This window comes from Netta rufina, assembly GCF_964035555.1.
Source record: "Netta rufina genome assembly, chromosome: 5".
Classification (NCBI taxonomy): domain Eukaryota; kingdom Metazoa; phylum Chordata; class Aves; order Anseriformes; family Anatidae; genus Netta; species Netta rufina.
In genome coordinates, this window is record NC_140128.1 from 59725496 (window position 1) to 59852368 (window position 126873).

At 47.0% G+C, this 126873-nt stretch overlaps 1 protein-coding gene across 1 annotated transcript; it reads left to right on the forward strand.

The window, feature by feature from the left end:
- The first annotated feature begins 2872 nt into the window (after positions 1 to 2872).
- On the forward strand, positions 2873 to 101028 carry RTN1 (reticulon 1). The gene is made up of 9 exons (XM_084287614.1): positions 2873 to 3208; positions 55129 to 55872; positions 58051 to 58833; positions 96035 to 96242; positions 97145 to 97283; positions 98152 to 98221; positions 98602 to 98648; positions 98740 to 98798; positions 100257 to 101028. The coding sequence occupies exons 1-9, from the start codon at positions 3043 to 3045 to the stop codon at positions 100297 to 100299; spliced, it is 2259 nt and encodes a 752-aa protein (XP_084143740.1). The 5' UTR covers positions 2873 to 3042; the 3' UTR covers positions 100300 to 101028.
- Positions 101029 to 126873: the final 25845 nt, after the last annotated feature.

Below are 126873 nucleotides of genomic sequence, written 5' to 3' on the forward strand. Positions count from 1 at the left end.
TAAATCTTCATGCAGCCTGACCTTCCTGGGGGGATCTTAAAAAAGTCTTTAAAATCTCTCGTGACTTAACCTTACACACCACAGCCCAAGTTGTGTCGATTTCCAAGTGTTTTGTTCGAGCATGCAAAATGGATCAATCAAGCTTTCGGAGTATCTCTTCAGTTGTTTCTGTTATTTTTTTTTATTATTCATTCAATTTTGCTGTCACAAATGTAAGTACCACACCTGCAGCAGTCAGCAGGAGCCCAGGATTTGTACTCAGGCTTTGAAATGGGACTCGTAGCTCCCCACCCAATATAAGGAGCAGGGCTGATGATATTGCAGGAGACTGTTCCAGGTCACCTGGGATGTACAGGATGTGGTGAAATGAAGTCCTGGGTTACTCTCCCATTGGGATGCCTGAAGCAATTGTGCTTTATTTAGGCACTTGTCCCTCCTTGTCCCCACTTGTCTTCAATAAGCCGGGGACACAGACCGCATGCTCCTCCCTCCACATCTCCTACTTAGTGACACTGTGTTCATGCCAGCAACCCTCAGCTCACCATAACCTTTTTGGTCTGTAGGAATGAATAACTCCTAGGGTGTGCACACGTTTCTGATGATGCTGCATTATCAGAAGACCTCTGTGATCGCAGATTGCTCACACAGCAAAGCTGTCAGGGGCCTGGCCTTCTCCTCAGCCCTCCAGCCCATCACCAGCTCCTGCACACAGCATCGCAGGGCCACCCCAGAGAGTGAAGGATATAAAAGAAAACTGGAGAGTTACAAAGAACATGTATTAAGCTCTCCAGGAAGACATATTTCTGAGTACATCCTGCATATCATTACCATTATTAATAGTAACTTGGAAATTGCCAGGATCTTGCCAGAATCATAATCAGACAGTGCACCATGCATGATGCATGCCAAGGGGGGGACAATGGATGAGTTAAATTTGTCTCCCTTGCTCATGTGGTGAGCTCTAGATGTGGGATTTGGCAGCGAGAACACGATGACTAAAATCATGCTACCAAACTGGAGCAAACACCACCTCATCCTGACAAAAACAAATAAAGAAAATCCCGTGAGCCGGCGCACGTAAGACGACTGGAGCACACAGGAGGGACGTGTTTTCACCATCGTTCCCCGAAGATGTTGGGACTGATAAATGCTTCCTGGGTGAGGTACAAATGAGTCAGCCTTCACAACGAGGGGTTCAGAGGAGCTGCACGGAAGGCGCTGGTGGGAGTCAGGATATTGCTGAGCGCTGTGGGAACACAGACAAGTTAAGCTCTCCGTGTCTTGCAGATACACAAAGATCTGCTGCATCCAGAAATTGGAGCTGGGAGCAAAGATGCATTTTCTGTCTCAGGTGGCTTTGGAGAATGGATTAGCTGGAACTAGATGTAAAAATTAATTTGGTAGACTCTGCTGTGTGACATAGGCTTCTGTAAATGCTTTTACAAAGCAGGTACTCAGTAGGAGAGTCACTGATAGCCTTTACCCTCTGGACAGCCACCTTTCAGCCAAGTGGTTGGGAGTCATTTCTTTCTTCTAGCCCAGGTGGCATCGCGTGTCGTGTTAAGGCAGGAGCTGCCCTGAAATTAAAAGACCTGTACAACAACTGCTGATCTAGAAAGAGCGGCAAAGCAGAGCAAAGGGAGAAGTGGGTTTGATGCTGTTTCTTTTCAGTAACTGATCAGGCTAGGGAGCTCAAAACGAGGTGGTTACATTCACATGGTCTGTTGAGGTCTGCCCCAAATGCTGGCAGCTGTCAAGTCGACAGTAGCTGCACGCTAAGAGCCGTACTGTGGAGCCCCAGCCTGAAGAAATCTTGTTGTTTGCAACCACACTTGCCACTCAGAGCTTGAGAGCACACAGTTTGTCTGAATTCACAGCAGTCACTTGACTCCCAGCGTGATTTTGCTAAATCTTGAGCACGTTGCTCGTGCTGGCACCTCGGTGCTTTGGTTCCAAACCTCCCCAAAGACCCCCCTGTGCCTGGTCAACGCCACCGTGCTGAGGAGCTGGTCTCTGAAGGGCCCTGGGGAGCTGGCACTGAATGGCACTGACTCAGGTGGCAGCAGGATGGCTCCTGGGAATAGGTCCTGGAGTCGGGAGAAGAGGGGAGATTCCTTGGGAAGGCAGCACAGATGGAAATGCCAGAGCTAATGGCTCTTGGTCTTGCAGTATGGGCTTACCCCTCTGCGTGGGGAGAGTAGAAATAAGTTTTCAAACCCAGGGGTGAGCATGGCTTCCTGAAGTTGGGGAGCAAAAGTGCCTGGGGATGCCGTGACATTAAGATCACAGAAGGAGATGCAACAAGCGAAGAGCCAGACTGGGGCAAAATCTTCGGGCTGGGGCAGTTGCTCTCCGCTCCGCATTGAGACTTGCTGCACAGCGAGACAGATCCTGGGGCAGCCCCTTCAGCAAGACCTCAAACTCCTCTTCCTCTGACCTCTGGTCACAGCCCCTAACCCCTGCTCCTCTCACTCGGTGGCGGGTCCCACCACCTCTGCTGGCTCCTGCGAGTCAGTAAGCAAGAAAATACAACACAGAAAAAAAAAAAAAAAAAAAAACAAGAGACACCCAGACACCCACCACGAGTTTGTTTTGCCAGGTGCCGCGTTTCGATGCGTGGGATGCAGGAGAGGGGAGAGAGGAAAGGAGAGGAGGAAAAGGGGAAAGGGAAAAGGGAAAGGGGAGAGGGGAGAGGGGCTGGGGCACTTCATCCCCGCCGGCCGCCCCCCCAGCCGAAGCGGTTAACAGGAGAGCAGCAGCGGGGCTGCCCTGTGCTGTGCCAGCCACAGGGTGACGCAGGGGCTGGAAGGCTGCTCCGATCCGAGCCATTTCCACCTGCGTAATCCGCCGGGGGAGCGCCAGCAGCAGCAGCGGCACCGCCACCACCCGCATCGGCTCCGGCATCACCGGCTCCGGCTCCCCTCCGGGCTGCCAGATCCCCCGGCCACCTTCTTCGGCTTCTCCTCTCCTCCTCCTCCTCCTCCTCCTCTTCCTCCTCCCCGGGCCGATCGGCGGATCGCAGCGGCCGCCTGGGCACGGAGCATGGCAGCCCCCCCGGACCCCCGGGACCTGCCGCTGCCGGCCGCGGGGCTGCGCTGGGCTGCGGCCGGGCCGGAGCGGGATGGGGCCGGGGCTCGGCAGGGGGAGCCGCTGGCTTTTGGGACCGCCAGGGACCAGCCGCCAGTCGCCATGGAGACCGCAGCCCCAGGTAAAATAAGGGGGGGGGGGGGGGGGGAATCGGGAAAAGGGGTCCTGGGTGCAGCATCCCCAGCGGGGCTCGTCCCCGGTGCTTCCCCCGCTCGGCTCCCAGCCCGGAGGTGTCACTGCGAGGGAGGGAGAGGGGGAATAAGGAGCAACCGCGGCCTTTGCAAATAATGATGGGTGCTGAGCCGGGGGAGCTGGGGCTCAGGACCAAGTTCCCTAAAGCTCTGTGCAGTTTGCTGGGCGTGCAGAGCCTGCACTCCGAAGGGCGTTTGGTTGCAGCCTGGCATTGGGGCTCTGTCCTCATTTGGCGCACACCTGTGCACAGCTGGAGCGGCACACTGCGGAGTTACTTCGGATAGCCCCCAAATCCCCGCATGGCCCCGTCTGTTACCCCGGCGTGCAGATTCAGTGGAGTGCCTGTTTTGAAGCGCTGCTGTATTTTCTGCATGCTGTTGAGACGTAATCCCTTTAATCACGGATGTTTTGGTTGCTGGGTTTTCTTCCTTTAGCTTTTCGGGTGAACTGAAGGTGCATTTAGTTGAGGTAGGCTGTGTGGGTTCATGGATTTTGCAGTTTACTTTCGGGCTCTATTTGATCTCCCTTGCTTCAGGGTTTGTTTCCTTAGTGGGTGTGTTAACAGCAGGTGCATCTCTCTTAATGAAACCCACAAGGCTTCAGCTTCCAGTAGGTCCAGGTAGAAATATGAGGGGGAAAGTGGCTCTGTTTCCTTCTTGGTGACACTTGCCCACTTCCTTTCCCTCTACTGCCCATCTGGGAAGCCAAATGAGCAAATAACCCAGCCCCTGGGAAGCCAGTGGATCCCACCTAGATTCCTCTTCCCTGGGAAGGAGCCGTTTCCATTATGCAACCTGACAGCATTAAACTTGCGTTAAGTTGAGGGTCAGGGCTCGGGACGGGAATCAGCCCGTGTTATGCAATAGCTGCAGGAGCATTAGGAACTGCGTTTTTGGGCTGAGTCCTTCCTAATCCCCCTCAGTCAATCAGCACAAAGAGTAGCTGGCCAGAAACATCCGAGCCTGCGTGGCTCCGTACATTATTCCACTGATACCCGTCTGTATTTTTTTTTTTTCTCTCCAGGATTTGACTGTGCGTCTGTGCGCGCGCGTGCTCTCGCCATGGATGTTTCCCTGGTGCTTTTCTGTTTGCTCGCTGCCGCCGAGTTCAGTAGTACAATGGGATCTAAAGCCCATCGGCTGGTGTGGGAAACGGTTTGCTGTTTTCTAGCTCCGGGCAGGCAGCAAATCTGCTGCTGTGCCGCTCGTTTGCGGATCCGAGCACGAGTTCACGGCTGTGAAACGTGACTTTGGGCTGGAGAGGGAGGCAGATGGCTCGCGTCGGTGCAGGGTGGGTGTGTGTGGAGCAGGGCAGCACCGGGGTCCCTAGGTAGGGTCGCCCCGACAGCGTAACGACAGGAAGAAGGGGGAAGAGATCTCAGGAGCTTTTGTTGTTCGCTGATGGATAAAAATACGGCCATGCTGGATCTCAGCATGCAGAACAAAGAGGGGTGGTCTCTCAACTAGTGTAAATGCCCAGTAAGTTGAAGGGCTGTGCTACTGCATCCATGGAATGAAGGCTGCTGCAGGCTTAGCCTCGCCGGTGGGTTCAGGCTGACGGAAGGCAGAACAGAAAGAATGAGAATAAAAGAAAGAAAGAAAAAAGGAAGAAAACAACAAAGAAAGAAAAGGAAAAAAAAAAAAAAAGAAAGAAAATGTTCTGCTTTTGGAATCATCCGCAAGGGGACTTCAGATGTGTTTGTTTGCATGTGTCAAACGGCGGCAAGGCAGCGACGAAGTGAGCAATACAGACCTCTGCCGATTTTTAATAGCAGACTGTCTGATCAGCAGCATCCTGAGCCTGGCAATACGTTAGAATCACAGAGCAGAATGTTTTACATGTTTTCCATTTTGTTTTACCTGTTTAATAGATAGCTGCTGTGTGTGTGAGTGCCTACCCAGCCGTGCCAGCCGGAGCAGCATCCCGACCAGTGAAGCCCTGCGCACGCAGGCTCTATTTGTGGCTGCAGCACCTGCATTTCTGTGCCACTACCTACACAGCTCCAGCTGCCCTCTCCCTTCACAGGGGAAGTAAAGCGTTTCCCTGCTCTTTCTGTGGGACTAAATGTTCTCAAGTTGCTGAGTAAGAGGTCTGTCATACTGCTGAATATCTAAAACTGTCAAGTGTGTCAGAAAATTCCTTAATTTTCATGCTTAGAGAGTATTCCTGCATGCTGCAAAGCTGTAGGATGGATGCAGTGAGGGATACCAGCCTGCAGCAAATCCCATAAACTTACAGCTCTCCCTATATAATGGGGCACCTGGGGACACTTTAGACAAGGAGGGAGGCATCCAAACAAGAGCAAACTGATCCGTCTGTTTTCCAGGTAGCTCCCTGACACATCCCATATCTTCCTTTACAGCTCTCAGACAAATCCTTTCTGTGGGAAGCAGTTGTGCTCTTTGAGGCAAGAGCAGGGTCTGGAGACTGCGAGATTCTCCCAGCATGAAAATAAATGATGGGAATTTACACACAACATGCACAGAAGTTTTCTTACACGACCTAAAAATTTGCAAACTTTCCCTGATCTGGGCTTTTGTTGTAAGTTTGAAAACCGGCCAGGGATTGTTGAAAGGTTCAGGAATATTTTCAAGCTGGCCTTGGGCCCGGCTTTGAGCCAAACTGGCTTCGTGTCAAAACCTTGCGAGTGGTTTCTGAATGATGAAAAGCAATGGATTTCGCTGCCTGTTCTTCGGATCAACCCAAATCAGCAGTGGTTGGGATTGCAGAAAAAAAAAATCCCACAAGGAGTGGAAAGCTCGGAGATTTCTGAAACAAAGCCACGGTAATAAGGAGCTCCAGATCCCACATCTGCTCCTCCTCCAGCAACATACAGCGACTCTGGTAGCTTCTGGGCAGGGGCAAGGCAGAGTTCCTCTTGCTTTTATTCTCGGCCCCTAGGTTTTGCTGAAAACGTTTCACTCCCTCAGCCTGCTCCTTCCCAAAGATGAATTTGGTTCGGGGTGAGAGGAGCTTGCAGGCAGCTCTTGCAAGGCCCGGCTGAAAGGCTGGTGAGCAGTTGTGTGGTGGGGAAGAGAGCCCCATGTCACCCAACACACCATCTGGTCGCAGATTGTGTTATTTGTTTTTATACATCAACAGTGATTAAAATTCCTTGAAAGGCATTATTTCCAAAAATATTACACAGGCTAGCAGGCATTTCCCAGAATAAATAAACGCGGTTTCCTTTAGAGAAATGGCAGAAGGTAAGAACGGGCTCTACCTCCGTGGTGCAGGTGTGGTTAGGGGGAAAAAAGAGGGAAAAGAGGAGCTCATCCACATGGTGATTCCTGTGGTAGGATCCAGGAAGGTGGCCACGGTGGCTCTGGTGGATACCTGCTGGGTGACTTACAGGAGGGGTGGTGTGTCCCTTCATCCTTGTAGAAAAGATATTTCTAAAAAACGTTTCCATTTTACATGCTTTATAGGGCAGAATGTTGAAAACACGTGCCAGGTACCCAGATATCACCGTGGGCTGGGCCACCAAAACACCGTGCCAGAGAGGGCCTGCAGTGAGGTGCTCCTAGCACAAGCCTGTGTTCATGCTGATATCTTTCACCTCTGTATCTCTGTTTCTTTCCAGCTACTGGAGAGAGTGAGCTACTGGTGGCTTTACTCCTCGGCATGAAGGAGGTTTTGGGTGGTTTTCAGGCAGCCTGAGAGCCCTCTTGTCCATCTAGGTGGAGAGGAGCGGGCATGAATGTGAGCGTCCTCACTTTTTGGGTTAGGCACCAGCACTTCTCAGGGATGTCAGAGCACAACCAAACGCAGCACGTTACCAACACCACCTGACTCAGCTGCTCTTTGTGGCCTTCCCACCCCTTTCCAAGTATTGCGTTAACAAGAGCTCCCCCTCCCTAAGCATCCATGGCAAAATACTGTTCAAGGCCGTGTGCGCTGTAAAGGCTGAAATCCCAAACTGTATTTTTTTATTATTATTATTATTTTATTTTTAAAGTTGCTGGAGAAGGAGTTTTTGATCTTCACTGACCTAAGCATACGCCACAGGGGAGTCTAAGCCGTTGTTCATAAATACGTCCACAACTGCCAGGCAGTCGTACTCACATTTAGCCAACTGAGGCCAGGTTTAATCTCACTTTGGGAGAATATAGATCTACACCAATTTTAATAGTGACTTTTTTAGCCCTTCCTGATGTAGAGAATTGAATTTGTTGTTTTTTACTCCATTCCCTGGACTGGGCCCTCAAGACCTCCAAAATACTGCTGGAGTGAGGGTGACGGAGATCATTTGGTGGAGGCTCTCCCTGGCGTTGTATGAGTGAGTGCAGATTTTGCAGAGGTGGAGAGAAACACAGTGGATTTCTCCTTGGACCCTTCTGTTCCTGTAATTCCCATAAAGCTTGACAGAGGGGCCATTCTGTCCCAGTCATCTAGAAAAAAATCCTTTGGAAGTGACATCTTTCATCAGCACGTGGGTAAAGCAGGAGCAATGGCTCCTGTTGGGCTCCTCCAGCAAGAGCTCTGCTTCTGGGGGTTAAAAGTCCTTTTGGAGGAGCACAAAATCTTGCTTACAGTCCATGGAGCGATGTAGTTCTGAAATCCTTGCAGATCAAATCGCAGCTGTCCTTGGCTGTTCCCTGCAGGGATGCAGGTGACTCCGTCCCCCTTTGACCCCGCGCCGACGGATTTCATCCAGCCTTCGGGGCTGCAGACGGGTGGAGGAAGAGGATGAGGCAGGATGAAAGAGAGAAGTAGCACCGGGGAGGGTGACTCACCTGCCGTCTTCTATTCTTCGTCACTCGGTAATGAAATGTTTTATTTATAGGCAAGGACAGAGGAGGAAGGTTGAGCAGCGCTGTGGATGTTCCCGTTGGGTTTCGCGTGTTGCAGCAGCTCCTGGGCTGTGTGGTTCAGCGCGTCCCATCGGCGTAAGGCTCCCGGGAGGCACATCTGCCTCCTTTTTGTCTGCAGCTCTGCACAATGCCATTTGGTGCCACCTCTCACACCTCTGCACGTCGGGGAAGGAGGCAAGAGCAGCGTCTGCCCTCGCTCTGCCTTTGTGACCACCTTGTGCTGCCTCTGGGCTCAGTCCTGGAAGGCTTTGGGCAAACCCCCAAATGTCTTCTTGTCCTGTTCCCACAAACTGTCCCACAAGGGGACATTGACCCAACCGTGTGGCCTGGCCTGACCCCGCGATGCTCAGCACTGCTGCGTGGCTCTGCTTCAGGCCCTGATTATTTTGTGCGCGCGTTTTTTAGCTCAAAGCTCCCAAAATAGCTAAGGAGCTGTGCTGGGGTTTCACATCATTAACAGGGAATGGAGGTTTTTAAACGGGGGACGGACGAATTTGCCTAACTTGCCCTCCTGAGTAGCCTGTACCTCCAAAACAGGCCAGGAACTCACTGAGCCATTTTCATCCTTAGTGTGACATTTACGCCCTTCTGTCTGGTTTTCCTGTGGTGTTCTCTTGCTGCCAGATTGGAGATGCTTACAAAATTCCGGGGTTTCTTTGGTTGTGGTGTTGTTTTTCGAAAGAAAGCTGTCACTTGGCAAGCAGCGAGTAATGAAGCGTTGTTTGTAATTAGTTTTCTAATTCAGGGGAAGTAAATCTACGTGCTGCGGTAGGCTCAGCATGATTCAGCACCGAGGGACACATCCCACATTTTGTATTCGTGTTCCTGAAGACACGTCTGCTTTAAAGTCAGCCTGACCCTCTGAGAAACCCCACAGCTTTGCCAGTGAGAAGATTTTTGGCACTCATCTGCAGAACCAGACGTGAAATAGAGGGCACCACAATCGCCTGTTTCAGACCTCATTTCAATAAAGTATTTAAGGTTCTTATTTTATGAAGCAGAAGCACATTCCTAACTGCTTAAAAAATTAGGGTGGTCTTCAGCATGTGCTTAAAGGTGAGCGTGTGTTTTGCTGAATTTAGGGATAAATGATGTAAGAGATATATCACGGCTAAATTGGCTTTATTACCCATTAGGCCAGACTGCTTCGGGTCACTTGTGTGTAAAATGGCTGCGTCAGCACTTACCTACCCCATTACTGCACCACGAAAATTAACGTTTATAGAAGACACTGAAATTTGGGGATGGAAATCATTCTAATCTTTGAGATGCTCATGCAGGTACCTCCAAGGACAGTGCCCAGGAGGCTGCTCGCCGTAGGACGAGCTTTCCGTGCCGGGGCAGCTCTGCAGTTCTGTCAGCTCCAGGCTTTGCTGTGCCACCCGGGTGCGTTCGCTTTTGCAGCTGTGCTGAATTTAGGTACTGCAGCCGATTTGGTGTCCGGAGTTTGAAAGACGTTGGAGGGCTTGTTAACCGCAGCTGGTAAAAAGCAAATGTCTGGGGCAGCCTTGGCAGGCCGGAAACCTTCCCACTGCCAGCCCCCAGTGTGTTTGCCTTGTCCCAGAGGGGATTTTCCATGCAAGTAGTGGTCGGTGTTTGGCTGCACACATGGACACCCCTGGGTGAGCCCTGCAGTGCCCTGGGTCCCAAATGCAGCCCATGGAAGCCGTCCCCACCCCTTCAAAGCCACAAATGCTCAAGATATAAACCTGACCGATGCCTTCCACCTAAACAGCCTAAAAATCCTCACCCTCGGCAGCCTCTGCAGCAGCTGTGTGCAGAGCAGGGCTGCGGGCAGCCTGAACCAGTGAAGTTTGTGCTGATTTCCTTCTGCTCAGCCGTGCCTCTTGCACGCTGCTCCCCAAAGCACTCACAGGCACCGTTCAAGGATGGAGAGACTGCAATTACGGCTGGCAATCAAGAGAGTTTGACCATTTGCAAGCCCAGTCCTGCCCCCCAGCTTGGAGGTAGCAAGGCTGAAGGAAGAGGGATGGCTGCGCCACCACAGACAGCATTTTGCATGCCGGGGAGGTGAGGAGTCCCTCACCCCATAAGGATCCCGACACACGTGGCAGACTGCTGATGTACAGGGGGGGCTAAACTTCAGTAAGTCTTTATTAGGTCTTCCCCTTGATGTCCTTCATTGTGAGGCAAAAGAGATGCCCTTGCTGCTCGTGTGCGTGGGGAATGTTTTGCAGTTCGGGGTGTTTTCATTCCTGTTGACTTCAGCAGCGAGGCGCAACGCAGCAGGCTGGAAATCAGCCGTGCACTTCAGCTGAACTGCTCTGCGTGCAGGTGCTGCTGTACGATATGCACTGCAATTGCACAATTGTACCTATTTCACGCTTACTGTAGGAAAAAGGGAAATGTGTTCTCCCACCCTTTACAGAACTTATAAAAATATGGGTCCCAAATTTGCTCATTGTTTCCCAGTTCCCTGCTCTGGGTGAGGTTGTACCGTGTTGGTAAGTTTGCTGCTGCTTTTATTTTTTTTGTCCTTTTATAACAAAGGTTCCTATCTTTGGTAAACATCACTGACCAAGTGGATGCTCTGCAGTGGAATAGTGCTGTGCACTAACCTTTAATAGCAGGAGAGTTTCCTTCGGTGCGGGGTTAACCCAGAGCTGAGGTCGGTTCCTCTCTTCTGCAGCATTTGCAGTTCTTTAAAAAGTCATAATGCAGCATTCACATCGCTGCTGCTTCCTGTGTGCTCTAGCAAAAATACTGTTATGGTTGAATATAGAACTGATTTCTCAGGACTTCCTCGGTACCCTGAATGCCTGAGCGTGTAATCTGTGATTCTCAGACTAATTAATTCATAGGAAGGGTGCTGAGCCTGCAGGAGAAGCTCCAAGAAGATGTGTGAGAGTCGGGAGAAGTCCCAGAGGAGTCAGCCTCCTCTGAAGACATTGTTTGTGAAAGAAAACAGGCTTCTGGAGCCTCCATGCTGTAGCTGTTTATCATTTTCACTAGTCAGAGGCCATTATATCAACATTTCTGGTAAGTGGCATCTCAGTTACAAGCCAGATAGCATTTTTACATAGCTGAAATATTTGGAGTAGATCTTTAGTAGGTGGTACAGAATTCACTACTTAAAGTTTCACGTGTGTTTAATGTGGGTACGGAGCGTGCAGGACTGAGAAGTCAAGCAAGCAAATCATTGTTGGCATGCACAAACGTGGGATCACCAAACTGGGTTATTTTTACATGGGTGAAGTAGGAATCTGCCTTTGAAAATGCACACTGTGCTCTGCTGATACCAGGAAAAAAAGGGCTGGAATTCCTGAAATTTATTTTTATTTTTTGATAAATTCTCCACCTGGCAATAAATCTCCACACAAGAGATACATGGATCAAAATCATATTTAAAAAATAGCAAAATCTTAGCAATCAGTGTATATATTTTCAAATTCTCCCCAAATCAATGAGTATGTTTTATACAATACAGCTTCCAGCAGCGTTCAGAAATATACCATGTCTACCTTTGGTTTTATAGCAGGTTGTTTATTCCAAACACACCTAAATTATATCTTAAAAGGATTAATTCTGGCCTGTAGAGTTCTCTATTCTACTTCAGAATTGCAATGTCATGCACACTTTGTTGTGTTTTTTTTTTTTTTTTCTTGCCTTAAAAAATATCAGTGCAGATTAGGGCGGATCATTTGATTAGCTATCCCTGTAAAAGCCAGTTCCCATTTTGAGATTTATTTTTTTTTTCTTCAAAGTCTGCCTGACATTAGCCTTTATAATTCAATTGCTGTGTTGGAGAAGTTCAGGTCAGAGCTAAGGAGACAGGCTCGGGGATTTACGCTGTGTAAAGTGTGTGCAATCTGCTTCCACTTTGAACATGGTAAACAGACCATGCATAATCCCTGCAATATTTAGTAGATCTGCCAGGCCATGAAGATGGCATTTGTAATATTCCTCTAGCTACATGCATTGTTACATGGCTGTCCAGCCCTGTGCCATCCAAACTCTGTTCAAAAGCAACCTGAGGAGGGGAGGGCTGAACAAAGCATAAGAAAATACCATTTCCCAGGAGGACGTTTTGGAGTTTGCGCTCCTTTTGCCTCCCTTCCCTCTCCGCTGTTGCTTTTGAACGAATCGTTCTTCTAACCTACTTTAAAGCGAGCATCTAGCATGCTGGATGTTTTGCAGATGAATCATACAGTGCCATGCACTTATGCATATCTGCTGCGCAAGTACGTTGTCAGCTTGTATTTGGTAACCTACCAGCAAACAAGGGTGTTTGTTTGTTTGTTTTTTTTATTTCCTGGAAGCTTGGGGTACTAGCGGTGCTCTCCAAACGAGGATAATGCAACCACTGTTAATAAATCAAGCCGGGTCTGAGGATGTTTCACCACTTTCACTGCCTCCCTGATTAGCATTATCCTCAGAGGTATAAATTAAAGGGGAAAATGTATAATCTGGGAAGCTTTCCAGCATCATCTTTGAAAATGTGAGCTCAGTGCTTCGCCGAGGTTTCTTTGGTGGAGGAATGCTAATAGCGATGCTGAAGCTGTGTGCTGATTGCACCCTAAAGAGCAGGAAGACGCACAGAATGGCTTCCTTTCTTTTTCCTTTGTCATCAAGATAATTTCTAACGCTGTCTGCACAGGATGAATCTCGAACCGTTTCTCCGCAGTTCTGTGAGCTGGTCCCAGACGTACCGTTTCGGTCTCTCCTTTTCTACTACTTGTTCTCTTATTCTGACAGCCGCATGAAATATGTTACGTGTTTTCTCATCTCAGCCTGCAGATAATTGCTTTCAGCTGCGAGCAGCGAGTGGCCACGGTCCCTTTGCTCCATTGGTCAGAGCCTGGGCTTCAGCAACGAGGTTTTCGGGAATTTCTTCTGGCTTTGCTGTGATCTTCTGTGGGCAGTTCCTACGAGGTGGCATCACGGCCAGGTGGTAACTCACGGTGCTGCCCTGCCCACCGAAGGGAGGAGAAGCGTGCTGCAGAATGTGCTGATCTGCAAAAAAAATATTTCACAGGGAGGGTTTGATTCGAGCAACGTTCCAGCTGTTCTGAGTGGGCAGAAAAGGGATTTTTCAGCATATCAGCAACGGCTTGGAAATGGAAATGGAAGTGCCACTTCTTCCAGCACTTTCACAGCAGTCAGTTTTCCCCTTCCCCTCCCCATATCCCACTTGCTATTTACTGGAGCTGGCGGCTTAGCAGGACTGGAGCACTTGGAGCTTTGCTTTGTAACATCTGTGTTTCTATTTGCTTTCCCTCTGCCAGCTCTCTGCCAACATCATCCTTTGCTTTCCAAGAGATGGTGAAAAGCACAGGCTGGAAGACTGAGCTAGTGTTCCTCCTCTTGTGGCTGGGGGAGGCGTGAGGAAGAGGACACCGTTACTGGGATCTTGCCAGTGGGACAGCTGATGCATGGTGTGGTGAAGGGCTTACAAATAGCCCCCAGAAACAGCATCTGAAGTAGATGAGGCTCAGCTGAGGACCAGGGAGTGCCAGGCTGCTCCAAAGGGGTCTCAGCTTCATCATCAGTGCTTCGGGTTGTGGGGCCCCTCAGGTTGAGGCTGCAGAAAGTCATTCCTCTCTCCTGAAAAATGTAGGGCAGCTATTTTTACTTAGGTGCATGAAGGTAGGGATTTTTTTTTTCTGCCTGTTTTTCACTCTTAAATTCTTGCTAAGGATTCTTAGTTACATTTTGCAAAAGCATTCACCCTTGCAGCTGAACAACACAGAGAGAATCCTATAAGTACTATGCATTATTTACAGCCTCTACTGACATTACTAAATTTGCTGAAGCAACCTATTTCAACAGTTCGAAACGCGTTTCCTGTGGAGCTTTCTCTTCCATAGAAAGGTTTGCTCTTTCCCCTTCATTTGAGATGAAAAGAAAATTGAAAATAATATGAATTTTTCCCACAGGACAGAATTTCTTTTGCAGTAGCTCTGCTTCCAGCTAATGTCAGGACAAACACAAACAACCACACTCGGCATGCTTAATTTCAAGCCCACATTTATGCCTTATTCTTTGCCATTGCTGTCTGAAAAGCAGCGAAACCAGCACACCTTAATCTCAGCTTGAAAATACCCGTTGCTCCAAGAGCAAGTGGGATTTGTTAGGAGCTATTTCGTACACTTAGCAGGAGCGTGCCCTTGGTTGGTTGTGCCCTTACCTGCTTAAACCACGACTTTCGTATTGGTGCCAAGCAAGGGAAGGAAAACCAACGAAGGCAGAGAATCTGACTCTTTCTTCTCAGACTCTGTACAAAGACAATTTCTTTTTTAGAAGCCCCCTCTTCTCACTTTGTGTAGCAGGAAAGCAGTGCAGGCTCCCCCGTGAGTGGGATGAGAAACCTTTAGGTGCCGTCAGGTTCCTTTCCCAGCCCCGCAGGAGATACGGAGACAAATGCTTCCTCAGCCTTGCTGGGCTGTGTGTTTTAACCAGCGTTGTAGGAAAACTAATCAAAACAAAACAGGCTGTTCCCAAAGATTTTAACCAATTCCAGCCCCATAGATGTTTATGGCCTTTGGAAATGGAAAAGCGAGCTGTGGGCAAGATCCACGTTGCCTGCAGTGCTGCTGGCCCAGGTTTGTGGTCACCTCTGTTCTGCTGTGCCACGTCCAGTTTCTGAGAAGATGTATTAGAGGAGATGGTTTCTGGCCTTGCCGGGCAGAAAGCTAAAAGGGAAGGGGGTTTTTGCTCCTGGTGCTTGGGGTGAGCAGCCAGGAGAAATGAGCTAGGCTAAAAGTCAGTGCAGGCACAAGGACAGAATTGTATAAACTGAACAGGAGGGTTCAAGGGAGGAGGGGAAGAGAAGACAGAGAGAAAAATGAATACCACGAGGAAGAAATCCAAACTACTTTCAAGAGAAACTTGAGGTTTATGAAGGGAATTGAGAAATGTGATGCCTGCAGCAGTAGTGTGTTTAGCTTAGAAGCTCAGCAGGTGCCTTCTGGTCGGCTGCTCCCACATTCATCGGCTCTGGAGACTTCCTAGCAACCCCCACACCCCCACACCCACCCCTCCGTTTACTTGGAGCTATTAATGTAATTCCTCTTAAAAAAGCTTTTGAATTAATTTTATTTTTTCCAGTTACTTCTTTTACTCAACCCAAAGGGCTTTAAATCCCCATTCCCCAGGGCAGGGAGCGCTTTGTACAGCCTTTGGCCGTGGAAGTAGCACCCAGAGGGGAGCCGTGTCGCAGCGAGCAGGACCTGGCTTCTCAGCAGGCCTAGCCAAATTCCTGAACACAGAATCACAGAGTCAAGGAATCACAGGATGGTTTGGGTTGGGAGGGACCTCACAGCCCTCTGCCATGGGCAGGGACCCCTCCCGCCAGCCCAGGCTGCCCCCAGCCCCATCCAGCCTGGCCTTGGGCACTGCCAGGGATGGGGCAGCCACAGCTCCTCATCGCTTTGGGATGGGATCGCTTTGGGATGGGATCACCATCGCTAGGTGATGCCTTTCAGGCCTTTCTGGACTTACTTTTCCCGGAGTCTCTAAGCTGGGGTAAGCGATGGCAGCAGGAAATAAACAGAAATTCCTCCTTTCCTTGACTTTGGTCCCTGCACCAGTCAAACCAGCAGCTTGTGTTGTTACCTTGAAAGTGCACGCCGAACGTGAGTCTCAGAAAGCTCGGAACGGCTGCTATTTTTGTGTTTCAGTGCCTTTTGATGTTATTTTTTTTCTATAAAAATAGCTTAGTGTTTGTTTTGCAGGAAAGCCCTGCTTTCCTTGGGGGGTGAATTGACTCCCGCAGACAAAGCTAAACATAGCATTTGGTGGCTCACGTTGGGTACGCAGAGCAATCTTCAGCTGGAAATAGTAATAACAAAGGTTTTCGATAAATAAAATAAAGCAGGTTTGACAGGAAGAAGTTACAGGTGAAACGTGCAGTGGTGGTTGGAGATTAGCAGCATAGAGCCAGCATCCGAGGAAGTAGGAATGCGAAAAAGATACAGCACATACTAATCTGATCTAATTAGTATCGTTAAAAACATTAAGGTAAATGGAAATGGAAAGAATACAGCATTGATTTATAAATGCGGGCTGTGAAGACAAGCCTGGTAGTTTGCTTCAATAAGGTCCCAATTATTTTATGATGGGATTTCAGTGAAACGTAAAACCCAGCGCTACAGAGAAAAGCTGGGCAGTTGGTTTCAGCATCTTCCAGAAATCCCCAACATTTCCTTGGAAGCTATTTTAATTTGACAAAAAACATAAAAAGGTCCGGGCTTTACTGTTTTGACTTCTCCCAGCCAATTCTTCCAGTGAAAATTATCCAGCCCTTTCTAAGGGTGAGGAAATAATAAATAAAAGTCGTTTTGAGAAAGGTGGCACCTCTTCCCAGCAGTGTGAGGATCAGCGAGCGAGCAGCATTTCCTTGGACCGACCCGCTCAGCAAACCTGGAAGCGATTCCATTTATATCTGGGCTCTGGCCCGACCATAAATATTTGAAAGGTGAGTCTTGGTGCTTCGCTGTACCCTCTTGTAGGAGTCCCATGATTATTTGATGAGGATCCTTGACTGGAAGAATGAACAAACACTTCTTGTATACATAATTGATTGGGCCATTTTTGGTGCTTGTTTTCTCCTGGTGCTGATACACGCAGATTTGTCATCAGCCTTGGCAAGCCCTTCTTTGCTAAAAATCACTTCCCAAGCATTGACGGAAAACGAGGTATGGATTTAGCTAATAGAAAGTCATTTAAATGTGTGTAATAACCACTGAAAAATGTTTATATCATCCGCTCAGTACCAAAATTGAGAAAATAAGCCTGAGATTCACCGGTGAGTTACGTTTGGGTGGCAGCTCTGTGCGTGCCCTGCTGTGGAGGTTTCATGAGGTGAAATCAGAGTCAGCTTCTGGACAGACCGAGGGCTCGCTGAGCTCTGCTGTAGGTTGGAGCTTTGGGGTTTTTGCATTTCTTGTGTGGTTAGGGTTCTCCGTGGTGCTAGGGCAGCTGTAATTTTCTCCTCCCTGGAAGCAAGAGTGGGTGCTGGGGCACTGATTCAGCTGCTCCAACGCCACGGCCCCTGCTGGTCCTGGGTCCTGCCTTGCCTGGAGCACTCACGGAAAAGCACAAGGTTCACAAAATGTCACTGCACAGCCTGGTAGTTTTTCCATTTGTGTTACACTGCTTGTTGCAACAGTTGTTCGCTGAGAGTTTGTTCATTAAATTGGGGGAAAAAAGCCCGTCTTTCCTAAGATCTCATTAAAGCGTTCAGTTACAACCAAGTTCAGAAGAGCCTTCCCTGAAGGATGTTTTCAATGAATTTAAAGATCTGCTTCATGAATATAAAGCGTGACATATGTGATCCTCCTTTTGTTCAGCACTGAAGGCTGCTGCTGATGTAAAACAGAGGCAGGGTGCTGCCTGGATTGAGAAATAATCTCCATTTTTCACGCTGTAAAGGCCGCTCCAGCTGCAGCAGTCCAAGGCACCTGACCTTCTCGATCCCTGAGGTTGGAGGCTTTTTTTGTATCTAGTACAAATATGTGATTTTATCTGCTTTGTCTGTTTGGATTGTGACTCCATGGGTACAACACGCTCATCTTCCATCACAGCAGCGATTCCACCAATGGTTAGTGATGTTTTTTTTTTTTCCCAATACATTTTGTAAATTCATCTTGGTGGCACGGATGTTTGCAGCATCCCTTGGTCTGTGTCTTGCTTTAAATTATTAACAAGCTGCCCTGCCAAACGCCACTGCCAAACCAGCCACAACCCCTTGAGCTTCACAAAAGGCAAATTCTTTCCCCAAAACACAACACTGTGTTCTGAATAGATCCGCTCGCTGACCGAGGAACAAGATAGCGAGTGAAAAGAAATGGGAAAGAAATAACAGGCTTGGAAATCTGAAGCTGGGCATTGATAGACGAGAGGGGATCGTGGCAGTCCTCTGAGCACGCAGACAGCACACATTGGGGAAAAAAAAGGGAGAATGTTTAGGAGAACATCTGGAAGGAGTGGTGCCAGATGGCTGTTGACATTTTGATAGGACTGGTAGTTTTTTCATGGAGTATGAAGACCCAATTTTCGTGTTTGTCAATATTTACGGCTCTCAGTCTTTCTGTAAGGAGGAAAATAAAGTCTCAAATAGCACTCCGAGCATGCTGAAAATAAGCCTGATATTCTGTGCTGTGCTGACTCAACCTAAATGGCCTGAGATTTTGGAGCGCTGGGAACGCCCAGCTCCTTTGCCAGTTGGTGGCATCCGAGGATGCTACACCCCTGCTACACGAAGGCTTTTAGTCGGAGGAGCAAACTCCAGGCACCTGTGATTAGAGGATTTCAGCTTCTGTTTCTGCCACAGCAAAATCTGGTAGGAAAGGGGATGAAAGTTGGCCTGTGCTGAACATTTCATCATTAAAGGATTGCAGCTGCAAATGGACACTTTCCCCATCAACCGCTATGATAAGCCCAAGCCAAAATCCATCTTTTTAAATATAGCTCCCTTGATTTCTGTTATATGGCTTTGGGGTGAGGTTGTTTTCCATGTAGATAAGCAAACACATCCATTTTGTGTAACATTGAAAAGCTGCAGTTAGCAATGGATGTGTTTTCTGCCTCGTGTTTGGGTTTTCTTTTACAAATCAATAGTTTTCAACTTTTTAAAATATAAAAAGTATGGGGATTTCTGCATTTCATTGTATGCAAGGTTGGGGACTTCTGTTCAGTTTGAAATGTAAATGTTGGAGGCTGAGGGGGACTAATGGTTAATGCTGTTATCCCATGGGGCAAAAATACGATCTCTGAAGAGTTTGCCAAACTTCTTCTGAAGTTGGTGGTCCTGCCCTGTGCCGTGTCCCTAATTTTATTAAGGACATTTTCTTTTACTCCTCATGTGCCCTGATTTTCTTAGGGGCTTTCTTAGGATCTCGCTGGATTTTATTCATTTAAAACCCGTTAGAATTTCGTTAGCACAGCCTGAATAACGCATCTCTTGCTCAAACACATGTGCATGCGTTGCAAACACATGGTGCAATCGTTTTGTCAGAGGGAAGGGGAAGGCTCGGGGCTCCTGGTGGTGAGCTGAGCTGGAGCTGGCAGCACGGGTGATATTAGCAAGAGCAGAGCCAGCGAGTCGAGAGGAGAGATTGTGACCTCTGGTCAGCCACGAGTGGATAAAGGGAAACAACTGAGCAGCCTGGGCTGGCCTTGAAATAACCTGCTTTGAGCTGGGGTTGGGCTGGAGACCTCCAGACATCCCTTCCAGCCTGAGTTTTTCTGTGATTCTGTGGCTTTTAAGACCTTATTATATCCTTTTTTTTTTTTTTTCTCTGCTGTGCTACTATCTAGTATTCCTGACCACTTCCACCTGTTTTCCCCTAATATATAAGGTGCTTAGGGCTATTTTAAAAGCTGGCTGCCAGCACTTACGGCTTTTCTGCACTAACCAAGGCCTTGGGTTGCTTCTGAAGCTCAGCTGGGTGCCTTGTTGCTCTGCTGAGTGCGTCCCTTCTCTCTTCCTGGTTCACTGATTGAATTAATGAATTATAAATATTTTTGCAGGTCAGCCCAGATAAGGAATTTTGAGTTTCCTCGAGAAAAAACACAAGCCAGAAGTTGTTTTTATTAAATCCCAGGCGTTCAGTTTTCTCCCCCCAGTTCTGTTTCACTTCACTTTGGAAAATTTTTACTCTTTTTATGAAAAGTCAGCTTTGGCTAAAGGCGCTGTTGGAACATAAACAAATGACCGCACGCTTTGCCACAACCACAGTGCAGTCAGTGTAGCCCTTTTCCACAAAACCTTTTCTCTTAGCTAAAATTACTGGCTGAACTTGGCAGAAACTTCCAAATGCTGGCGTCAGTGAAGTCTGAGCTTTTCCCCAACTGAGCTATCGAACCCCAAATCGCACCCGTCTCCAGTTGTGGCGGTGAGACCCATACCCCAGATTTGTCCTACAAACTGCAGTTTTTTGCAGGGTGAAGCAGACATTAGCACTGGAGACACCGCCACTGGTTTCAGGGAGGAACAAGATGATACGAGGAGTCATTATTCTTGTCCTTTATGGGTTTGAAAAGCTGGAGTGAAGCTAAGGAGAAAGGTGCAGTGAGTTTTCTGGGGGCCAGTTCAACCAGGGGACTGAAACAGAGGGCAGCTGCCCCCTGTCCAAAGTGCTAACAACTTCTGCAAGTCTTTAAATTTAAGGTTTGCGCCGTCTTTCTCACTCTTTCCTCCTTCCTCCAAGCTAACTAGCGGTTTCCTCTTGGGGCTGGAGCTCCTCGCCAGCAGCATTTTGCACGGATGGATGGTGATAATGGAACGAGGGCGAGGTAGAGGCAAAGCGCTGCTGTTTTCCCACGTGCTGTGCTATTGGCTCGCGGATGCAAAACTCAATTAACACCCGAGCAAGCTTGATTTCTCCAGGGGAAAAGGTGTCTGGCCGTGCATCCGCCCTCTCCAAAGGTTTCTCCGGTTGCACAGCAGTTTGCACCGAGTCCTGGGGCTGCCGTGTCTCTCCTGCCGTGTCTCTCCTGCTGTGGGCTGGCTTCTTTGTTTGGTGGTTTAATTTCCAGGAGCAATGTGTGATTCTCCTTCCCTGAGCAGGACCGAGTCGCTGGGGCTTGGGTAGAGGAACAAGGTACGTCAGGAACCACCACAGCACTTTGCTGCTGGTTCACAGAAGCTGCGAGGTGTGCAGCCCTGCTCTGTACCATTTCATTCAGGAGTTCAGTTTTCCAGAAGTCAAGCTGTGCTCCCGAGCCTTAATCTCCTAAGTAACCTAATACAGCCTGCCCCAAACACAATCCACTGTGCCACTCAGCTGCACAAAACAGATCGTTTTCTAGTGGCAGAAATCTGGGAGCCCTTAATGGGGTGGAGTGGAAAAAAACAGATATTTGAATTCTGAGCGAAGTATGAAGCCTATTGTTAAGCCCCGAACATGTTTCGAAAGGGGGGTTAAATAAAGCAGAAACAGTTACCACAGATATTTACGGCCTCTGTTTGCGCAGGGCTGCAACTCTGGATGTTTCCTTGGAAAAATCTCTTCTGGATCTCCTCCAGTAAGACCAAGAAATTCATCACCTCTCTGCCGCCCCAGCACAGGCAGCGCCTCGCTGGAAGGACTGAGGGTGACGTGGGGAGGCAGACCCAGCCCCTCGGCCATGGTTTTGACTTTTCCCTACTACTTTCCCACCTCGATTTTTCCTAGAGGACATTTGGCAATCGCCTGGAATGCTTTTGGTGTCCCCCCTTTCTGTTTCCTTTGGCTTGCAGGCAGGGAAGCCCACATGCACGATACGCGGAGTACTTTCAGTCATTTCACACTGTCCCCGAGTTGCTCTGTCTCCTGACCTGTCACGGCGGCAGATTAAGCCGGGGTTGACCTTTCTCTAAGCTGCAAATTGAGAAATCTGTCTGATGTATCTCGTAGTTATGAAACTCGGATTATTCCAGCAAGGATAAAATCTGAAGGCCATCAGCTGCTCCGGCTGCGCTCCGCACTGGCTGGGAGCAGGAAAACGTCTTCCCTCCTGTAAAATCAACTGGGTGTGTCCTGGGGAGTGTTCACCCTCTCTTTAAAATGCTGTGCTCAAAGCCAGGACGTTCACTGTTTATGTTCTTAGGGGGAAGGTAAAGCCCCCGGCACTGTGCTCTGTTGCTGTAGGAGTTAATACCCGGTGTGGTATCCGGGCCGTTTCCAATGATGGGATGTTTGCAGGTCATCACTGATGTGCTCAGATGTGCTCTGGTGGTGAGAGGAGGGCACGTGTGTGCCAAGAAAGGAGAGGAAAGGCAAGGTAACCACCATCCACAGGCCTGAATGAACTGGGAATGCTCCCATGCAGGAGATCTGGGAGCTCAGGGACATGGCTCTGCATCACGTTCACTGCTCTGTCTACTGAAGGACAAGAAATCCCTCCCAGATCACCCCATACAGAACTGCCTGCCCTGTGGCAGTGGCTGCAGCTGAAGGCACGTGCTGTAGGACGTAGGAGTAGGATGTCAGGGACACCTCTGCAGCAGCAGGAATGGTTCGTGTGGCCTCCCAGACCCACCCGGACAGGCGCCTGGGGCTTCCAAAATAGTTGAGTGGATGTGCAAGGTAAATTAGGAAAAATAAATGGCCCTTGAGGCCAGAGGGCAAGTTTTAGAAATATTCCTGCTGCTTTCTTTGATCTGTTTGAAAGAGGAATCGGCTATTCCTGTTTGGAAATAAGCTGGGGAAAGGTGTCTCATCCAGAAAATATGGAGCTGTGCGGGGGAAAAACCCCACTGCAGCAGGCAGAGCTTGGAGAAGGGCGATTTTCCTGCCCCCCTCCCCTGCTCCTGCTCGTATGCAGAGCCGCTGAGGATCCCAGGTTGGTACCTGGATGTTCCTCGTAGCATGCACAGCGCCACTGCCTCAGCAGTCACCACAGGCATCAAAAACCATCCCTGTAAATGCAGCAAGGGGGTGTTCTCCCTGCCCGTAATGGGGAAGGCTCCTGGAGGTGTTTGAGAAAGCACACTCTTTGCCATAACTTTTGTGTTGACGTTTTCCACATCATGTTTCATGTGGCGTTCGCCCAGAAGCCCAAATCTCCGGTTATTTGCTGCTCAGAAAATGGAAATGCTTTGAGCTAGGGCTGTAGGGAGCACATGCAGCCAGCGTGGGGCTGGGAGGGGAGTCAGAAATCCCTGGGGAAAGGGGGACAGGCTTCCAGGGTTAGTTTCCACGGCATCAGATTGCAACTTTTTTGTGGTTAGAAGGAAAAAAAAAAAGCAGGATTTGACTCGATAAAAGCCGAAAGTCCAGCCTGGAATGGCTGCTTTTATTTGCCGTGCTCTTTGGTGCTCACCTCCATCCCTGCTAGACTACGGCCACCAGGAAAGAAGCGTGCGAGGGGCACTGCGTGTCCTCAGGAGCCACGTCTGGTGTCTTGTGGGAAGGTCTCACAAAAACCAGCGGGGTCCAGGGCTGCTGCTCTCCTCGTGGATGAGCAAGGTCCCCCTGGATGCATCAGTGCCCGCTCTGTGGCTGAGCCTGCAGTGCTGGCCACTAACATCTATCCTCCATGCACCGCTCCGGTACCATTAACGGGAAGCTGCTCTTAAGGAAATGTCTCGAATACCTTTCTAAAGGGAAACAATGCTAGATGGGCTGCTTTTCCTGCCATTCAGCACCAAGGGGTGTAGATAGGAAGGGATGTGTCCCCGCAGGCTTCTAATCCTGATGACTTTAAAAGATGCCCATTGTAGAGTTTGCACGGAGAAGGGCTTTTATAGGAGAAAAGGGCCCCGTCAGGCCCCAAATCAGAGAAGCTGATCATGAAACGAGGGGAGGGATTTTTCCCCTATTGTTTTTAGTTGAAGTGTATTTCCCAGCAGCCGTGCCGCCAGATCCTCTGCTGCTTGCAACGAGCTGGACTGCCGGAATAATAATAAAATAAAAAAAGAGATGGGTGGAAATAAGTCTTGGGCTTTTGTTCTGCTTTGGCACGCGTTGTGCCTTTTGACCGCCATTCCTGGGGCGATGGGAGCTTCGCTGCAGCTTTACGGTGCTGGCACCGCTCCCCTTCTCCATGCCCTTCATCACATCTTGTGCCTTTGCAGGTGGCAGCCCCTGCCTGCTGCCTGCCTGCAGGCTGAGGGATACCAGAAACACCTGGAATATGGAGACAGCAGCTCCTCTGCCGAGCACATAGCAGATAGCAGGCACATTGCTCAACATCCCAGGGACAAACACCCTCACCTGCCCTCCCAGGGAGCCGGCTGGATGCAAACCTGCTGCGAATCAGCCCAGCTCTGGGAGGCTGGGACATTTCCTGAGACGATCAGAGCAGTGGCAGGCAGGAGCACGCAGGTTTTGGGGCTGCCTGTGCCGCACACAGCGCTTCTGCTGCCAGGAGAGCATCCTCCACACGCAGCAGCGTGGGGAAGCGCAGCCTCCGTGTACCTGTCAGCAGAGATCAGCCTCCTCTGCCTCGATGAGACGCGGGTACAACCTCCGTGCCTGCAGATCATGCAGCGTTTATGCAGAAGATCTAGCATACAGCCTGTTTTTTTCTCTTGGTAGGTGGAGGAGAGCCCCTCAGCCTGCCCAGCCTCATCCCCCCTGGGAGTTCTGCAGCTGAGAGGTTATTGAGTGTCATTTCCACAGCCCCATGTGTGATAAGGAGGTTGCAGAGAGCTCGCACACAAACGAATGCCGGGTTGGGAAGAGGCAGGTTGGCAGTGCTGCGGATGGAGAAAACCTGGGGGGCAAAGAGAGAGAGAGATGTCAGCTGGAGCTGTTTGACACCAAGGGGGAAGGGATCCACAGCGAGCAGCAGGAGCCCTTCCCCAGCACAAAGAAAGACCTGAGAAAGGAGGAAAGGGTGGCGATGGGGACAGAACCGTCCCTGCTGCAGGGAGGAGGAGAAGAAATCCCCGTCCCCAAGGACTCCCCTGCAGTGTGGTGCGGGGATGTCCCCGAAGGTCCCTTGTCACCAATTCATCCTGCCTCTTGCTCTTCCCTTCGCTGTGCCATGCCAAAACCTCGGTTCCCTGCTAGCACTCAGCGCCAGGCTGCTTTCTGCGGCGGCGGCAGCAGGAAATGAATCCCTGCCCCGTGCCAGGAGTGGAGGTGTGGGACAGCCCCTGCCTTCACTCACTGGGCAGGGACCAAGCTGCTAATTAGGAGCCCAGGCTCAGGCTGTCAGGGCCACCCCGAAGGGGATCTGGAGACGTGCCTCGTGCTGATCCCGTTGCTGTTAAAATAGTGGAAGCACCTGAGTTTAACACGGAGCCCTGTCTGTATCTTAATCTTGGAGCTTAACCTCAGCGCTGCTTCTCCACCTCTCCCAAAATTTCCTTCCCTGCTGCTCCGGCATCCCTCGGGCTGCACCACGGCCTCTTAAAGCCAGCTCCCCATCCAGGGGGAGGCTCCTGAAGTGATCTGGTGGTGAGCAAAGGGACCCAAAGAGCCCGTGCCCATCCAAATGGAGCCTTCATCTAACAGGGAGTGCAATGAGGCATGCTGGATTTCCACTCCTGTTTCTTGCTGTTTACCCAGGGAGAGGAGCAACCACAGCCCACAAATCAGTTGGGTGCTTCTGCATTTTCCTTTGGTCTTTTTTTTTTTTGCAGCCCCGTTGCACCCGACAGCTGTAAGACAGAAAATGCTGCTGCAATAACAAATTGTTGGCATGTTTTGGGTTCAAAACCTTGCTGGCAGTGGGGAGAGCCCCTCGCCGGCAGCACACGGAGAAATGATGTTGAATTTCTCTCCAGCGAGCAGAGCCCTCCGAACCAGAACCCTTATGCAATTATGTGAGGGTTTTTTTTTCTTGACTCCGGATCCTAAGAAACTGTCTCTTGAATAGTGTGTTTCTTGCTGGTTCATTCGTCTGTGAATTTCCCTGGCAGGTAGCGTATAAATAGCTCTGAGGCACAAGCGATTCACGAGTTCTTTTCAGAATGCAGCATTGAGTCATTGCAAAGCCTCCTACTGTAGCTCTTTTGGAGATGCGCTCATTATTTGAAGTGTAAGATTCATGCCCGAGAAAGAACGAGACGATCCTGGCTCGAGTTTGTCCTTCCACCAAAGCACCGTGTCTAAAAAGCGGCGAGGAAGGAAATCTCATGCCGGCAAAGAGAGCAGGAGGCATCTGCGCGTCCCCGCCGCGGGCTGTGCTGCTCGGCAGCGTTGTGAGGCCAGGAATAGAAAGCAGGGTCCCTTGCTCCCCGGAGCCCTCTGCCATGTAGGGCAGAGCCAGCCAGCTGGATCCCCCCCGCCGTCCTTTCCGCCTGACCCCACACAGCGTCAGGCTCTCCATAATTAGGGCAGAATTAGGGCGAGATCCCCAGGGCCGCAGGCAGCGGGAGCAGGGCTCGCACAGAAGGGCAGAGCTCGTCTAAAGATTGAGCTGAGCCTCCCTTCCCACCTGGAAGTCTGGTCCGAAAGGAATTGGGGGATTTGAAGCACGCGAACACCCGGCAGGCCGTGGGTTGTAGCAACAGCTCTGCTACAACCACTCACTGGATGTCGAGGAGCATCAGGTGTGTCCACAGAGCACGTTCGGATAAACACTTGCTGCTGGCTCACGGGGCACCCAGAGCTTCCTCTGACATGGGCTTAAACAAAAAGCAAGGAGGAAAAAACAAAGAGACCATTTTTCTGGAGCCGCTGCCGTGCGGTGCAACGTTAGGCTGCCCGAGGAGCAGTGCCACGGAGCTGTGGTGCTGACCGCATGCATCAGAGGGGTAATACATCCGTGTCAAACAGCAGGAGAGCTCCACATGGAGCAAAACAGGAACCACCTGAGAACCTTCTCCTGTGTAAAATACCTCTGCTGCTCGTGTGTACATCATTACGGGCTGTCTCATGCTGGTTTTTGGTGCGGATGTGTTCCTAGTGCAGTTTTAAAGGGTGAGTTGGGATTTACCTCCCCATTCAGTCAAACCAACACCATTTATTCTTTTGGCTCTGAGGTTGTATGCAAGTCTGAAGCAGGCTTTGTGACCAGATTAAACCCACAAAGGGAGTTTTGATAGGATACCTGGGTGGAATTTCTCTTTCTTTTGCCCTCACAGCACGCCTGACTGCCCTGCCCGGAGCAGCTCCCCCCTTTGCTGGTGTATTGTGCTCCTGCTGGGTCTTCAGCCCAAATCCCTGCAACGTGGCACCCAAATCCTGCCCTTGGGGTGGGGACCGGTGATGACCTGTCACTGCTGTGGGATCAGGGGGACACGGGCAATCCATAAGCCATAAACATCTGTAACTTCTCTTAAAGCTCAAGGTGAGAACTCCAAACACTCCTGTGACACCCGAGACTTTTGATGCGTTTTTAGCACGGGGCTCTGCTGGCATCAGCCGTGAGTGCAGCCGGAGGGAGTCCCTGCTGCCACCAGCACCCTGCGGTGTCCCAGCACACCTTCAGGGGTCCTTCTGGGACACTTCTGTCACTGGCAGGGACTGAGCCAGGGAGCACAGAGCAGCAAGGAGAAGTGGTGGTGCCCACGGGGACACAATTTACTTGTGGGTCTTGGGCTGGGGCTGACACTGTCTAGGATTAATGTGTCATCCCCCCTGGGATGCCCTAATGCATTAGGACACCGGCCTTGGCTCTGGTTCACACAGCTCCAACACACGATTACCTTCCTGGGGAGGTAAGGCACCCAGGACAGCTGAAAATACATTGGGAATTACGTGTGGCTGTGGGGGCTTGGGATACAGCAGAGATGAGATGGAGGAGCAGGTGATGAGCACACGGCCTTCTGCACTTGCTGCAGTGGCTGGGGAGTAACCCAAAGAGATGGACAAAAAAAGAGGATGAAGCTAAAGATCAGCTGCATTTCATGGATGGAGGGTTACTGGTGGAGGGAAACGCGCCTTCATGGATTTAAATCAAAAGAAAACATCAGATCCTCTAACCTGACATCCCCCAGAACTCGTGCTTAAAGATTTCCTCTTACGGTGCCACAGCAAGGTCAAACTCACTCTGCAGGTGTTACCTGGGGAGTAGGTGTGTGTTTCTCTGCATGTCCGTATCAGAAAGGGATGGGAAAGAGAAGAAACCTTTTTCTTTTCTTCCCGGTGTCTGGTGTATTTGATAAGCAACCCCCTGTTTTGTACGATTCTTTGGCCATGATCTGCAAGGTCCTTTCCAACCTACATGACCCTGTGATCCCATGATTTTCCTACAGATTGTGATTCACACGTGATACCCGGTCCCCTAGCAGGTGTGGAAGTACCACGACCAACTGAAAAACCAGACGGAGAAGTTAAGTGGGGTGCCCAAAGCTACCCGGCTTTCCCCAAACCAGGCACAGCACAAGGGTTTGCAGCCCTGCACCGTGCACTGACACCATCACTCTCCTCTGTACCACGTACAGGATTTTTTTCTTTATCCTCTTCTGCTCCCTGCCTCAAAGCTGGAAATGATTTTTCCCTTTAATCTTCTTTGATGACTTCTGTCTTGAAAAATAAAGCAGGTAGGACAATGGGATGGGGCAGTGCTGCGAGGACCGGCTCAAGTGGTGGGTGGATCATCCAGACCCCAAGCACAAGAGCAAAGCTTCCCTCTGTTTGTACAGGCTTATTCCCTCTGTTTGTATTTCTCCGTGATGCGGAGATTTGTTATTCATAATCTGCTGCCGGTTATTCTCATCATCAGTTGAAGGAGACGTCGTGTGAGTTAATTATTCTGTTCCCCAGCAGCTAATGAGGGGTGTATATATTCCAAGCTAACAATTTGCCATAGCTCGGCGGGAGAGCGAGTACTAAGCGCTCAGCGACAACACGCAAATAATGAGCATGTTTATGGAAAGCACAACTGAGGGACAACAAAAAGGCCCAGGTGTCGGGATAATTTATTCCGAACTAACGATATGATAGTAAAGGAGATCCAGATTAAAAACCTACATACGCCAGGTGGGAACTGAAATGAGATCCCCAGCTTGTCAGAAGTTCAAGCCTTTTGCAGGTCCTGTTGAAAACAGCAGGAGGACGTCACCTGTGAGAGCCGTGGTTGTTCAGCGTCTGGTTAAAAGCGATCCAGCCCTTTCATCTGGCACGAACGATACGGTCTCCTCCTAAGCAAATTTCTTGCTGACAAGCTTTCAGCAAGGCAATGCCTGATTCTTTTGTCCAGCCCTCAGAAAAACACGGATGCCAGGTGAGCGCATATTCAGAAGATTTCTGGCTTAATTTTATCCTAATGAGCTTATAACTTCAGTCAAGGTCGAGGCACAACTGAGGCTGCTACTCTACAGACGTGCAGTAAGAGAGATCCTTCCTCCGAGATGCATACAGCTGAAATAGCAAATGCTCCCAGCTCCCCTGACACAGCTTCTCGGAGATCCCCTTTCCTCCTCTGCTGTCTGCCTCTGACTTTTCAGACTGAGCTGTTTGGGGAAAGACCAGCATTTGCTCAGCATTCAGCATACAGGAGTATAAGACACCGTTGGGACTCTTAGAGCTTATTTCAATTCTCATAATTAGTAATAACAGTATGCAAGCCAAAATTAATGGCTAGTGTGCTTGTGTACAAGTGCATGTGTTTTCCTAGGCTTCAGGTCCTGGTGCACCAAAGCGGCAGATAACATTTCTCTTTAAGAGCTGGGGCTTAAGAGTCAGGCCAGTCTAGTTGGCAAAAAGACAAAGAAAGAAAGAAACAAACAGAAAAAACACATTATGAACGTGGGGTTAGGTGATATCTCACCTTTATCAACAATACCTCACTTTTATCAACAATTGCTGCTGCTCCATCTCCCCTTTTAGGCAGCACCACAGAGCCTTTGAAGGGCTCTTGGGCTTCCCACCTCACCTTTTAGGGCATGGGCAAGTCTTTTGGGGCTGATCAAGAGCTGTTAGCCACACCTGACAGGGTGACAGCTGCTGTCTTCAAGGTGAAAGATAAACGAGTTAGTCGGATGATTGCTTGCTTTTTAACACCCAAGCCCGAATCAATCATTATAGTGACAAAGCTTAGTGTGCTGAATTCCCTTGGCATTACTAACTCACTTTTTCTTTCCGCATCCCTAAAAAAACCCGCAGGCAGATATAGCTAATGCTGTGTCGCGTCCCACGCACTCGTGTTGCTCCTGCAGTCTGTTGCTTTTTCAGAGTCACACACACACATTTGCATTTGCAAGCGCCACTACTGCTCTGCAGTAAACACTGCTCCTGCCTCTCTCCTAAGAGGATCCAGATGTCTTTTTCCCAGGATGATGCATTTATTTTTAGTTGTCCCTGCTCCTTGCTGAGTGCACCGGGCATTCCTTCCTTCTGCGCACAGGTCGTGGTCGTCATCACAGACACTGCGTTCGGGGGTGAGGACGGTGATGGGGAGAGAAGGATGTTTGTCTTCCAGAAAACAAATTTTCTTTTTATTCTCCAGATTCCGTGAGGTCCCCACAGGCACGTCTGTGCTCTGAACGTTTTTTCCATATGGCGCACACTGCCTCTGTCAGCTCTTTGGTTGGACGTGGTGTGACTAAGAGGAGGATTTTATTTGTTTGGTGGTTGAAGTGAAAAAACGAGAGAGAAAATTTGCAGCTTGTATTTTATTTTTTAGCAAATGGAGGAACAACCTGGGTGAAGGAAGGGCTCAAACTTCTCTTGTTGGGAGAGGAGTGATGAGTGAATCCCAGTCGGACCAAGGAGAGATGTGATGAGAATGTCATCCTGTGGAGTTTTACAGCAACCTCAGTGAGGTCTGGAAAATGACGCACAGATCAAGAAACACTTTTACTCTTCCTTCCCCTTCAGCCAGCCTTGATGTCATTATTAACACCTCATCTGTACTAACGTGGCCCTCAGAGCTGTTTGCAGAGTCACGGCAGCGTTGCAGCTGTGCTGGCCTGAGGACACACAAGGCAGGGCTGGTGAGGAGAGATAACAACTTCTAATGGACCAGCAAAATCACATTTGGTAGGGAAAGCAGACAGGCTCCTGGGCACAAGCACCTCCTCGTGTCTCCTTCTGTTTGCCAGGGGCTTGTCTCCAGCATCGTGGGCATTCAGAACGAGGATGTGCAGCTTCAGGGCACAAAGTTCCTGCCGACAGGGATAAAGGACCAGCTCCTCAAGCTCAGCGAAGTGAAGGATGCTGTTGCATTCCTGGGGAGAAACCTTTTTTTTCATGGGGTTTCTCAAATCAGGAGCCTGCTTGAGTTCAAATGGCTGATGGGGGCAGGCTCACGAGCAGCTTCTTTTCTCTTTTTTGCTATAGTAAGGGATAGGAGGAGGTTTTTTGGCAATCACTGGGCTTTTCTTAGTCCTGCTAGGAGAGGTGTGTGCATCTTAGCCCCATTGGTACGTGTCTTCATGGGGGTCTGGAGTTATCACAAAACAGTAGAAGATGTAGCAAAATAGTACAAGAGACAGCGATATATTTAAAAAAAAAAAAGCCAGTTGAATGGTGGCATTGTGCATAGCGTGATGTGTGCTTGAATGCAGTTATAAATACTTCTTATGAATGTACGAGCATTACATGTATGCCTGCTGAACGAGAGATGTGAGTAAGGAGGAGATCAGGCCAAGAGATGACTGCACAGCGCAGGCACTCGGGGACATTGGTTTCACACGAGGCAACTGCAGAAAGGGAGAGAGACAGAAAAAAAATGTCACGTCTCACCCCTCCTGTGCTGCTTCTCTTGGCCATGGTCTGCGTGTGTCTCAGTGCTGGGGCCGGCCGTGCCACCAGCGCCTCTCTTGCCTCCCTCAGACCCTCCCTGTCCTCTGTCCGTGACACTCACAGGAAGGAAATCGTCTGTGGTCTGCTGGAGCTTGGTATTTTGGTGTGGGTTTTTGGATGTGGGTGAAGAGGGGAAGCGAGAGGGTGATTTGATTTTTCATCTTCCACCTCTTCGTCTGCGTTGTAGCCTTGACCTGCAGGAGAGGACCGAGAGGACTGAGGCGCCTGGCACTGGGGCTGGATCAGGGGAAGTCAGCCCGCCCTTTAGCACAGCAAGTTCTTGCTTGGAAAATATTTGATGTCACTACCCAAGGCCAGCTCTTTCCCTCCTGTACAGACGGTGACTTGGCTGGCCTCGTGCGTGTTGGAGATTGGGCTAAATGGGGGCTGGACTCAGCACGTGCTGCTGTGTCAGCCCTCAGCTGCTACTCCTGGCTGCTGTAAGCTCACAGCTTACCCAAACACCTGCCTGGTCCTTCACTGGCTCGTTAGGCTTCAGATGGGGATGCTGTTGAGATAGCATGGCTCTGGGGGAAGGTTTTCCATAGGAGAAGTGCCAAAGCTGCCAAAAATGGGGAGCTGGTGTTTTCAGTGCATCACCTGCGGATGGAGCTGCGTGCAGATTTACTGGTCCCCTTCGCTCAGCCCTGTAACTTGGAAAGCTTCAAGAGCACCTTAGGTCCTTCATTTTCCTTAAGCAGTGCTAAGGAGCACCACATTTGGTTATACAATAATTCGTCTCAGCCTGAGCTTTTTAGTACTTAATGAGTCAGGGATTGGGGGCAAAAGATGTCTCAACCATTGAGTGTTTGCTTAGTGGCACGCAGATCGCTTTATTGTGTTGTAGCTGCTGTTTCTAAAAGCCTCAAGAAAAAAAAAAATCTTCAAAGAGTGAGAAAAATCCATGAGAGCATTTTTGGCTCCTGTGTTCAGAGACCGAGGGCAGGGAGGGCGTGAGAGGCTAACGGGGGCGAGCGGGGGGCACACCAGTGCTGGGCCAGTAGGATCTGCGGAGCCTCTTCCACCCAGCCAAAGGGATCCGAGTCCTTCCCTTTCTTGAAACGCTTTTCTCTCCCTGCATATCTCAGGCCAAGCACTTCTGTACCCCTCAGCGTGGCTCCAGAGGAGAGGAACACGAGCTCTGCTTCATACGAGCTCTGCTTCGTGCAGCACCTGAGACCAAAACCACCCGAAGCTGTTGGCACCAGCCCCTGAGCCGTGCAACAACCCGCTCCAGGGGGCAGCCAGAGCCTGTTAAAGCTGCTCTGTCCTAACGAGCCTTGTAAAACCTTTGGGAGCTGCAGGTGAACTGCATGGGACAGGGGCTCATTCACTTACCAGCCTCTCCCACCAAACCCTTCGTCACAGGAGAGGAAGAATCGCTGGGATTCCTCGGCTGAAAACAGGTACCCACGTTGTAGGTACCTACAGACACAGCTTCCAAGGGACAGCTGCATTTTTCAGCCTAACATACGCTCTGCTGAGGTTCTCCCTATGCTTTGGGAGGTACCTTCACCTCTTCCTCCATCCCGCTCCCTTTTCTGTGCTAAAAAGGGAGATAAAGCATCTTTATCCCTACCACAGCTACCATTAAAGGAGCACTCCAACTTTTGAGGCTTTCCTTCTTATTTTTGCCTTCAGACACCGGCTCACAGCAGTGTGACGAGTGGGTGCTAATTACGGAGAAATACATTTCGACAACAGAGCCTTACTGCTGGTGAATACAGAAAAATTGCTCATTAGAGCAGCATGCTATTTAGTCAGATTGCCTTCCCTAGATATTATCATCCTGGCGTTAATGCAGACTGGCAGCGTAACACTTGAATTAAACAATCTCGAGATAACACATGCAGGACTTCACAACTGCTGGCCAACCTTTGGGGGGCTCCCACACGCTGCTTCCACAAAACACCCCCTCCTGGGGTTCAGTAACTCGCTTATACAATTAATTGGGGTTTTGTTTTTTATATATATATTTAATTAAATACACCTCATAGGGCATAGTGCATCACACGTATGATCTATTTGGGTTTAAACATGCCGTGCCTGATTCTTTTCCCAGACATCCACCTTTTACCTGCACGGTTGGGGATGTCTGTGCTGGTTGCATGACGCAGGCAGTGTCCCTGTCTGCTCGGTGGCTCCCTGCACACATCAACATTCACGAGATGTTGAAATCACACTGGAAAACACCTCGTAGCCATTGCACAGAATAACACAGTAAAGGAAGCACAGCAGAAGCTGTTGCAGAAATGCAAAGGCTCCCTGCAGCTCCAGGTGCCTCGTGGTGGTGCAGGGAGGCTCTGGGGTGGTAGAAGACAGCACTGAGGCTTTCACGTGGAGCCTGGCAAACAGCAAATGCAGAAGCTGTAGTTTGGGTCCATGCAGCTGCAAGCCAAAGGTGCCTTTGCTGGGACACAGCTACGTGGGGCTCCCTCAGCAGCAATAACATCTGCAGCTCCATGTCTCTGCTTTGTAGAGCTGCCTGCATGCAAGGGGAGCTAAAATCTCACTGGGTGCAAGGGCCAGTGCCTGCAGAGACAGTGCTACAGCAGCTGTATCCACAAAAGGTTCCTCAACCCACGTCCTGCCTGCTTCTGCCAGACACAGCCGCTCCATCAGGCTAACCTAAGTGATATAAACGTGCACAGAAATAGCACAACTGCTCAGGACACCAGCACTCATCTATCTACACCAGGATTCCCTCTTCCACAGCCCTCTGGGCCCAGCCTTTGACTTGAATGCCAGCTTTTGCTAATTAGCTCAGTTTTTATCTAATTAGCACCCGAATGGGAGTGCCTCCCCCAGCTGCCTCTGGGCTTGTGAAGAGCCCAGAGCTAGGGATATAGGTGAAGGAGCCAGGAAGAGCTTTTCCTTGGGGGGTTTGTGTGGTGTGTCCTCACCTCTGTGTGCTCTGAATGTACCCTTGGGCTGGGTTAGGCTGAACTGGACAGTATCAGCACCAGATTTTCTTTGCAACTGACTTATTTGTAACACATTTCCTTCCTTTAAGCTTGCCATGAATGTGTTTTTTAATATCGGCCATGGTATTTTGCTCTTAGTTTGCCTTGGGAAATGGAGTGTGTCCTACATCTGCGTCTATTTTAAGGCTGGGCTTTGTCGCCTGCTGTCGGCTGGGGACGTGGCCGGGAGGAGCGCTGATAACGCGGGCACTGCTCTGCTGTGCTGGGTGCTCCTGGGGAGCCCCAGCCGTGGCCTGGCTCTGATCCTGCGTGTGCTGCTGTGCTCGTAACCCCAAATACCGTGCTGTAGGGTAGTGCTCAGCCTGCCTGGCTTCAGTAGTTCAAAAGCTGCTACTGTGGTTTAATTCGATTAAATGAGGTCTGTTTGCAGGTAGTAACAATGAGGCACACCCAGAAAGCAAACTGTTGTGTTCTTAGCATCTCTCTTAAATTGTAAGCATTATAATTTTCTCTTTGTGTTAGTTCTGCTCATTAACTTGTGTTTTGGGGGGCCAATAGATGTTTATGCTCCGTTAACTATAAGGAAAAGTCTGTTCGCTCAGAGCAGCGAAAGGGAATTGGGATTTGTCCCTCCGGGTGGTTTGGGTGCTCTTCAAAATGCTGCAGAGGGGAGCAGAGCCCCACAAGGCAGTGCTGTCCTAGTGCTGCTGGCTGCTCACGTACATGGGTAGCACACCTGGTGCTTCGAGTCCAAGTGCATCTGCACAATTCCCTTCTTCCTGCTGTTATCTGAAGGAAACTCCTGCCCAGTGGTGGCCAGGTAGGTGATGGATACCTGCAGTGTGGTCACCTTAACCTTTATGAGATAAGAAAGGCTGGGGGGCTCTTCCAGCCTAGAGGGTTTTAGGGTTTTATACCCTCAGCCACCCCGGGTGCCCTCCTGCCATCCTTCTGAGTGTGCAGCCTCGGGTGATGTGCTCCTGGAGCTCTGCTGCATGGCACGGTGCTTGTGTTGGCAGATGCTCTGCAAAGAGAGGTTCAAATCCCCAAATCTCTGTGCCTACAGATGGGTTAAAAGGAATGGCAGGGGGAATGCTGCGCGGTGACTTGGTTCTTGTTTTATTTAGTGCTGTGCTCTGGGTGATGAGAGAGCAGAGGAATAAATGTGACTTTGTGCCTGAGGGATGGGCAGCTGCTTGATAAAGCAGGAGTAAGTGTAAGGGGGCTCTTGCTTTGGAGTGGCTTTTCTCTGAAACGCTTCTCGTGGTTAAACAGTCTCGGCATCACGAGGGCTGGCTGGGGGGATTGCTTCGTGCTGGGGCTGAAGGCAAAACCCGGGACCTGGTGCCCCAATGGTTCCTCTGCCTGCACCGATGCACAAACCTCTCCTCCGGGGCAGGTTGGTGCCACTGCACTGGACGTGGCAGGGAAGGGTCATACTGGTTGTACTGGGCTCGTCCTAGAGGGTGGCGTAGTGCTGGGAGCTGTGTCTTGCTGTCTTCGATGACTTTTCTCTTCTCCTCTTCTGGGGGGGTCCTGCACCGAGCGCTTGCATGCCTGAAGCTTGGAGAGGGGCAAAACTTCCTCAGCGAGACGGTTTCCCATCCACTTTCATGTAATATTTAAGGCTCAGCCGAAGAGTTATCGTTTATGCAGTAGTGCCAGGGAGTGAATTTCGTATTGATTTAAAAATTAGCCATTTTTAGCTTACTATTTTATTCATCAGAATAAAAAAAAAAAGTCTCAGCTTCGGCAGGAATGTGCTGTGTGCTACTTGTCTGCAGAACTGTGCTCCTTAATTTGTTCTTGGCATGGGGCTGGTAAAAGCACTTAATGCATCGTCCTGTTTGCTCTACTTGCCTCACCCCCCTGGCTTTAAGGATGTTGTAATAAAAGCGTGATGGGGAGCAGGGCTGTGCTCCCAGCCTCGTGCTCCTCACCCCCTTCTTCCTCTGGGGCTGCTTGCGTCTCTGGACACGGAGATCCAGCACCATGGGGCTTCTGGAGGTGCTGGGCTCACCTGGTTTTGGTACGAGGCCACCTGGGAAACCCAAATGTTGGTCGTGCAGCTGGTTTGGGCTGAGGAATCTGTCCATGCCTGGGTGTTGGTGCCTTGTCAGTGGCTCAGGAGGGCTGTGCACAACCTGAAACCCACAGGGGTGAGCGCACACCTGTGAGCAGTGGGTTGGAGATGGAGGGTGCGGAGCCAGAGGGAGTTAGTGCTTCAGGCAGGCCTCTGGGGCCATGGGCCTGAATTTCAGTCCCTATTCATACTCTAGTTTATTTATAAGCTATTAAAGATGTATAAAGTGATTTTTGGAGCAGGCGGCAGAGCTTGTGTCCCTTCTTCCAAGTGTGCTGGTTCCAGATTCTGCTTGCTTTCCCGTGTGCCTTTCTGATGCATTTTCCCGTGCTGGGCACTGCCCTTGTTCCCCTGACACCAGAACAGAGCCTGTGTAGGGTATGGCTCACCTGAAGTGATCAGCACCAAAGCTTTGGCTTTGTTTTGCCCAACACTTCATCAGCAAAGAAATGCTTCCTGGCAAATCTGCTCCTGTTCTGTGTGGGGTATTTTACGGGGCACTTTCCAGCAGCACTGCTGGTGGCTGTGGTCACACCAGCTGGAGATGGCTCAGCCTTGCTGGGAAGTGGCAAATGTGATTTCAAAGGCATTGTTGGCTTAAATTTTTCTCGCAAAAGAGCGGTCACTTCAGCTGTACGTGTGTATTCCTAAAATTAATTTGCTGCTCACAGCCTGTGTGGTTAGGGTATCCTGAAAATCAGGGTTTCTTCTCTGTTGGCTTGCAAATGTAATCAAAAGGATGATATAACCAGGGGACCTGCTGCATCTGAAGGGTGTTACCTGCTCTTCTATCAGGAACAGGTTTTATACAGGTGTGTGATATTGTGCCTTTAAAAAAAGGCAGCAAACTTAATGGGCATCATGTTGCTTATGAGCTATTTGCTGAAGTTGGTTGTTGCTTAAATACTGAGGTGTGAAATCTGCTGGGGCTGAGGTGTTTTTAACTCTCGCATCCTTGAAGTCAGCTCAGGACAAGGGGCATCGTGACAGATGGCTCTGCTCTAATGGCTTGAGGAGTGCTCTGTGCGAGGTATTGATGAACCCCAAATCTTCAAATTGGACTCTGAAAGCCTCTCCAGCCCGCTGCAGGATGCTTGGCACTGCTTACAGCTCGACGTGCGACACCATGAGCAGTGCTGCAGCTGTGCCACTGGGAGCAGCCGGCGATGGATTGCTTTATGCTCCTGAACACATGAAGGTGCACGCGGCAGGCAAAGCGTGTGAGGCTCACTGTCATGTGGCTTTATTGCCGCAAAGCCCTCGTAGTAAAAGTCACGGTAAGCCTCAGTGTTTTGCTCCAGGTCCCCTTGAAGCCTATGTAATGGCTGCGTGGAATTTGAGCAGCCTTTGAGTTGGGTTTCCCGGTGCAGGAGGGCACTGATCAAAACCTCGTGCTCCAAAGCGATCTTCTGAAACAGCTCTCGCTGCTCTCCTGTTCTCCTGGCAGATGCTAATGCAGGCACCACCAGCATTTAGGCTGGCTTAGATCTATTGATGCAAAGGACTGCTGAAGAGCCAGGTATAATTGTGCTGCTGTCGTGTGTCAGGTTAGTGGGTTACAAATCCGGTGCTGCTTTGAGAGCTGCCTGCTTTGGATGCAGGTATGAGCCCATTCACCTCTGCTTTTAAGTGGTGGTGCCAGAGCTCTCTTTTTTGGGGAAAAAAAACTCTGCTTTAATCACTTGGGTACCAAACTCATAACCTCCTATCCATTGCTGCTTTAACTCAATGCCAGAGCTCTGCGCTAAGACGTTTTGAAATTAAAACTTGCCTTTTTCAGGACCTGGAGTGGATGCAGAGCTCTGTGGCTGTGAGGAGTCCTCCTTCCACAAGGGCTCCAGAGCTTGGGAAGAGAGGATTCAGACCCAAGGCACTGCCTCAAACAGCTGCGACTTCCCCCAAACCTGGTTGCGGTTTTGTGTGGCTCAGCGTTAGAGGTGTCTGTGTGCATCGCTGCCTTTGCTGCCCTCGCTGAGCAGCAGGCTGTTAGCTCTTTTAACTGGCTTTCTCGCTGCAGTTACCCGTGGCTCGGTGACACCTGGAAATGCATTTGCCAGCTCGATTGTTCCGACAAACCCAATTACCGGCTGCTCAGGGAGCTCCCACTCCGCACTTAGCAGAGACTCAGCATTGATCCAGGGCGGATTTTCCTGAGGCTGGGTTCAACGAGCAGCGTGCCCCTCGTGAGTCCCTCTCCTTGGTCAATAACAGCCAGGGGAAGGTTCCCAAACCCTGAGCACGGGTTTTCTGGGTGCCTCTGAGCTGTTCACATCATCCCAGGGGATCCTGTAGCTCGAATGTCTTTGTACCACTTCTGGGCTAATTCCTGCAGAAACCTATTAATTTCTGCCCTGTTTTGTTCCTGTAGGGGCTGGATGTGACCTGATGGAGAGCTCTAGCTAAATGGAAACAACTTGAACAGCTTTGATGAATTCTCAGTTAGCTTGCAAGTAAGGGAATACCTGCAAAACCGATCTCCTTCCTCAAAATCATTTTTGCAACGAGGTCTGGTCATCCAGCACGAGTCCACAGTCAGCTAAATACAGTGCTGTGGCCTCAAGATGCCCAAGCTGGTATTGTCTGCCTCTTTCTAAAAGAAACCTGCTGTTGGTTAGCCCTGCACAAAATCTATGCCCAGCCTCTGCAAGCAGAGACCGCGGGGCCCGCTTTGGAGGACAGCATGGGTGAGATGATGCTGTGGCTGCTTCTTTATTTACAGCTCCTCGGGTCGCAGCAGACGGCATGTAATTAGAGCAATTGGCTCAGGGAGAGAGAGAGATGATAACCTTGTCGATCAGCGTGTCGGAAAGGCACGAAAGTACAGGTCTGATGGGCTCTAGAGAGAGGAGATGATGCTCTTGGAGAGGGAAGCAGGATGCGTTTGCATCTTGCTGTCATTATGGGTGGAAGGAAAAGTCTTGCATTAATGGGAAGGTATTGAACAGCTGCAGCTCAGCTCCTTAAGGTGAAAGGGATAGGGAGTGAGTCAAAGGCTTTTGGGGATGGGGAATGCTGAATTTGAGCTGCTGTGAAACACAAAGAGGAAAGGACAGAGGAATGAAGCAAAAAAATGGGGTGGTGCTTGTAAATAAGGTAAATGTGGCAGGATAATAGAGGGAGTGCTCTGGCAACCCATGGAGGAGATCAAAAACTTGCTCTGACTCTGTAGGTGATCCTCATCTCCTTCTCATCCTTCATAGAGAGAAGGAGCTGCCTTGGGTCTGGAGGCTGTTCCTGTGGGGTCCCATCCCCGTGGCTGCATCACTGCACAGAGCTGGCTGCAGGCTTTTAGCAGGTCTGTAGCTGGCTGCCTCTGGGGTTTTTGCTGAGGATCCATCTGCTGGAGCTGGTGGTGAACACAAATAGCCTCGGATGCCTTGGGGTGTGAGCTTGGTGGAAGTGGTGTGTCAGTGGGCCTGGTGATCTCTGGAGCAAAAGGGCAGTGAAAATGGGGGGGTTCGGGTGCTTTATTGAGGTCTGCTGGGTGAGGAAATAGCCTGAGAGCAAGGAAGATCTTGGGCTGGGAACAGTGAAGGAAAAGACTGGGTAGGATCGATTTGTAGGAAGGAAAGATCTCAGTTCAGCCGGTGGGTCACAGCTCTGCTTGCTCTGTTTTAACAAAACCCGGGCTTATGTTCTGGCTCCTCCTGTCTCTTACCTTAAACATGCAATTAAGGGGTCTGAGTCAGGATCCGAGTGCTCTGCAGAAACAAGCCAGCTGTTGGAAAAATTTTGGGGGTAACCTGGGGGCAGAGGAGGGAATTTCAAGGTGCTTTTTGTCACCATTACCCAGTCTGTCCCCCAGACCCAGTTCCCAAGGACATGGGGCTGCCCCCTGCAGCACCCACAGATGAGGTTGGTGGCACAGGAGCTTGCAGGTGAGTGCAGAGCTCGGCTGCCTGGGGAGCTGAGGGCCTGGATCCCATCTATCCGTGCCCTTCATCTCTTCAGGTTGGTGAAACAACTCTCTTGGAGTTAGGCCAGGCTGCCCTAGCACCTCCTGCAGTCTGGGACATGGAAGGGGACAAGGAGCCCAGCCCACAGCCCGCTGGTTGTGGTGGGACACCCCAGGGTGGTGCCACCTGCCAGCAGCTCAGATGGAGGGGCAGGGGCCAGGCAAGCAGCCCCCGCTGCTGCCCCCTCACCACGCTGCTGGCACAGGCAGCTCCTCTGCATGCCCAGGGAGGTGCTGCTGGGGTTGCTGGGCACTTTCCCTGCAAATGAGGCTTGTGGCTCTGCCAGAAATGACATCACCTGTTAGGCAGATTTCTTCATTAGGAAGCTTTCTAATCTCAGACACGAGCCACTCCAAAAATCCTCCCCCAACCCCTGAGCACGGAGCAAACCGAGCTGCTCTGCCGGTCTCTGCGGCACGCTCTGCTTATTTATCATTCATGGCATCGTGTTTGTTTTATGACAAATGAACTTAATCAGGATTTTCACAGCGGAATACCCAGGAAAATACCCAGGATAGCCGTAGCTGCAGGTACAGAAAACCAAAGTTAATTTAGACAGGATATACGGGAGCAGTCAGAGGAGCTGAAGAATTGAATTCATCTAATAAAAAGACGAAGCTCTACATAATTTTTCATGCTGGCACAATAGCCTCATGAGACAGGCTGGTGCTCAGCTTCTGCATTAAACTCTTCTTGTGTGCTTAATTCTGAACCAAATCATTATCATCATTTGTTGCTGAAAGTGCATTCTGGTGTTGGGAATATTTTTTCCCCAGAGCTGCGAGGTGGAGGAGGGTAGAAACTGCAGATCATTTATTAATGCTCTGCTCCGTTGTGGTCCTGATCTCCACCAGCTGGGTCTGGATGCTCTGGCTCAAGCTCAGCGTGAGCGTGCTGACTCGCAGAGCTCTCCATTTCCATACAGCAATGCGGGGACTGAGCCAGGGTGCTGAGCAGGATGGTCATCATCCAGAAGTGAGATCCCCAAACCTCGAGAGGCTGAGAAGTGATCACTTCAGCTCAGAAAAAAAAGGTGGGCATGCAAAAACGTGGCTGTGCCTTGCCATATGCTCAGGGTTTGATTCCTTGATGCTCCTGCACCACATCAGACCCGCTTGCTGTCCTTCTTTCTCTTGTGATACCGGAGCAGAAACTCATGATTGGACCAAGAAAAAAAAATGCTTCAAAAGCTGACCTGCTGCTACCGGAGTGTTTTCCCGCTGCCCCAGCCAAACAGAATAACAACCTGAGTCTGCCCTGCTCATCAGCATGTTGTCATGTGCTTTAAAACACCCTAAAGGTATTTCCAAAGAAGAACATGGAAAGTAGAAGAAAATTCTCAGTGCGGTACCAGGCATCCCAGGCTCTTCAGGAGATTTAGGGTGAGGGCTGCAGAGCTTTCCTGAGGAGAGTACAGACAGTAATTTGTGCAGACTCACTGAATGAGAGCCGCAAAGGAGCGATTGCTTCCTATAAATATGTTCAAGTGGCGAAGGGCACTGCTGGCAGAGCTATGGGATGTGGGTTGGTGATGAATAAATTCAGGCTGGAAATTTAGGAGACTCCTAAACAGCAGAGCAGTCATGCTCTGGAAATTTTTTTTCTGGACAATTATTAAGCAAGAATCTGTCTACTGGAAGAGTAGATCAGGGATTTGGGAGTCTCACATCACTTTACTGAGTATAAACCGTGCGGGCACTCAGATTGATGCACATCACGGGTATTTTCAGTGTCAGGGCTCTCAGGAAAATGCATCCTTGACAGCCCAGCTGCTGTAGGAGTCAAGAAAGCCAGATTGCAGATGGACAAGTGGCTTTTTTCCACCTCTTGTGCAAATGAAGCATCCAGGGCCACCTTACAGAAAGTACCAATGTCCTTCACGTGCTCCCAGGTGAATAAGGCTGTGTTATATGTCAGTAAAATACAGCTTCTGGAGGGGAGGAGGAAGGTAAAGAGATACTCAGGGTGTTGGTGTGAGTACTGCCAGACCTTGTTTTAGTTCCTGTGCCTCAGCTCCGCCCCAGCCATGTCCCAGGGTGGGGATGCTTTGCAAAGCAGGTTGCGTGCATGGAGCAGGATGGTCAAATCGCACAGGGGGCAGCGTACAGGAGCTGGGAATGGCTCTGTGCACCTCCACGTGCTGCTGGTTGGAGCAGCACTGAGGCAGGGCGAGGTTTTGTCAGCCACAAACAGCCCCAAGGGCAAGAAACCAGTCCCTGCCTTCCTTGTGGCCGTGCACAAGAAGGGATCAGTGCTGCAAGCAGAGCTTCTGGGTTTCCCCCCTGTGAGTGGATAAATCAACCTGGGGCGTTGTGTATGGTGAGGGGCAGAGCAGCTGGAACGTACTGGGAACGGGATTTGGCTGATTCAGGAGTGGGGGTGATGCTGGGAAAGGCCCAGCCTTCCCTCAGCACATTTCTGCCTTAATCCCGCTCTGTGCTGTGGCCCAACAGCCCTGCTGCTGAGGATGACAGCCTCCTGCCTCCACGCTCCCTCCAGCAGCGGGGCTTCTCCATCCTCATCCTCACTCCTGAGGGCCAGGGGTGGCCATGGTGTAACGGGGAGCCACGCAACACCTTACAGGTGGGTCAAGTTGTTCTGCTCTTGTGCCTGTGCAGCTCCTTGCTGGTCCAGACTTGAAAAGCTCCTTCCCTTCTGGGGACGCATGAAATGCCTGCAGCCATGCAGGGTTTGAGGCCACCACCTCCTCGTTTCTTTCTGAACATCCTTTTTTTTTTTTAATTTTATTTTATTTTTTTTTTTATTTTTCCTTTGGGGCTGCGCACACATCTGAGAATAGCTCCGCACCACAGCCTCCTCCGCAGGAGCAGAGTTATTTATTCTTGCTTGCTCTGATAGTTTTTTCTGTATTTAATCTAAAAAGAGACTTGCCTTGTGCCTGGGAAGTGCCTGGCCCTACCTCCAAAATGGAAGTGCGAAAGGCTCCTGGTGTGTTTTTGGTAAAAAATAGTGTCCCAGAGACACGTGATGGGTAAACATGAATGAGGGAAACACAGCTTGGGTGTAGTACCCTTCAAACTGCCTGGAGACAGGTACGTGCCTCCAAAACTTCTCATCCCCATCTCATACTTCAGTCCCTGCCTCTTCACCTCTCTCATCCTTTATTCCCATTGCTTTTTTTTTTTTTTCTTCCTCTGCATCGCTCTCTCACCACATCAGTGTCCTTTCCACCCTGCTCCCACACAGCCCCATCTCGTCCCTCTCTGCCAGTTCCTCTCCCCTGTTCTTAGCACTGTTCTCTGATCCCTTCTGCTTCCTTTCTTGGCTGTTTTCTTCTCACCACGAGCCAAAATCAGAGCAGCCCCTAGGCAGGTACCAGCGATGATCTCCGGTGCAGTTTAGCTGCAAAACTTGCAGTAAACCTGAGAGCGAGCTGAGAAATTCAGACTGGGTGACCTGGGCTGGGGCTGGGGAGTACCTGTATCACTGTGACCACCCATGGTTAGGACAGAAAACCTATTTCTGCTGTCCTCTGCAAAAAAAATAAAATAAAATAAAATAGTTTTACCTTGGTCTGCAGCTTGGGTGGGAGCTGAGAGAGGTCTGGGAAGGAGATGGGGGCTGTTTTCCCCCAAAAATGGGAGCCTGGTGTGTGTTGCCAGCCCAGCCTTGGGTTTGGGAGTTGGGTTGGCAGCCCTGGGACACGTTTCTTTGTGTCCAGGGCGTGTGGACAGAAATCTCCCCGGAATGCCTATTTTGTCTTGGTCAAAAGCAGGCCTAGAGTCCCGGAGCCTTTCTCCGATGTGTTTAAGTGGATGAAATCGCTCAAAATGAGGAGTCTGCCCATATGTTGTGAGCGCCTTGGTGACAGACCTGAATGCTCATCCCCACGAAGGCGAAACAGTGTTAAATGGCTGCAGGGTAAGGGAAAGCTGAGCCCGTCGTGGTATAAATAGCCCACTGGAAATACTCTCCCTGCAGCCTCTCATCTTTTTGTTACCGATTTTTAAAGGAGTGAAATATCACTTACTGTCTTTGGGCTGTTTCAGACCGGGCTGGGAGCTGTGCAGCCTTCAGAAGCCCTTTCTGCGTTGTGTCCCCACGGTGGTGGGGATGTCTGCTGGCGTCGGGGGTAGGAGGAGATCACAGAATCACAGAATTGTCTAGGTTGGAAGAGACCTCAAGATCATCGAGTCCAACCTCTGACCTAAAGATGCTGCACCTGAGCTGGGTGGCAGCTGGATAGAAAGGCGTTTATAAACAACGTGCTTATTTATTGACCTCCTAATCTGGAGCAGAGCGAATGTCAGCGAGAGCTTGTAAACTGAAAAACTAGAAGCTAAAATTGAAATGAAACAGCTTGGTTTTGTCAAGGTGAGTGTCCAGGGCTCCCACACCCTCGGTCCCTGGTGCAGGGGGACACCCCCTGGTGCTGGGAAGGGTGATGACCCCTGGAGGGGACTGGGATCAGCCTACACCTCCCACGCCAACCACTGCATCATTGTTAGTGTGTTACTCTGAGACCTGCCCTTCTATGGTGAAATTCCTAATTTATTTTGGAAATCCATTGCCTAATTTACTGCATTCCAGCAGCTAAATACAGCTTGCTTCGTGGAGGAGGAGTTTAGCGGAGCAATGTAGGGATTTGTGTCCTAGAGCAAGGTGCAGCCTGGTTCTTCCCCAGTCCAGTCCTCTATGTCCATCCTTAGCCCCACACCGGCTTAATTTTCCTTTCTTAGTGAATGTGCACTGTTTTGGCATTAAACTGCAGAAAAAAATGCTGGTAGTTCTTGTTACCAAATGTGAAATGTTCGGCAAGGTCTGCTGCACCTTTAATCCCTGCAAGGTCATGCAGTGAAGTCCTGTGGACAGCAGAGTGGAACAGCTCAGATTTTCCTCATTTGCTTGGGCTAAAAAAAACACAAACAATAAAAAAAGCAATGTCTGCATTTAAATTGGAGTGTATTTTGTTCGTTCACCCCTAGGAAACGTGTAAAGAAGTTGTGGTGAGGAAGCAAGGCCAGCTAGAAGTGGGGTGCGCGCTGGGGTAAGAGAGAGCCTGGTTAATGCACCGCATCCACCCGGATGAAGGGATGAAGGGGGAGCTGTGCATGCAGGGATGGCTCCCGGCCCTGCTGCACAACCCCTTCGATATATGGAATTTGGGGACGCTGATTTCTAATAATACCCAATATGGTGTTACTATAGCAACTATATGGGGTGGTGAATAATGTCGCGGGCTCAAATCCAAAACGCTGGGAGCTAAAATGGCTCTGAGCGGGATTTAGGGCTGCCTGTGATCTTCGGTGGTGCAGAAGGTAGCCCCTAAGCGGCTGGACTTGGGAAGAAGTTAGGGAAGAAGCTGAAAAATGCTTCTCCATCAGCTCTAAAGGGAGCTGCAGCCCAGGAGGGGCTGGGAAATCGATGGCACGTGCCGCGTTGTGTGTGTTTCCATAAGGGTCCCTGGTGCACGGTTCAAAGGGGGGTTGCTGTAAACCAGATCTGTGACATTTAGCCTCGGGTCAAATTAAATTGATTTGTGTTAGAATGATTTTTTTTATCGGTTTGTCTTCCCGTTTGACTGGAAAAAAAAATCGTTAAAAAATCTGTTACAGCTTGGTTCTAAGCAGAATTACTTCCATTTAATTTTCTCTCCTGGCAGACCGAAGCGTCTCTTATTTGCCCAGCTTTCAACTCAAGTGCTGCTGTACAAGAGGCAAAATTGGGGCAGCCACAGTGGTGCCAGGCAGGCATCTGCAACCTGCTCCCAGTGCAGGGCAGTTCGTTCCCTGCTAAGATCCTGTAGTGTGGGGCAGGAGCCTCGCACACCCCGTGCTCCCTGTCCCACTCATCCATCCCTTTCTATCAAGAAATACACCCTGACACGTAGCCAAATTTTATAGCTTAACTTCAAGCTCTTGCTTTTTCCTCCCAACCTCTAAGGCTGTGACTAATTCCTCCCTTCACCGAAGTTGGTACCTTGTGAGTATTTATAGCCGGATCCTGCTCTCCCATCCCTTCCCCCCCTACAATATTAATTTATCTCCTTTGTTCCCTCCTCTGTGCTGGTCCCAGGTGTCCTGCCCTCCAGTTCTTATGCCATCAGCATTTTTCCTCCTGTAGCTCCTCAGCACCTTTCGGTGCTTTTCCTAAGTGAAGAAACCCACAGAAGTACCCAGCTCTTGGTTCATTTGTGCCAGAGGAGAAGCTACAGTCAGGTAGTGGGAGTCCCTTCTTGCCCAGTCCCTGTCTTGCCCTTCTCTATTTCATGCTGCAGAGAAGAAACAGCTTCCATCAGCCCTTATTTCTCTTCCTCTCTGTTTCTGGGCTGCCTCCTGCCTCCTTAATGCCTTAATTCCCTCACTAACATTTTGCCCATTTAACCCGTTTTCCATAAGAGTTGCCTACCAGGGAGGACTGGATGCTGAAAATACGAGAGAAAGTGGGCTACTCCCAGTCATTACTTTTCCTTTTCTTCCTAACACCAAGCTTGTAGCCAAGAAGGCTATTAGATGATTTTTTTTAGCACAACCTAGTGCTTAATCTTAGTAATCGTGTGCTGCTCTTCCAAATGCCCTTTGGCTCGCTTGCTCTGGTAGACTCTCAGAATGGGCTTTCCCCAGAGGACGTAGTGCTTTGCTCACCATGAAGTCTTCTGGCCTTACCCTTCCATCTCTCTGAAAACACAGCATTAAAACAAAGCCTTCTTGCTCTTTCTTTTTAACATCACTTGTAACCTATGGGTATGGTATAGGTGCCCCCATACCCATAGCATTCAAGAGTTCCCGGTGTAACTTCTCTTACAAGCCCTGATAATTTAGGATCTGAACTTTCCCAGGCTGAGGAGGAAACTCTCAGTGCTTTCTGCTGCTTCTGAAGCCGGGTTGGGAGCAAAGCAGGACATTTTCAGGTCTTGGACCTTCCCCTGGGGGCTGGGACACGCTTTGGAGGAAAGCAGACCTCTGTGTGGCTGAAAAAGCAAAGTCTCCACTGTGGCTTTTAATAGAAAATTTGCAGCACCTGGCAGAGAGGTTGGTCCTGGCTCTGCTGTCCGGCTGCTGCCCCCCTCCTGCTCTAACAGCGCCCACCCCAGCAAATGGATGGTTTCAATCGAGGTCCCTCTGCCACAACCTGGGAAGCTTTCAGCAGCACAGCCCCCCTGGCCCTAAATGAGCAGAAATGCTGGGATTTAGCCTCTGACTGATCGCAGGGAGCTGGGTCTCCCTGCCAGCAGCAGAGGCACGGCTTTGCCTCTGCTTTTTCTCTCTTCCAGCAAATTGGTGGCTGGCAGCTGCTGCCCTACAGCAAAGTGTGCGCCCCGTCCCCTCCCTGCCCTTATCCCAGGTGAGCCCGCAGAGGGGAGAGGAGCTGCTCCCTTCCTCCCTGGGGACATCCAAGCTGTCCATGGGAGGTGAAAGCCAACATCTTGAGCTCACCAGCTCACTGCAGAGATCCACATCACCCTCGCAGGACTTCAGGCTTTACGAATGAAAAGAGATGGACACTGCCACGTAAGGAACAGGAGCTTCCCCTGGGCTTTCAGGGGGAAAAAAGCACTTTTCAAGTGCTCCCCCAAAGTCATCATGCCTCCACTCAAAGTACAGACTTCAAACTTGATGCTGGGCTCCTGGATGGGCGAATATTGGTGGGGTTTGCAGGCGCCACGTTTTGGCAGTCAGGAAATAGAGGGGTTCATAGTCCTGTGGGCTCTTTGAAGTAGAGCAGGGGATGGGATAAGTCTTTGAAAATGTCCTTCAGGGAAGTGAGATGTCTGGGGAGGATTCTTCCCGTCTCTGCTTGGCATGAACTCATCTTTTGCAGGAGAAGAGCTGTGGTGGCAGGTAAATAAAGGAGAGACCTTGAAGGCGAGGACATTTATAGCATTAGTTATAGCACATCTGGCCCGACCCTCCTTAAGCACAAGCTGGAGCCAGCAGGTTGATGCTGATTTATGACTGCAGTGGCTCTGCCCCATATTCTGCACTGCTGCGAGAGCTTTAACTTTTAATACACTTTTGATAACTTTCTGATTGACTTTCAGACATACCCGGGGTGCCCCCACAGTCTAGAAACAGGAGGAAAACACTTAATGGAGAGGGAAAACCACATTAGTGCTTGGATCAGATCCTGCTGCCTCCCCTGCCTCGGCAGAACCTCTGCAGTGTCTCTTTCTGAGCCTTTTCTGATGCTGCTCGTGTGTTATACCCTCGCTCCTTGATGTTACAGGGTCTGGGTCCTCGCTGGGGCTCTGCTGGGTCTTTTCTCCTAACGCATCTACTGCTGCCAACACGAGAAGCCACCAGGAGCCAGCACACACCGGTCCTCTGGGCTTCCTGGTGCAGGTCACATTGAGATGGGGAAACTTTGGGTGAAAAGAGAATAGGAGGGGGCTTCTTGAGCTCCAGCTCTTTTCCTGTGTCAGCCTCGTGCTGCTGTGTCCTCTCAGACCTTGATTTCCATGGGGCATTAGACGTGATCCTGATTTGTGGCTGATAGCATCTTGTCTTCAGATGCTCTTTGCTGGCTGCCAGGGCCTCGTGCTTGTGTGCCCAGGGAGTTTCATGCAGGTTTCTCTCTCCTGCCTTGCCCCAGCCCTCGGTGCCTGCTGGCTGGTTTTCTCCCCGAATTACCGTGCCTGACACATCGCTGGAGGTGGTGTTAGCGTTGCTGCAAAATTAATTTTCCTCTTGAGAGCTCTCAGTGATTTCTTCACAGCTGAACTTCACTGCAGCCGGCGCTCTGCCTCCCTGCAGGATTTGTGCTGCTGGGCTGGCCGCAGCCTTGGAGCACAGGGAGCCAAGTACAGGATGCTCCATTCTTCCCTTCCTTCTTCATTTTTAAGAGCAGAATTTCCACGAGATGTTGCAGTCAGATCTGAGTGAAAGCCCAGCAGTGTGTATCACGTTCTGCCTTAAAGACTCGTGTTTCAGCACAAGCCCTTCTCCACTGCCAGCTCTTACCCCCTGCCACCGAGCCCTCTCTCACCAGCTCTAGAAGAGCCTCAAGCTGTAGGGCAGCAATTTCTGTCCCAATTTTATCATGGCCTCAGAAGCCACCAAAATGGGCTTTCTGTCTTCTCCAGGCTGAGTCTGAATCTGCTGTGGTTTGCCTTAGGGCAGCCGAGGGAAGCTGGGTCTGTCAGAAACCGGGAGCCAGCAAAGTGGGGCTGGGGGGCAGGGGCTCTCCAGGGGATGGGGGCTGCTTCAAGGCCTTCAAAGGATGACCTGGTCCAGGTTTGGTGAGCCACCGACTGCCTGGGGATAAAAGCAGTGAAGAGCTGGAGTTCCTCAATCTCATCTGGAATGGAATTGCAGTATTTGAGAGCTTGTGGAGAAATGGGACTTCTGGAAAGCGTGATTTAGGTGCCAGTTCACTTCGTGCTCAAAAGATTGCTGTTGTGGGACTCGGCGGAGTTTGATCTTGCAGGGGAAATGTGAGTCCAGTGAAATAAGAATGGATTATTCTTATTAGTGGGCTTTAATAAGCCTTAGCAAAGTGCATTTGATAGCGCCTTAAGCAGTGCCTCAGTGTCACTGAACCCTGCCGACCAGGCGTGTACTCCCCGTGGTACCACTGCAGCAACCCACTTCTTTTCTTACCTTCCTGAAAGTGATTTTTGTTTAAAATTACAAAATGCTATTTGTATCCTGGTCTGCCTGGTGTGGAGATCTGGTGCAGCTGTACTTCGAGCAGGAGCACTCGCGACCTTGTGAGCTTCTAAACTGGCTTTAGGCTACTCCAAAGGTATTTTTTTTTTCAGTGTTTCTCATTTTTCATGCTGCCCAGGGTATCAGGGAGCGTTGTCAGGGACTTCAGTGCAGGTTTTTCCTGCTGGGTCAAACGGGAGCTCTCTGAAGCTCTTTATTGAAGCAGAAAGCCTGGAGGGCACGTGGAGATGGGAACTGCTGAGCTATCTGCTGTGGGTTCGCTTTGCAAGGCTTTGGGGCACCCACTGAGTGCCACCAGTGAGCTCAGTGGGTGTCCTTGGGGGCTGAGGACCTTCAGCATCACCAGACCAATTTCTTTGAGTTTAGGACTTGCTTTCCGTTTTGGATGGAATGAATCCAAAGTGGTGCTGATGAATTTGGTGGAGTAACTGGAATATAAAGAGAATTAAGGCTGCGGGGTTTTCTGTTTGGTGGCTTTAGGGTTTTGTTTCCCCTCTCCACCCCATCCTTTTGCCCTCCTACCTGTGCAGGAGATGACATCTGCCTCTCCGTTTGCCTTCCTCTGGGCTGCTGCAAGGGGGTGAGGACAAGCCCCTTGCCCAGCTGATGCCCTGACCCCCTCCCAGGACCCATGCAGAGAGCCAGGGAAAATACTAATAGAATAGGAGCACGCATCCTTCTGATACATCCAATTTTCTTGTGTCTGTGATGCAAAGGAGCCCCAAAATGACTCCACTCACATCTGTAACCACCGTGCCCTGCAGAGCTGTGTCCTTCCCGCATCAGGAGAGCTTTGGAGGAAGAGGAGCTGCCAACCTGCACGCCGGCTTTGCAGACCCTGAGCTAGAAGAAAGAAGAGCACCATCTCCTGGCTGCTGGGGCCGGCCGGCACCGCCTGTGCTTGGGGGGAAGCTGGGCTGCAAGGAGCCCTCTGAGCTCCTCACCAGCAGCATCTCCAGGTAGCACAGCTTGGGGCTGGCAGCTGGCTCCAGCTATCCATGAAGGCCAGTCCAGGCTGGTGTAGGAGTTATCTGCAGCACGGTGACAGAAGAGCTCTCAGAAATTTGGGTTTCATGCTCTGTTTGAACCAGCCTGCAAGCACCCAAGTGTTTGTGAGGTTTGCCTGGGCGCTGAAGTGTCTTGGGTTAGAATTTGGTAGAGAGGGGTCACGTAAAAATTGAGCGTGTGGCTCCCAGTTGGTGTGCTCAGATATCCCCGGGGAGACCAGACCCAGCCTGCTTCAAAGCTTCGTGTTATTTGGCACTGGGCTGAGGGATGTCTGCCACTGGGGTCTGCCAGTGAAGGGCGTCTGGAAATCTCCACAGTTTTCCTGAGGCTTGAGGTTGGGCTTGAAACCAAGCAGGGAGGGAGAAGCAGCTGGGCTTGGGTCTAAGATGATGTGTGCTTGGAATTGGGAGAGGGACTTGGGGCTACCAGTCTGTGTGGGTACTGCAGGATGGGGAAAAGGGATGAAATATTGAACACCTGCACAAAAATTCTAAAGAGGAGAACATGGGAATATCAATTTTAAAAATTGAGATTTTTTTTTATTTAAGAAATGATCATATATGAGGGTCAAAAGAATAGGGGAATTCTCATCCTCTTTATTTTATTTTTTTTGCAAGGAAGCATTAGGAATAAGAAGCAGCAAAGGTCAAACACAGGCTTGTGGCTTCCAGCTGATGCCAAAATTGTAAGGTTGGTACAGAAGAGGCAGGGCTGCCTAATAGCTACTGCTGTCGTGTGCTCGGCAGAAGGCAGGAGGATGTCTCTGGGACGTGAGAGAGGAGCTCGAGCAAGGATTTGCTTTCTGGGTGCAGGCGTTCAGGTGGTGGCAAGGCCTGGCAAAGGGACTGGGGGTGCACAGGGAGTCTGTGACAGGTCCCTGGGGTCGGACAAAGTCAGCTTTGGTATGAAGTCAGTTTTTTGGGGAAAGAGGGCAATGGTACAACAAAAAGGTTGGCAGAGCGCTCGGTCATTTCCTTGAGCCTTTAAGACAATATTGGATATCCGATTAAGAGCCAGGCTTCAGGCTGAGTGCTGAAGGGAAGGCGCTGCCCGTCCCTGAGCTCTGTGCTGCCTTCGGGAGTCCTGGAGCAGAGCAGAGTGAAAGCTGGAGAATGCTAATTGTGTGGTTTTGGCAGCGTGGCTGTCTGAAACCTCTGCGTGACACCCAAAGGTGCTGGGACCCGGCTGTGGCACCTGGCCCGAGGGACCTCCTGGCAACGTTTGGACCAGTTTAACAGCAGTGGTCCCCTTCTTCATGGGGTTTGTGTGTTATTGTCTCTACTTCAGCATTGCCCCAAGTTGGAGAGTGCCCAAAGGGGATGGAAGGACCTCGGTGCATGGAGGCTGTGATCCGTGTGGGCATGGGGCAGGGCTGGAGCCCTGCAGCACTGGGGCAGCCAGGATCATCTCCCAAGGCTCAATATCGCCCACAAAAGTCAGAGCCAACTGGGTAAAGGACCTACGGGAACTTGCTGGAAGCCTCTTGCTGACGCTGGTCTGCTTCTGTCTGGGAAAGGTCGCTGGAGCCTGGACTCCTCAAAGAGCACCTGAAGATCCTTCGGCTTCTTGGTGCAGCTCCAGGCTGTAAAAATATCATCAGCTAATTAAAGACCAGTTCCCCCTCTCCTCTTCTGAGAAATGAACGATTCTGACCGAACCACTGGCACAATAAGCACTGAACTTTGCATCGCAGGGTTGCCACGTCCCACATCGGTCTGTCCGTGCCACCAAATGTCCCTGGAGCTGTGGTTGTGAGAGGCAGCTCAACACGGGGACTGCTCAGCATCCAGGTGACTTCAGGAAATCAAACACAATTTTTGGAAGTGATCAATTTGATGAAGACTGAGCGAGCTCTATTTTTTTTTTTTTTTTTTGGGAAAAAAAATCATTCTCGTTTAAATTAGCTGTTTTTCTTGACTATTAACCTCAGCTAACTTCTTGATTTCTTCTTCCAGTGTGCCGGAGCACCTCAGCTTTCATTGATCCCAATCGGCCTGCAGCTCCCTTCCTTCAATGAAGAGTTACCCTGCGTGGAGCCAGCGATTTCTTAATTTTATTTTCGTGTGTCAATTGCTAAACCCTAAATCTAGCGCTGCAGGGGAGGACTTCTGGAGCGTTCAATTTCTTATTCCAGGGAAAGAAAACAATCATTTTCCAAAAAAAAAAAAAAGAATTTGCAGTTGATGAAAATGCACGCAACGTACCGAGATCTCAGCTGTGCTCAGAGTGGCTGAAGCAGACCCGTTACTGCTTCGCTGCCTGCAGGAAGGGAAATTATTTCCCGAGGGCTTGTGTTACAAGCAACCACGGCGGCTGCTCTCAGCACTGAATAGCTTTGCTTTACCTGAATTGGCAGGCAAGTTTTCGGGCACGTTTGAGGGACGTGCACTTTTTTTAAAAAAACCCTTTTGTAACAAGGGTAACTTCAGAGCCGATACTGCCACCCGTCAGCAGTGCTATTCAAGGCGTCTCCTTCCCACGGATATTGAACTAAATAAACTTCAGATCGGGGAGGGCATTGCTTAATCACCGGGCTCTGAACTCACCGTTCTGCAGCAAAAACATGCTCAGCTATTGCAGGTTTCGGTGTCTTTAACAGCCGGCCTAATAGCTGGTGTATTCACACTTCACCACGGAGAGGCATTTTTACCCATGGTTTTAAATCACTCCCTGTGGAAATGCGGAATTGCATTAAATCCTCGTAATTAGGCACTTTCAGCTGTCTTAGAGCTTTTGACTCTGCGGTTGCCTTGAGAGCCAGGCCCGATCCGTCCTGCTGACGCGAGCCCTTCCTGCTCACGCGTGTGCAAGGACACACTCAAACACCCTTGAACTCCTTACCCTGAACCCCAAAAGAAACACGTTTATTGTTTCACCAGTGTTTGCAAAGCCTCTGCAATGAAAATAAAGCAGGGTTATGATTGATGAGTCCATTTTAGGTCTGCTCTTGTGTTGGATAAATCCATAGCACGGCTTTTCCTACCCCTAGTGACTGTGATGTTTCTTTCAGTGACCATTTCAGGCTTATTTTTTCCTTTCTGCTCAGGGGCAGCCAAGAATTAGGATGGCATTTTCCTAGGCTGCCCGTGTGAGCACCCAGAGCACCAAGTATTGCCCAGCCACCTTGAGCTGATTCCAAGCCACTCAAAATCAGTGGGATTTTTTTTTTTTTTTCCCCCAGTGATCTCGGTGGGCTTTGGATCAGCCCCAGAAGGCACCGAGGAACCAGCTGATGAAAGAGCAGCCCTGAAACCTCATGATTTAGACAGCCGCTCACCCCACACAAACAGTAAATTACAACCAGCACATACTGGCAGCAACAGGCACGAATAGGCTGCAGTCAGCAATTCACAGCCTGAAATATGTTGGCATGAACAATGCCTCAGATAATTTCAGCTAACCAACGCATTTGTGAAAACCCAGACCTGTTTATGGATAATTTTCAAAAAGGCTAGCTCAGCAAGAGAAATACGAGTGAGAAAAATAACCTGTCCCTTTTTGCTTCCTGATGGGTTTGAGATGTTTTTGGCGTTTTGTGGGGACGAGCTGTCCTTTCGAGGCACCAAATGAGCTCAGGTAGGACCTGATGAGGTACTGGGCAACACTTTCAGGTTGCATTTTCTCTCTGCTACCACGTTTCTCTTTGCAAAAGGGGGAGCACGCCTTTCCTGCTGCAAAGGCAGCCTGGGGAGGAGGAACCGCGTGCTGCTTGCAAATCATCACAGCGCTGAGCAATGCAAATATATGTGCGAGGGAGCTGGTCATTCCGCCTTTGTGCAGCGCTGGGACTGTGTGTGTGAAATCCAGCAAGGCTGAGCAGTGAAATAAAGCCTGTGGTTACATGCTGAGTCGTGCTAAGGGGAAAAAATACTGCTCAGGCTCACTGTATGAGCTGCGGAGTGTGGTGGGACAGAAGCAGTTGCAACTGTATTTAAGGATGGTGTCGTTATGCATATGCAAAGAGAAAGAAAATAAACACGTGCAAGAAGCTCTGGAGCTTTCTCACTGATATTTTGTAGTTTCTGGCTTTGCAGCTGCAGCAGCATCCCCTAGGGTTGCTGTGAAGGTTGCCTTGTGCTTGGTAGCCCAGGGACACATGGAGAGGGCTGGGAGCTCCATATCTCCTGCAGGGTGATGAGCAGAAGTTGGGCCAGAAGGGGAGGGAGGCTGTGGGATTGCCATCACCGGAGATTTTTATGCACAGGCTGGGCAAGCATTGGCCAGGAACAACGTGGTCGAGCCGATGACAAACTCAGTCTAACATCGCCAGTGGGCACGTGTGGCTTTGCAGAAAGACTGATGGCTCTCATCTCCTCACCGTGTCGTTTTTCTGTGTTTGCTTTAGGTGTCATGGCCTTGTCGCACCTCTTCGACTACGGCTCCAGCGCTGCCAACGGGGCCGACAGCTCCTTCTACACCTCTCTGATCTCCGACGTCCACTACACCACTCCCAGGGACAGCACCTACTTCACAGGGATCTACCAGCAGGAGAACAGCCCCATTCCCTGCTCGGGCAGCACGGAGGGGTTTAACACGCTGGGGCATCCTGTTCAAGACGTGAGTAGGTTCGAGTACCGCGGCTTGTTTAGCTCCGATTCGGGAATAGAGATGACTCCTGCAGAGTCTACCGAAGTTGACAAAACCTTAGCAGATCCCATGAAAGTAGAAGGTTATAAATACATGGACATAAGTAGATCAGAAGAAATAAAATACCAAGAAAAACATGACCCAGAATCAGAAGATGAAAGCCCGGACCTTATCGATGAGTACCGGGGAGCACCCATCGGGTCCAGCCACGCTGCCGAACCTCTGAGGACGCCGACTTTGGAGGGCAAAGAGGCTCCCAAAGAGCAAGCCCCTCTTGAAGACAAAAGGTCTGGGGACCAGCAAAGTGCCTCCCTGGTGACAACCCCTGTCAAGATCACGCTGACCGAGATACCCAGCACTGGGGAAGCTCCCAGCAAAGAGGCGAGTCCCACTCAGCCCGAGACCGGCCTGAAGCCGAGCCACGAGGTGGTGCCCACGGTGACAGTGTCAGAGCCAGAAGATGACAGCCCAGGGTCTGTCACACCGCCCTCCTCCGGCACAGGTAATGCTGCCACCAGCATCTTTTTTCTGCTCTTCAGCAAGTGGTTGCAACATTAGCCCTGTGTTTTGTGGGATCTGTAGTGTCTCACAGGTGGAGTTGTTTCTACTCTGCTCTTGCACCTCTTTGCGGGGGTGCCATCAGGGCTATCATCAGCCAGGCAACAGTTTGGGTCAGATTCCTTTGCTTTTGGGGTCTTCTGGTCACCCTAGCTGACTGTGCTCCACAGAAGAAATGGGGGCATATGGGACCAGGGTGCTGTGAACGGCCGGGTTAACTTTTTAGATTTTAATGGTTGCTTAATGCCCTCTTGCATGTCCTAATGTCTAGTAGGACATTGGGATGTTAAAAGGAGCACTGCTTGCAGGTGCAAGTGCTGCTCCTAGAAAATGCTGGTGAGGGAAATGTTGTCATCTCATTTACAGAGGGACAAAGGGCCAATTTCTGTTAGAGGTTGCTGATTTCTACTCTTGGGTGTGGGGCTGGAAGGCACCAAGATCCCTCTCTTATCATTTCTATCACATTTTCTTATCATCTGATTACTGCAGTGGTATATGATATCTGTTCCTCATTTCCCATATTATACATTGCTCTGAACCACTGAAATACGGGAGCAGTATAACGTGAAAAAGGAACAAAATTCTGTGACAGGAAGCAGAGTTTTGGGGCTCCAAGTTAAATGTCAGCATCCTGGATCAAACCCCTGATATCTGACAATGAACATCCCCAAACTGAAATTTCCAGTGCTTTGATGAATTCTAGGAGCATTTATAATTCCGGAGGGATTTCCATAAAATGGCAGTTTGGGATTTCCACCCACGCTAACACCTACGCTTAGAGAAACACCTTCCAGAACTGAGCGTGCATTTGCACACTTTCAGGAAAAAAGATGGAAGGAGTTCCCAGCAGCTCTGAATTTATCCTGCCTGTCTTAGCCAGAATCTTTAGGTAATATATAGCCTTTAAAGCATCCCATTTTTCTTCTTTTATTTGGCTGGGTGACATCACACGCTACATCTGCAGCGTTCCCGTTTTTATTGATTTACACTTTTGGCACTAAGAGGCAATTAAGAACTTCAGGCGCTAATTATTATTTATGCAGTCCTTGGCAGCTGTAAAAGGGCTGAATGGCACTTGATAACTGTATCTGATCGTACCGGGTGAACGGCACGTGGCATGCCCTGTCTGCGTGGTGGCATGGAAACGTTGCTCTCCATGGGCACAGCCGATGCCCAACGCTGCCTGAGCGGCAGAGTCCCATCACCACATCCCGTCGGGGTGCTGGAAGGCCAAAAACATCACTTGAAGAAGCAGGCATCGTCCCGTAGGGGCTGGCTCTTGCAGGGCTCCACTTCCACTGCCTCCACTTCCACAAGCGAAGAAGAAATGTAAAACCTGCCCTTACTATTTCTACCCAGTAGAAATCGGCGCACGTGGGCAGCACTGGGGTGAAGCAGAGGATCAGGGCATTGCTGTGCTATGAGGGCTGATGGTCACATACCTGTTTGGATGTGTCCCAGATTAAATCATCTCACAGCAGCTCAGGGAGCAAGTACTGACGTGGTTTAATGCAGGGGAGCTGCACGGCTCACACACACGTCCTGCAGCTGGAGGGAAAGGATGCTTGGGCTCCTGCTCAGTGTGTCAGATGCAACAGGACCTTCCTGGCATCTAGACAGCAGTGTGGTGTGGCAGTCCCAAATGCCTCAATCCTTTCTGCTGCCTGTCCCTGGCTTGCAGAGGGACTTTCTCCTACAAGATGGGTGTGTTACAAGCGAGCTGTTGTGTCAGTAGAGTTGCAGATCTGCTCATGATATGGCAGTACTGATGCAAGTGTGTTAGCAGATCACACAATCCAAAACTTTTTGGAGGGCAGAGAGGAGGTAATTCTTCTTGCCCATCTCCCAGCGGGACATCATGGCTCAGGTGCTGTCACTAAAACCTCTCTGTTTCCCAAGGAAACATGAGGGGCTCTTTCTCTTGTAGGTTTAATTGAACAGCTAACACCTATAACCTGTTATCAGTCACCGAAGTCATCAGACTTTCTGCCTGTGTTACCAGCCCTGCTAGAGGGCTCCGTGCTGGTGTGAAATTTATTGTTGGTTCCCCAAGCAGCCAAAAAATATAATTTTATTTTTATTTTTAATGTGCTTTTTTTCTCCCTTTCTTTCTGTGTGGCAGAACCGTCGGGCTCAGAATCGCAGGGCAAAGGCAGCCTGTCGGAGGACGAGCTCATCAGTGCCATTAAGGAAGCAAAAAGCTTCTCCTTCGAGACCCCGGAGGCGCAGCGCTCGCCAGCCCTTTCCGCCGAGAAGCAAGAGCAGCGAGGCAAGCCCGGGCGCCCTGCTGTCCCCGCGCCCCTGGATAACGAAGCCAGCAGCGCCGAGTCAGGAGATTCGGAGATCGAGCTGGTGTCGGAGGACCCGCTGGCCGCCGAGGAGGTGCTGCACTCCAACTACATGACCTTCAGCCACATTGGAGGGCCCCCTCCGTCGCCCGCCTCCCCGTCTATCCAGTACAGCATCCTGCGGGAGGAGCGGGAGGCTGAGCTCGACAGCGAGCTCATCATCGAGTCCTGCGATGCCTCGTCGGCCTCCGAAGAGAGCCCGAAGAGGGAGCAGGACTCCCCGCTCATGAAGCCCATGGTGATGGACATTATCAAGGAAGAGAACGGCTCGCGCGCCGACGCCTTGGATTACGAGGCCAGTAAAACGACGGAGAGCAGGATGAACAGGGAGAACCTGGCAGACTCCGCGTCCTACCTGAAATGCTCCTTTGTTGCCCCGAAAATAAGCGCTGAGCCCCCGACCTCTGCCGTCAGCACGGAGGAGCTGAAGGAGAGAATAATCCTGAAGAAACCCATCGAAGAAACTGTTGTTAACCAAAGCAAAGTGTCTTCCAAGGACTCTGGGAAAAGAAGTCCCTTGGCTTCACCCCTACTGCCGTTTTTAAATAAGCAGAGAGGTAAATGCAGATGTTTACGCTGGTTTTTGCAGTGCTGCTGAGAAGAAGGGGGAGGAGGGAGAAGCTCCTTGCAGGGGAGGTGTTAGCACTGCTGACCGGGGGATGCTGCTGGCACTGGGTAACCGCAGCTGCAAGGGTCAGGCTCTGGTGATTTGGAGGAGGAGAGGGGTTGGGGTTTGGTGAGTCTGGATGTTTCTTAAGCTGGCGAAGCTTCAGTATCTCTGTGGTGGTGGCTGACCCCTTCCATCCACAATAAACAGGGTTTGGTGTGCACTCACGGGCTGGTGTGGAGAGGAGGGGTACTTTGGAGTGCTCGCTCCAGCTCTGCGTGCCTCGGAGGACATCCTGGGGCCCCTCTGAAAGCCTAATCCAGCTCCTAATCCAGTGTGCCCCCAGATTTGCAGGCTGGCACAGCAGGGAGGGACTCTCTGCCGTCCCCCTGGCTGGGCTGGGGGACAGAGGCTGTCCACAGCTCCTCCATCAGCCGAGGTTTGCAGTTCAGAGAGCTGCAGCTTCCCTGCAAACAGCTGGATACAGATCAGGGGGGCAGCCCCTTCCCCTGGTGCTCCGCGAGCATCTTTGTCATCCCTCCGTGTTTGCGCAGACGTTTGACCACATGATGGCCTGGAGTCGTGGCGGGCACGTTTGGGGCATGCTTTTACAGCTGATTTATCTGGCGCTGTGAACCCAAGCGTGCAAGTCTAGTAAGGAAACAGCCTGAACTTTCACAACGTGCTGGGGAGCCCACTGCAGGAGCTGCGGTGCAATTAGGTATGCTAATACTGCTGTTCCTAGCGATAATTAATTGATGACATTAATAGGCTGAATAAGAAACGTGATTATTGCTTTTTGGTATGTTTTCCTGCCAGGCTCTCAGAGCACACAATGCCCTGCTGTGCATTTCAGCTCTTTCACAGGTGGGTGAGCTCCAGTCTTTTCTCTCCCCCCGTCCCAAATATCTCCTCTTGCAGGACTTGCCCAGGCCCTGCCCAAACCCTCCAAGCTGCAGGGCTGGGTGAATTTCCCTTGCACACCCCTGCTGCAGTGTCAGACATTGGGTCTCAGCTGACCTCTGGCACCATGACATGTCCTAATTTGTCCGTCCTGGGATTTTGAGATTTCAGGGCCCAATAAAATGTGCAGGGATATGTACGCTTATCAGCAGACAGGCTTTCCTGAAAAATCCCTCATGCTGCCTTACAAAGCTTAGTGCAGCTACACACAGTATGAATCCAGTCCCCCTTGATCATATTCATGGGTTTTGGCCTAACTTTTGCCTTTCTTTTACTTTCTGTCCTTATTTCAACTGATGCTAGCAGAGGCTTGTTCCCATGAGGTGGTCAGAGAAAATCCCGTGTGCATGACTCTCTCCCTGTGTCACAGCATGTCCGTGTTTCCTACCTACGTTCCTGTAGGTCAGCAGGAACTGGCAGGAACATTTCTGTCAGGACAGATGCTAATTACTGTTTGATGGTGCATAAGGACCACGCTTACAGTATGTGCTTTTCTCCTTCACGATGATCTGGTGCTAAAACCAAGGAGAACAGAAAGCCTATCGAGACGATTATTGCTAAAACTTTTATTTGTTTTGTTTTCGTTTGAAACAGGTTTAAAGGTAGGGGAAGGTGAGCTCAAGGTATGAAACAGTGGATGATCTTGGGGTCTGGCTTAAATCACCTTCTTGTTGTGGGTTATTTGCTGTACAGGTCACTGTGTCTGGGCGCTGGTTAAATTTTTATGTTGAGGGAAGATCGTGGGTCTCTCCTGACCTGGGAAAGGGGAGCTTGTCCTTCATTTGGAGAATTCACAGGAATTCACATGAAGCCCTTCAGCTGTTTTTCGGGGTCATTAGAGGTGAACTGGGGCCTGGTGGAACCGCAGCATCCCCACTGTGTCCCGCCTGGCTCCGTCAGCCTGAAGCTCCATCAGCTGGCAGAAAAATGTCAAGGCAGAGCACATCCGAGGGGGCAGCGACTGCCTTCGTAGCACTGAATTGAAATCTTGGCAGAGCTTTTCAACAGGGGCATCAAATACGTGCCCTACGCCAGCTTCGATTCACCCGCCAGGCATTTGGCATGGACCAGGCTCATCCAGAGCGATGAGAACAGAGGGAGGTGCTGCAGTGCCACGCAGTGGAAGTGCAGCAGAACGATGCCACCCGAAGCAAGAACAGAATCATCATTAACAGAATTACCTGAATTGTTGGTATCTATCATTAAGAGAAGACTAACGAGATGAGGCTGTTTAGATAAAAGATGGAAGACAAAAACTTCAGTGTTTCGTGTTACCTCCTTGCTACCTGTCACCTTGTGAGTGCTGTGCCCCTGCCACACGTTGTCATTAAGACAAAATGGTTTCAGTGAGGTTCACAGAGTCCAGGTGGGGTCTCACTGGCCCCCCTATGGCCGTGCCAAGTCCCACCTGAGCTCTGGTAAGTGCAAGCCCAGCATTTCTGGAGATTCATAGGAATGCGATGGATCAGATGAAGCTGTTCGACACGCTTTGCTGTGCTTTGGACACCCAATTTCAGATCTTTCTGTGGCCCTTGACGAGCTCGTAGCCAGGTATATGAAATTTAAAAATAGCCTGCTGTCAGCTTCGTGTGTAAGCATGAACTATCTCACCGTGGGATACTGTGATTCCTTCAAGGCAGAGCGCAGCAAGTGGACGTGGGGTTTGCGCAGTGGTAACTCTGCCTCTGCTTAACAGCTGTTGCCATCCAGTGGCAATAACAAAAACGGGCAGTGGCTGCCTGCCTCCATTTTACACGGTTGGAAATAGAGGACGGAGCTATTCGCGTGCCGTTAGCCGCTAGTCAGCCTCACTCACTTTTTGCCACGGTCAGAAAGGCTGCAATCCTTGCTGCGACACAGGCTTTGCTTTGGCCGGAGCTGTGCAATCGCTGCCTATGTTAGCATTACCAATTCCCCTGCCTCCTGCAGAGCAAAGAGGGGAAGGCAGAGATACAGCAAGACATTTGCTGCTCATCTGTCATTGCCCCCAGATCTCCTCCCAGAGGTGGACACAGCCCGTACCCAACAGGGCTTGGAGCCCGTCTGGTTGTGGTTCTCTGGGAAGAAGGTTTCCAGCTCAGCTTCTTGTTTGTTTGTTTGTTTGTTTGTTTGTTTTTGTTTGTTTGTTTGTTTGTTTGTTTTGGTTGGGTGGGTGGTTGGTGTTTGTTGTTGTTGTTTTGTTTTGTTTTGTTTTTAAATATTCAGTCACAAAGACGTAAGACCAAATGTATTTGTGCATTCCGGCAACCAGGATGTGGATTTTTAGGTTTGTTCTAAGAAAAGCAAACTTTTTTTCCACAAACTTTGGAAAGTAACACGACTGATTGGTACAGCCTGCACAGTGCCATGACATTGCTTAGTTCAGGTGATACCCAGGCTAGGTTTGCACATGGTCTGGGCATGTGGGGAACTTCAGAAAAGACCTGCTCTCCTGGGAGCGCATCTCTTTTGGAGCAGGGCAGTTTGCAAGAAGCCTGAACCAAGATAGACAGAGAAGAAACATTTTGGCTGGGTGCTTTTGTGCCTTCTCGTGCTGTCCTGTCAGACTCTCTGTGCCAGCTCGGGGTGGCCTGGCTTACTGCAGACTGGTGACCAACAGCCTGGGGACTTTGTCCTGGTCAGAGATCTCCCTGGGACTGGGGCATCGCATCTCTCTCCAGCCTCTGCTTCAATGACAGTGTTAGCAGATTCCTTCTGCTTGGTCAGTTTAATGGAACATGCAGCAGCTTGTTGCCCTTCAGATCAAATGTCTGAGCCCAGGTTTAAAATAAAATAAAATATGGGAATTCATAGTGAAGGTCCCAGAAACTTGCCAGTGTATAAATGAGCATAACTTGACCATGCATGGGAACATATTTGCAACCTGCCGTACGCTTAAATTTACCATTTTATAAATTAAATCTCTTGTTGCACTTCAGCTCTTCTGTGGTCAGCCAGGACTACTGACATGAAACTCGCTGTGGACATCTCTTGAGATGCTTGGGCTCACAAAACCTGCAGGGGATACGTTGGGCCTCTCCGACAGCCATGCACAGGTTTGCCTGAGGTGCAAACAAACAGCCTGACACTGCCTGGGTCTGTTGGAAATGTGGTAGCCCTGGGAGTTGTTCTTCTAAACCAGTCAGTTGCTTCTGAATGACCAGGAGCACAGCCAGAGTTGTGTGAATGTGTGTGGTGTTGAACATCCACTGGTCTCCAAATTTGCCCCAAGCCCCTCTTCTGTGCAGTCTCAGTGGAGGCTTGTGGTGCAAGTTCCTGGCCGTGCACAGAAGCTGCCTGTGGTTTTGGGTGATATATTTAGTTGCAAAACACTAACGAAATACATCTGCAGGGTCACCTGTGTCTGCTGTTACCACTTCAGAGCTAAATCGTACCTCTAGTGTGACCACATTCACCTTCTGGCTTGCAGGGGGATATCATAATGCTCTGTGTTTATTTTCCTTTTATATTTTTTGGCAATTCAGTGTAGGAGAAGGGAACCCCTGGCCTGGAGTTGCACAGTCGTGCTGTCACTCACACACTAGATGGCACAATGGGCAGGGCCAGGCTCCAGGCAGGTCCCCAGCCAGGAAACACAGTCAGATAAAATTCAGCATTTTAAATGCACACCCATTTTGTGCCACCTTTTGTGGCTGCTCTGGCTCCAAACACCCATGAGGGACACCAAGGCTGATGGCCACCTGAGGCTGGTGGCCTCCAGGCAGTGTCACAAGCCACAGCCAGGACCACTTCTGGCTTTGGGGTGGCACAAATGCCCTTGGTCAAAGAGCTCATTCCCATCCTCTTTGGTGCCTCCTGTGTCACCCCGTGTTGCCCAGAACTATCACAATGGACAAGCACAAGGCAATGCAGGCTTTTTCCCTCTGTGTCCACCTCTGCTTGCTGCAGCAGAGAAGCACAACAACACAATTTTACACAGTGTCTCAAGGAGATTGTTTTCCAGCAGGGATCTGGGAGAGACCTTAAGTTATTCTGAATGGGTTTTGTTCATCAAAACGTAGCCTGCATCGTGTTAGCGCATCCCTGCTGTTGGGGGAGTCGCTGGTGAGGCATTTTTCTGTGGGAAGGGGATGTTGGGCAGGGTAATTTGGTGAGACGAGGCTCATTTCTCATCTGCGTGTTTTCACCAGGCTGGCTCTGCAATCAGCAGCAAGCCAGGCCACGGCTTAAGCATACGGTAATGTTAGTTTAATATTTGAGTGCCATCTGCTGTAAGTGCCTCCACACTCCGGCCCATCTGTTTTGCCTGTTTCAGTTTGCTTTTTATGGGGCTGCGATAGCTTTGCAGCCTTTGAAAAGTCCCTGCTTGGAAAAGGCGTGGTGGGGAAGGATGTCGGGCCTGGGGCCTGAGCCTTTTCACACCTAAAACCTGCCGGGAGAGGTGAACGCTTTGATCAAGGCCTGGCCTTGCCTCACAGTTGTGGAGCACACCAGTGAACCTCTACACACTCGCTTCCCACATGAAACAATTTAGGTGGGAAGGGACCTGTGGGGGTAATGCAGAGCAGATGAATCTGGGGGGGGGACTGGCATTTTACAAATGGGTTTTGAGACTTTTGGCCATGCTCTTTCCCAAGAACCATGAGCAGATATTGAGTGAAAGAGGTCCTGCAGACATGGATTTTTTATTTATTTATTTTTTTTTTGCTTCTAAGCCCGTCCGACCCCACAGCCCGCTCAGTTCGCAAACCTCCTCTTCTCCTCTTACTTTGCAGTTGCAGCTCAGTGAAACATATAAATAAAGAGGGTCCTGCAGGAAGAAATGACACCTGCATTGCTAAACCTTATGCTGGGCCACACCTGGAGCCCTGGCAGTCAGTCTGCTGGCCAGGCCGATTTTTTCCTTCCATAGCTCTGCCTGACTGGCCTGATGTGAAGTCAGGGTTGAATTTAAGACCAAGGTAGTGGGTAGGAGACAATGCAGTTAAGGTAAGCTCCAATCTTCTTTTGTCTCTCTGCTCTTCTTGGTCTCTGTGGCTTAGCTATCCACAGTTACAGTAAAAATGGCTAAAAATAACTAATAAACAGTAAGAGGATAGTTTTAAGTGAAAGTATCTCGGCATGCAGACCTGCAGCTGGGAGTAGGAGGTGATTTTCTTGCTGAAAATTGTTTGATACCAGCAATCCATGTGTTCTTAATATTTTGGGAAGTTTTGCAGTAGATTGGTAGACAGGGTGGTTTTGAGAACCAGTTGCTTTGCAATTCTGCTTTTGGTTTAGTGGGTGACGTTGGTGGTAGGGGGATGGTTGGACCAGATGATCCTGGAGGGCTTTTCCAACCTTAATGATTCTGGGATTCTGTGATGGTGTGCTGGGGCAGTAGCTGCGATCAGTAACCACCAAGGGCAATGGTGTCCTCTTGTGACCAGCACAGTGCACATACACTAAAGCATGACCTTGATGTGACCTTCAGAAACATCTCAATAAGTCTCATATCCTTCAAGTCTCAGCCAGCGTTGTCCATAGCTTGAGCAGTTTGAACCATTGCACCTCTGGTACCTGTTCTCTGATTTTTCGCTGTGCTCTTGAAGATTGGTCCCCACATGTTGGGTAAGGCCAAACTTGTAATGCCTGAGTGCCAAAGCATCTTAAACACAGTGGCTGGATACTCTGAGGTGCTTTTAAATTCGATGTAGCTTAATGTAGGAAGATAATATATCTTCTCTCGGGACTGTCATCTACTCTACTGCCTGTGCGTGAGCTAAGTACAGAGCTATAAAAATTTATAGACCTTATCCTTCCGTTCTCATGTATCTTCCCTTTTAGAGCAAAGGACTGCCTCTGAAGAGTCATCAAAAGTCAGAGCACTCAAACGCAGGTATGCAGACCTCCCTGAAAGATATGGCACAGAACAGAGTTTGTAAATGTTTCTGTAAGGTCAAGATTACGAGATTACCTCCTGACCAGTAAAAAATAAAATTAAAAAGAGCTGCTTGTGTGACTGTATGCAGGTGCTGGATGGTTACGTCAAATATTTCAGTATCAGAGACATGAATGGCAGAGTCTAAGCCAAGGGTATCTGTATATAAACAGGAACCTGATGAGAACAGGTCCAAGGAGTAAAGATGCTTTATGTGTGAAGGTCTCTTTCCCTGCAGGCTGGGCTGCACAAGACCCCTGCTTGCTCTGCCTGTGTCCATGTCCATGCCCTCCCAAACCGAGCATCCAGGGATGGCTCAGTGCTGCTCCTGGGAAAGGCTGCAAGGAGAAAACTGCCCTGCTCACGAGTGATTTTCTGTTCTTGGGGACAAGCCTCAACTGCAGAGTCGCTCACAGCTGAAGCAAATTTTATAAGCTAAAATCTTGACACCGTGTCCCTTTCAGAGTCTCTTGGCATTAGCAGTGACTCAGCTTTTGGGCAAGGTCATTTTTTAAGGCCAAGTTGCTTGTTTGTTGTGGCTCTGACATTGATGATCTGATCACAGTGACAGTTTTTCCCAGATGCCTCGGTGTAGCAAAGCTTTGCCTGGATATTCTGGGCAGATCTCAGACAAATCTAGCACTTACTGATAGGTTTTCTGTGGCTATATATATGGTAAGGAAAAATACTTATATTGGTTGTAAGGAAAAAAAAAAAACATATATAAAAAGGGGAGAAGTTATACCACCTGCAAGGCTTTTTTTTTGTAAATGATGTTGAAGAACTTTCTCCATAACAATTCATGCTTTTAGCTCTGACTGTGCTTAAGGGAGTTTATATACTGTAACAGAAATCAGGAGAAGTAAAAAGCAAAATATACCATTTTGGTTTTATTAACACAGAATATTTTGCCTGTTCATATGATTTTATTATTATTATTATTATTATTTTTGACGTAGTGTTTTGCAGGAAATGTTTGGCGTAATTTGTTTTCTTATTTGCCAGAAATACTGCTTCTGAACCTCTGCAATGATTTGAGAGCTGGGAATCATGGGTTTTCACCAGTTTTATTGATTAATTCTAATGAAGTGTTTAGACTCATTTCGGGTCAGATTTAAATTTAAGATTAAGGTCTGTTGGTATAAAATACAACCCTAGTTCTCATGATGAGGTGAAATATCAGCCTGTTTCAGGCTTAATCCAGTAATTCTTCAGATGTAAGGCAGAATAAGGACTTCCCTGGATGTTGTTATTTGTCTGGCAGATAGCATGAGGTTAAAATTGATGTGTTTGACTGCACTGAAGGTCTGGAAGGGGGTGCGTGATGGGAGCTCCCCTCCACTGGGAATAAAACCTGGAGGTGGGTATTGATTTTACCGGCACTTTTCCTTCACTTCTGAGAGTGCATTGCTGATTGGGACATAATGGCCATATTGACTGAAAAGGGGATTTTATTTTCTGGGGAGGCTGCTGTGTTCGTATGAATTCAGAACCACATAGGAAATAAGAGATACGCAGTGATCCAACAATTGAGAGGGCTTGATTTGTTCTCTGAAGACACAGCACCTGGTGTTTCTGTCATTTTGACTCTTAATCTTATCTTGATTTCCACTTTCTTTTGTTTAGTCCTCTGCAGTGATTTTTTTTCCAACACTCTTGACCTTTACCCAACTCAGGTAATTTTGCCCACTGTTTTTTTTGCAGGTAGATATCACAGATTTCTTCTCTTTTCCATCTGTCTCCGACAGCAGCTCAGTGGTTACTGGAGAAGTGTAGCAGTGAGACGTCATTTTGGTGTTCTGCTTTCACAGCACTTCATTTGTGTGTGAGGAATACAAATAGGTATGGAAGAAATTTCTCTTACAAGAGGAAAGGTTGCTTTGGATGGCAGTAGTCACCTACCTGCACCATGGGTCTGCCAGGGGCTAGCCTGGCTGTGGTGGGGACATTTGGTGATGTCAAGGTCACTGAAATCAGCTCTAGCAATGACAATAAAGGTTTGTCATTTTGGTAGCGATGACAAATTTTACAAGTGCCATGAGGCTGGGAGGCTTCTGCTCAGCATCACTGATGAAAACCAGGCATACCTGGATCCTCATGCTTCTACAGCAGGCATTTCTCCATTCAAGAGGACTGAGCATTTGTCTCCTGCATATTCAGGGCTTAGCAGACACCAAACATTAACATTTTGCAAGCGACATCAGGTGGCAGTGAATATTGCATGAGGAAAACCCCTGGCAGTGGGATTGCTTTTTGCTTTCCCAGAAGCCTTCTTTTTTGGGTTTATTTTCCTTGCAACTTCAGCTTGACTCACAGCCCTTTGATATCACCTGCTCACAGTAACCCTTTCCCACCTGGTGCCGCGTTATTTTATATGGCATCAGCAATCTCGTCCAAAAGTTTCAGCTGACGTTGGAGTTTCTTACACCACAGCTCCCCTTAGGAGGTAAGGTGGGCACTAATTAAGTTGACCCAGGTGCTGCCAGTCCTCCAGCACTCTCCTGTGGTTCCCCAACACCTCTGGAAAAGACGTGCCAGCTTTTTCACAGTTCATGTGGACACAATCCACAGCTCAGGTCATGAGAGTGCAAACTGCTGAGAGGTAACCTCAGGAGTCCTCTAGAGCTTGGGTAATTTGAGAGGAACAGAAAGGATACAGATAATCAGTACTGCCTTTGCAAAAAGCTGTGTCTTAGAAAGGGAAGGCTTTCAAGGCAGCAAATTGAGCTTGCATTAAGGCTTTGACATTAGACCATCCAAATTGCTGGGTAAAGCAGGAATCTCCGTGAAGACCACCCCCCTCCAAACTGGATCCTAAAGAATAATTTGTCAGGGAAACAGCTCTTGGCATTGCTACAGCACATCTGGCTAAATATAAACACTGCCAGGGCAGCACATTTCATATAAACGTGCAAAATGGAATATTTTAAAATTGCCTCTTATCTCCTGAACAGCAGGTGCACGAGACTGCAGAATTTAAAGGGAAAAAAAAAAAACAACCGCAGGTTTCCGAGGTCTGACAGCACCCACAGCCTGGCTGGCATAAACCTCTGCCGTGTGTGCAGTTCCTTGGGATCCGCAGTGGTGTAAGATCAAAACCCAGCCTCTGACAGTCCCGGAGGCACTGTTTTCACAGCGTCTCATTTATAAGCAGCCTAGGAGCTACACTCGCTCGGTGAGTGCTGTTGGCAGAGGCAGGCATAGCACAGACAGGGCTTTCTGCTCTCTCTTTTAGAGAAATATAAAGTGCTCCTTACAGAGGCGGGGGGGAATTACTGCATACGTCCTAATGAAATGCTGTCAACATCCACAAAACAAAGTCTGTACCTGGGCAACCAGCAAGGAGCGGGGTATAAGAGCTTATAGAAAAGCCAGCAGAGATTAATAGCCAGGATTTCTGAGGGTCACTTTGCTAGCTAATATGTCATAGAGACAACAGCAGCTAATGCTTACTCGCTTAGGCTGAGTGAGGCACCTTTTCTGGAGCACGGAATTGACTTCCTAAATCACAGAATCACAGATTTGTAGGGGTTGGAAGGGACCTCAAGAGATCATCAGGTCAAAACCCCCATGCCAAAGCTGGTTCCCTAGAGAAAAAAAGGGAGAGAACGGGCTGCATCCGTGGCTTGTCTCAGACGGCTGCGCTGGAGCTTTGCTGCTGCTGCTGAAACAGCAGGCCCGTGCGTAACCTTAGCTGAAAGCACAAGGTTTACGGCTCCAGCCAGGGAGTTGTAAAGCGTGGGATTTAATAAAAGCCGTAGTAGCAATTGTGCCTTCTGAAATGAGCCCTCACCTATACGGTTTATTTGCACAGGCAGTTACTGCGGCTGGATGTGATGTGCTGACTGTGCTGCCTGGTGCTCTCAGACGCGGTAATTGCACACACAGCCCAGGTCAGAAGTTGCGTGGGCAATGATGTTCAGCGTTCAGAGAAACAGCCCTAATTCCTCGCAGGGAAAGGGTCTGAGTGGAGCGATTTTGGCAGACTGAGAGATGGCTCCATCCTGGTCACAGCACTACTGGGTTTTATCCATATTCAGGGCCTTGCTTGTTTCGGTGCTGCTGGTTGGCAGTGAAACAACCTAAATTTCCAGACAAAGCAAGAAAGGAGATGATATTGTCTTTATTTCACAGATGGGATGCTGAAACACATGCACACCCGTCTTACAGCCCCTTTGCCTAGGAAAGCTGGTTAGGAAGGGATTGTGAATGACTAATTTATCATATGATTAATGGGTTCATTGAGTGTGGTGAATTGATTTCAGTGCAATAACACCACGAATACACAACAGAACTGGGAAACAACCCCTCTTTTTCCCGAATCCTGCTTTGTGAGCTCATCCTTATTGCCTGGTCGTTGACCCTTACATCTGCTGGATGTCTAAAAAAATCAGCAGGTTTCACCATCAGTCAAAGTGGCAGTGACCATGCATCAGGCAGAATGGTGAGCAGCACACCACTTCTATCCAATGGGCGATTTCCATATATATGGTATATTTCCATATATCTGTGGCAATGTGCTTGCCACTTGTAGATCTTGCTCCTCCAGCAGCGGTGAAGGGGAGATTATGCTGGAATGCAGTTAAATGGAGAAAAAGAGCCAAAGATCCAATCCTCCTAAGTGCCCCGGCGGCTTTGACACGTGCTTAATGGTGCTGAATTATTCATGGAGCTGGCTGGCCAAGCTGACATTGCAAAGGGAAATAAATGAGGGTGCCGGAGAGAAAATGCCAAACGACATGTCAGCCAAACGGCCCAGTGTCACGGACTTCATGGAGGGTCTGGTGTGGGATCCCACCCCTTCCGTGCTGGTTGCTGCCCGCTGCAAGCCCTTTGTAGGGCACTGTGAGCATGTTGGCCATGTGTTTAGGTGTGATTTCGGTGATGCTTATGGGGCTGGGTTAGTTCTCCTTGTGGTGAGATGATTTTCCTTGAAGGGAGGTGTTGCAATGGGCTGGCCCCATTGATGGGGCATCTGCAATGCAGCAAGTAAAGCCTGAAGTCAGAGATTAACTCCTGTCTGCTGCATCTCTCTGAAGAATTTGTCATCTCCCCTTATTCCCTTTTAAAAAAAGTCTCTTTCTGCTGTTCCTGCCCCACTGGTTAAACATCAGTCACCCGTTGTGCAGTGTCACTGCTCCTGCTGGAGGTGAGAGCCCCTTCGTGTTTTTTACACAGCAGCAGCAAGAGGAGTGCCTGGGATGAGCAGTCGCCACCCAGCACGTGATAGATGGCTGAAATGATCAGTGGGATAATCTTGGGCTCACAAACCTGCCTACATGGTGGTTTGAGCCCTGCCTGCAGAGCAGGATTGTTCCCTGGCACCCCTCTGTCTGCTAAGACAGAAATGTTGCCTCAAACACCACACAAATGGCTCTGCTACATATGGCTGAGCTCTCCTGGGTACTCCGCAAGAAAATATTCAGAGAACTTGGCTTCAGCTTCTGTTGTTGTTGTTGCTCTGATCTGGAAATGCTGGCAACTGAGATTTGGTGCCCCGAGTCAGGATTTATTCAGATGCTGGCTTTGCTTTTGCTCTGTGGGCAAGGGTGGAGTTAAATCTGCAGTTACTATTCATAGGTCTGAATCAGACGGTACATTCACTATACCTACAGGTATCATTTGATACCGAAGCCTTCCCATCTCCTCTTGCCTGCTCTGTGCCTGCTCAGTGGGAGGGTTCCTGTTGCTGCCCCCAGGTGTGAGCTCTGTGCCTCTGTTAGGCCTCCAGAGCATCTCATGGGTGCTGTGTCTTGCCAGAGCTGGAAGAGTCCCAATATTCAGCGATCCCCCGTTGGTATTCTCCCCTCCTCGGGAACAGACCCTAAGAAATGCGGAGAGTTCATCTCTGTTAGCCAGTTGTTCCCCGCTCAAGTGCAATGAGATTTGAAAAATTGAATCAATGGAGAAGATTCTGCCGCACACTTTGGTTTTCTGGTTTGTTTTTTTTTTTCTTCTTTTTTACAAGGTTTAGCTGTAGTAGTTGGATTCTTCCCAGAAAGGGGAGAACGCAACATGCTCTCAGCTGTGTAATCCTGTGGGATTTTGCTCTTGCTGACAGAGCTGAAGAATCCATAAAATGCTGAGGTAACCCCCGTGCATCCTTTCAGCGCATTTCTAAATGAGAAGAGGAAGGAAAGGGAGGTAACTATTTACTAGAACTGTGGATTGGACAGCACCCAGGGATACACGTTTGGATAACCTGCATTGCAAGAGAAGTCAGGGGAGCAGCAGGTGACTTTGAAAGGCTGTCAGGCTGTCGTGCTAGGCACATGTGTTAGCACACACAGATTGCTCCCTGACTTCTCGAGGAAACAGCAAGCTCTGCAGTTATTGTTTTCAGATCTTATTTCAGTGGTAGTGTCTGGAGGCACGGTCACAATCAGGACCTTTGTTCGGCCAAGATACACACAAACCCTTTTGGCCCATTTCTTGTTGGCATTGTGAGCAGGGGATGTTATCTGCAACACTTGCACAGCTGCTTAGCTGCTGTGCAGTAATTGGGGCTGCCTTTACTCCTCAGGTCCCTCAGCAGCCTGATCTGAGGATGCTCAGCTTCTCCTCATGCCTGCATTTGGTGTCAGATCCACCTCGTGCAGCAGGATGGGGTGGTTTTGGTAGGAGATGAAGCACAGCCACCCCTTCAGCTGTACATTAGAGGAATGGAAATACGTAAGGGCTGGCGGACCAAATGGTCTGCTTTAATTATTCATCGTTAGAAGCAGCTATTATTAAAGATATACCCTTCTTGGTCTGAAGTAATAACTGCTAGCCTGTTTCTTTCCTCGATTGCTACCACCCGCCATCCTGCTGCACTCGCTTTTGAAGCAGGCCAGGTCAAAGGTCTTCTCCATCAAGTCCAGCTCCAACCCATTGCCACCCCCAGCAACCCCAGCCCTCCTGGAGCACCCCTTAGACCTGTTCCTTGTAGTAATTCATGAGAGCCAGCCAGTGCTTTGCTCCTCGTGCTGGTCCCAAATGAGTGCTGGGCTTCCCTTGCTGCATGCCGTTGATTCCCCCTGAGCCTGACTCAGCTGCTGAGTACCCAGGGGAAAAGTTCCCATGGCGGTGCCAGCACGCTCACTGCCATCCCCTTTCCTCTCTGAGAGGCACAGGCGTTGTTTACTCCTCTTTTTAATAACACAGATGGGTTTAATAGTTCTCTGCCTTCGCCCCCAGTTCCTTCTCCTTGTCTGTAGCCTGTTTAATGCTTCCTTCTAAGTGATGGCTTTGTCACTTAATCTCATTAAAACTTCTCTTCATTGAACCCCGTGAGCTGCTTATCAGACCGTAAGCCTAATCGCCCATTTGTAATTAATTTGTTCTGTGCCTCCTACAATTCGGCACCGTTAGGTAATGGCATCAGCCTCAAGGTCACGGATACCTGCCCCGCGAGCCTCCCTCCTCCTGCCTCCTCCCTGTGCCTCACTGCTTTATTTCACTGACAGCTTTCTCCTTTTCCCTGAGCCAGTTTTTGCTGCATTTTGGCTGCCTCCTGTCCGGCTTGTGCTGCTGTGTGACTCTGCAAATCAATCTCCTGCACTGCCTAGAGGCAAATGCTTTCCTGATATCCTCCGGACTCACCCACACTGTTTTCCCTCTTGCCTTCCAGTTGGTTCTTGTTTGGTCCAAGAAATTGGGTGCACTGTTCTTCCTTTGCTGAGCTACACATTGTAAAACTGGAAAAGCTTAATAATTTGATGGCTGTATTTAAAAATACGAACAAATCCTGGATCCCCAGGATGGCACAGCCTGCTACCACCAGCTCGTTCCTCTTGGTGGGATGCGGAAGGAAACCAGGCACCAACTGGAGGTGAAAACCAACCCCATGCTGCTCCCTGCACATCGATCCTTCTGCTGTGCTGGTACTCGGCACCACCACAAAGTCTGCCTCCAGCTTGTGTATAAAGGAGTTTTGGGGCCCTGCCCTGGCTGGATCTGCTGGCTTGAGATAAATTTCAAGGTTAGGAAAGGCAAGAATGATACCTTGGGTGACGTTGCTGTTTTCTCATTGGGAATTGCTGATACAGGGTTATCTTGGACCTTTGTGGGCTCTTGAAATAGGGTCAGTCCTGCGCAAAGCTAAAGCACTTCATTTTCCACAATGGATTTACCTTCATCTCATCTATTTCCCTGTTTGGATGTAGAATCTAGCAGACTCGAGTTGGTTTGCCTCATTCCTTCCATTTTGCTGCTTTTCCCCTGAAAACCACCTACTGAACTTAAGTAATAGACCTACCCAGAGCTGTCATTAGATCAGAGGCATCAGTGCTCAATACAGTATTGATCGCAGTGTTCACAAATTCAGCGTTCAGGCAGCTCCACTGAGCAGCTCCAAACCTGTTTAGTTGAGTCTGCAACTATAGATTTGTAATTTGTAGTTTTTGTAAGTCCGCTTAATTTATTATTATTATTATTATTATTATTATTATTAGGCTTGATATTCAAGAAAGAAAAAAAAATGGTGAGAAATTCTGCTGCCTCTTGGGAGAAGGCAGACAGCCATAAAATACATATATTTTTGGGCAGGGGGGAGTTGATGCAGGAAGGACATTTTGCATTTGCTCCTGTAATGGCTGCACACGTATCAGCTCTGCTGCCTCGCTGGGAGCCAGCGAGGCGCCCGGGCACATCGAGCTCCGTCGCTCGAGAGGGCGCAGCGTTTTGGGCAGGAGGCAGCTCTTACCCGAGGAGGTGCGGTAATTGCTCCCAGTGCAGCGCGCCTGGCTCAGCAACACGATGCAGCGTGCTCACGGGCTGCTAGGAACAGCGTGTTTGAATGAAGTTACACCTTGAGATGCTAGTTAAGGGCAGGGAAACTTTGTGTTTGTGGTTGTAGTCACATAAAGTCACGCTGTTGCACGGAGAGGCTGTGGCTGCCCCATCCCTGGAGGCGTTCAAGGCCAGGTTGGACGGGGCCCTGGGCAGCCTGATCTGGTGGGAGGTGTCCCTGCCCATGGCAGGGGGTTGGAACTGGATGATCTTTAAGGTCCCTTCCAACCCAAGCCGTAATTCTGTGATTTTATGATAAGTTTCTGCTGGAGGGTCACATCGATAAGACTGAGTGACTTGAGGAGACTCACTCCTGAGGTCTGAACCAGGTTTGGATCAGCAGATAAATCGTGTTTCCTAAACCGTGCTCATTTCCCAGACCATCCTCATTTCAGTCTCTCTCTGCAGTACAGTCCTTCAAACCATGCCGAAAACATCTTTTTAATCCATTTACATAACTCCCTTTGTGCGCTGCGCTGCCTTTCTCTGTGCTCACACAATCATTACACCGATGCGATCAACAAAAGACCGCAAATCATTTTATTCGGCGCATTCGCCGTTTCCTCTGAGAATGAGCCAAAGTTTGGTCTCATTCAGCTGTAATGTGCTTGGACCCCGCAAGCACCATTGCAGCACTGACTATCAGCTATCTGAAGGGGCTTTTTTTTTTTTCTTTTAATTTCGATTTTGTTTTATTTTTAATGATCCATTTGTCTCTTCAGGCTCGGGAGCAGGCGGCGAACTAGCTGCGATTTGCAGCCGCAGGCTGCCCGCTCCCTCCTCTGCTTCCATGGAAACACGTGTTGGATGAGGCGAAATCAGGCACAGGCTTAGAGCAGATGATTTCCAAAATAGTTGCTTTTCCTTGCAAGGAGTCATGCACCTCCTGTTTGTGCAAAAATTTGGGTGAGGAGGAAACCTGGTTAAAGGGATGACTTTGCAAGGTGCCCGGCTGCTGTTGCCGCAGGGCTTGGAGCATCCTCCCTGAGCCCCTTTGCTGCTCAGGACCCGATGCACGAGGGGTTTGGAGCTGCTGTCCTTATGGCCAGGGCATTTGGGGTTGGGAGGGTTCAGCTTTGACGTAATCCCTTTGCTTTTCCTTCATCTCCTCCCTGGGGAGGTGGAAATCATCCTCTGCTCTGCACTCCGGCACCCCGAAGCTACCCAGTTTGCTCCCTGCATCCCCTGGGCAGCCTCTCCCCTCCTGGGTCACGGTGAAAAACAGATTATTTGCAGTTTGAGGGCAAAACAAGGGAGGGGTGAGGAAAGGGCAGGGGCTTACACAAGCCTGCATGGCACAGGCTGTGCCCGAGACAGCTTTTACAGGTGGCTGGTGTGTTTTGCAGGAGAAGCGATTCAGAAAAAAAATAAGCTCTGGGGAGAAAAAGGGCCTTAAGCTGCAGCTGCCAGGCCTTGGGTAAGCGTGGGCACAGCTCCACGGGGACTGATCCTGCTGTGGGACCCCAGGTCCTGCTGAGGGCTGAGCCCAAGCCCTGGCAGCAGCACAGCCAATGCCTTCTACTTGCCAGCGAGGGGGCAAAAACGCTCGGAGAGGCACAGAGGCGAAGGAGGTGCTGAGTGGGACCTATGCGAGGTGCCTCTCCAGGATGGAAAAAGCTGTGTTTTATCCTCCAGCACATGCAAAGCGTTCAGATTTTGAAGGTTTCCTCTCTCAGTGGCAGCCCAAGGACAAAACAGGGTGGAACATCATCTTCCGAGACACCCCCTACGCCAAGTCCTTCTGGCTGCAGCGGCCGGGAAGCTCATCCTCTTCACCAAGCTCTGTCTCAGGTGTCAAGAGGTAAAAATAAATGTTGGTCCACGCTGCCTGCTGGTTCCACACTAATCAGAGCCCTTCGTTAGTTATTTAGCTTCGGGGAAATGTGCCACAAGAGTTCTGACACTTCAGACGTGCAAAGTAATTGCTGCGTTTACCTCCTGGCTAATTGGAAAGCCGAAATAAATTGTGGTGGGATGAGCAGTGGTGCCCGGGGTGGGTGGGGGATTGGGGCTGGGACCTTTCCGCCCTTGTGTGTGGCTTCACCCAGAGCCCAAGGGGTCTGCCACGGCTGGAAGGGCTGGGGTTGTCCCCCTGTGTGGTGGCATGGGCTGGGCACCTCACACATAGCCGTGGCCACCTCCACCCTCCCCTCCGTGCAGCCCTACAAGCAGCAGGTCTCCGTGCATCACGCCTCCCCTTGCTTTCTGCACGCCCCTCTCTGAAATAAGTAGGTCTCGTCTGCAGGTTTGCAACCTGGGGAAAACAAACAAACGCAGAGCAGTGCAGCTATATTTATCTGAAACTCAGAGGCTGTGCTTCGCAGGGAACTTTGATCACTTTGAATGCAAGACAACCTGGAAAAAAAAAGAAAATAGAGGGAAAAAAATTAAAAAACAAGTTTTGGAAAAGGTAACAGGTGCGGTTTCCAAAATGAAGTCTCTTGTCTCGTCTCTCCTGGCCCTAGTACCAGACATCCTAATCTAGGGGGCCATTATCTCCTGGCTTTGTGCTGGGGCTGCTCAGAGGCTGAGGTTTTCAAAGCCCAGAGCCACGGGTAGTGGGGCCCAGGACCAGGATGGCATTCAGCAGCAGCTGCCCTTGCCTGTGCTACCTGTGATGGGAGAGGTCCATCCAAAGCGAAATGCAGCACTTGGGGTTTGGGTTTGTTTGTTTGTGTATACAAGGGTTGTGGGTTTCTTGAATTTATCATGATTCAAAAGTAACGTCACGCTGTTATGTTTTCTCTCCAATTCATTTCCAAAAAAAGAAAAAATAATTTTAAGTATCTGGTGTATGAAATGCAAGGGCCCTAGGATGGGACACAGGGATGTGGGGATTTCAAAACCTGGATGTTTTTGTTTAGAGTGAAATATCTGAAGGGGTATTTGGTGGTACCTGTCTGAGCTGGGGAGTTTCAGCAAAGCCTCCCATGCTAAAATGCTTGCAAGGAATGACAGACATGGGGGAAGCAGCTCTTTAAGTCCCAGCAGACCTTTTGCAATGCTCTCCCCATCCTATTTTGCTATTTTCTTTGCAGTTCCTCAGTTTCTGCAAAACCTGTGGCAGGGAATTCAGTACCCATGCAGAAAACACGCTCTGTTATTCTGCCACCCCGCACTGTTCACATGCAGTGCGCTGGGACAAGGGCTGGGGCACCCACAGTGCCACTCGGAAACTGCTGCTGCTTCTGCCATACCCACACACTATTCGGTATTGAAGCAGAGAGGTCAGACATCCTGTGATACAAGGGGAATGTTTTCCCTTTTTCAGTTTTGTCCAGCAAACTCCCATCCTGCCCATCCTCACAAAGATAGCAAAATAAATCCATTTTACATACTAATTCAAACTCACTCAATACCTCCTGTTACATATTCACCCTCATCCGGAGCAGAGGGTTATCTTGCCTTTGCAGAAGCGATCAGGAAAACGTGGTGTGCGGTGTTTAAAGGCGTCGTCGGGCACATCTGAATTCCTTCACCCCTTCAGCTGCGTTTTCTAAACGGGAAATGGTTTTGCCGGTGTGTCTTTAATCCCTCGGCCTTGAGAATGGAAAATGAAATTGTCCTCTCTCCGATGCTTGACATCAGCCTCCAAATCAAGGCTTTCTCATTGTGTGCAGAGAGGGGGAGTGCAGAGAGGATGCGTGTTACTTGAGTACTCAGAGATGGGATCTGTTTTTCAGAGAGAAACCCACTTCCACAAATTCGGTGGATTATTCTGGACTCTGCATTTTATTTTCCTTCTCTTTTTCCTCATTCTGTGTCTCCGTGTATAAAATGCCTCATTTTAGGGATGACTGATGTTAAGTCCCTAATGAGCTGGCTTCAGGGTGTGGATTTGCATTGTATATTTTGCAGATGTGATGCTGGAAGGAAGCTTGCTTGACCTTCCTTATGGTATCTTCTGACTCCCTTTCCCCCTGACCCTTGTGGGAGATGTGTAGGGCAGGGCCATCCCCTTATATTCAAGCTGTGGCTGCTTTCCTGCTTAGCTGCTCTTTCAGCTGATAGCCTAAAATGTCCCACAAAACTAATTTCCCTGCACTTTTCCCCAGCAAACACAACTCTAACCACTTTCTTGGCACATCGTTTCCCAATGCAATCCTTCTGATTACCCTGGGCTGGCTGCCTTCTGACCTGTTCCCCCTCCTCAGCCACTTTTTTTCCTGTATATCAGCCGAGTCCTGTGCATCCCCCCAGCCTGCAAATGGGCTCGAGCATCCTCCCTCCCCGTGCAGAGAGCATTTTGGTCCCCAGGTGCTTGCGGGCAGCAACAGGGCTGTGGGATAAGCTGGGGCCGTGGCTGCTGCATCCAGCAGCGTGTTCGTGGTCTGCTGCTGTTTTCCAGGGAAAGCTGGGGTTGCCATGACAATTGTAGGATGGTTGAATGGTGCTTGCGTGGCCACAGCATCTGCAGACCTCTGGCACCAGCGCATTTGTCCCGCCTGCCCCTGTGCAGTGGATGGGGGAAGCGGTGCAGAGGGGTGGGCAGCTGAGGGCCTGTTAAATGACCCCATTCCCCAAAGAAAATGGCTTTTTTTTAAGAAAAGGAGCTGAGGTCTGGGGTACGCTGCTCTGTACCTTCACCTGCTCACTGGGGTCAGGCTGTCAGGAGGGCTGGTAGGTACAGGAGCCAGCAGAAATGGTGCAAACCACGGCCCATTCACCAGCACCCCTGGGTGCCTGCGAGGATGCCAGCCTGAACTAGAGGCTTGTGGCACCGCTGCAAAAGAAACCTCTGTCTCCTGAGCCTCTGCCCGTGGGCTATTGGTTTAATTTGCAGTTGTGTTTGCACAGCTCCAGCATCAGCCCTGGGCACCATTCCACCTACAAATGGTGATGGAGACACCCACAGGACAAGGCACTTCAGGAGGTAATAATAATTGTGTCCTCCCCTTTTCTGCCGGGCATGCTTGGCCAAAGGGGAGGCTCCTCTGTCTGCAGCACCGGGCAGGATTTCGCCCCTTCCAAGAGCCACGCAACCCCAATTCGTCTTCACCATCTTGCTTGGTCTCCGCTGGCCCAAGAACGCCAGCCAGCAACACTTGCCTGCAACTTGTTTACAAAAATGCACGAGGCTGCTTCGCTCGAGCAGCAGATGTTGTGCCAGGTGCTGCAGAAATAAAGCTTTAAAAGCAGATGATGACCCAAATTTAAATAGACCAAGCGGACCCAGAGACCCGAGAGAGAGGATTCCCAAGGTCACGCAGGAAGCCTCTGGCAGGCGTGAGGGCTGAACATAGATCTCCCGAGGCCCAGCCAACGCTGTGGTCTCAGGACTGTCTTCTCTTTTGTCTTCCAGTCCATTAAGAAGATCAGTTAATGAAATGGAATTAATAATGCCAGCTGCAGCACCAGCAGTGCTGTAAGGGAGATGAATTTAGCAGCACTGACTTAAAAGCACGGGCTTGAAGACAGGGGTAGGCTGCAAGCGGTGCACGAGCCTGCTCCGACGGGGGAATGCAGGAGGTCAGCCAGAGTTTTGGGGTCTCGGCAGCTTCACTGATCACATCTTGAAGAAGGGACGAAGACGTACCAATTGCCTCCCCCAGAGGAGGGTGATGCCCAATTTTAAGGTTCCCAGCACTTGCAAGAAGAAGTCCCACTGGAAAGAAGCAAAAGACTTTTTTAGGTCAATGGCAGGAATAGAGCCTTCATTCTTAGGATCCTTCTGGTTCAAAAATAGCATTAAAGAGCTAAGAGAAACCATCCCCTGCTGAAAAGCCAGGAGCAAATCACAGCTGATTCCTATGTCTTAGACGTGCTGTCACCCGCATTAGTCAGCAAGCTCTGGTGGCACTGCAGGGGCGCCAACATCCCTGCGATGGTCGGTGAAAAGGATCCGTTCCCATTTGGTTCAGAATCCAAAATGGAAAACTGCTTCTTAATAATAGACCCAAATCTCAGGGTTTCCCCCCACATGGCTCTTCCACTGGGATTCAAAGGAAGGCTGCCTTGCTTCCAGGCGGGGAAGCAAGTGCAAAATGTGTTTCACCTGATTTTTCAGCCACTCTTTTGACTCGTGTCACAGGGCCGTTGCCTAATGCCTTCCGATAAGCTCAGACTTGGAGCAAAAATGGGCACGAGGAACAGTCGTGCTGAGCAGAGAGCAAAACAGAGGCAGCAGAGCGGAAGTTTAGCTACACACCTCAAAACACGCTTCTTGTCCCTGCGAACCACCCAAATATTTCGACTGATGGTTTTAAAAACCCTGATAAACCCAGGCACTTCAAGATATCTCCAAAAAAAAAAAAAATAAATAAAAATTGCAGGGAAGCTGGAACATGATGTGATGTGCTGGGGCATGGCATTTCTTTTGTTGCGAGCATTCAGCTCTAGACATACATTTCAGTACTTTGAGACCATATTGTCTCTTTAACAGCTTATCGATTCCTTTGGTGGCCTAAAGAGCTGAGAAAATAAGTAATTCATCACTGTACAACGTCTCCTAAGAGAAACATCAAAGCCCAGGGCAAGAGACACAAGGACAAAGCTGTCCACGTACCACCTAGACTGTGAGTGGTGATGGACCTGAAATAGCCGGCAGCATCTCCCAGCTCCTGACCTTTTCACCTGAGCTGCCTCTGAGCAATTCTGCAGCCCAGAAAATGTGTTGAGCACGAATGAGAGCAAGACAGCAGAGCCAGGATCTGGCCCATCCCTCCGCTATTGACGGCCCCCTCGCCAAAATGTGATCGCTGGCTGCCCTTGGCTTGGAGCACTCGGGCAAAAATTCCCCACTGCTCTTTAGAGCTTTGAGGTATATTAATGGGACTTTTAAAATAGCATCCTCTGTACATTTGTTGCAAATGCTAAGAACAAATCATCTAGGAAAAAAACAAACTGAAAAACAACAGAAACGTCCCTTAATGCTCTTGTTCCCCCAAGCGCTAAGCTTTGGGATCTTCCAGCACCACGCTGTAGTCCCAGCACTGTCCCCAATGTGTCCTGCGATGCGCTGACGTGGAGTGATGCAGAGCTCTGCTCTGAAAAGCATCGTCAGTCCGAAGTGTCTTCAAAGTCACTGCACTTCGAGCAGAACCGGTGACAATTTTAGCTCTATCTTTGAAATTCTTCTCGTAAAATATTCTTTGAAATCGGTGCTGATTTCCACCCCTGTCCTCCAGCAGGGTTGTTAAGGGACAGCCCTGGAGGTTAAGGCTGTGGCTGATCCTTCTTGTGGTCGAACACGGTGAGTCCTGATGCTCTGAGCTCTTATGTTGATTCAACTATATCAAAAAAAACCATAAATATTGATAACCCTGAGCTCATCAGAGCTCACCATGGAAGTGGGAGGGCCTCTGGAAAAGAGCGAGGTAGGGCTGGTAGAGAACCAGGTTGGACACAGGGCTTGTCGTGTCCCCATCCCCGTGGCAGGGTGCCCGTGCCCCTGGCTGAGCTGCAGCCCCCACCCCGTCCAGCACTCCCTGTTGGGGCCGGAGGAAAGAAATCAGGCAGACAGCAGTCTCCTACCCACGAATTACTTGAGGTTTCTCTCAGCGCAGAGTTAGGAGGAGCTGAAAATACACAGATAACTTTATTTTACGGAGTCCTTCCCCCTAACTTCATCATACGTGGGTTGTTATTTCTAGCAGAGATACGTAACAGGCCAATACTGATGAGCCCACTTGGCTTGTGGCTGTGCCATCAACATTAAACTTCAGGTGACCTCACTAAAACATCCAAAGACCTTCAATCATCCCGTTATGTCCTGCGGCAGGAGGAGGACTGCTGTAGACCATGCTCTGAAGGGAAGGAAGCTCCACTTAGTGCTTTTAATACTGCTTCTGCTCATGATGACAGCAAACTTCTCCTCCAACACTGCACTATCCAGTGGCTCGTGCCAAGAGCTCTGACTTGTGCACGTCTCGCCTTTTTTAGATTCAGGCAGGCTTGTTTGTGCCTTCCTCTCTGCTCAGTACAGATTTAGTCGATGGCCCTGGTTTAGCTCTACTGCAAGGAAATAGTTCTAGGAAATAGCTCCTCGGTCTCTTGATGGCCAACTGCTTAGTCCTAATTCTGGCTCGCTCCTTACCGAATGCATAATTTAAATTCTCATTATAGAGATGCATTTTTTATCAATTGCAGTTTTAGCTCTGGATCCAGCCACTGCTGACTGTGATCCTGTTAAACTTTGTGTGCAAGTCTAGGTAGACACACGTACGGCGTAATGCCAGCTGCTGCCTCTCTCCCTCGCCCAGCTCAGCACTGGAAGCTCCCCGGATGAGTTAGTGTGCACCACAAGATGTTCTGATCTCATTTCTATTTCCTAACTTGGTTCGTCTCACAGCACCGGTTGGGTCCTGGTTCTGACACGAGTGTGTTCTCGTCACTGTTGATAAAGCAGCAGGTTCTGGTGCCCATGAATTAAAATAGCCCTGGAAGTAGTGTGGGACAGGAACTACGTGGGACAGGTCTGAAGAGACATTTTTCCAATGGGAAGCAGGAATTGAAGCAGGAAAACTATGGTAGGGTTCATTTTGGTAGCCTGGAGAATCACAAAATCATTCAGGTTGGAGAAGACCTCTAAGATGACCTGGTCCAGCCTTTAACCTAGCACTGACAAATCCACCACTGACCCGTGCTACTGAGTTCTACATCGAAATGTTTCTTGAAGTCCTCCAGGGATGGTGACTCAACCACTTCCCTGTCAGCCTGTTCCACTGCCACACAGCCCTTTCTGTAAAGAAATTTCTCCTAATATCCAACCTAAACCTCCTCTGGCACCATTTGAGGCCATTTCCCCTCATCTTATCACTTGGTGCTTGGGAGAAGAGTCCAATCCCCACCTCACTACAGAATCACAGCCTTCTTTAAGGTAACCTTCTTTGTAGGTAAGCCCTACAACCTCCTTTAAGGTAACTGTAAAGTACAACGAGGTCTCCCCTGAGCCTTTTTTCTCCAAGCTAAACAACCCCGTCTCCCTCAGCCCTCCTCATAAGACTTGTTCTCTAGACCCTTCACCAACTTCATAGCCCTTCTTTGGACAAGAAGGAGGTGGAGACCTGAAGTCTGGGGCAAGGAAAATCTCTACCAACAATGAGGGAAAGGAGGAATCACCACAAGACCAGGGTGTTAAAGGTACAAGGACCGCTTGTCTGTGCAAAGGGAATTAATTAGTCTTTCATAGCTGGCTAAGAAATGCAGGTTACAGTGAGATTTTGTTTCTCCTTACTGCAGTGTTGCTGGTGGTCCGAGCACAATAGCCATCGGTTTCATTGCACCATTCTTGGAGGTTTCTTTGTGTTTCTTTTTTCAGGGACTCCAGGATTTAGGAGTTTCATATGTGTGGTTTTCATATACATTACTTGTAAATGCCTCGTATTGTGGGTTGGTGCTGGGGACCTTGTTGCAGGGCAGAAAGCAACAATAGAGATGTTTTCTGCTGTTGTGAAGGCTCTAAACCAATCAGACCATGTTGGGAAATCATCCCTTGCCAAGTCCTTTCTTCCTTTTTTTAACTAAGCCAGGAAGCCTGCAAAATCAGGACTTGTAATAATGTTTGTAGATTGTTTAATCTTACTACATGCAATGACAATTGAAGCCAGTTCTGCACCAATTAGTTAATTATTTCTCTGTTAGGGGATTTAAGCTGAGCACAAGCCGTTCTGGGATTTCAGAAATGCTTTTGAAATGCAAGCAATAGCTGCTGCCCTCCATAAACCTAGCAGACCTTCCTAGGTAAAGGTTAAGATATAATTGTGGTGAATTGCTCCCTAAATTCTGGCTTTCTTCTGGGGTATGAGTTACCTGAGGGAGGGGTAAGTGACCCAGTAGTGCTAGCTGGGGAGATCTCTGTTAACTTAAGTGTTAAAAATCTTCTGGTTTCGGAGCCAAAAACACAGAGAGGTTCAACCTCGGTTCCCCATGCTGATGTGTATGGGACCCACTGTCTCTGTGTTGCTGTCCGTTTCCTTATTAAAAGCATAAAGTCAATATAATATGGCTAAAATAAAAATATTTAATAAATTAGTAAAGTCTGCCAGAAATCTGAAAAGGCAAACAAGTTGGGTGAATGTAAAGCATTTTTTTCCCAGTTTTTGCTGAGTACCATGTGGCCATGGCTTACCTGTGACACCCCTGTGAGGCTGCTTTTTAGTTTGCTGATGGGGAAACTGAGGCAGGGCCAGCATCTTCCCTGGGGCAGGAGTGCCAGGGCTGGTGTTAACATTCAGCCAGCAGTGTGCTGAATTACTGCAGAGAACTTTTTCACAAATTGTCCCATAAACCTGCTGTCTCACCCCCTGAATCCTGATGTATGCAGCATTTTGGGCAGCGTTTGCAGCCTGCATGTCCCAGCCCAGGAGCAGCTTGCTGTGTGCAGCATCCCACCACGGCAGGGCTTGGTGTATGGGCTGTGGGTGCTCTGCTATTTCTTGCTGTTTCTGGAATAGTTTCTGGGGAAAAAAATAGCAAAATGGGGGTTGCTTTGATGGGATCGGGTTGCTTTGATGGGATCGGGTCCTGCTTTTGGTTTTCTCCTGCCTGCTCCAAGACCTCACCCAGCCAGGCAGGGGAGAGGGGGCAGCAACACTTGGGGGTGGACAGGGAAATTTGGCCCTCCCCAAAAAAATGAAGAAAACACCAGATTTCATCACTCCCAAGAAATTTCTGGAACATGAATAGTCACAACCGTGCAGCCGTATAGGAAACGGTGCCCCCCCCCCACTCCCCACCGCCTCCACCCACACCGAATTTGTTTTTATTTCTCTGCCGTCAGGTTGCCTTAACCATTTCGATGGCTCGGGAGGCTAAGCCGCCGAGCCAGCGCCAGCTTTTGATTTGAAAGGGGACCGCATCCCCTTTTTCAAAGGAGCCTGCTCCCTAGGGCAACCACATCACACCGCTGATTTGCTGCAGTGGAGACCGCAGCGCGTACAATATGCCCTCCCCCCTCCGTCTGTGCTGCTTACAGCATCAGTCCGGAGCCGAGCGGGGAGACGGGAGCGATACCCGCTAACCCAACCCATGCTGGGGAATGCCTGACTGCTAACAACGCAGTGCCTCCGACCGCAGCACCGGCCCTTCCCCAGCCCTCCGAGATGCAAGCCAGCGCCGACTCCACCAAGATGGACTGTCTTTGGAGCAACTGGAAATGTCAGGGTATTATATCTGTTCGAGTGTTGCATGCTAGAAGGACTGCATGGCAGAGGAGGCAAAGGCAGGATCCATCCATTTTTTGCATTGTTCACCTGTGGGCCTGTGCATGCTGTTTTATCTCCCTCCCCGCGAAGCTTTTATTTGGGGGTAATTTAAGAAGGAAAGGACGAAAAAGCCCTTAATTGTGTCGTTTGAATGTATTTCTCCCATCTCCAGCTGTCTCGCCCTGAAAGCATCCAGGATACAGGACCTTCCTTCCCACCTCACAGCTCATTTCCCAAGCATCCGCCCTTGCCGTTAGCGGTATCATTCCTCACCCTGGAATCTCTGGCAGGATTTTCAGACCTTTCGGGCTTTAGGAGAGCTGGGCGATGGTGAATTGGTGCCGGCTGGGGCTGGTGAGGGTTTGAGGTGGTTGCGTTGGGTGCCTTGGTGCCTCCTGCCCACGGACACACCCATGGCCAGGGCTTAGCCTAGCGTCGACACAAAGAAAACGCAGCCCCGGCGAGACGTGCGATAGCACCGCGGCATCGCCACCCGCCTCGTACTTTGCTGTAGAGTTGTTTTTGTGCTTTTTTTTTTTTTTTTTTTTAAAAAAAAAGCCTTTATTGTGCTTTCGAGCACTCTACTGAGCCCCCTTCATGGGTAAAAATATTGCGATGCTGTGCTCTGCTGCTGCATAGGCGAGGGGAACAATAGCATCTCCCTTTTGGGTTTATTTTCAGCTTCTTTGGAGCGGGTCGGTGACTGCGCTGGGTGGGGCTGGCTACCTTCCGGGGCGCCTCGGACAGCTTTTCAGCCATTTTTAGTCGGCTTCACACTTCCCAGCCAGCATCCAGCCTTTGTTTTGATAAAAGACAGTCTCTGTGATGCTGCTCGGTGGGCAGATTAGAGGGAGAAAAGCTAGCGGCTGATCCTGCCGGGCAGCCTGCTCTCTGCTTTGGGCATGATTTGTTTGAATGTATTTTATAATTTTAAGGTGCGTGTTTACACTGAATAGATCAGATATGATGCTCACAGCAGGGTTCCTGGGAGAGAGACTCTGTAGCATCATCCAGGATGCTTGCAGGCGTAGTTTCATAAAGGCAGCGACATGTAACTGAAGGCAGAAAACCTTCCTAAGGTGGTTTGGGGCGGGAGGAGGCAGGGGAAGACAGACATTCAGACCCTTGTCTCTAGGGATCTTGATATTTTTGCAGTCTTAATTTGGTTATGGTCTGAGGTGGTGTTTTTTTTTCAGGAAAACGAGTAGCAAGAAAGTAAACAGATGCACCTGTTAAATACCAGCCTGCGGCAGCTCGGGCTTTCCATACCTTAATCAAGGGCCAGGGTTTTCTATAGGATTGTGTGATTCCTTAAGCTTATACAGGAGAGCCACAGCCAAACTTGGGAGCCTTTTCATCTGAGATTCAAACATGAACTTCCTTGTTAGATGGGGTTCTGATTTTTGTTTGTTTTGCTTCCAAAAAGGCTAAGTATTTTGCTGATCCTTCTAAAAATATTAATTTGCTGAGTCAGGTTATTGAACCACCTGTATTTAAAGGCAGACTGAATCTGTTCCTTTTTTTAGCAGAAAAAAATATTTACTCACAAGGTTAAAAAAGGGGGGATGACAAAGGGTGTGCTGCTATTGTTTAATTAATAATTAATAATCAATAATAATAGTAGTCTTTCTCTCCTTCTGTGTTCTGTTGGAAATCAAGAGGCAGATTTGCTGGAAATTATATGACACAATCTGACCCATGCTGATTTAAAAAAAAAAAAAAATCTGAAAAAAAAAAAAAACGCAGCTGAAATAAATCACTTGCCTCACTTCCACATCATTTGCATACCTTTCTTTTTCTTGGGTGGTGCTTTATGCTTTAAAAATGATCCTGCAGAATACATGAAATAGACAGTGTTATTTCTGCCACTGAAATTCTTTGATCAGTCCGAGATAAAATAGAAGAAATTTAAAATTCAGGGGAATGAAGACTAAAGGCTCGATGCACTGATTCTTTTAATATCTGTTATTCACGTACTCTCCGTCTCAACCTAGAATATCAGTTTCATGAAAATCTGGAATTGTATAATTTTGCCAAGTTCATTACCAATGGAATTATGGTTCCTCCCTGAAAACTCTGGAATATGGCTGTGAACGTAACAGATGCAGTCCCAGACCTCAGTAAATACTGAGCATATTTTTACTGAAATTATGGAAATAAAATGTTGAGGTTAACATAAGCTTTAATTAATAAACAATCATGCCTGCGACTAGCTGTATCACTGGTTTGCCCTTATACTACTGAAAATTGGTGTAAAATTTGGTAGGGGTCTTGAGAAGCTGCAGGGATGCTTGGTGAGGCTTTGGTTTTGCCCCACTGAATCTACATATCATTACTCTCCTCGAAACGAAGCAACTGGTGCTGCTAAATGCATCTAAAAGATTGCAATGTGTTTTAGCGACCCATGCATCAAGTAAATCATGATGTGTCAACGGTAGATCATGACACAGCCCCTCGGGGAGACTGGGAGAGTAAATCGCCCCTGCTGGGCATCTGCTTCATTCAAAATATTGTCACGGGAGGTTTTGGGGAATGGCAGCTGCCATTCACACCCATCTTTTCACACTGGTAGGCGGTGCGTTTGAAGTAGGCCGGGATGGAGCCAAGCATGAGGCATGGTGTGTGGAGAAATGTCTCCAGCTGGGCACACTGGTCAGCCTGGACCTTCACACAGCAATGTCATGGTGCCCGGCTCACTGAGGGGAGCTGCAGGATGAGGTGGGCCTCTGGGCTCAGGAGGCTGGAGCAAGTCTCCTTGCCTATGGACTAGGCCCGGCTCCACAGGCCTCAGCCCTATGAGTCCTATAACTGTTGAGGTTTTTCTGGATTAGGAAGGTCTTGGCACCCCAGCTCGTTGGAGCTACTTGGTGGCAGCTCAGTTGTCCCCACAAGTATTTCCTCTTCCACTGTTTCTTCTACATGTCAGCTTTTGGGTGGCCTGCCTAAGTGCCACGCTTATTCCTGCAGTGTCACCACCCTGCAAGATGTATTAGGAAATAAAATCTCAAAAGATCAAGAGAAAAAGGCCTGTGAACTGCTCATAGGAATGATCCTAAATATTATCTGCATTATGATATAAACTAATGTGGAGAAGGACTGCAGATTTCACCACATCCACCTAGCTGACGTAACTCCTCTGGAACTGGAGTTGTTGAGTAGCTTTTTTCTGACAGCTGTTTCCAGAGAACTGGCTTCCTTTCTTGATTGATATACCGACTGCTTTCTAAAGGGTGCCAAGAAGCTCCACCAGCTTTTCATGGCAACAATCCCCACTTCTAGAGTGACAAAGAAGTTCAATAGCAATCATACGGATGCATGCTATTAATGTATAATCTTATTGACAGTTCTGAAGTCTGTTTAATTATAGCTATCACCATGAAAGCATAATTTCAGCCAGTCGGTACCTTCACAACATCAGTGCTTTCCTGAAAGTATGGTGGGCTAAACTTGTAAAGTATTGTGGGATTACCTTGTTTAGCTCAAACGAGTGCTTCTTCTTTGCAGGAGCTAAAGATCTGTCCCAGATGTTGGTTCTTTTGTTGGACCTTGGTAAAGCTAAAATCTTGGAATTGATTTATCATTTGATGTAACCAGTTTTCACAAAAAAAACAGAACTAAATTGTGGGTAATTGACTTCCTGATTTCACAGCTGATTTCCTGTGAAATTTGAATGAAATTTGTCAATCTTTTTTCCACTTTCAGATTCGCTTTCATTTTTTTTCATCAGTCCTTCCTCAGGCACATTCCTGTTGATAGCAACAGGACTGCAAGATCGAGAGCTTCAGTCTAGAAGATAAACTCTCTTAGATGTGAGCTTCATGCCAACCATCCCAACAAAAACCTTGACCGAGGTGGTATCAAAAGTGAGATTTCAATAGCTCTGCCAAAACATGCTCTGTACACATCCTGGGTCATGTCTGAGTGTATTGGTTGTTTTTTTTTTTTTTTTTTAAGATTATTTTAATATATTCCTTATGGAGTAATTTAAGCTCTATGAAGAAAGTGATGATGGGGCAGTACCTGAAGGAAGCTGAAATAGCTGGAGGGCTGCTTTTGCTTTCACCAGGTCTCTAGAAAGTTTAACAGTGAATTTGATGGGGCTGTTTTGGCATCAGAAAGGATAATCTCTCCATGTCATTCTCATGACTGAAGTAGGTCTGAGACACTGATTTTCTGCAGTTTTTCAAATGTTTGGGTAGAATTAGAAAGGGTCTGGTTCTGTTATTTTGGTCCAGGAGCATCTCAAAACAATCTTAACATTTCCATAGCATCATGGGCATTCAAAAAGTGCATTCAAGGACTCTGCTTGGTCTCCTTGTTCTCTGCTCTCTTAAGGTAAGAGCAATAACATCCTTCATGGAAGCTGGCAAAGGCAAGTAGTGATATGGTTTGATGAGCAGGAGGTGTGTGAAGGAGGCTTTCTCTTGCCTCTGGGTTAAATACTGCTCTCGATCCTCTCTCACGTGAAGACAATAACAAGTCACAGAAGTCTCATGTGAGGAGAGGTTGCAGGGCTAATTTCTTTATTGCCAGCCTTGTTGTGCTTTCTTCTGTTTACCCAAGCCCAGCCTGGTGCCTCACTTAAGGCCAGAAATCCTTATTTTTTTGCTCACATAAGGCAATCCTAATCTTGCAGATGGAGGAGGATATGAGCTGGAGAGCATCTCGTATCAAGAACTTCCTTTTCCCTGATTCTATCTCATTTCCAAGTCCTCTTTCATCAGAAATTGGGGAACAAGGAGGTCTGAACTTTCAGGTTGAGTTTTGGAGCAGAGAGGTGATAAAGCCACGCTGAGGATGGGAAGTTCATGGACAAAATGTGTACAAGAGGTAGAAGTATGGAGAGATCGCTCAAGGCTGGCGATAAAGACTGAGGAGAGAGGCCTCATAAAACAGCACAAATACTCTGTCTTGGCTCTGCTGTTAATCACAGCAGTCTCCTGAAGGCACCAGGCTGCTCAGTAAATGTTGTATCCATCTGTATTACATTTGAATCAGATCTGTCGTGGGGAGCAGAGCAAGGGCCGTGTTGGATCTTCCAGTAGGGAGAAGAGGGAAAGCCTGGCTCTGCAGCCTGTGGTGAAAGCTGCAAAATGACATTTCTTTCAGCATGAGCAATATTTACTTCCATTCAAAGACTCATCTCTAGCAGTCCCATTTGTTAACAAATATTGTTACAACAATGCTATAAACAAGACTGCCCTTCTTAAATTGGCTTTCCCAGGCTTTTCACTGCCACTAGGCCTGAGAAGTGAATCATGAAGTGCCTCTATATTATACTGCACCATATACAGAATTGAAGGCTGCATATAGACAGCTTTTTCTTACTTCTCATTAATACTAACATTACATAAAGAACGAAGCTGTACAACCCATTGATTTTACCTCCTAAGGAGGCCCAGTGGGACCTCCATTGTAGGGAGGGCAGCTTGATCACATCCAAGGGCATATTAGTATGCTGAAAGCATCTAACCTTTATTCGATCCTCAAGGTCCATGGGCCTCATTTGAAGGCTGGACACAAGGTTTTTGCACACACTTTTTATACTTACTACCATATGAATGCTGCTTCATGCATGCTTATTTTTCATGCAGTTGTTGCCGTGAGGAACAACTTGCAAAGTCAGAAGGAGAAAATAAAGATTTTCAGAGGATGACAGGGAGAAGCTGTGGAAGATACAAATTGCCCAGCCTGTGCACAATTATTCTTCACTGATTTTCATCTTAAATTGCTCGCTTCAAGACATGGAATGGAAAGATCCTTGTTTCTCTTACAACAGTATTTTTCAAAAACAAAATCATGCAGAAGTCTGAGGGGAGGAGGGCATCTCAGCTACAGGTTGGTTTGGATTTGGCTTCTCTAGAATCATCTCCCAGGAGCAGCTGCCCCACATCACGATGCTTCTGAGGATCACACAAACCACCACAGCCCAACCCTCACTGTTTCCACCAGACGGGATTCAGAAGAATCACTTCTTAGGCTGCCTCAGCCATCTCAAGCCTTTCGTCCCTTGCCTTCAGCACTGCCCTCTCCAGCCTCCAAGTCTCTCTGCTGGCTTTTGTGATGCCAAATATCCAAACGTTTTAAGCTGAAAACTGTGATATGAGCTGGGTGAGCTTTAAGGTATCATACTGGCAATCCGTTCCTTGCTGGCACAAGCATTGCACACTGCTGATTACTTATATTTTGAGAGGTTACTTTTAATTTGCCTCGCAAACACTGGCTGTTCATACCAACAGGTGGTTGCTTGTATCAGAGAGTTTTATCTTTGTGCATCATTAGTTCAGGGGATGGCCCCAAATGGAGAACTCCAATTCATTTAATGAGATGGAATTATACCATGAATTGTAGCTGAGATGCTGCTTTGCATTCTTGAAAGATTTTTCTTTCAAATCCAAGGCTACTTGACTAACATTTTACAAAATCTGCTGTCAGCTAAAAAAAAATATATGGACAGGCAATGCTTTCAGATAAATAGCTCATCAAAATGCATTTCTCCAGAAACACTCTTCAAAGACGGTTGCAGTGACCTGCGTCAGTCTGCAACGTTGCTTTCTTAGAGATTGCTGGCAAGTAATAAATACAAAGACTTTGAGTCTGAGACTGTTCTGGCAAAACCCAGAGTCCTTTTATACCTCCACAAATGAGCCAGAGCTCTGGTGCATTGTGCTGGAAAGAGAGCAAAGTGACCAAAGGAGGGACTCTGCTTCCCTCCTTCCAGGAGGTTGAAGGGAGATCATGGCAAGCTACAACTGAACAGCTTCTGCATGTTAATGGGCATGCCCAGGACTTTAGAGTTGGGATTTTCAAAAAAGAAGGTTTTGAATGAAACAGAGGCTGATTTCAGTGCCTGTTGTCCAAACCCCTGTTTGCAAATACTCGCTGCGAGCCGAAGGTGCTCTGAAGTCGGCGTTTTGGCTGTCAGAAATGTGTCTTGCTTAGCCAGACAGATTGACCCCCTGTCCAATTGCATGCACATCACATATCGACGGGCTCACATGGCACAAGCCTCCTGCTTCATGCATATTCAGCGTGCATCACTCAGAATCATGCCATTGTAGTTGAGGACAGGCACACGCACGCACGCACACACACAGTCTGCAACATGCCCAAGGCTTGCAGGACCTTTGCCTGCACCAGGACCTTTTATTCTTTCCCTGTGGGCCAATTTTTCACTAAGCATTGACCAAAGCATCTAATTATTACTTCATTAATTCATGCCCTCTCCTCTGATTTCCCTGGGGACCGATGTCCCCGTGTGAGAGCTGGACTTGGAGCCTGTTGCAGCCTGGCTGAGCAAAGAGGTGGGTGTAGATGAGCAGCTCCAGCTCAGCTCACACTCAACGTGTTCCTCATGCACTGGGGAAGCCTGTCTGAGCCTGGGTGGTCAGTAATTTGGCATACATAGGGATGAACAGGCATCTGCCCTCTCTTAAAGACTCAGGCCACCGTTTGTATGTCACAAGCTGTTGAGGGGAGTAAACCCATGGGGCCAGCAAGTGTTCGAGGACACCATTTGCTGTCTGAGTCAGTTTTATATGAACATAGGATGAGATGAAACGTGAAGCAGACATATAAATGTGGCTGACAACTTCATCTTTCATTTTCATCCTCATTCAGAACAAACACTGGGGTGTGGAGGAGGTTGATGTATCCAGTCTTGGGCTCACCTGATGGTGAAGAAGATTTCTCATTGCTTTGCCTCTTGGCATCTGTTGACAATGCCAGACACCGATGGGACAGGTATTACCTGGGCACCAGGGCAGCTGTGTAAGAACCCTTAAACCCCTATCTCCCTCCTCCTGGGGTTTCCCACCTAGCAGTTGGCATGTTTTTTTTTCCATGCACATGGGAATACTCGCGTCAGGTCTAAAAGACACAGGATCCCTCCCTCCCAGGTCTCATTTGGCTGGCGAAAGAGGCCAGCTGCCTTTCATCTCCTCTCTCACGCATGCACACAGCCCCAGAACTGTGTCATTTGGCCTCTCTCCATCTCGCTCAGAGTGGTGGCAAGGCTTTCCTTGCTGCAGCTTAGTAAAAACCCCAGTCACCTCACAGCAGGAAAGGGGCAGGTTGCAGGATATGTACACACACAGAGACAAGTCTCTCTTGGGTCATTCAGCACCTTCCCTGCCGAGAGGAGCGAGAAAATGCAATTTAGAAAATCTCCCAGTCTGAGGGGATGTGAGGCAGAAGATCCTAGAAAGAAGGTGAGAGTGCTTAGTTGCACATTTTGAGTCTTATCAGCAATTGGTAATAACTCAGGGAACTCCACTGAAATGGCCTGCTGGAATTTTGTGGCTCAGCTCTCATTTGTTTGCCTGTCCACTGCCTTTGTGCTCGGTGCGTGACCTTTTGGTTTCATCAGCGGATGCTATTCCACATACAGCACCCTGAGCTGGCTCACCTGTGCTCACTTCATTTAACACGAATGTATTTTGTGACATAAAATTTAAGTGCCTCAAAATGTGAGATTTGCATAAATTTCCAATGCTGTCTTCTGACAGGAATTTTTAAGCATAAAAATGATGAAGCTGTGAATAATACCTCCTGTCCAAATGCTCGCGGGTGAAGGCACACCAGTTGCTGTGCTGTGCTGCAGAATTTTGCAGCGTCCTCGCTGAAAAAGAGTATGAAGAGTGGTAAACACCGCACACTTGTCATCTGGATGCCATTTTGTAAGGATGCTTTGCAAGCCCTGCTCTCCAACCTGCAACCCTGCAAGCAACCTGTGGAGCTCCAGCTGCCTGCAGGGACACAGCTGGGTCTGCTCCACATCTCCGTGGTGTGGGTGCATGCCCTAGGCTGTAAGTGCATTTTTGGAGCATCCATGCCCTGCAGTATGGGCAGGATGGAGACATGGCCATATGACTGGAAAGGCTCTGCCGTGGTCCCTATTTTGTGTACTCACACCCAGGACCCCACCACGTGCCACCCATCTCGTTGTGTGCGCTTGCGATCACAGGTCCAGTCCCGAGCTCTGACACGTAGAAATATCAAAGAATTATTATATTGTGTCTATGGATGTAGATCGTAGTAGGACGTGAATGCTGCATGAAGGGAACAGAGTTCAGGAATGCAATAGCAATTTCTGCACTCAAGCCCATTACTTTGAAAAGCAATGCTAATATGTGTAATAGTAATGAGTAATGGCTCATTGACTCAAGGGAAACATGCAGTGGTGACTCACAGTTTCTGGAGATTAGATGATACGAACTACTACGCTGGATTAATTTTGCTTCTTTCTGTGTTTGTGAATTTTCTTTTGACAGATTGCATTTTTCCTGAATTTACTCTTTGTTCAGAATTATTTGACAAGTGGCATCTTTGAAATCTGTTTGGCTGGTGTTGTGCTCAAGCTGTTCATGAGGACAGTGTGTGAAATTAGCGCTGCTTTGTTTAGATTGTCATGAGCCTGTTCTTCAGCTGGCTAAAAAGCCTGCTTAGAAACGGGTTATCGGTGCAAATGCATTAAATTTGCCTTTGTGGACTCGACATCCTATGATCATTTCTTAACATTTTGCTTTTATAGTGCCTATTCTTTCAGTAGGATAGTCTGCTGGAGTGGCTAGGATAAGTTATACAACTGGAATAATGGTCAAAATGAACTCTTTTGCAAATGCTGGAAAATGTTTTTCTACGCTTGCTTTGTTCTAACTAACACCTCCCCTGCATCTAGACAAGGAAAGTTATCTACAAAATAGAAAAGCTTTTAAAAATATTTCTGAAATGTTCAGATTTGCAGCAGCAAGAGGAATTATTCCTCATTTTAAGGTCCCATATGTTCCTTACCCATGTAACTAAATGGTTTCCTACACATAAATCTATTAAGAGGTGGCAAAATCAGGAGTTTTTTCCTTTCTCACAACTTCAGAAATAACAAAATTATATTGTCATAAGTTTGAATGGGAAACTGATTTATTATGGCTAAACCCAAACTATCTCATTCATTTATCAACAACCAAAACTTGAACACGTTTTGATCCAGAAGTGGAAAAAAATTGGCATTTGGACTTGTGACCAAACAAATAATAACAATTCGGAATTTCAATGTACAATAGGAACTATTCTTAGATGGACAGTAGGTAAATGCAAGTTGGGGTGCAAATTTCCATGCAACCCTACCAACAACACAAACCCCACTTGCATTTGCCTTGCCCTTGCAAGATTCCCACCATGCTATGGTTGGGGATAATCATCCACTTTTAACACAAGTGCATGAAATACAAGGATTTCAAGCAGGTGATCGATCCTCATTTCCTCCATGCATCCCTGAAGTCAGGAAATTCAGGAAATTCAGATGTGAGCAGGACCATGTCCTCCTTTTCTCCTCCAGCAAAGGACCCGAGCATCACAGCGGCCTTGATGCCCTCCCAGCTCCTGCCTTTAACATGTCGGTCTTCTCTCCCCAGCTATCGATCTGTTGTACTGGCGTGACATCAAGCAGACAGGGATCGTGTTTGGCAGCCTCCTGTTGCTGCTCTTCTCCCTGACCCAGTTCAGTGTCGTCAGCGTCGTGGCCTACCTGGCCCTCGCCGGCCTCTCGGCCACCATTAGCTTCAGAATCTACAAATCGGTCCTACAGGCTGTGCAGAAGACGGACGAGGGCCATCCCTTCAAGTGAGTGCTTTGTAGTTGTGGAGGATCCATTCCTTGTGGCAATTTACGTTTCTTCAGCTGCTGCTTTTATACCAGATAAAATCCTTGCTCATAACAGAGGAAATATTTTGTGCTGCTGTCCAGAGTCTCAAGAGCTGTAAGGCAATGTTGACTTAGATTCTGGGGGGAAAAAAAAGAAAAAAAAAAAGAAAGAAAGAAAAAAATAAATAAAAAAAAAGAACGATTACAAAAGCAAACATCCCCTGAGACACAGGCTTTTTTTTTTTTTTTTCTTGAAAGTCAAAAATCATAAAAATTATAAGCAAATGGAGAAAAGGAGTTTCACTAGAGCTACTGATAATACTGTATCTCTGCAAGTAGAAGGAGAATCGCTTCAGGGCATGCTTTATTGGGCAAGTAGGGGAACTGTTTATATCTTTTCTCCAGCCCTGCTAGGCCGTGATGGGGCAGTGCATCACCGTAGGGTGCTGGTGCTGGTTAAGCTCTCCCCACCCTCTGCAGGGTCTGGGCTGTTTGTCCCCGCAGAGCAGCGATGCTTTCTCCTCTGCTGTGCCAATGAGCAGTGACCTGTGAACCAGGTCAGCTTTGTGGGGAATCGCCCCAGCTAGGATTTGTAATCCTCTTTGGGAATAGTAAAGAGAGAAAGCATCCAAACTGGGCTATGTGTGTGGACAGGGCATGGCTGCAAGGAAACAGCCCCAGCACAGAAATTGCCCGGGGAGACTGGTCGTGCACGGCAAAAATGGTGTGTGCTGGTGGCTCTGTGCCCGCAGGAAGGGGACACATTGCTCCAGCTGCAAGGAAATAAGGGCTGGGGAGGAGGGAGTGATGGGGAGACAGGAATGAGTGTGCAAGGTGGGTGAACCTGGCTGGGTTTGTAACCACACCCGTGTTTCTGGCAGAGCCTACTTGGATATGGAAATGAATCTCTCACAGGACCAGATCCAGAAGTACACAGACTGTCTCCAGCTATACGTCAACAGCACAGTCAAAGAGCTGAGGAGACTCTTTCTCGTTCAGGACCTCGTGGATTCTTTAAAAGTAGGATTGCTTTAAATATTTTTAACCCCTCTCTGGAGGATCAATTTACATTTCAAAGTGCTGCTTCCCTTGTTGACACTGTCCTTATAAAACCTAGTTTTGCGTAGCTCCAGATATCAAAGTTGTTCTCCTACTTGGTTTCCAATCTGCTCGCTTCCAGTACCTCAGAGGTTTGGCAATCTGCAGTTGAAGTTATTTATCCGTAATACAGGAGTTACAAAAGGTGCAGGACCAGCTTAATGCCACTGTAGATCTGGAAGCATCTCTGTTTTGTGCTCTCTATGACCTTGCCACAAAATGGTGTGTTCCCCTCTAATCCCTTTGGCAGTCTGGCTTTCCTCTAATGGTGGCCTTTCCTGCTGTGGAGGAATGCCCTCTTTCCCTCCCTGCTGAGATAGCAAGTTATTTTCAGCCTTACATCCAAACAGGTGTTCTCCAGAGCAAAGGGAAGATCATTAAGGGAGCAGACATGGGTTAGGCTGCTAAATTACAAAAGGTTTTTAGAAAAATGTGCCCATCTCCCAGCCCTGAAGGCATTTCAGTCACTGGGATTATCACTGTGGGGTTGTGATTAACTTGTGTGGGATGACCCTTGCCTTCATCAAAATTGGATGCAGGGTCCTAAATGTATGCAATTAAACACGAAATATACAGGAAAGCTCAGCTAAGAGAGTATGAAGCAGTGATCTGCAGGAGGGAAAATAGGTTTATACACTCAGAAAAAGTACCTAGTTCTTAATGTGCCTTACTTAACAAGTCCCTTTACACATTAAAAAAGGCTAATGTGCCATTATGTTAGCTAGTTAAGTGAACTCATTTCTTCTTACACTGACACTGGAGGTGATGTAATGATCTGTCCTTAATTTAGTTTGCAGTACTAATGTGGCTGCTGACTTATGTGGGAGCCCTCTTCAATGGCCTGACTCTTCTGATAATGGGTAAAAATTATCATTTCTTTTTAAATCTATTTTTAACTCTAATTCCATGGTGATTTTTACGTAGGCAAAACAACCTCTCTTTGTTGTGCCTTCCCCACAGTTAAACCATCAGCTCGTATTTTCTCTTATTCAGTATTCCTATTCTGTTGTCTGTCCTGCTAGAACCAATTTGCGTTTTACGGTTGTGCAGCTACTGGTCCCAGAGAACTGGGAAAATCCGTATTTGGGAGGTTTGAGCAAAGTTCATTTTTAATAGGAAGATCCCTGGTGGATCAGCTGACCAAGTGGCATGATATGTGTTTGTCCCTGCTCGAAGTAGGTCTCTTCTCTGGAGGGATCTGATCAGCAGGAATTTAACACTGTGCTCTTTTTCTCCTCAGCTGTGGTGTCTATGTTTACTCTCCCTGTTGTATATGACAAGTACCAGGTAAGTCCACCTGCAGCTTTGCAGTCCGGGTGCATGGGTGGTTGTACATTCTGGGTGCCTCACTGACTTTGTCTCCTTTTGCTCCTTGCAGGCACAGATTGATCAATACTTGGGACTTGTGCGGACCCACATAAACACTGTTGTGGCAAAGTGAGTTCAAATGTCCTGCTGCGAGGTTGTGGTATGCCGGGGTTCCTAAGAGCTGGGTGGTCCTGGGGACAACGTGTCCCGTGAATGATGTCCTCCCCAGCTCCTGGCATGCAGGAGCCTGCAAGAGGGTAGATCCCTGGAGGATCACAGTCCTCAGATGAGTGTAGGTTGAGGCAGAGCTGTGATCCTGCATCCTTCTCTCCCCTCCCCTGCCCTTTGAGCAGCCCAAACAGGGTCTGATGTCTGTACCAGAACGGGCCCCAAGAAATGTGTTAACTCTTCCTCACTGACTGCCCCAGCCTATCAGTGCATTCAGGGATGCAGTCCATTAGAGATAATAATAATGTTAATAAACAAAGTGGGAATTAGAACAGCACCCTGTTAGAGGAAACAAATATCTGGAATCACCATGACCTTGAGTGTCACAAACCATCACAGAATGGTCAGAACTGGATGACGTTGTTGATGCAGTCTGCTCTGGGGCCTAATGCATTGCCTAGCAAAAGCTTTTGTGGGATCCATAAGAGGAGAGCGAGGGTCTAAGCATAATTCTTAACACTTGGGAATAACTGAAGCAGGATGGATGGACTGAAAGGTGGATCTGTACATCTCAGCAGCTTGAATACGTGGCTCTGAAAAAGCTGACTGAACAACAGGTGCCCAATGGAAGGCTACAGGATGGTGAGGGAAAGAGAGCAAGTGGCCCACATGGAGATGCTGAGGAAGCTGGGCTTGTTTTGCCTGACAGGGTGGGAGCTAAGTGGTTATTTCATAGCAGCCTGTAATTACTTGATGGGAAGTTACAAGAGGATGGAGCAAAACTCAGCAGAGGCAAAAGTTATAGCAAGAAGCAACAGCACAAATCTAGCTTAGAAAGTTGATGCTGGACATTTGGAGAAACTTCTTCTTTCGGAGGTTAATATAGTTAATATAGCAGGCTGCCCAGGGAGGTGCCAGAACTTCCTTCCCTGGAGGTTTTCAAGATGTAGCAAGACAAAGCCATGGCCAAACTAATCGAGCATTGGCGATAGTCCTGCCTCAGGTAGGAGATTGATTCAAAGGCTTCCAGGGGACATTTCCAGACTGTATTTTTGCAATGTTGCAAACCCATAGGCAGGACTAAAAGTCTGTACTGATTTAATTTTTTTTTTTTTTAAAACTTCATTCCTGGCTTCCAGTAGACAATAGCCCACAGTAGAATAATAAGAAAAAAAAGGTGGGAGAATACCGCTGAATATATCCAATGAAAAAATGGGGCATTTACAACTTGGGGCCTATAGGAGCACATGGATGGACATCACCTCTCTTTCTTACTAGACTGTAGCCCACCAGTGGCAGCAAAGCACAAAATGCAAGCTAAGAAAATTACCCCTTGCTAGGACTCCAAGTGGGGATCCACTGGAACGGAATAGCTGCCTGACCATATAAACCTTTTTTTCTTTCTTTCTTTATTTCTAGGATTCAGGCTAAAATCCCAGGTGCTAAGAGAAAGGCAGAGTAAAGCAGACATCAAGAATTCATCAGCTACAGTAGTGAATAATGGGGGAATCTGGAGTGAAACAGCTCTGTTCTTACACTTTACTGCAAAATTATTGTTCTTTTTTTTTTCTCGACACCATAATATTAGAAGGATAAAACTCGGAAGCAGTGCTTTTCCCCTGCTGCTTCTGCACTTAGAATATTTGCAATCACTTGTGTCAAGCACTAAAGTATAGTAAAGAGAAAAGTGTACTAGATGTGGTTTTTTGTGTTGCTTATAAAGTGCATGATGGTGAGAGCCTAAATAATATTGACCTTTTTTATTTTATTTTTTTAGTGTTTTTCCTTCTTCTATTGGCATTGCTTCTATAACTTTTAATGTTATATGTGGCTAGGGGCTTTCCTGCTTAGCGCACTGATGCAATAGTTAAAATTGCTTCTACGTCACTGGGTTGCTGGTTGGATTCATCTTTATTAACTATATAGAATTGTAGACTGATGTTTTAGTGTTTTCCAGCACAAATAAAATAAACAGTAATCGGTACTTATGGTAATCAGTTTTGTATAACTCCAAAAAACCGAAAACAAAACCCAGTACTTTTGTCGTAAGGGATTGACAGGCTGATTTAATGTATGGTAACTGGAAAGTTCCAGCTTGTTAAATTTATTACAATTTGTATTACATTCTCTGTAGTTCCTAATGGACTTAATTATGGACTCTGAATATTTGCACTTATGTACTTGATACCGAATGCAGAAATAAATGTTACTAAATGTAAAAAGTTCTCCCTCTTGTTGCCAATGGGATTCTCTTGATGTTTGCAAACTGAACACATCCACACACGCCTTGCCTCAGAAAATGGTTCAGTCTAACACGATCGTCTGCATTACATAGCTTATTCATCAGTTTCACATTTGAGAAGTAAAGAACAAAAATTACAAAAAGATCTTAGTACATCTTAGGAAAAGTTCTAAGCCCAGAGGCCGAGAACTGAAATAAAGATTTGCTTTTGTACAAAGGTGAAGGCTTTTAAATGTCAGCATCTGTATAAAGTTCTTCAAAACAAATAGATTGGTTAAGTGCTGAATGATTTTCCAATTTGTAGAACATACCAGTGGAAAATCTTTTATTCTCTCTCTCTCTCTCTCTTTTTTTTTTTTTTTTAATAAAAATGAGAACATCAAAACCTTTTCCACCAAATTGCGTTTATTTATTTTCTAACACCAAAGTGAAGCTTTTATGCAGAACATTTTTTTTTTCCACCAAGAACTAGATCCTTAAACATTTATCTGAACTTTCTGAATTGAAATCTCTTGCATTTCTTCATTTAATTCGCCTTCATCTGTTCCACATGGACATAGTGACATTTGTCCTAGGTCGGGCTGCCTTGTTATTTGGCCATGTACAAGCGTATAACAAAAATGCTTAACAGGAGGTGGCAGAAACATTGGTTTAGCTGCAGGCTAGTTGATTCTTGTGATGTGTCTCAGATACCTTACTTTCATTTAAGTTTTGTATTTAAACATTCTTCTTTGCTCTTACTTGAATGCCTCAGTGTGACACCTGTTGCTTTTGAACAAATGGAATTCGTTTGTTTTAGTGTGTGTATTTTGCAGGCAGGACTTAAAATTCAACACCTGTCCCCAGCTTTAATGGCCTCTTAGCCTTTCCTACTAATGCATTCAAGTGGACAATGTATATCCTGTATCTCTCAGGAGATAATTTTGACAATGACAACATTTAATATCCCATCGCACTGGTCCTATAAATGTGTTTTTCCCTAACACCCTCAATGCAGTTGTACCCAAGACAAGCTTTTTACAATAACAAACCCTAAGCAGGATTTAAAGGCTAAATCTGGAAATAAAGTAAATAACATTTGGAAATAAAATAAAACAAAAGAAAATTCTGGCAGAGTTCAGATCAAGAGAGCTCAAGACCCCAGTTCTTGTCTCCTCCAGCATCACCCTCTGTCAGAACCCCCAGCCCTCTGCTCCAGGCCCCATCACCCTGGCTACAGCCCTGCATAGCCACCCCTACAACCTATACCCTTTACTTTTCTCTCTTTTCACACCATGCCTCTCCCAACCAGCACCAAAGCTTCCTTGCAGCCACCCTGACTTTCCGTATATTTGGCATTAACAGCCTGCAAATCAGCAAGTGGTGCTGAGCAGCTGGGAGGTGTTTGTGCTGTGGGTGGAAGCAGTTTGCAGGACCATGCTGGGATGTACCGGAGCAGAGGACCTTGGACTGCTTGTGCTGCCTGCTAGCACTGCCCACAGCCACTGGCACTGTACTGGGACCACAGCAGGACTTTCCACGATACCTTTGATGATATGAGCATGCAAAAAGCCATCGTGCGCAAAGCTTCCATAAGACTTGTTGCAAACCTCTGCTAGCTCTTGGTCCTGCTATGCTACTCACAATAACAGAGGCCCTGCACATATAGGGAGGGATAATGGGAGGGGCTGTACCAACATCTCTTTTTTATTTTCAAACAAGTAGAAAACAACAACGCTGAGCTCTTGTTCTGTTCGGTTGGTTTTTAAAATATTTCAGTATGATTACCATGGGCTGAAAATACCCCAGTGACCCAAAGACATGCACAGCTCAATTCATTTGCATTCGAAGTGAAGAGCAGCTTGACAAGTCAAAGCAGCAAACTTGCCAGAGTTTTAGGCAGGTGAAGCTGGGGAAGCAGCTCACACTACCTGGACAAGGTGTGCCTTGGAGGGTGTGTGTGTGTGTGGACATTAAAACCAATCTTGTCTCTTCAAAATGTTCCTCGCCAGAAGTGTATGGATGCTTTGAAGACCTACCAAGGTAAGTGAGGTTGCTCAGGTGGCTGGAGTTAGATGTGTGCTGGATGCCTCACCCAAGCAGTGTCTCTCACCTGCTGCTTCTGGGTGGTTTGAGGTGCTGATACTCTCTTTGGAGAGAGGAAGCTGAGAGGTTTTTACAAATTTCAGCTGTGAGGCTTGCTTCTATGTAAGGACAGGTCTGAATGAGGTCCTTCCCTGGCTGGAAATGGCTGTCCAATACAAGGAAGTGTGTTTTGATCTGCTAAACTTGCTGAGCTTGCCTTTGAAAGCCAGCCCAACTGACTGCACTGCATTTGCACTGAAGTAAATTTAATTTGGGCTTAGGGATATGAAATCGTAAATGGCATGCTGTTAGGAGAAAAACATTGTTAGAACTTCTACATCTCCAAATGCATCTTTTTTAGGCTCTATGACTTTAAAATTCGTTCTCTGCGGTTTCACCTGTATCTACCAGGAAATGTATAAGCCTTCTTCTAAGATGCTACCTATTAAGGAGAGGTTTGAGAGTTACAGAAGAACTGTCAGTGCTTTATGTCACTTGATTATGTGTCTGTAGCTTGAAATGAATACTCCACCAGTGATTTAATGCAAAGTGGGAATACTCTAATGTCTTTAGTTTTGATTCCCTGCTTCTCAGTGCCTTAGTACTATTTTACTCTTCTAGCCCATGTGTTTACCTCTGAGCTGATGCTGATCTCTTTTATGCTTCCTCTGCTCTTTAATATTAATCTAGTTGGAGTAGGATCACAAAACACATTAGTGTCAGGAAAGCCCCGGAATTTGAAGGAGATAAGAACGGTACAATATTCTGTGAGCAGATAATCCAGTTAAAGAGAGACTGACTCCTTCCCCGCAGCTTTTGCTATCTCCCTGCACACTTTCAGATGGCAGCTGGCTCCCATCCCTGTCCCGGTGGGTTACAAGCCGGTCGACTGTAAGCCCATCAGCTTTTCCTTTTCCATATGGGCCCAGTGAAATATGTGGCACGCTCCTGTGTTTACCCAGTGCAGCTTTGTGAACAACAAGTCCTCGGTATTTCTTCCCAGATCATCTTAATATTGTCTTCTCAGGCACAGAATTAAAAGGTGCTCCATCAGTGACCTTGCATTCGAGCTTTCTGGGTTGCAGGCAATCGAGTGAGGCTGCTGGCGAGGGAGGCTGGTGGCACTGGCTGACACACGGAGGCACTGCGGGATGTACAGTATTTGGATAAGGGTGAGACAAGCACTGAGAGTAGCTGCAATGTCTGGGGAAAAAAATAAAATAAAAAAATAAAATAAAATAAAAGGAAAAAAAAAAAAGATGAAAGGTCTCTCTTTCTTATGGGCTTTCTTGCTGCTCAGCACCTTTACAGGAGAGTGGTGAAACCCTGCCTTACAGCAGGACAGGGGAAAGATACTCAAATAGGACAATCCTTCTCCACAGATCCACGTGGAAATGAGAATTGACCATAAGTAGGTACTTGGGCTTGATCTCTCTCTTACTTGAACTGAGCATTTCCTTGTCTTTGGCACTTGGTTGTAAGCAAACTGTCAGCTCCCCTGCTACTCGTGCTCTCCTCTGGTCAGCCTCCAGTCCAAGTAGCTGCAGGTTAGCAAGTCTAATGCCTGGGAAGTGCCACTTCAACTGCTCTACCTTCTTTTCCATATCGGTAGCTGCTAGCAGGGCAGGATGAGCTCTGAAGATCCATGACGTCCCCTGAACCTGCTGCAGTTGCAGCTGTATCACCACTTCTGCAGCTGCCCTGAAAAGAGCGCTGCAGCTACACAGAGGTCAGGTTTATGAGCTGGGGAAAATCGCCATCTGTGTGCAAAGCAAGCTGAGGTTACGTGGGCAGGCAGGTATGTGGGTAGGCTGACCAGCACTCTGGCAAGCCCCAGTTGACTGCAATCCGCCCATCTCTGCATTGTCCATCTTCTTGTCACCCCTTTCATTCCTGCTCTGCCTCCATCAAAACGCTGGGGGGTGCAGAAGAGAGCAGGTTGAAAATAAAGTGATAGGAAAGAACTGCAGAAAGAGTCCATCTACAAAAGCCAAAAGATAAAGTGTGCCTGACGTGCTTTTATTGCTGCTCCCTCCTGTCTGCAGCTGAACAAGCAACTCGTACTCATTGCTCGTGTTCAATGAGTATCAAAGTGATTCACCCTCAAGGCTGCAATTTATGCAGCCTCATGGCTCTTTTTGTTTAAGTTGCAAAATAATTCAGACCAGTGAAGCTAATCGTCATTCACAGTAAGGCCCTTTTGCCTGTATTCCCATTTATGGGGAGCTGTAAAGAGGATATTAGTTACGTTTTGGCTTCTTTTTTACAGCCCTGCAATACAGCCAAAGTGATGTAAAGTAGCCCACACTAGCCAAAAAATGTCTGTATTTTATAGGTGTAACTTTAACAACAACAACAACAAAAGTAATATCCAGCCAGTGGAGTGACTCAAATAGCAGATGTCTTCATATAAAATATTCTTCACTTGCCAAGTTAGACATGAGGCCCAATTTCATTCCTCCTAATTCCACAGATGCTTGCTTGGAGAAAGCAGCATCCTCAGGATTATTAGCCTGTTATGCTGAGTGGAAAAGCATCACCTCTGGCACAGAATAAACGTAATTACTGAATGGTTACCAGCCGAACATCAGCTTAATTTGTCATTTATCAGCAAATTTGCAGCAATTAATTAGGAAAAGGTGAGAGACCTTCTCAGAAGAACACATTTGGGGAAGCACCTCTCCTACCCCTTCTAGTCAGAAATTTTGTCCTGGAAACCTCCCTCACCTTTCCTTCCCTTCAAAACCTAGAGTGTTTACAGCTTTTTCAGCTGAAATCTAGAGCTGTGATGAACTCAGGATATCAAAACTATCAAAAAGTATACTTCAAGTTTTCATGTCACCTTAAAAAACTTAAGGAGTATAAAACCCTGATACTACTAGTGTCACTCTTGAACACTTTCAGGAATACACTTATATTTAAATTCTGACATCAGGATATAAACAAGAATCTCTCTTAGTCCCAAGTGTTTTACCTCGCCCACTTTTGCAATGGCAATCACAAGTCTATGACTCAGATACTACGCCAATAGTGAAAATTAAAAGAAAACATTGTGTCTACTGCCATTTAACCGAAGGTACTCCTACAGCTCTCCAGTCACAAGAGACTTGAGTCAGTCTTCCTTTCTCGATAGTGAAATGCTGTGGACTCTGTGCAGGTTGAACTCTGTTATTGTAAACTACGTTTTGTGAAAGAAATGAGACAGAGAAAGTGCTACAGAGTCATTTACCTGGAGCCTCCCATATGGTGCCATGACAGAAATTACAAATAAACCAGATAAAATGGTGACTAATAGAAGATTTTAAGATCTTCTAGAGCAGATGGCAATTGATAGCATTAAAAGGAGAGGTCAGTAGTGAAGTATCCCAAATACAAGACATATTTCAATTTTTTATAGAAAAAATTGAAAAGAAATAACGTACCCCAGTTGCAGAGGATGCTAATTACCTTTGTTAAAGATACAAAGTAGTTAAGTATCAGGAGACAAATGGGAAACCATGTGGAAGGAACTGGACGATCTTGAAGCCCATTAAAAAGAAGATGATATTTTGCATTGCAAATACAAAACATGTCCTTGATTGATAATAGGAAATTCTCTTATTGGCTACAAGGTCACTGGTTAGAAAGAAGTATTGACAAGAAAACCCTCAGTGGCCTAACAGAGGGCTAAACAGAGGATGATTGTGCTCAGTGGGACAGAGAAGTGCTATTAGGGCATTCAAGGGAATGTAGGGACCATCACAGGAAAAGAGCTCAGAAGGGTTTGCCTTCATTAAACGAGCAAAATGAAGGCTGGGAAGGGGGCTATATTTGCTCTTTGAATGTATATCAGGCTAAATACCAGTAAGGCTGAACTCTATTTAAGCTAGTGCTTAATTAAGATGCTTAATGCTGATACAGGAAAAAAAAAATTGCATTTTGCTTGGAAACTAAAATGAATCATTGGTGAGGAATACTGGCTCCCAAAGAGGAATCAGAAACAAGCACTGTGAATCTAAGAGTCATTCAAGGTAGGATATAGTTTACACACAATGCTGATTGCCGTGTTGATAAAATCAGCAGATGGCAGTTCCCCATGTGGCTCTTTTTGTGCTGAATGTGAGTTTACAAGAGATGATTGCAGGGACTCACACACATATTTTTTTTTATTTTTTTTTTCCCCAGCAATTATTGCACTAATGCATTAACCGTTAGCACGTCCTGTGTTTATTTAGCAGGAAGAGAATATAACAGATGCTCATTGGATTTAGATTAGTAGATCTGCTGAAGCCAGAGCAGTCTACACATGGTCTAGTCTCTTTAGGAAGAAAAGATTGTCTTTCCATTTAATATTAATTACAAATCTTTCTGATCCCAAGAAAGGTATTCCAGGTTCAGCAGAGGCATCACACACCTGTGAAGCCATCAATAGACTTTTGACAAAATTTTAAAGGCTTGTCAGACATGGGGCTTCATGTCTCCCCTTATTTTCTGGGAACTAGGAAGATGCTACAAAGAAAAGTTGTTCTGTGTTTCCCTGTATGAATCTGGTTTGCTATGATACTTCTGTGTGAAGGGAAAAGGGCAACAAGATTTGAGTATATTCAGGTTATTATGGATAGGATAAGAAATGAATGAAAAAGTTTTTTTTTTTTTTTTTTTTTTTTTCTGGTATACGCAAATATGGGGGAAAATTTACTAGAATTCTCTTCTTAGTTTTTACCCTCTAATAAACTTGTCAGGAAGCAAATGATTTCTGAGATATGAACCTTTCATTTACGTTGAAATAGTAAAAGGAACGAGGGTGCACATCCTCATAGACAACACTACCTCTGCTTACTCAGACCTAATATCCTGAGCTAATATCCTAGCTCTTACAAGCTAGTGCAGCATTGCCTTGTTCCTCTCACCATAAAGCTGGGCAGGGACTTGACTTTCCCCATTTGGTAATCAATACAGTAGCTGAATTTATTTCTGATACAAGGCATCAATATATTCCTAGAAGTCTAGAGCTAGAAATCAAAGTATCTCACAGCTTAAAAGACCTGCTGTGGTTGTAAAACCATCCTAGTTTATGACCTATCCTTTGCTCATGCATGTGCTTTTTATGTCTGTACCACATTTACCACATTCATCTTTGACAGGAGTTCAAAAGCAACATTTGCAGATAGGGTCTTGCTGGACTAGCATGGGCAGCATGACAACAATCAAAAAGGTATGTCTACAGGAAAGGAGACAGCCCTGTGGACTTTTCATGCTTGAGCCACTAGAAATTTTCAATTAAGTTTGAAAGAACTTGGAGTCCTTTGCAACTCAGCAGACGTGCTTTAAATTCTGCTAAAGCCCTGCTTTGAAATATCTGCTGGAACTGAAGTTACTATTTCACATCAGAAGTCCTGATTCTGAGGCTGTTTCTGCAGGAAAAAGAAAAAAAAAAAGAAAGTAAAAAAAAAAAAAAGTATGATTTTTAGATTAAAATCTGTAATTCCACTGATACATTTTACCAAACCATACATATCACCAGAACTGCAGGACATAATATTGGGGGGGGGGGGGGGGGGGGGGGAAGCAAGAAGAATGGGTAAAATAATACCTAGAAGTGCTTAATTGCCTGAAAAGAAAACAACTTCTAGTTTTTCCTCAAGTATAATTTCCAGTTCAGGGGCTAAATACACTGAGAGAACTGAGAACTTGCCCCCAGTGCTTTGGCATTATAGAAATCAATGTGTTTATTTGGCCCAGAGGTGCCTGAATTTCAGCTGCTGGCCAGGTACCAAACTGCGTACTCTCTGGAACCAGTAAGTTCCTTGAAACTGCCTAAGACTTCAAAGGATTTTCAGAAAGAGAGGGGCCTTCCTTTCTAACAAGGCTTTATGTTGTAGTTAACAAATTAGCTGTCATGTAACGTACAGATGGCTTTTTATTAGCTGGATGGGATAGGTCTCCTAGAAGCCCAGGTCTATAGATAGGTCTTCTACTAGTCCAAGGATGACCAAACAATGCCATACTGTTGTTCTGCCTGCAGAGAAATTAAGACTGCAGAAATTATCACCTATTCTAGGAGATAACTGGAGGTACTTCGCACATTCAAGCTGCAGAAGAGCATTACCAGAAGTGTGCCACAACTTGCAAGGCAGCATACACTGCCCACCTCTCCTGTGAACGTCAAGAGGAGGAGAAGATGCTCATCTCACTCGGGATCAGGTCCTGCATGTGTACATATAGGGTTAACAGAAGATCATTTAATACATAGTAGTTCTTGGCAGGGTTCAATTTCCAGAGCAATTTCTCAGGAAACCAGAGGTGAAGGATGGCAGCACCTTTGCTGACTGTCCCTTGCTGAGCCATAAATTGATACTGATTGTAAGTGAAGAAGGTCTCCAGTAATAGCTTGCAAGGTGGCAGCAGCCATAAATATGCGGGAAAGAAAGGGGCCATCTCCTAACACGCTGGTTATCTCCAGAGGAAAATTGCAGCACTTCCTATTAGACTTTTAGATAATTAAAAAGAAGAGATGTTACCCTGCTGATTATTTGTATCATTGAGTTTAGTTCACATAGAAGTAATCAGCCATGCCAGCTGATATTCACTCATGCAATCGTTATTCTATCTTAAGTTCAGAATTGGTGATATTTGCTGGCTTTACCCTGTTTTTACAGTGATAAGGCAAGCACAGATAACTGCATTTAAAAAGATAGTTTTTAAATATCGCAGATCCATAGGGAAGCTTCAAAACATAACTCAACTGTAGCTCTGAGAAGAAAAAAAAAAAAAAAAAAAAGAGTCTAAACTTAATTAATAATATTTTTAAATCTTCCAGGGTTTGAAAGGCTGGGATGCCAGCAAAGCCTCCAAGGCCAGAAATTATCAAGTTTAACTGCTAGAATCTAAAAGTACAGTATGTGCTGGGTTTGCAAGAAAGTCATTTAATATGCGTCATTAATATGTCCAAGACTCTTCTTGGTTTATTACAGTATTTTGATCTCTCTCAGACCCAGTCTGAGCTCCATGGAGTTCTGCCATGGGCTGAGGGGACAGAGGGTGGCCGTGGCTCTACAGAACCTGTTCACCTGGCAACAACAACGCCCAGGCTGGCCACCATGTTGAGGCCCGGCATGGCTGCCATGTTGAGGCCTGGGCCAGGCACTGTGGCGCTGGTGCCCTCTGAGGTGGCACCAGCTGCCCTCCACCGCCTGCAGAGCCTGGGTGAGCAAGTGCAGGGCCTGGAGGACTGCTGAGGCTCCTCCAGTCCACCATGCCAGGACGTGGGTTCTGCCATATGGAAAGGAGGACTGGTCTCCCTGGGGACTGCGACCCCCCCAGCCCAGGGTGGACAGAAGCATGGAAATCCCAAAACATTTTGTACTCTCATGATAGGCGGTCAGGGCTTAATAGCATTTTTTTTTTTTTTTTCCTCAGTGTTTTCTGCCATTTTAAATATCCACCTAAGAAAATACGGCTAACATTATCCCCATGGCTGCATTGGCCATGGACTGTCTTCCTGGTTACCTGTAACCTAGTTTACTAGGGTTGGTATAGGAGATGGAAAATCTGAAGGAAAGAGACACTGCAAGTGTTTGGTGGAGATGAGCTTTGTGTAGGCCGTGTGTTTCTAAATGAGATGGCTGCCATGGTTATTAATGCATTTCCTCCGTGTCTTTTGGTTTTATTATCACATATGTGGCCATCTGGTTCCTCTGTGGGACTCCCAAGACTTTTTGGCAAGCATATATGAGAAGATGTCTAGGGTTTTTCTTCAAGCCTTTCTACTACATCTTATTTCTGGAAACACTGCTTAAAAAAAGAGTTTTCACTGACAGTTACAGTTTCTACCTGTAACGCAAACCTCCTCACAGTGCTGATGTTGTGGAGCAGTGTTGAGAAAAGTCTTTCTTCAACCAGAAGTCTGGTGGCACATTAAGAAAATAAATGTGCTTTGCACAGTGGTCAGGCATGTCAATGCACTGTGGCAGGTGGTGCGAGACAGATGCTTGTAGTCCCCTCAGCCTCCAAAGTGAGAATGTGGCATAGTATCTGAAGGGAGAAAGAAAATTTAAATACGCTTAGATAACAAATTCATTCTTTTCAGTTCTTGAGAGATTAGAAACCCTTGAATTGTCTTGAATGTTATTTTTTTCTTGGGCTGTATCAAACAAGAACCTGCTTATGGAGCTGTTGGGCCTTCTTAGATGATAAATTTCACCTATAGAATCACATTTATCATGGTGCCTCTTGTAGGAAATGCAGCCTACTTTCAGGGTAGCTCGATGGATTGCGGAGCTGCAGAATTGGAACAATTCAGCAATCAGCAACTTGGTGCAAAGGTCTTCACAAAGGAGATGAAGCGATGACTAAAAACAGAATCAATTTGCTTTAGAAGGAAAGATTAATCATATTGCAAGAGAAGGATTGCTTCAAGTGTAAGCAAGGAAATTGTGCTAAGAGTAATAAAGTTTTCCAAATAAAAAGCACCAAATAAACTAACTAACAGGAGATAGATTTCAGACAAGTTTTATCTGGGTCCAGAGCACTCCTCTTTGAGAAGCAGGGGCAGACATATTAAGGCTGAGCAATCCCAAAGGATGGATTCCATGCTGGGGGTCATTGCTTCTGGTTATCACTTCAAATTTTCCGATTGCAGAACATTCAAAACTTTCCATTGCTGTCAAGTCTGTTTAACTGTGATGGAAAGTTATTTTTGTCTATCAAAACTGGTTTCTTATAAATAGCCAGGATTGGGCACAGCCTGTGGTTACGGATGTATATCACAAAAACTCACTTTTGGAAGCTTGAGCTGTCAGATGAGGGAACAAGGGTCTTAGCTTCCCTATTACTTCTGAGATTTGTTTTAGGGCATTATCTCAACAGCTTAGTTTCAAAGGCTGTACAAATATAATGTTCCTAATAGAGCTTAAAACCTAGAGGTCAGAAAAAGCCATGCACAGATGAGACGAATGGCTTGGAGTGACATAAGCCATAGGAAGAGATCTAATTTGATATGGAAATACTCCACCAGTGAATGCCTGTGGTCACAGTACTCTGCCCTCCTGGCCACTACCAGGCTTCAGTCCGTCATGTGCCCTAAGAAACCAGGGGATTTGAGGAGGGATTTCAGGTGTGACAAAGCAGTGACACTGCTGTGTGGAGGGGATAAACTGTGACTGATGCTGTTTGGAGTGAGAAGCTTGTGCTTGTGGCACTGAATGAGAGAGGTTGGGAGAGGAGCTGAAAATAGATAGCTGACATTTTTTTGCATGTCACCTTGCTTGACACTTTTAAAAGGCTGAAAGGTTTGATGAAAAGAGTTTTGGAAGTGAAGTAGGTGTCATAAAAGGGTGAATAAGAAAAAAAAAATGGCAAGACTTTTCAGAAGGATGATTTTTTGACAGAAAAGCTGTATATGAGAAACTATACATCACTAATGTCGGCTTACATTTGGCATTTAGTTTTGGTTTAATAACTGACATGGGAGGAAATTGAAAACATCTGAATGCTTTATCTCATCATTTTTTCTGAAGGAGGTCTTTCATGTAGGAAACAGATTTTGAGGGAGCAAGTAAAAGAACAAAAGAGAAAATCAAATAGATAAAAAGAAATCAAGAGGGGGTCTAGAAGAGAGATGACCTAAAGGACAAGGAAAAGAAAAAAAAAAAAAAAAAAGACAAATGAACCAAAAACTTCACAAGCAAAACATAGATTTTAACACGGATTTTTTATTTTTGCACAATGTGCCCTAAACTATATTTCTGAAGAAAATATCTAATAGTTCTGTTGATTTTAAGATGGTAAAAAGACTGTGGTTTCAGACTGCTGTCATTAGAAAGAATTGTCTAGAATTACTACTAAATGACAAAACTGGGCCAATTCTGCCCTTAAACAACCCACTCTACTACTTGCTACATACATAGGTTTGTTTTCTGACATCTCTCCTGCTGAGAGCCATAAGTTACAGAAGGTGCCACACTGATAGGTGATCATCGTCAGGTGTTGAAGATGGGCAGGTAAAGCAGGGGTAGTGGCTGCACATGGGCTTTGTTTACACTAATTCAAGATAAAGAGCCTAGTGAAATAAGACAGTTGCCAGTATACAACAAGTCAGTAAGTCAAACTAAAAACTGAGCTCTCTTCTCAGCAGGGTGACTGCCTTGTCTTCACTCCAAATTCACTTATGCTTAGATTAAGTATTTATTCTCTCTGCACTCGCCTGCCCCTATGTGGATTTAGTCTCTTTTACAAAATGAGGGTATAAAAAAATGTTATGCCACTGTAACAGGTACAACTATCTTTAGGATGAATTCAAATCACAGAATGGTTGAGGTTGGAAGGAACCTATGGAGATATCTGGTCCTACCTCCCTGCTCAAGCAGCGTCCCCTAGTGCACATTACCTGGGATTGTGTCCAGATGGCTTTTGAACATCTCCAGGGAAGAACAGCTTCTCTGGGCAATTGTTATTCTAGCTCAAACTAAATTAAATTTAATAATACAAAGATTAGCTTCTGTAGTAACATAAATCTCACTTCAGACTTTGATTAATCCAGATTAGTATTTTTGGTTGGGAAGAGACATAATGAAGACATGGCTACTTGGAAAAATTCTAAAGATAAGCTACACCCTACTTAACAGGAAATTATTTTGATCCACAACTTTTACTTGTTTAATAGCCCCTGCAAACTTCCCTCAATTACTGTTTTAAAAGATTAGTTCTGCAGAATTTAACTTGGAACCATTTTATGACTGAAAATTTTATCAAGTCCCATGGACCTCATATGCCACTTGTGCATTTGCCTTTTCTGTGCACGAGGAAAGTGTGAAAAACACAGACAACTTAAGAACAGGGCAAAAGTGATTCAGCAAATGCTTTTAAATCAAAAATCCTTCACATCAGAATTATTTTCACAGCACAATAAAGCAATGCTTGAGCCTTAAAACCCATACATTTTTATTTTACTGTATTTTCAATTTAGAAAAACACGTGAAAAATGAAGACTATACATTCAGTGGGGAAATTGTGCAGCATCTTGAAGATACTATTACTGCTATTAAGAAATTGGTAAGAAAACATCATGCTTAATTTTAGATGTATGGCAGATAAATCGCTTGTAACCATCAGATCAGTCTTTTAGGGCTGTAATTTTATGAGTATTTTTTTATGTAAGTTATATTCTACCTCACAAGAGATGGGGCGGTTTGGGGTGAAGTTGGGGGGGTGAAGTTGATGGGTGCCCACACGCACTTTGCTGCCTGCAGAAGTGTGGCTGTAATTGAACAAACCAACCTGAGTGGAGCAGGTCACACAACTGGTCCAAGCCTCAGCTCACCTACTGGCATTTCAATGTGGGAACAGTAGATGCCTTTCTCACTAGGGGCTAGTGAAATTTGAGGCCTACCCAGACTTGTGTTGAAGTCAAAAGAGGAAGGGTCATACTCAGCAGAGTAAATTAGGACTTGGGGTAGAAGTTTGTTCCAAGCTCTGTCCTGCCTTCATAGGTTGCTTTTGCTCAAGAGATGGAAGCTCTAGGCCAACACTGGCTTCATAGCAGCATCACAAAAATCACCTGAAGGCAGGTTGTATGGAGCCTTTTTCATTGCAAGGGCCTTAATGCTGTCTGTGCAAGGGAGAAATTGAATGCTTCTCTCTTGGGGATACTGGGAGGATACACCCAGTGATCTCAGTGAGTTCAGCAGACTGTACAGGGTCCATCAAGGAGGTGGTTTGCCCGCCAACCAGGTCCAAAGGGATTGTTCTGGAACAGCTAGCCTTTCTTTGAGACAACTGCATTGTGTATGGTAGGAAGAGACCTTACAGCAATTATCAGCTAAGGGTGGCTGTTCATGGGTAACTAACTTTTGCTGTAAGACCTCAGAGGTCATTAAAGCCAGAATAGCTTCAAGCAGGTTTTTTAACAAGTATCTCCATAACATGTTTGTCTAGGTAGGTGTAAATCTTGTAAAAACTCTCCTTTCTCCTTCAGTAGACCACTAAATCATCTATTTCAGACCAGCTCTGCATGAGTCTTATGAGTGTTTTACATAACATGCTGAAATCATAAAGCTGTTTTCTTTCTCACTGCTTCAGCTAATTGAGGATGTAATTCATATGAAATTAAAAACCTTCTACACATTTATTATATATCTCTAAATATTTCATCTTCTCAAGGAAGGGCTAGTAATTTATATGCATGCATATAGAATTTGCTCTGCAGACAGCAAAATTCAACAGCATCTTTTCTTCCTGCAGTGTCTTAGCTGGTGATTTTAACTGCTAGTAAAAATGAAGGAGAAAGATAGGTTTAGTTTTATGCATAAGCTCTGGTGCCCTTGGCAGCATCCATTTAAGAACTGATTTATTTTCCCAGACATTGGGGGGCTTTATCAATCCACTGGCAATTCTCAGTCACACAACTTTGTGTTTTTTTTTTTTTGTGTGTGTGTGGTTTTTTGTTTTTTTTTTTTTTTTTTTTTTTTGTTTGTTTTTTTTTCAGTTGTTTGAGGGCTCCTCCCACCGTTAGTGCAGTCTTCAGGTTTTCTCTTGCTCCACCTTCACCCTAAGTGACCCTTCTCATACCAGCAATTATGAACCAGCAGGTGACTTTCTGGTGATTCTGAAGGCCAGCTATAGTCTCCATTCTTCAGTATAGCTTCAGGCCACATGGAAATAAGGCTCTTCTATTGCTTTAATAACACCCTTCATTCACAATGGCAGAAGCTGACAGCTAAAATCTTCCCTGCTACCTCAGCTTTTGCAGCAGAGACATGGGCAACAGCTTCCTGAAGAGTGTTAACAGTCAGAAGCCAAAAGTTTCTAGAGCTACATAGATTTGGTCAGCTACCTGTAAAGAAGTTACTTGTTATTTTGAAGTGTGGAAGAAAGGAGGAAAGAGCAAGTATGAGGAAGGGAAATAAAGTATTTAGATGTGGAAAATATTCAATATCAAATAGCTTAAAAACAAATATGAAAAAAATGGTTTTGTAAGGAAGAAGTGCTTTTTCATCTGCTGTTGTATCAGTTCTCATTTATGGGTTTGTTAATTGTTAGGAAGAAATTCGAAAGCACACCATTGAATGCCTAGAAGAAGAGACTATAAAAAACAGCAATCTTCGCTTCAGATTGCAGAATTTTCCAAGAGAGATCACTGCGGAGATGACAGGTAGTACTGCCCTAACCAGCTGTGAAAAAGGAGAGAATTGAATTTTCTGTACATTTAAACACGTTTGAAGTATTCTTTAAAATGAATCTTACCGCTAAATTGCTTTCGGTAACTTCTTAATGAAAAAAGGTGGGTGTTTGTTAATGTGTGACACCATAAGGGGTTATTCTCTTACAAAACAGTGTAAATGAGAAACATATCCACTGAAGACTGTGCATGAGCACTGGAGGAGTGACTGGGGAACGGCAGCATTCAGTTCTGATCCCAGCTGTGCTACAGCCTGTCTCTGGTACTTGCAATAGAGCACTTGAGTGCTCTGTGCTGTGAATTCCCTCCTGTAGGGTTAACAATGATATGACATTACTTTTGGGTGGGTTTCATCTGGCCAAATGCTAATCAACTGGCTCATATGGTTGGTGAAGAGAAAGAGGCACTTGGAGGAATGAGTCATCTCATCCTAGAATAAATGTTTAAAAGAAGTCAGAAGAATCATGAACTAGAAGTGCCTCTTTCTCTCCACTGGCTATGAAGAGATGCTAAAACAATAGCAGGTGTCTAGAAGAAAATAAATATTGAGCTTTATTTATCTGTTTTGTTTGTTTGTTTTGTTGTTTTGTTTTTTCCTCAGATGTGGTTTCATTTTTGAGATGAATATGCCAAGGCATGCTTTGCTACCTCCCTTCTAACTGCACTGTAGTCCCAAAGAACAATGGTCAAGTATCTGATCTAGATGAATACTGAGATTTCATCTTTTGAGGAGGAGCGAGGGAGTTGGGTTTGTGTATCTGGATAGCCATGAGGCTGCATGGTTATAGGTGTGGGGGCTCAGGAGGAGGGATGGCAAGGAGACGGGGGAGCAGGACTTCTTTTGGTGTACTATGGAGTTATATCAGCTTTAGATTCATTGTAAAACAGCAGCCAGAGCTTTGGTATTTTATTTTTTTTCCATCTGTATTCTGTGTTTGTTGGTTAGTTTCTTACAGCAAGTTTCCTCCCTCACCTCTCTCTGCCTATAGCACTGGTTGCTATGCAGTCAGTTGTTTGGACTAGCTGCTGCCATTCTGCACCGAGTGTTTTTTGCGTGGGTGGATGTACACTAATGTGGCTGTTATCTCCGAAGCTGAAAGGATGCTGTAGTACAACGCCCATGCACAGAAGAGCTTTATCCACAGCACCTCTTCATGCAGGCTCTTCAGTTTCACAAAGCGGTGGCTCTTTGAGGAGAAATGCTGCTGAATATTGAGCAAGGTGTTCCTGTTCCTTCTCCCTGGCTGCTAAGGCTGGTTGTGCAGGAGATAGTTGTTTTTTTCAGTGAAGTAATTTTTATCAGCTCACTGTACGTCTAGGGAATTTTGTAGACATATAATATGAAAAAGACCAATTGTTCTCTGAGAACACAGCAGACTTTTTTCTGTTGATAGATGCAGATGACTTAGGGAAAATGTGATAAGACTAAACTGCTGAAATAAAGTGTGTGATTTAGGGGATGTTATTGAGTGAGTGTCTTAGAATCACAGCTATCCCTTGCCAGGTGACAGTATCTATAGTAGTGAGCTAAAGATTATGAATCAATCCCTTTATGTGTTACCCCTGATATGCCTTTTTTTATATCTAAGAGGCTTCTGTGTGTTTGCTATTTATTTTGTAGCTCTTGTTAATGCAGCACGCGAATCTAGTGCTGCTCAGATAAATCAGCTGCAGTCTGCATTGAAGAGCATTGCTTATGAAATTGAATTGCTGGATGAGAAGCAAACCCTTTGTGAAAGACAGAATGCTGCACTGTGGTATGTATTTATTTGAACAAGGAAAACCATACTGGCAAAATGATTAAGGCGAATTGAAATGTTATCAAAACATGGTGAGTAGTGCTTGTCCCTCACCCCTGCAGCTAGCCGCAAATGTTTCTAGGCAACTCTTCGCTGTAGCAGCAAAGCAAGCCTGATTTTTAAGATCTTGTTTCTTGAACAGCAGAGCCTGCTTGCTGCTGCCTGCCCCCTGTGGCCCTGATAAGCTTGCTCAGAGAAAACTGGCTGCAGCTTTGCTTCTCACGCTGGCAGGGAGAGTTTTCTCTTTCAGCAATTTATGTTAAGGAACAAGTATGAAGATTGTAATTGGCAGGTTTGAAAAAAAAAATAATGTGGAAGGGACTCTGAATCAGTAACTGTGGTAGAGATCCCTCTTCCTCTTCAAGACTTATCTGAAGAGGATACAGAGACTTGGGAGATAGTTGTTTTCTCCCTGCCAGATTTTATGTTACTGTCACCTTCTGGCATGCTGCTATAGAGCTGTTCAAAAATAAATCACAATGCATTTTCTTAGGGGAAGTCTTCTTCATTTGTTTGGTGCCTGAAAACAGCCCTTCCATTTTTAATAAAACTCATGGAAAATAATCACATTGGAAAAAGTAAAACTGCATAACTGCATCACAATAAATTAATGAAAGCTGCTCCATTATAATTAAAAGTCTTAGATGGTGCCAGTGGGTGCCAGCCCTTTATATAGATAGGGCTACAGCTTGAACTGAGTTACCAACATATGGATAGGAAAGTATTGAACTCAACAAACATTTGAAACAAATAACTGAATGAATAGTAGGAAGTATTATATGCATTTTATTTTTTTTTCCAGTGAGGAACAAGAATACTTGCAGACGCAGCATAAAAGAAGAGTAGACTTGCTGAATGAAAGGATGGCAACAAAAATTAACACAAATGTTCTGTTAATTGAGACTTACAATAAAACAAGGGAGACAGAAAGAGAAATAATCAGGGCAAAGGCAGCATTAGAGGAATTAAAAGAAAAAATAGCTGAAAAAATAAGTAAACTTGAGAAAGAGAATGAAGAATGTGATGAAAAGGTAAAGGTTTTGAAATGTATTTCAGTTTTACAGATGGTTATATAGTGCCAAAAATGAAATGCTCTTTGAAATTGTGCTGAGCGTTGGGTTTAGCTTTCTCATACGGAGCTCACTTAGATCTCCATAGCAGCCAAACACAAAAATGACTCTTGTCATTGGGAATGCACATGCACAAACTGACTCTTTTGACTTCTGCATACATGTGCTTGTGTATTCGTGTGTGTGTGGTGTATATGTAGACACACAAATGTGCACATCAAAATCAAATGGTATATGGAATTTGTTTCCTAGTAGCGCATCTCAGGATGTCGTGTCTTTACTGGTTGTTTTTACTGGGTGTAGGATAAATAATCATATGCCGGAATTTCACCCCTCCAGACACACTTCTTAAAATAAAGGTACCTATATTTACCAGCAACCTCTGTGATAAGTTTTCACTGTTTATTTATTTATTTTATCCTGCCCTACTTTTGGTTGCATATATTTGGTATCGTTTCTGAATGCTAACATAAAAATAGATGAATAGATTAAAAGAAAACTTCCAAGTAGAAAACATTTTTCTGCAGAACAGAACTGTAGCTGTGTTCCTAGGATGGTATAATCTGTTTCCTACACTGAAATAAAATCACAATAACTTTTGAGAGAACAGATCCTAATTTGCATCTTTTATTAATTATTGTTTCTTTTTCTTAAAGAATTTACTCATTAGGTACATAGCAGTGTTTTCTTTTTTTTTACATATTTTTTTCTTCCGCTGTAAATTTAGTGCTTGGTTAATTTTGGAAGGCTCCAGATGCTTTAGTATTAAATTTTAAACAATGCATAGTTAATTGCTCACGGTGAATTAATTGTATTATTTTTAATGTAGAACAGAGAAATGAAAAACATGCTTGATATTCAGGAGGCAAAAACTTCAGCAAAAAAGGATGAATTTGAAAAATTGAATATAAAATTAATGGACCTACAACACTTGATAAGTCTGAATTCAACAGTAAGTTAAATGCAAAATAGTTTTGGTTCATTGTTAGTGCAAAGATCAAAATTTAATTTCATAACTAGTCAAAGTGAGGGGAATTTACAGTGAAATACCAACTACCTTTTAAGAAGAATAACAAACTTATACGGTATCTAATTGACTGGCATTATTGACTAATTACTCATTTGTAAATCTCTGTTAAAATAGAAGATCCATATAGAATGTTTTTTACCAATTTAATGAAATAGTTTGCTACTCTCTGTGCTGGTCAATTTATTCATCAGGACAGACTTACAGGGAACTTTTAAAAAAAAAAAAAAAAAAAGGAGGGAGGGAGAGGGGCAGGGTTCAGTGAGAGGATTACTTGGCCCTCAAGTCAGCTATTTGGAGCTAGCTGAAAAAGAAAAACGACAGTCGAGATATTTGGTGGGCACAAATGTGAAAAAAAGGTAATTATAGTAGTTCAAGGCTGACATAAGGGGAAGAAATTTAGAAAAGACTTTTCTCAACCATTGTGAAAGGGTTTGCCTTGGAAGGTGTTGAAGAAATTGGAATGAGCAAGGAGCTCGTGGTGATGGTTGCACAAAACTTTATATGAATGCACTGACTAGAGCAAGGCAGTCCACAGTGGTGGACATGATAACTTTAAGGAGGCTCAAGATGTGGACAGTGAAAGCTTATAGTGCTAAAAACAACTAAGCTTTCTTTGTCTTCCGTTTAATATTGGCTTCCAGATCAACCCTGCCTACTTTGGAACTGCTTTTCCCTTTCCAGTGGGATAACTTACGAGAGAAATGTAAGGAAAGATCAGTGTCCTTATCTTTCCTTTTATGATTTCTTACAGTGTTAGCTCAAACTGTGTGCGTTCAGTTTAACATCTGCTGAGTTACATGAGCACTACTGATAGCAGCCGTACGACAAAACTTAGACGTGTGTGATAAGGTGATCCAAACTGAGACTAAAGCATAATTTTCTGCCCTAGCTTTGCCAACGTCTGTTAGAAGCATTGCTGCCTTTCCAGTAACAGTCGTTTCTGCCTATCACATTAGTGAAAATAACAGAACTGTGCATTGAGGTGCCCTTAAAAGACAGATTTCGCAGGCTTATTTTTGGAAGCTTCTTATCTTACCAACCTGCATTGATTTATTTATTTTTAACCCCTCTAAGTGACTAAATGCAATAAATGCAGCCTTAACCACTGTTTCTTCAGCCTTCTTGCTTTGCAGGCAGTAGAAATTTTGGCTATGAAATTTCAGACTAGCTAGAAAATAGTAGAGGAGAATCTCATTCAGATGTTATGAAATACCGTTATTAAAAAAGACCAGTGGTAGTAAAGGGATTAATTATCTGCTGTTTTGAAAAATTATTTTATTTTGGCATAGTCTGCTTTTTCTTGCTTTTTCTTTTTTTTTTCTACATAGGCTATATATAACGAGAGAAATCTCATAGCAAATCTGAAAAAAGAGAGTGAGCATTTGGAAGAAAAAATTGAATTTAAAAAGAGAGACATGCTGGAAGTCTTGGAAAAGAAGTAAGAGTTATTAGATGATTTGATTTGATCTTTCTGCTCTACCTGCATCAGTGTTTTCACTGGAAAGCTTTGCACTAGCCATGCTCTATAAAGCATCTGAATTATTTATACTGTAAAATAGCTAACAAATCCAAGGTGTCTCTTGATAAATATATTTCCATTAGCTTCAGTGGGAATGCCATAAAGACTCAGAAGATAGCTGGGGTTAATCTGAATTAGCTATCAGAGAACAAATATTCACTAACAGTGCCCTTTGCACTAGAGCTATGCTCAGTTATACAGTGTATGTGGTGGCTGTGTCAGCTGTTGCTCTCTGCACATGCTATCATCTTCCTGTCTGACAGAATACTTATTTGCTATGGCATAGAGACTATTTTTTTCTGTATGTTCCCTGAGGTGCAAAGTGTAGCAAATGATGTGAATAAGCAAAATAACCTGAATGTCGTTCTATGGGCTTGTTTACTACACACGTGGAGCTCAGTGTGGAGATCCTCAATTGAGCATTATCCAGGCTAGCTCCATAGCTGCTTCTCCTCTCTTTCTCTGTATCAGATTCCTTTCTTGAAGCACTTCAGGTAGACTCGTGCTTCTTGCATGGCTCCCAGTTTGTATAGTAGACAAAGGAAATGAGTATCACTTGTACTGACTGCATCCACTAAAACATACTTGCACAATGTACATCAGAATTCTAAATCCATGCTCAAACTTCCCCTTTTTAACCTGTAGATTGTTGCTGGTAGGATTTATTTACCAGAAGGCCTGCCTGCTTGCTCTTTGAGTACTTTTTCTATCAGTTTGTGTATAGAAAATATTGCCCACAAGCCTTCCTTGTCTTGTCTTTTAAGATCTAGCAATAGAGAGCCTAGTAGTTCTGTTATGTCCTTAACTTCTTTCCAGGTTTTGTTCTCATCAGATATATTAGAGGGAAGTAATGAATAAGGATATCCGAATGGAATAGAGCTCAAAAGCATGCAGACATTGATGTAACTTACATTCACACGAGGGGCCTGAGAATAAGAATGCACAGTTTTTAATAATCTTGTGTTAATACCCCCCTAAATATGCCCATGTTGACTTTGTTTAATAGAAATCAACTTGATTCTGAATTACTGCTTTTACAATCAAAAATTGCACAAGAAAAAGAAGATTTTGATAAGGAACTTGAAAAGGTAAGAGATCTTTATTCTGGCTCAGAGTTCTTACTAGGCTAGGTCCCGAGAAAGCTTTCAACAACAGGCCTGTGCAAAGTGTGTCTTGAAATGCTTTAAGTGCTTTTATTTGGCCATACCTCTGTGTTTGATGGGTGCAAGCAGGTAGAAGAGGCACAAACATTTGCAGGACATGCAGTAGCCTTCTGCTCCGGACTCTGTGGCTAGTGCTGGAGGTAGTGGTGAGATCTGCTCTTCAACTGAGACCATGGGCAGGTGTTGAGATACTTAAGGGGCACTAAGAAGTGGGGTGAACTTGAAGGTGTGGTCTTGTGAGCTGCAATGCAGTGAAATACTGAGGGTTGTGAGATTAGGATGTTGATTTTGGAGGGAGTATACGCGCAATAAGAATGGGCAGGTAGATGTATGTAGGAGAGTGGTGGTGAGATTTGCTTACAAGGATGAGGATGTTATCCTGGTCTGGAAAGTTGCATGTGGAGTTCTCATAGTGATTCTTGCTGATTTACTCTATGATTCCTTGCATTGTTATTAATTTATATTGCCTGTGTGGAAAAAGCCACTAGTGGTGGCTCCCCATCTGCCAGACCTGTGAGGGAAGGAAGGGCAGCTGCCTAGGACTATTGTTATGCAGACTACACACACCTTTCTGGGGATGGTTTCCAAGTTACGTTCATGAACTCTCCTCCAGATATGCACATGTCAGAAAAGGTATCAGTCCATTAAAATCTCTGCCCTGCTGGCACTAGGCAGTGCTAGGTGGGAGCCACATTCTCCCCATCCCATACACACCTCCCCTGCACTTTACTGCACTCCCGCTGCCCCAATCCAGGACCCCAGTCACCTGTTTCCTACCTCCTTTCTCTCTTGTCTTCCTGCCCATTCTCCTTCAGCCCTGATCCATGACTTCCCTCCACTTTGATATTGCATTTCTATGATATTCTATGATACTCATGTCCTTATTTCTAGGCTAAGGAGTATCTACAGAATGCTGAATGCCTGAATAAAAAACTTAAATCAGAAAATAAAGCTGCGCGCCAAAAGTTTGAACAAGCACTGAAAGAAGAAAAACACTGGGCTAGAAAAAGGGGCGAGATGGAGGCAAAGTAGGTTTCAGCTGTCAGCTTTTGGATACAGATATTTTAAGTTTGTCATTTTATGACTAATGCTTTTCTTGCTACATTGTGAGATCATGTTTCTGATGAAGAATCTAACATTTTTTTGTTTTCTTCTGGTAGATTGAAGCAATTATGCATTTTGTTGAATGAAAAGCTTGAATTTATGGCAAATCTTGTGGTGGAAAAGAAGAACCTAGAGATGGAAATCAAAAGTCTTGAAGACAGCCTGCTGTATGTAATCTCTCAATATTGACAATAGTAAATGATTTCAGTGCCATTTACTCAGGAGCAAAGCTGGTGTGAGAGATTCTGAAATGTAACATTCAGTAGGGAAGCTAAATGGCTTTATGAACTATACAAGCAGGCTGGTGTGAAACTTCATACAGCTGCCAGTTATTCCAAGTCAGTCTGTGGTTTCTTATCGCCAGGTGAGGCATATACAAATAACAACGGATACAGTGCAGTATGTGAAACTTCACAAACAGTGGTTGCGACTGCAAACTCCATATGGTGGTACCAGGTCTTGGTCCAAGCCACTACCATTTGATGGTTGTATCTGAGAAAATCTGCTTTTACTCAGAAAAATCTAAATAAGCACAGATTTGCACCATACACAAGTGCCCTAAAAAATAAATCTTTGGGTGTGTGGTCAGAGCAGAACAGATTTCCTGTGTCCTATGCAGTAGCATATGGCTGGGAGGAGCATGGCCAAAGCACTCTCTCTTAGCTTGTAGCTGGTAGAAGAGATTTTGGACTTTGCTGCCATAGATGAGGGCATGCCCATGTGTACTGACCCCAGACATCCTGCACTGGATCCAGTTTGCCTATTTGCTAGAGAATCAGGACAGGAAGGCTGAACGCTGTACTCTAATAATCAAATTCTCTCATGTAAGAAGGGTAATCCTGGCAAAGGGGAGAGCTTTTCTTTTTCTCTCTGCTGGAGAGTCATCCTTTGCAAGATAAAGGGAAAAAGTTTGGCCAATTAATGTCCCCCAAACATAGCAGTGCCAAATGTTTGCATACACTCTGTATTTTGAGTGCCACCAGTTGTCCTGGTTCTGTGCAGCATTTCATAGTGTGGCACTAGAGGGGCTGTGCTCCTAGGGTCTTTCTGTTCTCTCTCTAAATCCTCCTGAGGAATGTTTTTGTTAATATGGAGTTGTCCTACTTCTGAATATAATTATAGATGAAATGTGAGAAAAGAATTGCTCACCTCCCTTTTCATACTGAACACGAAAACATACAATACATTCATTCTGCTTTGCAGGAAAAGAAGTACGTTTCTATTTTGATAGGAGCAGTGTCTTCATTTTTCCTGGCAAAGGAGATATTGTTGCCATGTAAATGTGGAATGCAAATAAGACCATGAGGTAGCCATACACTGCTGAAGAGGACGAGAACTTGTAGTGAAGTGCAATGAAATCTACAGCATATAAAACTAAATTTAAAATATAATGAGGTGAATAATCATCACATAGTATCTTGACACTAATTGGATATCTACACTAATGATGGAAAGGAAAGGGTTTTAAGAGTTTTCTCCCAGAGTCAATCAACTCTTAAATTCAGACTTTTAAACTGAAGTGCATCAAACTATGCAAAATGTACTACAGCTCTGACCTCTTAGAAAAACTAGTTGAAAAATCCCCTTTTCCCAGTCCCTGTCATACTTCTTTAGATTTTTATGTTATGTTTGTTCATAGTAGTCTTGTTATTTGACTCTTCACTGGCCTCATGAGAAACAGCATCTCAATATATCAAGTCCCAAATAATTTAATTTCAACATATGACACACAGACCTCCCAGTCAATTTTACAGGACCACCAAAAAATTATTTGGGGCACATCTCACTACTGTTAAAATATCTTGGAGTGCTGGTTTGATACTTATAAGTTTTGCATTTGAAACAATAAGACCTTTGCAAGAAACCCCCATACCACCTCTTTGTAAATGCTTCTAGGGTTTGGAGAAGGTGCTTCCCACCACATTTGTGTCTTGAAGGAGTGAAAATCACTGTTTTCACACTGCTGACCTTTTTTGTTGTATTAAACTCTCTTGGAATGTGTTGAATACATATTAAATTCATGCATTTTAATTTTTACCACACATAATACACTAAAAAATGCATACTAAGAATTTAAAATAAATTGATCTGTGCATCTGGCTGGAAGTTCTACTTCTGAACATACTCATTTTTACTATTTACTACTAATACATTAGAATAATTGTTCATTTCTGAAACATCTGCTCTTGTGCTTTTGAATTTGTTTATTGTTTCTGACTTGGAAAAAGTCTCCTGGATTTGCCTTGGTTCCTATCAGGACACTCTTAATTTTAAGTTGATGCTTCTAACCAAAGAAATAATATGTAACACACAGCTATGGTTGAACGTTAGTATGTATGTATTTTTGAGATACGACCTACAGGTACTATCTCCAACTTGTAGGTGTTGGAGGTTGGTTGGTGGGAAGGAAATTTTGAAAAACTCCACTAAAAATTTGAGATAAAGTGCTCTGCAAATGTTCACTATTATTTCTGAAAGTTTCCTTTTTTTTTTTTTTTTTTTTTTTTTTCTTCCCAGAACGTCAAAGGAGATGTATGCAAAGGAACTGGCATCTCTAGAGCAAGATTTGAAGACAGAAAATAAGATGAGGTACAACTAACTAGTAATTGGGCACATTAATGAATTACTACATCTTGTTACTGCTCTTATATCAGTGATATAAACCGAAGGCCTCACTCTGTAAATATCCAGTGATATAATGGCAATAAAAGCACATCTCCTCGAATATACCCGTGGTTTCATTTGAATAGTATCACTCTACTGTCAAGTGGTGAGAACCACTGAACTTTGCATATATGTGGCTCTTAATCATTATATCATTAAATGTTCTACTTAATTTCATAAGCTATTTGAGAGTTGCCAGCATATGGACATTTCTAAAAAATGTAA

Bases quoted from the DNA above. Each gene is read 5' to 3' on its own strand.
- RTN1 (XM_084287614.1), top strand. From the start codon at position 3,043: ATGGCAGCCCCCCCGGACCCCCGGGACCTGCCGCTGCCGGCCGCGGGG. The intron at 97,284-98,151 runs GTAGGATTGCTT...TCCTTAATTTAG, and splicing joins ACCTCGTGGATTCTTTAAAA to TTTGCAGTACTAATGTGGCT. The intron at 98,799-100,256 runs GTGAGTTCAAAT...CTTTATTTCTAG, and splicing joins ATAAACACTGTTGTGGCAAA to GATTCAGGCTAAAATCCCAG.